The following is a 140,861-nucleotide window of genomic DNA, read 5'->3' on the forward strand; positions in this document are numbered from 1 at the left end:
GGGAGAGAGGGAGGGAGGGAGGGAGGGAGGGAGGGAGGGAGGGAGGGAGAGAGAGACAGAGACAGAGAGACAGAGAGAGAGAGAGAGACAGAGACAGAGAGAGACAGAGCACACTCCTGCACAGAAGGGCCCTGAGCCCACGTGCCCCTTCTCCCCTCCCACGCAACCCCATCTTCTAACCCTATAAATGGCAAGCCTTGCAAAGCTTTTGATGTGGAAGCCTTCTTTTCCCAAACTAGGTTTGTACTTATCCCCCTGGGACATGCTGGGATCTGATGCTAATTGCAGGTTTGCAAGCCGTGAGGGTGGCAGTGAGGAAGTGTGGGGAGGATCAGCACCTGCTTGCAAAGTAACTGCATCAGGTGAGGTCATCGTGAGGTCGTCTGACAAGCCAGGGCAGGCTGGGGGCTCGGGAGGAGGTTTTGATGGCTCCCTCCTTGCTCTCACAATTCTGGAATCCCACTCTGCCAGCCAGTACCCAAACTCTCCTAAGGGACTGGCGGAGTGTGTGTGTGTGTGTGTGTGTGTGTGTGTGTGTGTGTGTGTGTAGATCAATCTGCATCAACCCTGCATCCCTCCTGCATGTGCCTCTGGAGCACAAGCGCTCAGCAGCCTTGAGCTACCGTGACTATAGGAACATGTCTACACCAGGCTGCCTCAAGCTAGGCTCTCAAGACCCCAAATGCATCACTGTACTTCCTGACACAGGTATGGCTCAGCAGAGCCAGTCCATCCTCTCACTCTGGGCTCCTAGTGTCACTGTCCTGGGCTCTCTCTCATCACCAGCTCCACGGTGTGTCAGGTGCACTAGATGGTTATTCGGGTCACTGCCTCACCACTGTATCCTGTGGGTTCCGGGAGCCCTGACATCTGCAACCACCGCCCGCTGGAATCCAGCTCAGGAGTGCCTGCAGTCTTCTGGATCCACACTTTGAAGAGTTAGGCTTCAGTTGAATCTAACACTTGGCCTCCCAGGGGCCTGTGACTACCACATAGGACAGAAGGGCCCAGGCTAAGACAGGGAAGATGGGAATGAAGAGCACCATGCTTTCCGTAAGAATAGGGGCCTCAGCTGTCTCTCAGAAATGGCCAATGACAAGCCATTTCACCTCCCATGAATGGGAACCAGTCTTGTGACCAGCCTTGTGAAAAAGACCCATTTGAAGGACAGCCGAACAGCTGCTGCTTTGGTGCTCGAAGGGGCTGGCAGCATGTGAGCAAGCCCCAGCCAGCCCCAGACAGAAACCACAAGGCAGTCCAAGGCTAGAGCCATGCACCAGGCCAGCAAGAACCAACCAGACCCCCCACAGACATCCTGACTGACAGCAGAACCAGTAGGGGCCTCAGGTGAGCCCTGTGAGAATCGGAAGGTGCCTAACCCATGGTCCTCAATCATCATTCCCACCAGCCCTAAGGTTTCAGAAACAGGTGTACTCTCACCACACCCAGGATCCACACTCTGCTTTGCACTGTCTCCCACCATCAGGTGCAGCCCAGTTCCCCACTTGGATCTACTGGGTGTACCCCAGAACTTTATAACAAATTTCAGTGAGCATGTCATGTCCCAGTTCCAAGCCTGGGCTCTTAGGCAGGAACATACAATCACACAGAAAAGTACATGTTGATGTAAGAGGCTGCTGTTATGTAACAGTTTTCCTCTGAGATTGAAACATTCCATCCTACAGAGAAGCTCCTTAAGCAGGAAGGCAAACAACTCAAAATAGCTTCAGGAAGTTCCTGAAATTGACCAGATTCACTAGGCCCCTCCCTTCCAGAGTAATCAATAAAAACGGAGAATTCCCCTCAGATTTAAGAGAAGCAAAGCTGCAAAGAAGATTCTGAGATCACACCAGCTGCCCGGAGGAAGCAGAAGCCAGCTGAGCTGCCCGGAAGAGGGTTAGACCAACTGAGGCACCTGGAAAGGACACTCTGCAACCAGCTGAGCTGCCTGCAGGCTGTGTGGTGTGTTCCACGTTGCCAGCTTTGTGAGCTGTCGTCACCCATGCTGGTGTGTGCTTTGGTGGCAAAGCTGTCATTTCTGCTTATGTAAGTAACACCATTACCTATATTCCTGTAAGTAACCCCAATAAAACTCACGGTTCCCCAAGTTGGACTTTGATAGTAACCATACTTTGGTCTGTCGTGGGTTCCCCTATCTGGGGTGAGTAGAAGTGTGTGTGGTGTCTCCCCAGGAAAAGTTTTGTCACACAGCATAGGCAAAGGAAGATGTGGATGGAAAGGGACCCTTTGTTCATGGATTGATGCACTGATAAGGTGGCATGAATACCCACATTCATCTGCAACGCATTACAACAATCCTCAGCAGCTCTTTTTGGTTTTGTTTCCTACAGAAATTAGCAGCTGATCCTAAAATTCATCTGAAAGTGCCCAAATACTCCAAATGAACAAGAAAAGAGCTTTCTGACTTAAGAAACTTCTGCAGTAGGGCTGGGGAGGTGACTCAGTTGGTGAAGTGCCTACCGTGCCGGCAAGAAGACCTGCGTTTGGCTCTCTAGCATCCATGAGAAAATCTGGACATGGCAGCATGCCGCTGAACCCCAGGAAAGGGGAGGTAGGCGGATCCTGGAGCTCGATGGCTATCAGCCGAGCCAAACTGGTAGCTCCAGGATCAGTTTAGAGACCTTGCCTCAAAACGTAAGGTGGAGCTGGGCGGTGATGGCACATGCCTTTAGTCCCAGCACTCGGGAGGCAGAGCCAAGTGGATCTCTGTGAGTTCGAGGCCAGCCTGGTCTACAGAGTGAGTTCCAAGAAAGGCGCAAAGCTACACAGAGAAACACTGTCTTGAAAAACCAAAAAAACAAAAAACCACATACACAAAAAAAGTAAGGTGGAGAGCAATTGAGGAAGACACCAAATGTCTTACTCTGGCCTCCGTATGCATGTACAAACGTGTGTGTGTGTGTGTACACGTGCACACACACACACAAATGTATACATGCATAACACACACAAAAATAAATTTACTATAGTAAATTACAGTAATCAATACAATGTGATAATGAAAAAAAAAGACAATAGAAATCAATGGACTAGAACTGAGAGTCTGGAAATAATCCAGCACATTTATGGTCAATTGATTTTTCACTGGAGAATGCCAGCACACAAAATGGGAGATATAGTCAAGTCATTGTCTGATAAAGAACTTGAATCTGTAACTGTGTGTATACCATACAACTCAATGATAAAAATAAAAGGCCAGGAGCTGGAGAGATGGTTCAGCAGAACACTTGCTGCTCTTGTAGAGGATCTGGGTTCCGTTCCCAGAACCCACATGGGAGCTCACAACCATTTGTAATTCCAGTTCCAGGGCATCCAACATCCTTTTCTGGCCCCAGGCACTACACACACACACACACACAGTAAAATACTGTGCTAGTAAAAACTTGCATACATTAGATAAAAATAAATCTTGTTTTTAAATAGCTAAACTGGATGTGGTGGTGCACACTGTTAACCCAAGCATTTAGGGGCAGAGACAAGTGGATCTCAGTGAGTTCAAGGCCAGCCTGGTCTACAGAGTGAGTTTCAGACCTGTCAGTACTACTTAATGAGACTCTGTCTCAAAAACTTAAATAAAAATGGCCAACAGATTTGAACAGATATTTCTTCAAAATACATAAACAGATGCTTTTCCAATGACAACATTGATAGAGAAATGCAAATCCAAACCACAGTGAAACGCTACATTGCACTCGAGGAACGGCTGTAGAGAGACAGACAGCAGTGAGGCGTAGAGAGGTTGTGCAGAGTCACTTAGGTGCTGCTCGTGGGGATGTGAAGGCATGGAAGCTGCTCTGAAATGTTTGTAGAGCCTTCAAATGTTAGGCACAGATTTTCCACAGTTACATTCCTAGGTGCTGAAAAAGGAGACGCAAACTTCTATTCCAACATAATCTTGTTCATGAACACTCGTAACTGTTATCAATGACCACCCAAGCTAGAAATTTGCTTCTCTTGGGGATGGATGATGTCTGGTCCACCACACATCGGCATCCAACAAGGTTCTGGTCCTGGTACCACGTATCATTATGCTGAATGAAAGATAAAAGTGATTCCGTTTATACAGAATGTCCAGAAAAGGTAAATCCAGAGACGGGAAGAATATTTGGTGGTTCTGGATCTGAAGATGGACACAGAAGTGACTGCCCATGAGCAGGCATGTCCTCTGGCGTGTAGAGGTGATCTGAGGTCAGATTACTGTTAGCATGTATGACCCTACGTTTATGAAAGATAATTTAATTGGCTACCTAAAACAAATTAATTTTATAGTATGTAAAATATACTTCAATAAAATTGAGGAAGCAAGCAGGGAAAGAAGAAAAAGAGGGAGAGAGGGAAGGATGGAGGACCTAGCAGCCCTAGCAGCCCTGAAACTTCCCTCTCCTTGCCTTGCTCAGCAAACTCAAGCCAATCGGCTGGAGGGTGGTTGAGGTAGCTCAAGGTCAACCAACTCCAGAATTGAGGTGGGGTCATCCTAACTAAGGTCACAAGGGCCAGCCAGGCCTGGCCCAGATCAGCAGCAGCAGCACTGAGCCAAGCCATAACCCTGGGCTCAGCCATACCTGCTTATCTACTACGCCAGGGTGAGGCGGTCTGTGCACTGCACCTCGTGATGGGTGTCCCACCCTCACAGCTGATTGCAGCCCTTTATTCCAGACACTTGAAGATGATGGCTTTGGTGACTGCAGCATGATACAGGCTAGCCAGGTTGTTACTACAGGCAAGTCTAATTGATGAGGACCGCTCCCAAGCAGAGCAGAGTCTGGCTCCACTTAGGATGTTTGCTAACCATGACTGGTCCCTCTCTTCCCTTTTTGATGAGAAATCCCACTGTTGAGCCCTCAACAGGAAGTTAAAGTCATACAGACTCCAGTCTGAGAGAACTCACCCTGTTCCAGCATCAATTCCCCACCCTCCGAACATCAGCCCATGTCTCTGCTGGAGCCATTCCGGACTTGTGCCTGCCTGCTCCCTGGTAAAAGGCATCATGGAGGTGACCAACCACTGCACATATTATGGCATGTCCTCCCTGGTCAGTGTCAGTGCTGACACCGATGACAGGTAGGGCTGCCATACTGTCGGCTGGATTCTGTTCAGTATATAACCAGTACTCCTTCCTGCTCAGCTTGGTGCAGAGGGATCAGTAATGACTGGTCCAGAGAGGTTTGATGCCAAGTTTGTGCAGAGCTCAGGAGGCCTGGACATGCTGCCCAGGGACTTTCAGCTGTAGGTAGCCACAGGGCTACAGAAGGGAGCTGGTCACGCCCACCCTGTGGCACAGCCTCTGCAGGGGGAGGGGAGTCACGACACCTTGCCCTGTGAAAAGTCAGTCAGAGCCTGGCTCTTCTTTCAGCTCCTGAATTTCAGTCCCGCACAAGTGCCTCTATATGCAGAGGCCAGCAGAACCCCTTGGTGAAGGGCGCTTGGATGAGATCTGCAGATTCCCAGACACTGGGTGCAGGTGAGTGAAAAGAAACTGGTGCAGGCTGAGCAGAGACAGGCCTGGAGTAAACGTCGTTGCAGCCACTCAGACAGAGCAGGGAGAACATGGCTGACACCGGATTTCTCCACAGCCATGTTCAGAACTAAGGCACTTGCTGCAAAGCAAGACTCTCCTGTCACTCACTCTTCTTAAGCAGGCCGTGATTGGCAGGGGTGGGGGTGGGGAGTGTCAGTGCATAAGCTTAACCAAGTTGAAGTGGTCCAGATCTGAGAAATCCCAGGTTGCATCAGTCGCATTCTTAGGACACAAACAAAACCGGGCTGACCACGACATGTGTGAGGAGTACCTTCTGGGGGTCCAGGCCCACTTCTCACCTGGGCAGAGCATGGTGGCCCAGTCTGGCCTCACATTCTGGACCGTGGTTCCACAAGGAGGAAGGTCAACAGCGAGGAACATCGAGCCAGGGAGCTCCTTGGCTATGGCGGGCAGGGGGAGGTCGGGGGTGAAGGGTGGATGGAGCTGCATCTACGCGCCGCCAGGGCCAGGCTGTGCCTGAAGCTGCAGGGAGGACAGAGGTAAGGTCTTCAGGCTAACACAGGACTCCTGGAGGGCTTAAATGGTGTGGGAAGCTGCTGGAGAATTTGATTATTTCTGGAGAGGGTGAGAAGGTGAGGGTTAGGGTAGAGGTGGAAGAGAGCAGAGAGTGGTTTCCCCAACCAGAATAGATACCCTGAGGGCAGGACCTGGCTGATTCCCTGGTGAACTGCTAAGCGGTGGGCCAACCCCCTTCCCAGCTTTGTGCCCCTAGGAGCTGAGGAACTGGGACTCCCAGACTTAGGCTGGCTCAACTCCCACTGTGTTTAAGTAGCCTGAGGCACACAGAATTGCTACGGTGTGGCTGTTTAGAGTGAGGAAGAAGGTGTCACATGGTTCACCTTGACAGAGGCAAAGGTCCCCTAGTTGTGGAAGTCAAAGGGACCCACAAGAATGTGGATGGGCAGGCTGGCAATGGGAGGGGAAGTGGGAGGCCATGGTCTCCACAGCTTGCTAGTCCTCCGCTGGTGGAAGAAGCTCTGGGTCATCCCAGTGCTTATGTGGCCTCCCACAACTGGCCACGCACATGGGGACTCTTCTCCTGGCACTTCTCAGCCCTGCTGATGCTCAGGCACCCACCGGACTGCTGAGGTAGAGGTGGAGGAGGAGGATTTTATGTCTGGGAACTCTCCTGTGATGACTTCTGACTGACTGGCTGAAGAGCTGGGCTCTGCTGCATGTAAATTAGAAAACGTTTTTGGAAGCAATTTGGCAGCGAGGGTTCTAAATGCTCTGTGACCTGCAACCCAGCAATTTAGTGTCTAGGAATTTAAACAGCAAATTGGCCGGATGACTCAGTCCCCACCTCCACCATCAACGAAGCCCGGGCTGTTTCTCAAAAGCAGAAACAAGCAAGAGAAGCCAGCAGGGCTGCAGGATGCAAGGTTAGTGAGGGGGTGGAGGGTCAGTGTCAAGAAAGAAGTGGAATGGGGGAGAGTTCCTATGCCCGTAGCAGCAGGGCACTCACATGCACAGTGTGAATGTGACTGATGTGCTCTGCCCGTCAACGGAAAACCACAGAGCGTGAGCCGAGCATTTGACAAGGGTGAGACTGCGTGATCAAGGCCACGTGACTTCGCATGGTAACAAATACACATAAAAAGGACAGAGACCCAGGCGTACGGGAAGCCTGTGCCAACTGCTCTTGTTTCTGTATTGTGGGATGAGATTCCCACCCCCAATGCTCACAGAGTTTCTGTACTTTTCTGTCTTTTCACAATTCTCTCCAGTGAACAAGTGTCACTTTATAATTGGAAATGAGCAAGCTAATTTTAAAATGGATGACAACAAGACGTTGCTGGAAGAAAGCTACAAGAGCCTGAGTGAAGTATGGACCAAAGCGTGCTCACAGTGCAGAACACTAGGTTTGTTACAGTGCCAGCTCAGAGGTTGATCTGTGCAGAATATCGGGCCAGTAAGATCCCAGCAGGAGCTGCAGCCACTCAGGAAATCAACCAGAAGCTCCTCACAAAGCCAAACAGGAACTTCCTCCTACCAGCAGCAAGGCACTGACCAGAAAGAAGCAAAACCACCTTCCCAGAGCTGGAGAGATGGACCCTGAGAATCAGGACTTCCCGGAGCGGAGGCCTCAGAACACGGGAGTGGGGCTGCAGGTTGCCGGCAGTTTGTGGTGCTGGGGGTGGGGGGATCATCGTGTCCTACACTCCCTGGTGGGGAGGGAAGGGAGCCATTTACAAAGCCCAGTGCATTGGGCCTTCCTGACAGTCCCCTCAGGAGGCAGCTGCCAATCAGGTAACAGGAGAGAAGTGCCAGTTTGGCCCCCAACCCAGGATCATGGGCTAAAGTGACGGTCACCAAGGTCAAGGCCACTTGCTGGGCGGCGGAACATGTCCTCTGTACCACGCCTCACCATCATGATGGCTGGTTTACTGCACTTTCTCTTACCTGTTCATCATGGCCAACTTTGAGCAAGACTGACAAGTGCGTCAAAAGACAAAGCCAGCCGGGCGGTGGTGGCGCATGCCTTTAATCCCAGCACTCGGGAGGCAGAGCCAGGCGGATCTCTGTGAGTTCGAGGCCAGCCTGGGCTACCAAGTGAGTTCCAGGAAAGGCGCAAAGCTACACAGAGAAACCCTGTCTCGAAAAAACCAAAAAAAAAAAAAAAAAAAAAAAAAAAGACAAAGCCAAGCCTGCAGAGGCAGAGCCGGCCTCAGAACCAGAATCAAGGCTGACAGAGGTGCTGGAGGACCAGACAGGAGTTCCCGCAGCTGCAGCCCAGCTGTGACATGGGTGCTGAGGTCTCTTCCAATAGAGGAAATGGTGAACGAGCCCATCCGGCAATGAAAACGTAGAGGCAGAGTCCTAGGAAAGGGTCCAAAGGGACACAGAAGCCAAGGCCACCCCAACAGACGTGGAGAATAGCCGTGTCCGGCTGTGCAGTGGTCAGACACAGCCAAGCAGAGGCTCTCCGAGCTCAGGGTCATGACAACAGGAACCTAAAAGAAGCATGTGTGATGGTGCCAGCCATCCTAGTGCTTGAGACTCTGAGGCAGGGGGATCCAGAGTTCAGGCCATCCTGGGATATATAGCAGGATGGTGGCATGGAGGACGGGAAAGGGGAAGAGAAGAGGCGCGAGAGAAAGAGAAGAAAGGGAGAGGTCCTGTGATACGGCTCAGTAAAGGAGCTCAGCACCAACCCTGATGACCTGGATTCCATCCCTGGGACCCACATAGTGGAGGGAAGGAACTTCCACTGTCCTCTGACTCCCTACATGCAGCGTGGCATGTGTGCACGCACACAGATATGAATGAATAAATAATGTAAGAGAATACTGGCTGGTTTTTTGTGTTAACTTGACGCAACTAGAATCAGCAGAGAGGAAGGAGCCTCAGCTGAGGAAATGCCTCCTTGAGATCCAGCTGTAAGGCATTTTCTCAATTAGTGATCAATGGTGGGTGGAGCCATCCCTGGGCTAGTGGTCCTGGGTTCTTTAAGAAAGTAGGTTGAGCAAGCCATGAGGAGTAAGCCTGTAAACAGCTCCCTTCCATGGCCTCAGCATCAGCTCCTGCCTCCAGGATCCTGCCCTGTTTGAGTTCCTGTCCTCACTTCCTCCAGTGATGAACAGCAATGCTGAAGTGTAAGCCAAGTAAACCCCTTCTGTCTTCCCCAGCTTGCATTTGGTCATGGTGTTTGGTCACAGCAGTAGAAACCCTAACTAAAACAGAGAGAGGGAAAAAGAACCCAATAAAATAGTTCACTCAGGAACTTTAACCACTCCCCAAAGTGTCACACCCACACATGAGGAATAAAGAAAGAAGCAGAGGAAATAGCTGATGCAATAGTAACTGAGAGTTTCCCCAGAATCAGTGTCAACTAACAAGCCACACCGTCAGGAGGCTCAGAAAACACCAAACAGGACAAGTGCTGTCTTAGTCACTTTTCTATTGCTGTGAAAAAACACCACGACTAACGCACCTTATGAAAGGAAGCGTTTAATTGGCTTATGGCCTCAGAGACTGGAGTCCATGATGACTGAGCAAAAGCATGGCAGCGGGAACAACCGAGAGCTCACAGCTCGATCTGTAAGTTGGAGGCAGAGAGAAGCACACTGGGAATGACCTAAGTCTTTTGAAACCTCAAAGCCTGCTCCCAGGAGCACACCTCCTCCAACAAGGTCACACCTCCTAACCCTTCCCAAACAGTTCCACCAACTAGAGACCAAGCATTCAAACATATGAGCCTTTGAGGGCCATTCTCATTCAGACCACCACAAATGCCAAGAAAAACAACATCTCCATTAAACTTAAAGCCTCCTGCTCTGGAAAAGACCATGTCAAGAGTGTGGGAAGACAAGGTACACAGTGGGATGGTGTATGCAGAAGCCGTGTTTGACAGAGGATTGTTACCTGACATACACAAAGAACTCCTAATACTCAACAATAACAAAGTGAGCAAGAAAGAAATTGTCCAAAGACCCGGACAGACACTTTGATGAAGAAGACAGATGGCAAGCAGCCCGTGGAAGGATGCTGGGCTCCCATCGCTGCTGCTAGTAAAACCCCAGGGGATGTAATTTGGAGAATGAGGCAGCTGCACTTTTGAACACACGTCCACTCAAACCCTGGACATGAATGTTTATAGCTGCTAGGTTTTAATTACTAGAACCTGAAAGCAACTGAGGTATTCTTACAGTGTAATGGATGAAGAAGTATGGTCCAGGGGGTGGAGCATACTTCTTAGTTGGAAGAAGTGAGCCATCTATCCATGGAAAGACATGGGGGGAGCTGAAATGTATGTGGCTGAGTAGAAGAAAGAGCCAGTCTGAAGAGACTCGACCCCGTGTAATCCCAACATGATATCCTGGTAAAGCCAAAAACATTCACAAGATCAGTGACTTCTGGCAGTCAGCAAAGGGGGGGGGGTGAGTAGGGGAGTCCGGGGGATAGGAGCGGGGAAGTGGTTCCGTATGATACAGTATAAGTGCATAAGTGTGGTGGGCTAGTCACAGCAAAGGAGCCGCTGGGCATGGAAGGTGCCAGAGGCTGAGGGGTATGGTGGTCTGTAGGAATTCTACTTTCAGCTTAATTTTACTGTGAACCTAAAACTATCCTAAAAGTAAATCTTACTAATTTAAAGAAAGACATAAGGATACACTTACCCTACAACCCAACGTTTACACTCTTGGACATTTGTTCCAGAGCAATGAGAAAGTACACTCACACAGACATCTGCACAATAATATAGACAGGCACTTTATTTGTAATTGTCTGGAAGAGGAAATAATTCACGTCTTTTAATGGCTAAACAAACCTCAGTAAGTTCATATAATGGCATAATACTCAGTAAAAAAAAGGGACACGCTGTTGATGTGCACAGTAATTTGGGTGATTATTAAGGACTCAAGGAAGAAAGCCAGTCTCAAAGGTTATTTATTGTATAATTCTACATATCTCTAAAATGACAAGATTATCGAAACCAGCAGCCGGGCCCTCTGTCACTGTGACTCACAGAAGGAATTTGGCTCAGGATTCCAGAGCTTTCAACCCGTGCGGCAGAGTTTTTCAACCCGTGCGGGGCTCTGTGGCTTTGAAGCTGCGGCAAAGAAAGCCAGTCTCTCATGTCGGCCAGGAAGCGGAGGGGGCAGGCAGGGACAAGATGTCCTCTGCAGATGCACACCCCTGTGACTCATGTCCTCCAGCCAAACCCCAGCTCCTGATGGCTCCTTCTGCATGAGATCTCCGGTTCATTAGCCCACTGATGAAGTGGGTGCCCCGTGAACCAATCAGCTCACAGCTGTACCACCCAGGAGTCTTGGGGGGTGCTTCCTGTCCAACCAATAGCAGGTGAAGAGTGAATTAGCGGTTGTCAGAGTCTGATGAAAGGGTGGAGAGTGTGACGCGGGGTAACAGTGGAGTTCTCCCGTGGGGGGCTGTGATCACACTCTGACACAGGGTTGGCTGTCTAATTGATTCTACACTCACGGTGAAATGTCATGGACACCCACAGATTCAGGCCGGGAGACAAGTTACAAACACTGGTCCACAAGCGAGGCCCACAGCTGTGATGGCTTTTGACGATTTGAGTCCTGGCTCCGAGGATGCCGGAGGGCTGTCCGAGACACCTCCACGGAGGATGGCAGGCTTGCGCTTTGCTGTGACTTCTCATGAGACGTAATTACTAAAAGTTGAGAATTAAAAAAGAGTGGCAAGGAGCTGGATCACCTGCTCAGTGGTTAAGAACACCTTCTGTTCTTCAGTTCCCAATCCCTCCGTGGTGGCTCACTGCCATCCACATCTCCAGTTCCAGGGAATCCAGTGCCCTCTTTTGACCTCAGCACAGACATAGTGTGCATACATACATACAGGCAAAACACTCATACTCATAAAATAAGATAAATAAATCTGTTAGAAAAAAATTGTAAGGTGACCCTTGTTTTTTAGGCATAGAAAATGTCAGGTGGACCTGAAAACTCATACAGAGAGGTGAAGGACCAAGAATAGCCAGAACAACAGTTACAAAAAATGCCAAGACTTACAGTAAAGCTGTGGTCCTCAAAACCATGTGGTTCTAATCCTAAGACTTACGGTAAAGCTGTGGTTCTCAAAGCCATGTGGTTCTGGCACAAAGATGAAACCCTGATATGTAAAGTCAATTCAATGGAAAAAGGATTTTCAACAAAAAACACAATAATAGGGAAGCAACTGTTTGTCACAGACAAAACTAACTCAGAATGCATCATGGACTTCAGGATTAACCAAAAACTACCAAAAAGAATCTATTTATAAAAAAGGGGAAGCTTGGCGGTGGTGACACATGCCTTCAATCCCAGCACTCAGAAGGCAGAGGCAGGTGGATCTCTGTGAGTTCGAGGCCAGCCTGGTCTACAGAGTGAGTTCCAGGACAGCCAGGGATACACAGAGAAACCCTGTCTCAAAAGAACAAAAAACAAAACAAAACAACAAAAAGTTATAATTCAGAGCTGAGAGGGGGCTTAGTGGTTAAGAGCACTGGCTGCTCTTCCAGAGGACTTGGGTTCAAGTATCCACTTCCGGCCTCCACAGGCACCAGGCACGCACATGGTGCACAGACATATGTGTAGGCAAAACATCCATACACATAAAATAAATAAACATTTTGTTTTGAGACAGGGTTTCTCTGTGTAGTCCTCGCTGTTCTGAAAGTCACTCTGTAGACCAGACTGGCCTTGAACTCAGAGATCCGCCTGCCTCTGCCTCCTGAGTGCTGGGATTAAAGGCATGTGCCACCATCACCTGGTATAAATAAACATTTTTAAAATCAAAATAGCTTTGGGAAAAAGAATATGTGATGGCAATTTGCGTACACACACGCACATGCACACACACACACACACACACACACACACACACACACACACACACACTATTCCTTAGGAGAAACCCCACTTCTGACAGCAGGAATGTACCAGAGAAACAGTGTCACCAGGGTGCTGTGTTCCCCGGACCCATGGACTGTTGGGGTGATTGTCTTCAGGTTACTCAGCTACACATAGCTCACATTTCTGTTGGCTGAATGGTGTGAGAAAGGGATCCTTCATTGCCCAGCACGGTCTACTTAGGTATCACTGTCTCAGGGACCTGAAGGCTATTCAGAAAAATAGCAGACAGCTGAGGGGTGCAGACTCCAGAGTCCCAGGTAGCCACACTAGAGCACCTCTAGGCTGCTGTGTGGCACTTGGGGGACCTCAGAGTGGCCTCTCCTGCTGTCGTACCCCTATTCTTTTCCTTTCTGAAATCTACCGCAAAAGCAAGAGGAAATGAAGTTTTAAGTGCCTCTGCTCTTGCTAGATGATTTAAGCCCTGCTGTACAAGTAGGTTGCCAAGAACTAAAAGAAAATTATGTGCAGGTAGTTTGTGAAAAGAAAATAATTTTAATGGTCTGAATGTGGTTTTCTGTATTTCTGGTTTTATTTTCATATAAACTTAGGAAGGTCAATACTGTATTCCAATAGCTTGTTATTGTTGTTTGGCACTAGGTTTGGGGGGGTGTGTTTGTTTGGGCCTGAAACTCACTGTGTAGCTCATGCTGGCCTTGGATTCCCAGCAAACCTCCTGCCTACGCAACCCGAGCTCTGAGATTGCAGGTGTGAGCCAGCACACCCGGTTCAGACAGCTTCCAGGGAAGCTGTGCTGAGTTTGGTTGTAACAGCTTTGGGGTGTGCAGATGCCAGCCTCTTGCCTGTGTAGAGTGTGAATCGGTTGGGTTTGTCATGCATTCAGAGAGTTGAGTAATACCCTCCATTTTAGAACATCTCTATCCTCCCCCACCCCCACCCGAGACAGAAATCTTGTATGCAGTTAGGAGTCCCTGCCACTGTCCCCACCTCTCCACCTGTCAGTTATTCTTCTACTTCCTGTCTTTACCTATCACTCCAAACAGTTCTTGAAGAATCATCTAGTTTGCTTCTCTGTTGCTGTGATAAGACACTGGTTAAACAAACCTTGGAGAAGAAGGTGTTTATTTACATGTTGTAGTCCATCATGGGGGAGGCCAGGACAAGAACTCAGGGTAGTAACTTGAAGGCAGGAACTGAAGCAGAGAGCATAGAAGAATGCTGCTTGTTGGCTTGCCCCTCATGGCTTGCTCAGCCTGTTTTCTTATACACCCCAGGACCACCTACCCAGGGGTTGCACCACCCACATTGCACTGGGCCCTCTCACGTCAACCATCAATCAAGAAAATGCCCCACAGACATCCCCACAGGCCAATCTGATGTTCTGTATACACACACACATCAGCTGTCTGCTGTTCTTCTGTATACACACACACACACACACACACACACACACACACACACACACACACACACCACTTTACCAAACCCTTCTCCATAGTGCATAGATATAGGTCCCTGGTCCCCAGCTGGGAGCATCTGCAGGGAGTTTGTGTGGGTCTGGGCCTGGCCATTGAGGTCCTCTTTCCTGCTTGGTGGGCTGTCAGCTACTCGAGGTTGCTCATTGGCTTCTCCACTGTGCATTTCTTTGATAATTAGGTTGGCTGGCCCTCTGCTCTGCAGTCTGTCACCTCCCGACTCAGCCACCTAAAGACCATCGTCATCTCAATCCAACTTGGGAGCCCAGAGACTTCAGAGGTGAAAGATTCATCCTCCTGAAGGTGGCAAGGAGAGGCAGGAAGGGCTGCTGAGGTGACTGTGACTGCAGGTGACAACCATTCTCTGAGTGGAGATTTGGGTGCTGGGGCTAAGCAGTGGTTTGGGACACATTCCTGGTAGGCCATGGTTGGTTGTGCTGCCTCCACAGGATTCCCCATAAATCCACCCACCTGAGGAGGGTTCTCTCTAAGCTGAGTGCTCTTTAGCCCAGGCCCTTGCTCAGTCTTTTTTTTTTCTTTATTGGGGCTCCATATCGTTCCTAGTCTTCAGATTTGGGGATCCAAGGCCACCTGAAAACTTGATAGCCAGAGAGTGATCTGGGTAGCCCACAGAAACAATGACATTGGATGATGCTGCCACTCCAGAGTTCTCTTGGTAGCCTCCAGGCCTATTTTCATTGTTTTATTTAATTTTGGAGCAGGGGAGGGAGTGTTTGTTTTTGAGACAGGGTCTCACTCTGTGTAACCCTGGCTGTCCTAGAACTTGCTCTGTAGACCAGGCGGGCTTTGAACTCACAGAGATCCACATGCCTCTGCTTCTCAAGAGCTGGGATTAAAAGTGTGAAACACCATGCCCAGCCTCTGGGCCTGTTTTAAAATAGTTTGTCCATCCAGGGTTCTCTCTTCCATGAACTACTACTAGGCAGACACATCTGGGTTAACATCAGTTAAAAATCAAAGCCCTGAACCTGATGGTTGAGCCCACGGGCCACACATCCAAGCAGCCCCTCCTGGAGGAACCTTGGGTTTTTTTCTAGCCTAGAGCCCCTTGGAATAGCCCCTGCTTAGTACTGCTCACTCCCTGCCTGCCTCCTTCCTCTGAGAGCACGCCCCTTGGGGCATCTCTTCCCCAGGCTGTACCCTAGCCACCTCCGCCACAAGCTTCTGTATCCTCTGGGGCCAGAAGCCAGAAAGAACATTGCAGGGCAGACCTCTCCCGCACGGGCCTCACTTTCTCCTTTGTATACTGGTATAACCCAAGTCCCAGATGCTTTCAACCTGAGATCTCCAGGATCCCGCCGACCAGGACTTCTTGGATGACCTGGGCCAGGGTCCGATGGGGCAAGGGGAGCCCAGCTGTGTTTAGGAGAGATGAAGTCCACTCTGAAGTCACTACAGAACCAAGCCAGCTGCCTACAGCTTGGCCTGTAGGGGTTAATGGGCCCAGCCACCCTGGGACCGGGTTCCCATGTAGATTCTCCTCACTGCTCCCTGAGGCTGGTTTCTTCGGAGATACAGCAGTCAGAGCTGTCGCCAAGCAGAATCAACTGCCGCGGTCCCTGGGGCCTCGCGCCAAAGCAGCAGCCAGGAGGGCGGCCTGCTGACTGCTCACGGCAATGTGAGAGTAAGTATGAGAGGCATAGGTTCGCGACCTCGGAGCTGTCCTGCACCCACATCAGCCTGCCAACCTTGGTTTCCTGGGTCAGGATGGCAGCTGGGATGTGCCCCAGGATCGAGACTTCTGATACCGCCTTCTGTTCTGACGGTGTGGGAGTGTAAGGGCAGTTTGACCCCAGTTACAAGGAGGATTCTGTTTCAGGTGCTGGGCTTGGGGCCCTGCCTCTGCTGTCTAGACTGCAGTACCAGCCACTGAGCACAGGTCACCCCCACCTAGAAACAGTGAGGGGAAAGGATGAGGCTATACGTCCTCTGCTGAAGAGGTGAGCACCCACTGCCTACACCCCAGTCAGGAACCCCTCTGGGGTTTTGTTGTCCACCTCAGAATCCAGACCCTTAACCCTGGAGCCACACAGCCCACACCTGCTGGGACACAGGAAGTCCCCTCGTGGGTTCAGTTGCCTGGCCCCACACCTATCTCTACATTGTGCTTGGCTCATGTGTCCCTTCCTGGTGGCTGTTCTGATCACAGCCATCATCTTACTGCACGGCATTCGGTTTCCAAGGGTAAATGAGAGGGTCATACCCTGCTGGGCTGTATAGCCTCCAGACCCCAAGTGGAAGGAGGTCTAAAAGGCGGGGTACAGACAGACTGTGAGTCAGCTCCGGGGCATCTGCCTGACGTGGGGACTGTGGGACACACCTCCCCCCAATCTTGCCCGTGGACCCAAACTGTCTTCCCCACGTTCCCAGCACTAGCATGTAGGGGGACAGGAGAAAGGAGGGGCCTGTAGTTTCCCAGGGGCACAGGCCACAGCAGGCTCCTGGCAACAAGGTGGCTCTATGGTAGAGAGCAGGTATATCTGCATCAGGGCCACAAGCCATTCCCAAATTTCTGCCTTTCTCCATGTGGGCAGCAGGATCCGTAGGTAGGGAAACAGGAGCAGTGTCCTCAGTCAGCTGGTCAGCTTGGAGGCTGTGACAGTTCCGGGGAGAGCCTCCGGTTTCTCCTCACTCAGTCAAGGAGAACCCAGGGCTAACACCAATCTCAGAGTGACAGTGTACAGCAGACGGCTGGGAACATGAGTGAGTTTTCCTTTGGCTGGACTTGCTGAGGAATCAACCTCTGTGGAGCTAATTATTCAACTCTCCAGAGGGAATGGGCTATTGTAGGGACAGGACGGCCCTAGGGACACGGCCTGACCCTTGCCTGTGGGAACCCTGCTATCAGCTGAGTGGCCTATATTCCTCTATAGTCAGTGGCCACATTGAGATGGGGCCAGCACCAGAAGCTACATAAACTTATAACCCAGCAGGGACTCCAGACCAAGGAGAATGTGGAGTGAGCTAGGAGACCTGGGCCTGGGCCACATCGGCACAGTATAGCTGTGAGCATGAGCTGGCTGTAGCCAGTCTGTCCCCATCCCTGCTAGGTACCAGGTTACCTGAGTGGAGACCAACTCTCAGCCACTGACCAAGCCAGGCCTGAGCAGGGGATAGTGTGTCAGGGAAGCCTGGAATCTGAAATGGATGCAGAACACTGGACAGTAGACTTGGAGGGAGGAGCAGGCCTGCACCAAGTGTACAAGTGGCTCTCTACGGAGGCCCAGCTCTACTCGTGCACTTGATACACACGCAGCACGTGTGCCAATCCCACTTTAGCCTCCAGGAGCACCTCACCTTGAGCGAGCATGAGGTAGACTTCGTCCCATGAGCCCCCTCTGGTCTATGGGGCCTTTTCTGGCAACAGTCAGACAGTTGTGAGCATGACATGCAGGGGAGACACACCCTCCTGCTCATCCTGAGACTGACTGGGTTCTCATGGGACCACGACTGCCACCACAGGCCCTCTACCCAGGGTCCTTGACTCCTGATGGTATTTCCATCCTTCGTCCCTGAGCTGCATCTGGACCGTGTGTATGTATGTGTTCATGTCATGTGGAGAGAGATGAATGGTGTGTGCACACACGCATTTGTGAATACATACAGAAGACAGAGGTCAACCTTGCATATCATTTCTCAGAAGCCATCCATCTTTAGTTTGAGGCAGGGTCTTTTGGCCTAGAACTTGCAAAGTAGACTAAGCTGGCTAGCCAGTAAGCCCCGTGGATCTTCGTGTCTCCCCAGTGCTGAGGTGACAAGCACGTGCCACACCTGGCTCTTTGGGTGGGTACTGGAGATCAAAGTCAATTCCCCATGCTTATGCAGCAGGCACCTTACCACCTGGGCTCTCTCCAAGCCTGGGCTTCTGTTGAGGATCATCGTCTAGCTCCACAGTATCTGCTGAACTCACCTGAAACTTTTCATTTGGAGGTCGTTTATTTTCATTTCTGTAAGTTGTGCTCGATTCTTTTTCAAGCCTGTAAAGCTGTTGCGAGTTTTCTGACCTGTCAGTACTTCAGAGGCATCGGCTTTGAGCACGGTAGGCAGCCTCACTCTATGGTTGGTGGCTGAGAACCCATGCATTGTGCATGCATATGCCTCTGCAGTCTGTCCTTCAGGCTTCCCGTAGGTCTGGGCTTCTTGGCCGTGGTCTGCTCAATGACCTTGAAAAGTCATTTATGAGATGGGGGGATAGAATTCCAGGATGAGGGTGGTCTATATTTATTCCTACCATGTACTTGAAGACTTCGAGTTAAGTATTATCATTTAAGAAGAAATTTGAAGCCTAGGGGACTTTTTAGCCAGCATAATGGTGGGAATGTAGGCCCCATGTCTTACCAAGTCATGATGCAGACCATGACTCCTCGGGGCAGCCTTTCATCTGGACTGCCCAGTGCATCCACATCTACAATTGCCAGCCTAGAGGTGCTTTGAAGATGGTGGGAAGACAAAGCGGGTACCATGGAGACACTCATCATGTGCACTGCAGTACAGAGAAATGGTACAAGGTATCTCTGGTGGAAAGAGCAGCAGTGGCCAGGCCAGTCTGTTCACCCAGCAAAAAGTAGGGTGAGACCTCCCTCTCAAGAACTAAGACGTCTTTCTGCTCCTCGTAGCTCTGAAATCTGGCTTTGCTCTTTACTTTCTGCCAGCCTCTGCCCCTCAGAGGGAGTAAGCAGCTTGTGTGCAAACTGGCAAGTGGCCCCAGGGTTGGCTCCCAACACTCAGCCCTGAGGCTCTTCCCACATGAGACAGAAAGACAAGGGGGCAGAGAAGTCTGATTCTTCCTTGGGTTTCCTTCTCTCTAACTTGACCTGGGGTTTCTTAGACCTGGTGAGTTCATCACTGATGAGAGTTTCCTATTTCATAAAGCCCTCTCTTAGCTATGTTTAGAGGTAGAAGGCCAGGCACCCACACTCCCCACACCCTATCCCCAGGAGGGTGCCACTGAACAGGTGTCAGCTACTACAGGACTCCAGCAATGCCTGAGGCCCAAGTTGCCTGCTGCACCAGGGTCAGGACCATCTGACCTCAAAGATCCCACATTAATATGGCCCAACACCCAGGCCATGCCCCACCTCTTCCTGTGCCCCAACTACAAGCAGAAAAAAAGGAACATCACCCAAAGAACAGGGAGGCCAAAACGTTTAAGTTATTAAATCAAATATACAGAGTGATTCATTTAATATGTACATATTTACAGAAATGCACTTTCACAAGGAGGGTGGCCGGGGCCGGCAGGTGGGCAGCGGCCTGGTGCCCACGGCAAACGCTGACAGCTGGGAGGGGGTCTGTGTGAAGGCACTTGTCACAAGCTTCAAGACTGCCGCCATCCCGGGAGGGAGACCGAGCAGTTGGGAAGAGCACTTCTGAAAGCACAGTTGGAGATCTCTGGAGAGTTCTGGGCAGGAGGAAGCAAGGACGGCAGGCTGGAGGGGCCGGCCGAGGCATGGGCCAGGTCTGCTCGCCGGCCTTAGGCCACGCCAGTGACCTCCAACCCCACTGACAACCACAGGCGCCACCAACAGCTATGGTCACCAGCATCACACGGGCCACCACAGGTCCCACGGACAGCTACAGGCCGGCCCAGCAGCCAGTGCCACCGGCGGCCGTGAGTGTCACAGCCACAAGCCAATGGCCACAGACGTTCCTAACGGCCACAGGTCCCACTGACATCCATAGGCCAGGCCAGTTGCCACGGGTGCCACTGACAGCCACAGGTCCCACTGAGAGCTACAGCTAAGACAACAGCCACAGTCCCACTGACAGCCTCAGGCCATACTGTCAGCCACAGGTCCCACTGAGAGCCATGGGCCACACTGAAAGCCACAGATCTCACTGAGAGCCACAGCCCAGCCCACAGGTCTCGTGGGCTTTTGGGCCTCAAGCCAGAGAGAAACCCAAATGAGGAATAAAAAAGAAGATTCTGTAAACAGCGACAGCCTGTGGTAACAAACATTATACGATTTGGTGAGAACACAAACACGCCCTGCTCTCCTGCCACGGTGCGTGCGGACACGGAAACTTTACAAAAATAGCAATGATCCGAGAATACTCCGTTGTTTTCTGCCTGACAGCCATTGAATAATTTATACAAGGTTAAAGAAACGTAAAAAATAAACATTTGTTTTTTGGTTTTTGGTTTTGTTTTTTACACAAAATAAAGAAACTATGCACACGGCCTTGGCCTCCCATGGTCCGGCAGGCATCTTAGTGCCGGCAAGGGTTCTGGGTGCCAGCCTGGCAGCCGGCCTACTCCTTGCCGGCGCAGCGCACATCCTTGGTGCTTCTAACCGCGCGGTTGTCCACTTTGGGCCCCGGAGCCCAGCAGGCTGGCCTTCCCAGGGAGCAGCTGGGGTCTTTGGTGAATTTGTGTGAGAGGAACTTCTCTGCCTCTGGGGAGTCCCCATCTCCACGGCCCAGCTCCTCATCCTCCTCGTCCTCCCCAATGGCCTCGTGGCCAGCTGGCCCGGGCAGGGCCTCGCCTGCCCTGCGGGGTGGCGGTGTGAAGTTCTTGCACGGATAGAGTACGTCCTTGTGGCCCCCGGCGCCCAGGCCACTGCTGCCTGACCGCTCAATGGGGTTGCGGATGGGATTGAGCGGGGCCCACTGGTTGTTGGCGCTCTCATCCCGCGGCAGCCGGCTCCTCTCCCGCTCTTTCCTGCGTTTTCGGGTCCACCACACGCAGATAACCACGCAGGCAAGCCACAGCACACTGAACACGCTGCACAGAACAGGTACCAACAGACCTAGGTGGGAGGAGAGGCAGTAAGCACCACTGTATCCCTCCAGTTCAGTTTCTAGAACGGAACTGGGTGGCAGCAGCTGCCCCACCCCTCTGAGCAGCAGCTACCTGGCAGACTCCCACTGGCCTGAAGTCTGGGAGCCCCGTCACCCCAGCTCACCTGTGGAAGAGCCGCCCATAATAACGGTTTCCACTTTGACCTCGGTGACCGCCAGCAGCAGTGAGCTGTTCCCCCGCTGGGTGATGGCGGCCACGATGGCATGGGCCGTGCTCTGGATCAGGCTGCTGTCAGGCAGGTCCCTCGCAGGGCTGAAAGACTGTAGCAGAGGATGACACTTGGGGCGCAGCCCAAAGGTATCCTCCGGGGCGCCTGCCATGGCCACTGCCCAAACCCTGACCAGTTCCTAGCCAGATGCACAGAGGGCTGCCAGAGGCAGGGCTGGATCTGTGCTACACATGGCCAGGATCTCAAAAAGTCTGGAGACCAAGAAGTGAGAAGGTCACTGGGGTAGGATCTTGATGCAGAGAGATTTAGGGAGGGGCCCAACCCTCCCTCTGTCAAACCCCTGTATCCTGCATGGGGACAGCTGGTCTTTCTCAGTCCCCTCAGCTCCCCCGGCTCTGCACCTAAAGAGCTACAAAAACAAAACCGGTCCCGCACCTCTATCTCTACTAGTGGGCTGCGACCCCACCCTGGCACCCAACCTGTACCCAAGGCGTTTCTTTCCTCCCCTCCCCCTGAATACTGTGCCCTCCATCACCACACGCCACCAGGCTACCTTGATCTCCTGCCTCACCCTCCTCTTGGCCAACACCCACCCCTGCCATCTCAAGGCTGCCTCTTTCAGGGACGGTTCCAGAACATCCTCTCCAGCCTCCTCCCACATGCCAGGGATCCTACCCGAGAGCCGATGTCCACGGCTTCAGAAGCCAGGCAAAAGACGTCCTGGGAGTCGCTGTTTGCGCCACTTCTGAAACTATTTCCCAGCGGTCTAGTGCGCGGCTTGTCATTTCTGCCTCTCTGCCCTGGGCCTGTCAACGCCTCTGTCCAGCTCCGCCCTCCACGCCCTCCACACACTGCCTCACCTGGACAAGCTCCCTGCTGTCCCCACTGGGCTCTGGACCACTTCTCACAAGAGAATCCCATCTCACAACCTTGCTGCTTTTCCATCAGGCAACTGACCCCATGGGCTGTCAGTGACCACCAACCACCTGACCATCTTGGTGCTCTGGCCCCCGCCCTCCCGCCGCCGCCGCTGTCCGAGTGGATACAGCTCCCCACCTGGCCCCACTTAGCTGCCCAGGTGCCCAGGGGGATGCCGACCTGGTTCCTATCTCAGCTCCCACGGCTCCCTGTCTCCATTCTGCCATGTAGATGCCTCTCCTCCTCAAGTTTGCCACTGTCCCACAAGAGGCCCGAGTGTCCCTGCCACTGGGGTTTAGAGGCCTGCTCAGGACGGGTCTCCACCCACACTCACCACAGCCACCTCCACGGCACTGGCCCCTGAGGATGCGCGGTCACAGAGCAGCAGCAGGAGACGGTCTCGGGCCACGGCCCTCGTGGCAGGCAGGGCTCGGATTCCAGAGCAGATAGCGCCCACGGTGGTGCCCTAGTCAGACAAGCAATAGGTTAGCACGGCCTGGGGCCGAGATCTGAGGCCACTCATCTCTCTGCTGGGGGCGGGGAGGGGGCTCCATCCACGAAGCAGAAGAGGAACAATGGGAGTCTACCTTGCCTCCCACCCAGTCTATCTGTGGGCAATGGGAGGAGCTTAGGGAAAGTAGGGGTTGGCGGGATGGGCGTCATGGGTTCCAAGCTCCTCTGTTCTAGGAGATAGGCAGGCTAGCTCTAAACATCCAGAGGATGAGGCCGGGACATGATCGGAATCAGGAATGTTCCTTTAAATGGCAATCTACTACCCAAAGTAGAGTGGCCCACAGCACCCCTGCAGTCTAGGGTCCCTATGTCCCTAGTTATCTAGGTCCCTGGGACACTGGATAAGTAGGCAGCCCAGACTGGACCTATACTCTCCCTCCTGCCCAGCAATACCTGGGCTCAGTGCGGTCTCATATGAGCCCACTGATGGCCATCTGGACCACCAGGGGCTTCTGGACCTATGGGAGTCAATCACTCTAAGGGTAAGCTTTAGAATCCTGGGTCCCCCAGGGCCACTTACCTGAGGCACTTGGTCACGGTTAAAGCGCAATGTGAGGCGTGCACAATTGTTGTCCAAATGGGTGGTCCGTGGCAGGCAGGGGGTGCTGGGTGGGAGAGGTTCGTCAGCGGCACACTCCCCCCAGTTCTCACAGGGTGGCTGCAAACACTGACCCAGGGCTTTCTCCCGGCACTGCTGCCCTGGTGGGCACTGGGCATTCAGAGCACTGGGCTGGCTGGACAGCAGACAGGGCTTCCATCCACACCACACCTGGGGAAGACACACCCAGGAGAGACACATGGGGTCGGGTCAGTGAGTCCCCAGTGTCTCCACCACCCGGGGGCCCCAGGGAGGCAGGCAAAACTCCACTCCAGAAAGGACTTTCTGTCAAAGCAGAAAGAGCTAGGCAGAGCCCGGGATGGGCGTCAACTTCCCGAAGTGTACAGGGAGAGAGGTAGGCCCAAGGCCCCTCCCAGTTTACCCCCTAGGATGACCCTCAGAAGTGGGCAGCCTTATCTACCTACACCCCCACCCCTGCATCAGCCTATTGATAGCTGAGTGAGCCTAAAGGCTCAGATCACTCAGGGTCGGAGTGCAGGGGGTGCAGGAGGGGCTGCTCCCACCTTGCTGCAGTCCCGGTGGCCATCCAGGCAGCGGCAGCTGTTGCAATCTTCTGTCCAGGAACTCCCATGTGGGAAGGACACACCCCGGGACCAGCAGGGCCTCCTGAATAGGACCACTGTGGGGAGAGGAGACGGCTCTCAACAGAGCATCCAAGCACCGGAGGGTGGATGTGGCCCATGCCCCGACCAACACGGTCACAGCCGGCCTACCTTCCTGGCACCTAGGGCCGGAACGTCCTGGTGGGCAGTTACACCGGTACCCGTTGATCTCATCTACACACGTGGCTCCGTAAGCACAGGGCGAGGACTGGCACTCATCGATGTCTGCAGGGAAAGCGGTTACGTGTTTCTCAGGGCGGGCTGGCACCCCCACACGGGGACCAGGATGCGAGAACGGCAAGACGGTGCAAGGACGTGCACACCCCGGGCCACCTCACCCACAGCGACCTAGGCCGGGACAGCTGCTGCCACTGTCACTATGACGGTCTGAAGCCTTCTAACCCACGGGCCCTCACCCTCCTCCATCCACCTCTGTGTGCCACAGTCAGGGGTGAGCATGAGCATTCCACCCCGTAGCCCATACTCCTCCTCCCAAGATGCAGCTGGCTCTTCTGGGAGGAGCTAGGAACCCATAGGACACAGACATGTAAGAGAGGCAGGACAGGGCGGTGGCCACGTAGCCCATCAGGATGTGTACGTTGCCCAGCTCTTGATGCTGAGGTTGGCTGGAGGTGGGCCCCAGGACAGATTCCCTCAGCCCAACCCCTTCTATCCACCTAGGCTGCTTACTGATTCGGCAGTCGGGACCCGCGAAGCCGGGTGCACACTCACAGCGGAACCAGTTGACACCGTCAACGCAGATGCCCCCATTGTAGCTGCAGGGGAGAGGGTGGTCGTAACGGGTTCCCCACGGCGGGCCCTGCACCCCCACCCCCAGCCCCCTGGGCTGCCACTCACCAGGGCAGAGGGTTGCAGTCATTGGTGTCTGGATTTGAGGGGAAAGACAGGGTGGTTAGTTGAGCACACACTTGCCCAGCACACCTCTGCAGCAGCCCTGTGTGCCTGAGGCTCACGGGTAGACACTATCCTGTCCATACCAGCCTGGCAGAGTCAGCAGGGAAGTGCCAGGAAGGTTCGGGAGCCCCAGGCAGGCCACCAGGAGGGGGCCTAGAGCTGGAGTGGGAGCTATTTCTCAGCAGGAGCCCCAGACTGCACAGTGGTGGATCGGGGGAGGTAGATGGACGCTGCAGATCTGGGATAGGGGGCTGAATCAGAAAACGGCAGAACAGAGTGGGGATGGTGAGGTGGACGGACAGGTGGAGTGGGTCTTCCAGGCAGTTGCAAGGAGGGATGGGGAGCTGGGTGAGGATAAGAAGAACCCACGGGCCTCCCCCACCTGAAACCCCTCCAGCTCACTGTGTGTGCAGGTGCGGCCCTCCCAGCCATCCCGGCAGATGCAGGAGAAGGAGTCTCCGCTGCCCACACAGGTGCCTCCGTTCACACAGGGGTTGGGCAGACAGCTGCTGTTCTTGGCTGCAAGGAGGGAGAAAGGGCTTCTTGTGATGCCCCCCGGGCAGACCTCGGCGAGACAGGCAGCCTAGGGGCAGCGTGGGCGGCAGAGCCTCCCAGGCTGTGCCAGGCTGGGCCGGGGCCTCACCGACGGTGCAGGTGCTGCCCTTCCAGCCTGGAGGGCAGGCACAGCGGAAGGTGTCGCCGCTGTCGTAACAGGTGCCGCCGTTGCTGCAGGTGTAGGCGTCGCACTGGAACTCGCCTGCAAGCAAGCACGTGGGGCCGCTCAGCGGGCAGGCCGTACTGACCGCAGCAGCGGGGTCTGGCAGGCGGCCCCCTCCACTCATTCGCAGGGACCCGGGCACTCACGTGAGTGGCAGGTCTTGCCCTTCCAGCCGTCGTCACAGGCACAGTAGAAGTCGTTGACCAGGTCATAGCAGCGGCCGCGGCTGTGGCAGGGGTCGGGGAGGCAGTCGTTGGGATCTGGGGGGAGGACGCCGGTCAGCGGGGGTCACCGGCGCTGGGGAGGGCTTCACGGAGAAGAGCAAGAGCTGGGCCCCACCATGTGGGAGCCTGGGATTCCACCCCATGACTTCAGGCCCATGCACACAATGCTGAGTAGGTCATAGGGGTGGAGCCGGGCCTTAGCCAGTGGGCAGTCCAGGCAGGGCAGGCGTGCGAGAGTGCACACTCACTGATGTCACAGAGTTCGCCTTCCCAGCCGCTGGGGCAGAAGAAAGCCAGCGGAAGGAGTCCACTTCATCAATGCACGTGCCCCCATTGCGGCAAGGCTGGCCCATACAGTCGTCAATGTCTGTGGGAGAGGTGAGGTGAGCTGTCCCCGCGGCTGGCCGGCTCGCCCCACCCCACCGACTCCGCACGCCACTCACTCTCATGGCAGTAGGTGCCCGTGAAGCCGCTGTCACAGACGCAGGAAAAGTTGCCCCCGGGCAGGCTGACACAGTGCCCATGAGGGCCACAGATGCCAGAGGGCGCCCACGCCACGTGCTCTGGACCCCCGTCTCGAACCCGCAGCCATCAATCACTGTGAGAAAGAGATGGACAGGGGTCAGGCCCATCTCCCACCCGGGGTTCCCACCCTGCCTGGGGGCTGCATCCCGCACCTCTGCATGCCCCACCAGGGCATGTCCTCCCTGGGCACTGAGCAGTTCTTTCCACCAAAGTCTTCCGGGCAAGGCACAGTAGTAGTCACCCTCGAGGTTGTAGCAGCGAGCACCATTGAGGCAGGGGCTTGGCTCACAGAGATCCACATCCCACCTGCAGGTAAAGGAGGGTGTCCATCTGTAACAGTCCAGCTCTGGATAGAAGCACTGTGTAGTGTGGACAGCCAGGCCTCAGCCTCAGACCAGACAGTGCCAGGCCGAGCTTGAAACTCCCGCCCACCCAAGAATGTCCAAGAACCATCAGCTGGGCGGAAAACACCTGTGGGCCACCAGCCCCCCTCCTGCCGCCCTCGGCCTCCACAGCAGCCAAGCTTCCTCTGCCTCCCACAGGCAGCATCCGGCCTTGGCTCCTCCTGCCGGCAGGAAGGCCAGCTTCTGACCCCCATGTTGCCAGGCTGCCCTCAGAGCCAAGAGAGGTCCTTCCCACAGCCAGCACCAACCACCATGCTCCTGGACCTGAAGCCAGGATGCTGGCCCGTGGGCCGCTAAGAAGCCCACCAAGCAGGAGGCTTACTCTTTTCACAAAGGCCAGAGCAAAACCATGTGTATGTAGCTCAGGACAAGAGAGGTGACCAGCTGGTGGGCGAGGGCACCGGCCGGGAAGAGGGCACCCACTCCTTCCTAGGGCCCACCCCTTGACCCATGATGACCCCCACACCATCAAAACACTCGATTCTGCCTTTCGGGGACCTTCTTGCAGGCTGCTTCCCGGTTGCGGTCCCGTTAGAGGGCGTAAAGCACACGAGGCCGTGTGAAAAAGGACGAGTCTGACTTGGCTGATGCTATGAGGCCCCTCCCAGCCAGGCTTCTGAGGACAGTGTGGGCAACACTCCCTGCACACACCAGGAGACAGCTCCCACCAAAGCTAGGTCACTACCTCACAGAGCGGCCCCGAGAGGCCCCGTGGGCAGTGGCAGCGGAAAGCCGTCCGCCAGGTTCCTCGCAGATGGCCACCCCCGGCGACAGGGGCTGCTGGCACACTTGTCATACTCCAGCTCACAGTGCCGGCCTCCAAAGCCCCGCGGGCAAACACACTGGTACCCATTCACCCAGGTCCTAGGTGGGCGGACGGGTGGGTGGGTGGGTGAGCCCCACGCACCCCACCCCCACTCCCCTCCAGCCCACGTTCCACCCTTCCCAGTCTTGGCAGGGCACGCGGCAGCCCTCCTTACCTTGCAGGTGCCGCCCATGCTGACACTGCCCATGACAATCGTTGACGTCTAGGGGCAGAGGGGGCATGTGGGCGGGGGTCAGGGGGGCCCTCTGTGCTCCCCAGCCCCACCCACCTGCGCCACCCACCCATACTGACTGATATGGCAGTTGATGCCCTTCCAGCCCGGGAGGCAATCACAGTAATAGCCGCCAATCAGGTTTTTGCAAGAGAAAGCATTAAGGCACGGCTTCCCTTCACACTCATTGGCGTCTGTGAATGAGACAAGGGGAGCTGTGGGGCTCAGGCCCCACTTACCCACTGGGCCCTGCACCTGGCACCCGCAGCCCCAGCAGTGCCAGCAGCAGCAGCAGCAGCAGCCACATGCACAGCACACAACCCATGCACAGACGGCCCCCAGGGAGCCCTTACCCAGCTGGCAAGTAGCCCCCACCCATTGCTCCGGGCAGATGCACTCAAAGCCGTCCACCTGATCCACACAGGTGCCGCCTGCTGCACATGGATTTGAGGCACACTCATCAATGTCTGCAGGGGTAGAGAGAGAGAGAGATGCAGGGGGATGGCCAGCGAGCAGGAGGGCGTAGTAGTAAACGGGTATAGAGCGTGGTCAGTGAATGTGGGATCATGGCTAGTTAGTATAGATGCATGGAGTGGGTATGGGGTATGGGGGCATGGCCAATGAGCAGGGGCAGACCCCATGGGGCTCAGTCTGCAGTTGGGAAGCATGGTCCCATGTAAAGAAGCGGGAATCTGTTGTCACTTGGCCAGTGTCCACAGTACAGTGGATTCGACCACTCCATCCAAACCCCCAGGGTGCTGCCCACTCCCTTCCTTGTGCAGCCCCCGGACACTCACCAAGTGCACAGGTGGGTCCACTCCAGCCCGATGGACAGTGGCATTCAAAGCCAGATGGCACTTCATGGCAAGAGCCCCCGTTGGCGCACGGGTTGGAGGCACAGGCATGCTCGGCTGCAGAACCAGAGTGTGAGTAGAGTGGTGCCTACCAAACTCAAACCTTCTTCCCCAAGCCCACGAGACCCAGAGTCCACCGGGGCACGGTCCACTGTACAAGGCAGTGAAAAGAGGGCTTGGCCAGGCTCCCTGAGAAACAGCATTCCAACGTACCCCGCTCGCAGTTCTTGCCCAAGTAGCCATCTGGGCAGGCGCAGAGGTATTGGTCAGGCTCAGCGTTGATACAGGTACCCCCATTGACACAGGGGTGGTGGCTGCCACAGTAGTTCAGGTCTGGGCACAAGGGTAGGGCTCTCAGGGATGGGCCCAGCTTCAGAGCTCAAGGCCTGGCCCTGCCCACTGCCCACCATCTACCTTTGTCACAGAGAAGGCCACCCCAGTTGGTCTCACAGTCACAGTGCCAGGGCTCCACACAGCTGCCATGCACGCAGCCAGGGTAGGGGACACACTCGTCACAGAACTTGCCCTGCCAGCCATAGCTGCACCTGGGGGACCGAGCAGTGAGGCTATCAGCTGGGCAGATGAGTAAGGGGTATGAGAGGCAGGCACAGAAGTGCAGGCCACCCCCACCGGGCCTTGGCCCTAGAGAACAGCTCTGAGCCAAGCAGGGGTTACGGCCTGCCGGCTAGCCTCGCCGTCACGGGCATTCCCGGCCACTGGCCGAGACGGTGAGCCCAGCTGTCCCGTCACTCCTCCCTGAGCTATTCTAGGAGTCAACCCTGAGCCAGGCCCCACAAGCAGGCGCCGGGAAGGAAGGCCCAGCTGGGGGAGGCCCAGGGATACAGTGCCAGGTCCTGTTCACCAGGTGCTGCTGGGGCCACAGCAGCAGCCAGGGTCCGAGAAGGATGAGGAGACACCAGGAGAGGTCCTGGCCACCCTGGTCCAAGGTCTGTGTGACCTTGGGTGATGCCCATATCCTCATTGCTACTCAAGGGCAGAGGCTTCTCTGACTCCCAGGAAAGTCCAACCCATGGGCTGCCTAGCCAGCCCTAGGGCAGGGCCACACTGAGCAGGGGAGAGCCCAAAGTGCGGAGCTGAAGATCTCAGCTGAGGCCATAATCTGAAGACCTGGTTCTGCCCACGTTGTGGGTTAGGTTCCCTCTGGGCAGTCCCTCGGGATCTAAGTAGGTGGCCAGCACAGAGCCAGCAGGTAAGAATCTAGGGCTCCAGTAGGCTGCCCTCTGGGCCCTGGACAAGACTCTGGGGGCTCCTTCCTTGAAGGCTAAGGTCCTGTGGGGCAGGAATGACGTGCAGGCCACGTCACTTCCATGCTGACACCCGCCACAGGAGTTATTTTTATAGAAGGAAAAACCACAGCCCTTCCTGAGCTGCCCTGGAGCCACGCACTCAAGCAGTTATCAGCCCAGCTCACCCAGGCTCACATAGGGAAACTGAGGCTGGCTCCAGGATCCAGCCCAGAATGTCCAAGGCAGGTCCACAGTAGGCCTCCCATCTCTGCTTGGAATCTTCTCTACAGGTGACATGGGGAGTTGAAGGGCAGGGCGGGGCTGCGACTAGCCTCGGGTCATCCACCCGGGAGCGCCACAGCCAGCTCAGCCCAGACCCTGCTGAGTCCCAAGGGCGAGTTCTCCACCCTGGGCGGGCCATCCCACACCAGACCCCACCTTGTGGCTTTCCTGCCAGCAGTTCCAGGGCCTGGGGAGGGTGGCAGGAAAGCGCAGCCATCTCCGCAGTAGCATCCGGTTGGGGAGGGGTGTCCTCTGCTGAAACCTGAGCCCTGGACAGCAGGAGGCCGTTGGGCCTCACCCTCTGGCCCAGGGAGAGGCGGGTGGCACTCACCTACTGCCCCCTACCTTGGTGTCCTCCCCCAGTGTTCATGTCTGTGTGCTACCCACAGCCTTTCTGCACCGTGGGGGAACCGACTTGTCTCTCATCTCCCTCCTGCCCGGCACTGACCACACAGGGATGCTGGTACAACCATCAGGGGCATATAAGACACCCTGGCCCAAGGACTGAGTGTGGGGTTGAGGGCAGGCCCTCATCTGCCCAGAGCTCACGCCACCTCCACCACACTGCTCAGAGGCAGGCAGAGAGCCATTCCCATGGACAATTTCTGCGGCCCATCCTGCCCCACGTCCCTCCTAGGATGAAGCTCCTAGAGTAAGGTACTAGCCCTTCCTGGGCCAGGTGCTCCACACACACTGCCTCGTGTCCTGCTAAGACTGAAACCACAGCGTGCGCAAGTGACCCTGGGGGACTCGCACTGCGCATGCATCTTTTTGCCCCGGGACCAGCCTGGCTGCTGTCCACATCACCACCCAAGCCAACGCCACCACACTCCTCCCCAGCCCACCTCAACTCCCCACTCCCTGGCCATCTTCTCCAGACTAAACAGCACACGCCTGTATAAGTCACTTAACTGCACGGGCTCCGCTGTCCTCATCCGAAAACACACATGGAGCATGCCCACCCCTCAGAGGGTAACAGGGATGGTGAGAACCAGGACGGCAGGAGAGCCTTGGCAGACCTACTGCTGTGGCTCCACCAGCCTGAGAGCCCCTCATCCCCAACCCTTTCCCTGCATTCTCCAACACCTGAGTGTGCCAACATCTGCCCCATTCTGCTCTGCTGTCTACCCTACTCACTTGGCCTCACTACCCCCACAATGCTTCACAAGCCTCAGAGGGCTTCTACTCTCCACTCGAAGCTGTAGGACCCCCACTCTGGCCTCCCTTTGACTCCTGAGTACCTTGTCCGGCCCCCTGACAGTCTCTGCCCACATTCCCAGCCCCTCCTCTCCACCTGACCACTGGCTGTAAACCTAACCTGGATGCCACATGATCTGGTGCTGCCTGAGGGCCGGGCCTATCCAAAACACCCTTTCACACACACACTGGCCTGCCTCCCCACAGCCATCCCTGCCTCAGCCACCACAGCTCTGCTGTTCAGTAGCTCAAGCTGGCAGGTTTGTAGGTCCGTCTTGACCGGCCACCCTCTCACTCCTACACCAAACTCACCATCAAATCCCGGCCCGAAGCATGTCTGCAGGCCCTGCCCACCTCTCCACCCTGCTTGCCCATCACTCCCCTTTTGTGGCCTCCCACAGACCTTTTGCTCATGGCCACCTACGAGGCTCTTCCTACCCAGTGGCTGCGTGGTTCTCCTAAGCCTCTCCCGACAGGGCCCCTCTTCTCCCTCCTCTGCAGCAAGGTACCAGTCTCTCCCACTAGCATGCCACTGTGACATCCTGCCGTGCTCCTCAGGGTGGCGGACTCCTCATAGGTATGGCGAGTTCATACACACACACACACACACACCTTGACCTCTGCCTCTGGGTGGTGTGACTACCTGGCCTCTGGGTGGTGGTGTGACTACCTCTCTTGTCCCCTTCTAGCTGTCCTATGGGGAAAATGTCACTGGGCACACCACACCACATGCTCAGGACAGCACTGCCCCCTCCGTGGCCACGGGCTTCCTAAGGGCAGGGTTCCATGTCAGCTCCGCGGCGTCTGACTTCCTACATGAAGCACCATACTCCGTGGCCCACGAACACCTGCGGGGTGCCCCAGCTGCTGCAGGCTCAACAGCCACTCAGGTAGAGAAGGGCAGGCATGGTGCTCACCTGCACTCCCCAGGCACGGTGCATCCCCCGTGGAGCAAATTACATCCTTGTTTACACACGGCTGAAACAGAGGGGCAGAGAGAGGCACAGCTGCAGCCGGTCGGTCACGCTAGCCCCGCGCACGCGCATGCCCACCCCCACCCCCACGCTGGACGACCCCTCACCTTCTTTGCACTCCTTGCCCATCCAGCCGTCCATGCAGGCCTTGTTTCCGTACTGGTCGCAGGTGTAGTGGCCGAAGAAGTCGTTCCGCGGCCGGCAGAACTTGTTGCAGGTTGCGCTGTAGTAGTTCTCGTCACAGCGCACTCGGATCTGCAGCTCCAGGTGTGCAACATGGCCGCTGAAGTGCAGGCTCTTCCAGCGGTCCTCAGGGTTGATCATGCCGGCGTGTGACACCCGCTCAATCAGCAGCTCCTCTTTGGGAGCAGCAGAGTCAGCCAGCAGCATCAGCTACCCGCCAGTCCCCCAGGAACACAGCACAGGCCTACCTAACAGGCAGCTTTCGGGGGGGCAACGGGGGCAGCCAGGCGGAGGAAGGCTGCCACCCCTGCAGGAGCCAGGGGCAGAGCGCAGTGGGGACACTGTCCTGGCCCCCATGGGAAGGTTGAGCCAGAAGCTCCGACCCACCGAGGGCCCTGGAAGCTAGCACACCCGCTCCACTCTCACAAAGATAGGGTCAGGAGGGCTGCAAGCCCTAAGCTTCCCACAGCCCCTGGGCACCGCACCAGCCATGAGTTTACCATTCTCTCTTCCTTCCTGTACTGCATCTGGCTCCCAGAAGCACCCTACTGATCCATCTTAAAACAGGATTCTAGGACCCCATTCGCGTGGGCTGGACCGTCCCAGAGCTGTGCCTCCCTGCACAGAGGCAGGCTCCCTGAGCAGGCTGCAGTGCACCTTCCACTGTTGTCTGGGGGTTTCTATGGCAGCTGGTCACAGAGCCCTCCTGCTCCACTTTCCCCCTACTGCATTAGTACAGGCCCAGCTGGGTACTCAGTGCCTTGGACTAGAGAGAGCTCTCTCCTCATTGGCTTTGCCTCGGGCCCATTGGCTTATCCTTGTCAAGGCCCCAGATTGCCTTCCTTGGCCCTTGGCTGACCCCTATCCTGAGCTCCCTGTTCACATATCCTTGGTAACATCTCTCTGGTGGGCCTAGGTTTCCTCCCTATCATCATGCATGGCTCTGGAAGGTCTCAAGGGGTCCATTTGACCATAACTGCAGGTCCAATCCATCAGCCACCCTAGGCCTCCACATTCGAGAATAGCCAGAACCTCTTAACCTCTCAAGCGGCCTGTTTCAGCCTCCTTGTCTTGGTACACACAGCATCCTCTTTGTTGGCCTCAACTCTGGCCTTGCAGACTGTGTCCACAGTGCAGCCTGAGCAGTCCATCCCCAGAAAGAAGCCAGCATCTTCACTGACCCCAAAGCCTGCTCGATCAAGCCTTACTGATTCCCTCATCCCCCAGCCACGGGAACTCCACCCAGATCTTCAAATGCAGCCTCTGGGCCTTTGCACTTTGTTTACTCTCTGCTCGAGGGGCTTCCCTACCTGTCTTCCTCTACCTCGTCACTAAAAGGCTGAGATGACCCCCACCACATACACACACCATCCAAGATAGCCAGCCTTGAGGTGGTGACCCTCAAAGCTTCGTGTTCTAGGAAAAAAAAAAAAAAAAGGCCACAAAGCCAGAGAACCACTTGAGGGTATCCCAGTGCACTGTATCACCAACGCGGGCACCAAAAGAGCACACTGAAGACACCAGCATGGAGGAACCGTACACACAGCTCTACAGAGCCACAGAGATGGAGAGCTCCTTGACACCAGCACAAGATGTATGAGCCGCTGCCCCCAGCAGACGGAGGACCACGGACCTGGCCACAGGCACTCTGGCCCAGCAGGCCAGCTTCCTAGCACCTTGGGGAAAGTCTTGCTGGTGGCTTCCCTCCACCCACCCACTCTTCCCAACACAGGGTGCACTCACCATCAGGAGTGGTGTCATTGTCCCAGTCCCAGGCCTCCACGATGAGGGTGAAAGAACGCTGTGGACAGAGGGCAACTGGTCAGGTGCCTGAGGCTCCCTTCCACCTGCTGCTGCTCCCGGGGCAGGGTGCAGACCCCAGACCCGTGAGGCTCTGGGCTGCTCAGGCCCAGCAGAGCCTTGTCCCATGGCTCTGTGCTTCCCTCCCATCCCTATCCCTGTCCCCCAATATGGGCTCATCTCCTCTACAGACCCCAGATGTCCCAGCTCAAAGGTAGAAGGGTCTCCCTGGCTGCATCTCTCAGGAAGCTTTGGCTCCTTGTTCCTGGGCCCCCAAGGCCCAGTTCAGCTCCACCTGTGTAAGCTCCCAAAGTCAGCAAAGGGTGAAGGGAGGGATTCAAGCATCTGTGGGCAGAGCGCTTCCACTGAGAATACATCCCTGCACCTCGCTGAGGTCCGACCTGAGTTTGGAAATATGTGGTCCTATGTATTAACAAGGCCACTCGAGGACAGTACCCTGGCCACCCATCAGTCCCTCTCACCAGGCACATAGAGATGCTTACCCAGAGGCCCCAACAGACAAAACCAGCAGAGAGTATGTAGTGAGACCCATAACCATCACCCCAGGACAGAGGTTAGGGGCGGGGGCTTGCTGTACAGGTGGGGGACACTGAGGCTCAAGAGATGTGCTGAGTACAGCCTCAGCCCATAATCATGGCCAGCCCCACCATCTGTTCCTCCTGCCCCAGGCCATGGTGATGAGCTCTGCTGTTAGCTGTCACCTTGGCAACATAAGACCTGCCCCCCGTGAGAGGGTGGCCTGATCCCACCATGCCTTGTCCCCCAACCACCCCTTCTTCTGTGGCTGGGCTATACTGAGGAAACTTCACGTTTTCCTGAATCGTTGAGTCCCACTGGCCATTCCTCAGCTCCGACACCCTCCCCTCAGACTCACTGGAACCCCATCTAACCTGGTCTAGGCCCTAGGCTTTCTAGAACTTTCCACCCTCCCATTCCCCACTCGGCCTGCCATACTGGGCCTGGCACTGGGAGAACCTGTCCTGTTCCCTGTCTGTTGGCACCTCAGCATGGACACCCTCACTTCCTACTCTGGCACCTCCTCTGAGCACCTGTCTTTGGACATAGGGCCTATGCCACTGTGAGCAAGGCCAAAAGCAGAGGGCCACTGGTCCCCTCCAGAAGCCTCCTTGGCTCCACGAAGCCACTGCCAGGTTTCTCAATGTTATCGCTAAGTCCCCCTTAAACCTCTCCCTCTCCCCCCACTGTGACTCCCGTCCTAACTGCTCTTCCAGGGCTCTCGGCAACCACAGGGCCTCCCAGCCCTATCCACAGAAGCCTAAGAAACCCCCATGTGCTATCCTCCTCTGCTAGGGTGCAGAGCCTCCCTGGGGCTCTCTACAGTTTCTACCTTCACTCCAGCACACCACCCTAACTGCCTGGAAAGTCATCCTCAGAGCCTCCCTTTGTCCAAGTCTAACTCCCTGGTGACAAGCTGGGCTCCCAGCCCCGCTTCCCAGGCCTTACCTACTCCATTCCTTTACCCACCCACTCATCCCAGTGCGGAGCACAGTTCAGACATTGCCTACAGCCCCTGAACCAACAGCTGGAGCCAGAGAAAGAGAGAGACAGGCCAGGTCACACAGCCCCAGGAGAAACGGGCTACAACCCACAAGCCAAGGGAGGAATCACCACAAGGAAGAGGAATGGGGGCCCGAAAGGAGGCTGAGGGGGGCCAAGAGAGCCAGGAGTGTGGAACGGGGGGGACCACAGCACAGGGCACCACAGACCCCACCACGGACATCACCACTGATTCCCATCAAAACAGGTGGTCAATGGGATCTGAGGCCAACAGGTTTAACAACACACTCTGCTGCTGGGTAGGAGCTGGTGGGCTCTAAGTGGGCAAGGCCGGGCTGAGCCTGAGGTCACTGCCTTCATTGCCACAGGCCAAGCCCACCAGCTAGAGGCTCTAGGCACAAGGCAGGCGTAAAAGCCTGGGTCCGGATTCCCTGCACGCACCTGGGTTTCAGATGAGCCAGGAGCACTCCCAGGAAACCCACGCCAGACACACAGGTAGGGTTACCACCACTTCAGCCCAAGCCCAGGGCTCTGGTTACCTGCTCCCGCAGGGACATGGCCCACCCGCCGCCCAAGAGGGCCCGTCGCCCGCCAGCTGGGCTCCCTACACCTGGACAGCAGGAAGTCATCCAGGGAGAACCTGAGCCAGCAGGCAGGCGGCACCTGTGGCTTCTCCCCACCTGCCACACTGGCCCCCCAGCTCCGCCCTTCCCCCAGCCTCTCGAACCACATCCCTCACTACAAACAGCAGTGTACATCCCTGCCCGGGGAGCCAAACCCTGCAGTTGACAAGAAGGATGATGGTGCCTGGGCTGGAAGCCTGTGGGAACTTGAGGCCTCAGAGTGAGTGGGGGCTGGGGAAGCTGGGGGACTATGGGAAAGACAGAGCTACCACCTGCCCAGGTTCCCCAGAAGGAGGAACCTGGTCCCTCCTCCTAGGCCACCCCTCCTGGGCCATCTGCCTGCCTGCCTACCTCTGGAGGTCTATGTAGCAGAGCCTCTTCCCACAAGTCTGGCCCCAGCCATGCCCCCAGACATAGTCCATCACCGTCTGGTCAAACTCCAAGCCTAATTAAAATCCCCTCACCTAGTCTTCAGACAGAGCTAACAGGACAGCAGCAAACACAGGAAAGGCATGCCTGAAACCAGGTGCGCCACACCCCATAGCCAGGTGCAAGGCTGGTTCTATCCCAGCATCCAAACTGGGCCCCTGACAGAGCAGAACACTTGCTGCCAATGCCAGAAGCCCTAAGCACAGACATATTTCCCGAAACCAGAGCTTTGGAGAGGCCTAGGCCTCTGTCAGAGACCTGGAACCTAAGAGGAGTTGCCCCTTCCCCCAACCCCTTGGGTGACAATGTCAGAAGTCGGGGAGCCAGCTAACACTCCTAATCATCTGGGATTGCAGCTAGCCCAGGAGCAGGATGGATATGCCCATACCTAGCTCAGGATGGGGTGTGTGGACAGGGGCTAGTTCAGGCTTTCAATCTGCTAATAAGGATCCCTTCTGGGTTTTGGAATTAAAAGTTCCTCAAAGGCCAACTACCTCCAGCTCAAGCCCTTGCCTGGCTCCCTCAGGACCTGTCTCTGGCCCAGCCCACCTCCCATTCTACCCAGATACCATGAGGACTCCTGAAAACCACAGTGCCCTTCCTGCCAACCCAGATACACAACATCCATTCTCCATCCATCACACTACACACCTGTTTTCCAACCACTTCTATGGGCCCAGGGACAAAGGCTCCATCCATTTCCATGTCTAAATCCTCCACTGGCCAGGTTAGCTCTTTCTGCCTCCTGGCCACTTCAGGGTGTACAGCCTTGAACAACCCCCCCCCCTCCCCGCGCGCCCAACCCATAATGGAGAAGTACCACCTGCCCCTAGCTCCACATGAGGAGGATTGCGGGTCTCACGGGGATGGTGTGGGAGGCAATAGACCTTAGCATGGGTGTGATGGAGAGACCAGTGCCCATACAGCTCCAGAAGGCATGGAGGGAAGCAGGGTCTTTTGGTGTACATGCAAGGCACAGATTCCAGAATAGCCCACCTGGGTCAGATGGGGCCAGGCCCTGTGTCCATACCACCAGATCTGCTCCAGCACCCTCGGCTCTGATTAGTCCCAACAACCTCCACCCCTCCATCCTAGTGGGGCAGCTCTCCTCTGACCACTTTGCCTTGCCACCCTCAAGTACACCACCTAGCACACATTTGGCCATGTGCTGGACAGCCAGCAGGGGGAGAGGAAGGACTTGGGCAGGACAGAGCCACATTGGAGACTTCAGAAGAAAGCATGCTGGGCATCCGACAGCCTCATCCAGCTTCAGGAGTCCCAGTCAAAAAGGAGGCAGGGCACCCATCTCAAGGGAGGGGAACCGGGTTACAGAACTACTGCCCCCTCAGCTCTTCTGAGCCACGGAAACCAGGTCAGCCTCGGACTCACCTCACTTTCACTCATGACCCCCAGTGTGCCATGGAGCCCACATTCTACCATATTACTCATCTTCCAGCTCTGGGAGTGCACACACCACTGGCCTGCCACCAAGGAAGCAGACTGGAACAGGGCCGCACCCCTGGGCTCAAAGGCAAGCTGGTCAGGCAGAAAGCCTGCAGCAGAGACCGCTCCTCTTCTGGAAGCCTTCGCTATATAGGCCAGCAACCCCCTTGCTCCTCACTCAGCCATCCTGAAAGTGCCATCCACCAGACCCCAAAGGAAAGCTCCTGATCCTCTCAGAACCCTCTGCCGCCACCTGCTCAACCCACAGAGCTCAAGCATGTGCGGTGGGACATGGCTTCCCCTCGGCTGGGTATAGGCGGGCACCAGAGCCACTCTGGGGAAAACACACATCTCCCGGGGCCATCCATGATGCGCACAACCCGATGGGGGTTGTTGCACCTCTCCACATCTAAGAATTCACTCAAAGAGGCTCCGCGGCAGGTACAGAGCCAGGGGTACACCCAGAGCAGAGGGCTTGTGAGAAGCTGGTGCCTGTTCTCAGCCACCTTTCACACCACCCCATCTTTCCACAGGGCCCTCCTGGCACCCAGGAACCCAAGTCCCAGCTGCTCCTTGCTGTTCCCAGAAGCCGAATGCTCCGGTGCGCACCTGGATTCCAAATGCACCCTGGTTTGTGGGACAGAGCTGAACTTGTGGCAAACCGAGCAGCTTGGCCTCAGGGCTGTTGCCGAAGAACGGAAATACCAAGGAACTGGCATCACGGCACCAGCTCCATGCCTGGCAGCCAGGTCATGCAGCGAGAGGGGAGAAGGGGGCCAGAACTGTCCCCCCTAAACACAGGATACCCTTTGACCCCTCCATCCCACGTTGGGTAGAAACATGCCCACTCCTGGGGCATTGAGGGAACCAGCTGGGAACAGAACGAAGGAGGTTAAAATGTCCTCAACACCAGGTAGGTACCCAGACTCCAAAGAAGGCAAGGGCCTGTCCCATCCCGTCCCACACCAACCGGCTGGCCAGCGGGGCAAAGAGCCACGAGGGACACGCGTTGGCCCGCCACATTCCTCCAGGCCCTCCCTGCCCCCACACCACTGCTGCCAAGTCGAGCAGAAAACACATCCTCAGGTAGCGATTTGGAACCACGCTGGCTTGGGCCCAAGTGCAGATGACAGACTGTGGGCCCTGCTGAGACCTGCCCGCTGTGCTGCTGTGGGGGCGAGGGGGCAGGGCCGAGAGCAACTGCCTAGGGCCCCTCCCAGGCCTGCCCTGCCTTTTCCATTCCAGGGACACATTTCCTATCGCAAGCCCCCAGGGTCAAGGATACCTGGCCAGGCATGGGAACAGAGGGTACCCTATATACGGAGCAGGAGTCCAGGGAAGGATAAAGATGCGAGGCACAAGCTGGGTGGACTCGGATGAAAGAGCCGTCCAGGGCTCAGAGCAAGGGCAGAGCAAGGGAGACCCTGCCCACCCAATCTTGGCCATTCCTGGCCCCCAGCTCCAAGTCTCTTTCAGGACCAAGGCACCAGGCAGACCCACTCCCATGGCTCTTCGCAGCTGGACCAAGCGCAAGACCTCACCCAGGAAACCTCTTGGGTCACTGCCTGATACCCCACTCCACTCCCTATTCACAGGCCTGCAGGCCCACCAATGCCAGCTGTTCTTAACCTGGTCCTCCAAGCTATGTCCACATTCACTGCCCGTACCTAATTTCATACCTGCAGACAATCAGGTAAGTGTATATGCCAGAAAGTGAACAAAAGCAAGTACCATAAGGCTCCCCACTCCCAGGCCTTTCTGCCACAGGCACGGGACCTGTCTCCCCCTGATGCTGGATCCCCACTACCCTTCTTCCTAGCATGCCCAGGCTTGGGTTCCTGCCTCACCTGGCCACCCCTAAGCAGACAGGATGCTTCCCAATTCCAGAAATGAACAAGCAAAATGAAACATCCACAAACGGCGGTGCCACAGTGGGTTACAACTTGGAGCCTAGTTAGTGTCTCTTCCTTTGGGAGGGGTGGTCACACACACACACACACACACACACACACACACACACACACCAGGCCATCCCTGCACGGGTTCCAGGCGCCTGTCCGTGCCCCCGGGCATCCAGGAAACTGCAGGGCAGGAGCAGGCTGGCCGCGGGCCCGGACGGCTCCGCCAGGGCCTGCCCCAGACCAGCCCCAGCACGCGCAGCGCACATGCCTGCGCAGCCTGCCGGGCCGCAGGCGCCTCGCACCTCCCCACGCACAGACACGCGCAGGGCGACATAGGCACACTCCGAAGGCCGCCGAGCACGCAGATTCCGGCCACCCCGCCCCGCCACGACCCCAAGGCCATCGGCCCCCGGGTACCCCGCGCGCCCACGTGGCCAGGCGCGAACCTGGCCGCAACAGCACGCGCCCCAGGCCCGCCCGCTGCGCGGCGCCCCCTGCCGGCCCCGCCCCGTCTGGGCGCGCGCCGCCCGCACCCGCGCGGCCGCAGGTGCTGAAGGGACCGCGGCGGGCGCCGAGGCGCGCAGGGAAGCTGAGTGCGGGGGAGGGGCGCACGTACCGGCCAGGCGAACTGAAAGGGAATGACGACGAGGCCCGGGTCCTGGTGGCCGCCTGTCCGAGACCGCGCGCGCGCTCGGTCTCCCGCAGCGCCCGCCGGCGGCAGGTAGAAGGAGTTGCCACCCAGCACGGGCGTGGCGCCGTAGCCGTAGCTGCAGGGCCCCGTGGGCGTCACCTTGGCCTGGTACTCCTTAAGGCACACGCGCACGTACGTGTCGCACTCGTCGCGGCCGCAGCCCCCCGCGCGCGTCGTCCGGCCGTCGCCGTCACAGCAGGCGCCGCTCAGCAGCTCCCCGTTCACGTTCCGCAGAGCACTCAGCTGCAGCTCGAAATAGCCCATGGGCCGCGCCGCCTAAAAATAAGGCAGCGGAGAGTGCAGGGAGGCGCGGGCCGGGGTCGCCGAGCCTCTGCCCCGCCCCCACCCTCGCGCTGTTCCTAGGGCTCCGGACCGCGGCCGCTTGCGCGCCGCCCGGCCTGGAGGAGCGGCCCGGTGCGCCCCGTCCGCGCCCGTCGCCACCGCGCGCCCCGCTCACCTGCACGCACAGAAGCAGCAGCAGCAGCAGCCGCCCAGGCAGGCGCCCCCAGCCGCGTGCCCGCATCGCCGCCTCGACCCCGCCCGCGGCCCCGCCGCCGCCGCCGCCGCCGCCCGCGCCCGCTACAGCCGCCGCGCCGGCCTCCAGCGCCCGCCCGCCCTACGAGCCCGGCGGCGCACAGGCGGCGGCGGCCGCACAGGCGGCGCGGGCGGGGTCGAGCAGTGCGCGCGGGCTGCGCGGCGGGCGTGCAGGGGAGGCGGCGGCTCCGGCTCGCTGCGGCCGCGCTCCGGCGGCCGGCCCGGCTCCCACCCGGCGGCGGCGGCGGCGGCGACGGCGGCGGCGGGTCCCGGCCTCGGCTCTGCGCGCCCGCGCTCCCGGCACCGCAGCCAACAAGTTCGGGACGAGACTGACAGCTCGCTCGCCCATTCGTCACCCGCGCACCTGCATATTCATGAGGGGGCGGGGCCTCGCCGTGGGGTGGGGCTGTGGGGGGGTGCTGGGGGCGCCCCGGGCTTTAAAGGAGGCGAGGGCGCGGTCTCCGCGCGGGGCGGCGGGGCGCGGGGCCACCAGGCAGTGGCTTCTCTTGTGCCCAGGCTCGCCGAGGTGTGGCCTCTTCTCCTCTAGAATTCTCCCCCGGGTTAGCAGCCTAGGAGTGGGGCGCCCCCTGAGGTCACCGTCATGGTCCCCTCCCATCAGAACGCAGCCACTCTCGCTCTGCTCTTGGTCCCAAAGGAGATGCTGCCTGATGTACGCATCAGGACTTTGCCCCCACGCAGGGCGGATGGGGCCCTGGGACCCTGGGACCTTGGGACTCCTGGTGCGCCCCCTTCCCCGAGGAATCTCCCCCGCTCCTCAGCCTCCTGCCACCTCCACGCAGGCTACAGGGGGCGCTGCTCCCCTCCGACGCCCAGCCCTCCCCTCCTCCAAGCGCACAGGTTGAGTAGCCAGTCAACAAATGCTCCTTCCTGCAGGCTGTTTCAGAGGTGGACGTCGCCAGACTCTTTTCCTCAAGGAACTCACCGGCCAGAGGTCCAAATTTGGGGGAAAGGAAATGGGAATAAAGGACAGTGGTCCATATCAAGAGAGCTACCCAAAGAGGATTTTCCAGCAATCTGGGAATCCCACACCTCCACTACCATCTCTTGAGCATGTTCCTAGGTGATCACCTCCTCCGCATGTCAATACCAAGGGTTCTTCATCTACAAACGGCCTCTGTTCACTCAGCAGAGCCCTTTCCAGTGCCAGTGGTAACCCCAGTGATTAGAAATCCCCATACTTGAGGTGGTGATGTGTTACCCTGCCCTTCAAAACCCCACAATAGCTGGGTTGTCCTCTCTCCAAGGCTCCTCTCCCAGGTTTCCCCGACTGGACCAAGTCACTGCCAGAGGACTTACTGGGGGAGGGGGAAATTCTGATACTGGTGAATCAGAGGCACAGTAGAAGTGGGCCAGGGATACTACCCTGCCTCCTGGATATTGCCTGGCAACCTACACAGGGAGCCAAGCCCTGGGAATGCCTTGAGCAGTGCACCTGTCCCACCAGTGTCTAATGCCTCTCCAAGATCTCCTGCAGAAGCAGCAGGCCTGCAAGGGTGGGCCAGCATCCCCCATACCTGGCTCTGCACACTCAGAGTGCTCCCACCCCAGCCTGAGCCCAGGAAGCCCACAGGCAGGTAGGCTAGTTGGGGGGCACGACACAAGCCAGGCCTGGCTACACACAGGGACACCCCCCAAATAAGGGAATTGGAGTGTGTGTGTTAAGAGTCTTCCTGATGTTTGCATCTTTCAAGAAGACAGTCCCTTTGCAGATTCAGCCTCACTTTCCCTCCGGCCTGGAGACAGGGAGGCCACAGAGGACACAAGAGCCTTAGCTTTCCCAGCTTGCCTATGTTCACCATCTCTCTGAGGCACCCAGCCAAGCTGTGAACTAGGCAGCCACAGCCCTGACCTACCTGCAGGGACCTCTCTAAGGGTGGATGATATATTGTAGACCAGCAAACCGTAAGAGTCTAAAACCAGGTGCCTCCACACACCCCACTCCCACGCCCCATGAGACCCACAGGGTGGGGCAGCAAGGTGAGGGAAAGGAATAACATGCGAAGGTTCTGGGGCTCAAAGAACCTGACAAGGGCTTATGAGGACAAAATATCCAAACCAAGGTGGGTGGTAATACTGCAGTCTTCCTGCCGATACCAGTGGCAAGTCACAAAGAGCCTGGCTGGCTGTGTCACACCACGACTTACATTTGCATCAAGATCCCTGACAGTGGCCTGGAGGGGTGCAAGGGGAGGTCAGGGTGATGCCACGGTGCTGTTGAGAGGCACAGGTGTCTAGGACAGTGTCTAGGGTGTCCAGGCAGTGCAGGGGCTGGGGCGGGGGGAGCTCAGCATGAAATAGAACCCAGGGATAACCCTGCAGCCCATCCCTGTGTGCCTCCCCATTCCCTGCTGTCAGGCAGCTGTGGGAGGACAGGCCAGCAGGCAGAGCCACGGTGTGCTGACATGGACTTCTGTGTGACTGACTCAGCCTACTCCCACCCCCCTGCTCAGAACTGTGGGTGCAGTGGCTCAGGAAAGGATTCTTCATCAGGCCAAGACACAGGACTTACCTTGTAGGTATACAGGCTCCGAGGGGGTCTGTCCAACAGCATGCCTTGGAGAACAGGGAGACCTGGGTCTCCTTGGTTAGAAGAACAGCTAGTGACTATCAGGGCAGTATATTCAATACCTGGATGACACCTGTCATGACCAGGTGTCATCACCACAATGGTGATGACCTCCTCCTCCTCTTGGGGACCACCACCTTACCTGATGGTGACCAGCAGATGCTGAAGGTGTGAAAGGTGGCCACTTGCATTGAGTGGGACCCTCCCCTGGAAATCCCCTCCCTGCACTGATTTCGGCAGCTTTCAGGCAGAATTGCCAGGGGCAGATGGACCTGCACGTGGAGAACTGTTGCCTCACACACCCTTCAAACCTAATGCTTGCCTTCGTGCTGCTCCCAGTATACTTGGGGGCTCAGAAACCCTGACCTGACCCCGCGGGGTCAGCTGCTCTGCCCGTTCAGGAAGGCCTTCATCACCCATTGGGCATGACTGACTCCCGCCTGGTGGCTCTCGCCAAGATCCCTAACACTTGAGGTCCGGGCCTGTTCTGAATGGGTGCTTAGCTTGAGCTGGATAGGCACAGAGGGGCCTCAGGACCAGGCTGAAGGATGAGGCAGCCCAGGATTTGGACGGAGCTGGCTGGGCTCAGGAGTGAGCTATGCTTCCGCCCATGTCCTGTGATGCTAAATATAGCGGCCAGGGAGGGGAGTTTCCGGTTACAGCCCCCCCACCCCAAGCCGGGAAATCGATGCCAGCTCCATTAGGCCCAGCAATGGTGCCGGCTGACTTGCCCGCCAGACTGCAGATCAGAGTGAGGGACTGGACTTTACCCAAGCCCAGGTGCCCTGACTCCTAACCCATCCTCCTGCCCTCCAGAGCCCTCCCCCACTCTGCCCTGCAGACAGCGAACACCCAAGGGCAATCCTGAGGGTCATGGGATTCCGATGGTGGGCATTATGCAGCTGCAGGATGTCAGGGCAGGGCATAGATGGCAGTGGCTGGATATACTCCTGTCCTGGGACCATCAAGGTGAAGCTGGATCACTGTGCCCCCCTGTATTCAGCTCCTGGACACACACCACATACCTAGGGACCCTTCCCTAAAATAAAATAAAAAAATTTTAAAAAGAAAAGAAAAGAAAAGAAAAGCTATGGTTGCTTGTCTGGCCGGGCCCCACCTAAATTGCTACAAACATTTGCATACAGGTGGTGCTATCTGAGCAGTCCACACATCACAGCCTCCTCAGGGTGGTGCCTCAATGTCACACCTACCTGGGGCATAGGGAGGGGGTGAAGCCAGTGCCCCTCATCCTCCAGGGCAGGGCAGGGGGCTGTAAGAGAACAGAGGGCACCCCACCCACCTCAGCATCCCCATCTCAGTGTCTACGATTAGGATTCCAACACTTCAGCTCCTGGCCTCATACAAGGGGACACTGAGACACAGAGCCCCAGGACATGCTCACAGACAGCTCGTCACCAGAGTGCCACTGTACTAAGTTACAAGGGGGAAGGGAGCATCTCTCCAGGATACCTCGTGGCCCTCGTCAGTGGGATGTCATATAAGATGCTGACTGGAGGGTTTGAAGCTCTGGGGAAAGGCACAGCTGGGCCACTATTCTGCAGCCTGACCTTACCCAAGACATACCAACTTCTGGATCCCTCAGACATCCCCCAATGCACCTTTCACAGGGCGGCTTGAAGAATGTGCCTGTGGTCCAGGTGGCTGGCTAGGTGGGACAGCATTCCCTTTTGTCCATGGCAGGCACTCTGGGGACCTGGAGGATGGCTCTGAGCTATGTGCATGCCTCTCGTAGCCCCACCCTCAGGCCAGAGAGCAAGGCCAGCAGCACTGTGAGCTGTCACACTCCTGAGGCAGCGCTATGCAAGGACCAGGCTGCCCACACCAAGATGACTGCCCTAGATGCTCATCATGGCCAAGCCTGCAACATCACTTGTGTCCTACAGGCCAAGTGAGGTCCCCTCAAGTCACGGAGAGGGCACTGGAGATGCCAGATACAGAGTATCCCTAGCCCTGAGTTCCTAGGCAGTGGCAGTGCTGTTCTAGCCCAAGCCCAGGCATGGCAGGGACCCTATATCTGCCCAGATCAGGGAGTATACACTCTCTGGAATGGGCAGGACTGTACCCATTTCCTCTCAGCTGAGGCCACATTCCGTCTCTCTACTCCTGCAGATACAGCTCACGTTGTGCACAGGGAATGGTGGGCCTGTCCAAGATTGAACACTTAGCCTGGTCCCCCCCCCCCCCCCCCCCCGAGCTGGCTACTCCACCTGACAACATCCCAGGCCTGCCGCACCAGCCCCCTGACAGCCATCTGCCTCCCAGGGCATCCATCCACTTGCACAGTCTGAGGAGGAACAGAGGGGTTTGTATGGAGACCTTGTTGCCCCTCAAGACAGTGATCCTCACCCCAGTGACCATCAGTGAAAATTATGCAAGCTTTATTGAGTGTGTAGGGCAGGAAGGTGAGTGGACGGGACTGGCCTGTCCAGCCCCAAGGTCTCACTGGAGACTCAGGTGGGGAACCACGTGGCTAAAGAACCAAGAGATAGCGAAGATAACACCAAGAGTCTTGGGGATGTTGGGGTTGTCGGCAAAGGCCTGGGCCTCATCCATGTTCAGATGTATCACCTCGATGAGTTCCCCCTCCTGAGCCAGGCCTCCACCAGGCCCACTTCGCTGGGCATCTGTCACCTCTGCGTAGAACATGGTCTGCCTGGAGCCAGTCAATCCTACTCCAGACCTGTCAGGTAGAACAGGGGGCACTGAGACACCATGGCGACCCTGCCAGCCACCCTGCTTCCATGCCTCTCTCTCTGGCTTTCTGATGGGCAGAACTCTTGAGTGGCTTCACCCCTCCCAAATACCACTCCTGGTGGGTACATCCATGTCATGTATGCCCTCTAGAGTGGGGGAACCCGATGCATGCTGGGCATGCCTTCTGGCACTAGACTATCATCTGGCGGAGGTGGGGGGGTCTCACTCCAATTAGGAAAGGGATGTAAAGAGCACTGAAATGATTTTGATCATTGGGCTGGAGAGATGGCTCAGCCACCAAAGACTAGACTCGCCATCCAACGGTCAAGACGAATATGATGACTGGCATTTAGGGAAAACAAAAATGTCAGAGGCATCATACACATATCACGGACCCAGGACCCTGCTCGGCTACCGGACTGAACTCATCCCAAGGGAGATACCCGGGTAGGCCTGGCCTAACCAGGTGAACTCACACGACGGCTTCCAGCTCAAAACTGGAGAAGTCTGATGCTTTCTGCTAACAGAGACCAGAACAAGCTGCTGTGCTGTAAGGAGACACATGGCAGGGACCTTCAGGCATCACTGAGATCTAAGAGTGGTTCCTGGTCATCAGCTAGTCAGGAAGTGGCCGCGATCCCACAGCCACAGGAATTGGAGTGTGCTACCTTTGTACGGATGTGGCTGGCAGCCCTGAATGAAGCTTATGAGACCCTGAGTGGAAGACCAAGGACCCTGGACATAGACTGGATATGCAGAAGCCATGGGGTCATAAGCAAGCAGAACTAGAGTCTGTGATAGGCTCTTAGAATCTGTTCATTAGGCCCCTGCCCATGACGCCTGCCGGGTACCCAACCAGGGCCTGACTTCCATAACTGCTAAGGCCCAAGCCAGGCCGGCCCACATCAGCAGCTCCTGATTGATTGGGGAGCCATGGAGAAACCAGAGACCGGGTGTGGTGGTGGGGATCATAGACCTCTTCACATAAAAGGGCAGATTCCAACACAGTTCCAGACAGGTGCAGGTGGGGAAATCTCTCAGCAGGACACTTCATGGAGGCAGGAGCAGAACTGGGAGATACTCAAGACCTCCCAACCCCCAAGAGGAGGCTGGCCATGCCCAGCTACCTCTTTATGCCCACAGAGCCCTACCTGATGGCCCATTTTCCTGACAGTCACGGCCTACACCTGTGATTGGAATCAGCCACCGGTCTCAGTTCCCCAACTCATGAGGGAGACAGCTCCAGCCTGTGGTCTGGCCAGGCTAGAGGCTGCCTCCAGCCTGGGCAGGCTCTAATGTCATTCACACAACAAAGCAACAATAGTCATGTATGACTATCAAGGGAGTGGACTGGCTTACTTCTGGTCTTGGGCAGGGAACCATTAAGTGGGTAAGCTCTGATCTGTTCAGTCCCAGTGAGACCCACAGGGACAGGTGCTCCGACTTTCACTTAGCCTTACCCTCAGTCATGCTTCCTCACAGCCACACCCTCCTCTTCGAAATATAAGTCTGAGCAGGATGATCACTAGCCGGTTCTCTAGTACCTTCAGTTAGGACACAGCCCAGGGGCCCTGCCTATGAAACCTCTCAAGACAAGGTTCCCTTGTCCTCAAACATCTGCCAGGACCCCCCACCCCAAAAGCTAACTTCCTTCCCGCCTTCCATCCCGTCTGTCTGCTCCACACACCAGCCGAACTCCTATGAAGGTCAGGTTCCTTAGATTCCCCTGCCTTAAACACTGTCATGTTGGGAGCTGAAGGATCCAGGAATCACTGTCTGTCCAAATGGAAGACATAGAAAAGGACACAGACCAGCCCTTCAGAGGCGATGGTCAACACTGGATCCAACACGGTCCAACCACCGCTAGGTGCTAGAGTGAGGTCTTCAGGGATGGAGGCAGGAGGGCCCTGGCTGGGTGGAGAGTGCCAGGAGAGAGGTGGCAGGGACTCTGGCCCTTTGTGGTTGAAGGTGGGCTCAGGCCCCTGTAAAGGTGGTCAGAAGGTGGTGCTCAACCTTGTGGGGTGACAGGCACCATAAGACCCTTTTTCTGCCCTAAGATCTCAGGGGTCAAGGCTCCACACAACACCCTGAGGCAAGGGGCGGCTTCCCATTTAAATAAGGTAGCCCTGGTTGGCTGCCTGAGGGAGGCATGGGTGGCTGGCACCTGGGCTTTAGGAGGGGTAGTCCCTCCTCCTTCCCCTCCCCAGGACTTGTCCTTCCCTCTCATTCCTGAGCCACCGGCTGAGAACAGAGCTGTGACTCACCCCACCCCCAGCGCCCGGTGCTTTAATCCCACAGGAAGTGGGGCATCTGTCGGCAGCAGCTGCCACCCAGAGCCCAACCCCACATGGCTGGGGCTGCAGGGTAGGGGCACAGGGTTGAGCATACTCCAGAACCAGCCCCAAAGCACCAGGTCTGGCCCAGCCTAGGAGTTGAGGCATGGTCCATCAACCCTCTTCCAGTCCTGTGCTTGTATACCCTCAGGGACAGGGTTCTCACCCACTCCCTGACAGTCTTTCTTACCCTTTAAACCACACTAGGTAGCAGCCCACCCTGCCAAGCCTCCTTACATGTACGTGGCAATTTGACGCAGGTCGGTGGGGTCCAGGCGATAGCCACACTCTTCCCAAGCCTCCTTGCAGGCCACTTCTTCTAGTGAGAGCCCAGGTTGGTCCACAATGCCGGCACAGAGTTCCACCATCACTCCCACTGAGCCAGGCAGTGCTGGCTGAAGTTTCTGGGGCTGGTCCTGGTCCACAGCTGCCAGAGACCCTGGGAAGAGGCGCTCCACCTCGCCTGCATATACAGCTGGTATGGGGGGAAGCACGGCCACATGGTGGTCACCTCAGAGTAATCTGGGCCCGGCACCTCTTGCTGGAGCTCAGTTTCCCCTAGAAGCACCACTGCATCAGCATTCAGACGCTCAGGATCAAGGGCCTGGAAGCATGCTGCAATTCCCCCTTCCCAGTTCCTGCCCACCCGGCTGGTCTCACCTGGCCGGAACTGCTTCACCAACACCAGGCTTCTCTGAGAAGAGTTGAACATGAGAATGGTCACACTGCATGAGGGAGTGAAGCTCAGTAAGAACGCGCAGTCAGGCCGTTGCTCAGACAGCAAGGCCACACAGTCAGGCCAGGGCCCTGACCTGCTAGGTTCCAGTTCACAGAACAGGGGCAGGGGGAGAAAACACACTGGGCAACTGGGAGAGTGGAGGCCTCTGCTGGCCAGTTTCCCAACTGTCACACCCCTCACAAACTGCGTTAGCCCATGCTCTGGATCCTGAGGAGTAGGATCAGCAGATCTCTTCAGCCCTAGGAGGGGCCCTGGTGTCCTCAGCTACTACATTCCTTAGCCACCAGGCCTCACGGACATGAGAGCCAGAGACTAGGTTGAGATGGGAGGTGTCTGAAGACACCAAGGAGAGCAGAAACTGGGGGACTGCCTAGTGGCCAGGACAGCGCCTCTCACCTGTCATGCGTTTTCATGAAGTCCCAGGACTTCTGGACACCGTCCTGAAAGAGGCAGGGTAGCAGTCAGGAAGGGTGAGTGGCTGCCAGCAACAGATGGAGGTACATGGGCCAGACAGACCCACTGAGGCAGCTCCCAGCAGGGAGGCTTGCTGCCTGCCTGCACCCATCAGGAATGGGGACTTGCCGCAGGTGAGGGTAGACGAGGTCTCCCCAGAAGTCAGGGCAGCCTGGTGTTCCGGGAAGGGTAAGGTAGAAAGCCCGGGCAAAGGCATTTCATGAGCACAAAGTACTACAGAAACCTATGTTGCCATCAAGTGTGGGAAGGAACTAGGGGGATACAGGAAGGGCAGATGTGACACCCTTAGGTGGGGCAGAGAGGATCGCAGGTGGGCAGAGCAGAAGTCAGGTGTTCACTGCTGAATTTCCCTTGGGCCACAGGACAGTTCACACTGCAGTTGTGCGTCGGGCAGTGAGTCCATGCCCCACCCTGCTGCAGGCTCAGGCTCTCTTACACATCCCGTAGTCCTGCTGATCCTGCATGTGGGGCAGGCTCCCTAGATCCATGCAGCACTCAGGAGACAGGTAAGGCGGGCCCTGCGGTAGAGGACAGCTAGACCGGATGTCAACGGTGCCTTGTATACCAGGTTAGGAAGGCCCCACCTTTCATCATCAAGATGCCACGTGGTAAGACAGGCTGTGTCTGGGGGCTGGAGACCTAGAGCCTATTCACCCCAACCCTTCCTTTGGGTCATTCAGCGAGCCCTGGCCAGCCTACCACAGATGCTGGGGCTCCACCCAAGCCGAAAAATAGACAGGGGCCTGGGCCCCAGAGACAGAGCGGTGGGCAAGGAAGAGGGAGATGTTGAGGACCCGCCACAAGGGCTTCCTCGTGTTGGCCTACAGGTGGAGAAGGGTACTGCTACGCATGGGAGAGCCTCACAGGTGAAGGTCCCAAAGCAGAAAGACTGACGCGAGCCTGCAGGCAGAGGTATCCTGGGACGGTGGTAGCAGCCTGGTTTCCAGGGGGAAAAGAGAGCCAATGTCCTGGGCAGGTCAGGCTGCCCAGGAGGCCGTTGAAGCCCCACCCCACGGGGCGAGCCCGGGCCTGCCTGACATCCCGCCACCCAGGCAGGCTCCAAAGAAGGCTACCTGCCCAGGCTGCAGTGAGCCTTGTGTTGCCTACCCTCACACTTCCATTCCCCTAAGTATCACTCCAAAGGACCCTCCTGACCCAAGGTCAAACATTTTGTTAGAGCCGTGGGAAGAGCCGGAGAAGCTGACATTGGCAGTAGGAGGGACAGACAGGCCTAGGAGGTCGAGGTGGACACAGGCTGAGTAGGGCAACTGGGCCCCTGCTTTTGGTCTGACTGTCTGCCAGACCTCTTTTGGCCAGGAGCAGCAGTCAGTTAAAGGCTGCCATTCCCTAACCAGTTCACAGCCCAGCCTCAGTATCCCTCAGCTCCTGAGGAAATGCTACCCGTCCCCTGCCACTGCCATGAGTATGGCTGTGGCCTGCTCAGCTGAGCTCTGGTTACCAACCCCATCAGCGGAAATGTGCTGGTGGGCTGCCAGCCAAGGCTGCAAAACCACCCCACAGCACTTCCCAGGAAGTAAGGGAAGCACTGTTGTCAGGGGCCATAGCAGAACTAGCCTGGACCACCCTGCTCCCAACAACTGCCCACCAGAGCCTCAGGTCCTGTGTACGAACAGCCACAGTGTCCAGCCCCTGTCACCAGCCAGTGAAAGGGAAAAGGAAAGTGACCCCCATGTCCCTCAACTGAACCCAACTGCTCCCCCAAGCCTGTACTACCCTTGGCTGCACTCTGGGAGAGGAATTCTGTGTCCTGGGGTCAGGAGGACCTGTGCCCAGCAAACACATGAGGGCCAGGGGGATTTTCAGGCTGGAGGCCGCCACGCTGGACACTGGTGACAGGGATGGATGTGACAGGGAGGATGGGGGTGCTGGGCAAACACCAAGCCCTGGGTGGTTTGACCTGGGCTGAAACCCAGTCAGGGCTACACTGACCAGGTCAGGAAAGCAGTGTGCATCTGATAGTACAGCGAAGGGAAGTAAGCAGAGGCCGACTAGACAGGGCGGGCAGAGCAGAGAAGACCCACCCTGCTGGAAGACCACAGGGTGAGAGAAGAGAGAGGAGGCAGCAACCAAGCTCAACAAATGTTTTCTGTGGGCCTACTATGTACCCCACGGTGCCAGCAAGAAAGCTATGGACGGCCCTGTTGCTCTGGGAAGCACCTGGGAGCTGGGAAAGGTTGAACTGGGGAGGCTTCTTGGAGGCAGTAGCCTTTCCGCTAAGGCTTGAAGGAGGAGCTAGAAGGAATGAGCAAAGAAGGGTGTCTCCCATCACAAGGTAGGCTTCTTTCCCCAGAGTTCTTCCTGCCCTGAGATCCAACTGCATAAAAGTATCGATGGGCGGTCAGAAATGGAGGGCCAGTCAATCTGCCTTGGAGGGAAGAGAGAGTATTCTCCAATGTCCTTCCTTGGCCATTCCAGGTTAACTGAGTCTGAAAACCGGTGGTCAGGACAGCAGGAGGGCGGAGCTCGGGCTCAGAGAACCAGTTCGGGGCGGAGGCGTGAGCCCCGGGGGCGGAGCCAAACCCGGGGGCGAGACCGCATAGTCGGTGGGGTTAAGTGGGGTGAGCAGAGAGGCGCGCGCGCGCGAGGGGCAGATCACCTGGCGGTAGTGCAGCCTGAGAGGCCGCAGGTAGGGCGAGCGGGAACAGAGGCCCACGGTCACCCCCTCGATGCGCTCCATGGGTGGCGCAGTGGAGAGTCTTCCGCAGACAGGAGCTGGCGGGAGCGTCTACGCACTTCTGGGCATGCCCAGTTCGCGCGGAGGGCGGGCCGGAGGGCGGGCCCCAGCGCGCTGGTAGCACCTGCTGAGTGCAGCGCGCAAGGGAGGCGCTGTCAGGCTGGTCTCCAAGCCCTAGAAAGAGGATGAGAACCCAGTAGGGTAGAGGAGGGCTTTGTGGTACTTGAAGCCTCCAACGGGTAGGAATCAAAGGGGATCGCCGGGGTAGGTGAGCCGAGCAGATGCCTGCCTGCCCCTGATTAGTAACAACTCCACCCCTCCCCAAGCTGGGAACCAGGGCGATCACAGGAGCATACAGAAGGGGAGAGTAGGAAGACTCCTCTCAGAAGAGTCAAAAGAGAAAAGGCTGATGAAGGAAGGCTAGAGGAAGAGCCCCAGCCCAGGTAGAGGCTGACCTGGCCTGGACTGCCCCCCAGTCTGAGAGAAAGTGCAACTTGTCTCTGGCTGTTTCTCTTCACAGAGGCCATGTTGTTCCTTACCGCACTGCACACATTCACCCAGCCAGAGAGGGCTTCAGAACTCCTCCATCACAATGTCAGTCTAGATGCATCCAAAGGTCCAGGCCACTCCAGATTCAAGGGGAGGGGATTTCACAATATGGGGCACATGGGTCACAAGACTAGCCAGCCATTCTTGAAGACTAGCCACACACACACACACACACACACACACACACACTCCTACCTCTCCTAAAGCACTGTGCTTTCCAGCTTTAAGCCTGGCCACCAGGTGTCCTGGAGGTCCAAGTGACTTCCATCCAGGGGCCCCTCTAGCAGCCCACCCCGGCCAAAGGTGTCTTCCTCCCATTTCAGAGGCCTCTTGGCAGGCCTTTCCTCCCTGGGGTGTGTGCAGACAATAAGGACCAGTCGCCAGCTCCTCAGCAGTGCAGGAGAAGGAGGAGGTTACAGGGCCTAGTGTCACCGGCTGGGGGCTATAGGTGCACTCTGGGCACCTGGGCCTGCCTAGCAGGAGAACAGGAAGAGCCCACAGCTCCACAGGACAATATGATCACATCTGGGGCCCCTGATAACTAGGGCCACTGTCACCTCAGGGCCTTCAAACAGCCACACCTACAAAACTCTCTTTGCCCCTTTAGGCTCCATGTGAACACAAGCAGGCACACAGTAGGGCAGATCCTATACCCAGGGAGCTGTAGGGCACAAATGGTCTGCCCACTGCTGGCTCCAGGATGGAAGATGCTCTTAGATCGTGTCCATGGCCTGGACACGTCTAGGTGGGTGCTGGGTTCTGTGTTATCTCGTGGGATGACAGGTAGCCTGTAGGTCTGGAGACTTAAGGATGCCATACACCCTGAGGATCCTAAGAGACAGAGTGGCTGGAAGGACTGTGTCAAGGCTGGGAGACCAGGTAGCTCTGGAATACGAAGACCTCGTCTTTCTGGTAACCTGACAGAGCTGAGACCCTGCCCCTATTTTCCTGTGTGTCAGCTGTGGCAGAGCAGACATCCGGGAAAAATACCCATCCTCAGCTCTCTCCATGCCAGCCCCATTCCAAGCAGAAGTCATGCCCAGCACCCCTTGTTGGAATGTGCTTATTACACATAGAAGGGTGACTGTGACCAGGTACAAAGCCCTAGCTGGGATCAGCTTCCTCCAGCACTGGCGGGTTGCTTTGCTATCTGATTATCTCCAGGGGCTACTTCCACCCACCTGTAGGCCACTGAGGGCTTTGTGGGACCTCACTTCTGCCTGCCTCCCTTGTGCTGGACAAGAGCCTGAGTGCTGTGCTGGCCGGACCTTCCGAGTGCCTGTGTATTTGCTTGGGACGGCTGGGCCAGAGTTGCCAAGGAGCTGGGGATATAGGCCAAAGTCAAAGTGACTTCTAGGATAGAGAGAGGTAAGCAGTGCTGGCCCCAGTGGGTGGGGCTAAGGCTGGTGAAGTTCTCTACATGGTTGTCCTTTTTCTGCATTTGAGTTTTTTCCAGTACAGATTCTGCCCCACCACACACACTTCTCAGTGGTTTTGAGGGTCTGACTCTGTAGCCCAACCTCACCTGGAACTCCTAACCCATCACCTGACCGCAGCCTCTGGAGTGCTGGGATTACAGTTGTGAGCCACCACAGTGGACTGAGAACAGATAAAGGTGTTTACTATTTGATGATGCAAGCCTGGTGACCTGAGTTCAATCTCTGAACACACACAAAAGTAGGAGAGAGCTGACTCTACGACAGTTGTCCTCCGTGTGACACCCCCCCACACTGCCACCATCGCATACCCTGTGTGTGTAAATATGCATGCCTCTCAGAGTTGTTGGGTGTCTTCCTCTACCACTGTCTACCTCATTTATCCTGCCTCTCTCCCCAGGAGCTGAGCTTCCGGACATGCACCCTGGTTTTGTTTGGGTGCTGGGATCCTCACGCTAGTACAGCCTTGTCCCCTGCGCCATCTCTGGCCCCTCAGAGCAGATTTCAAGAGGAATAGGTCCCATACTACCAGCCGTGGCCTCAGCCTTCCTGAGCACGTCTTGGGCATGCATGCATATTCTCTGCCAGACTCTGTGAAGAGTTGCAGCAGGCTTCTGTGGAGTTAAGAGTGAAGGACACAGAATCAGGATATTGCCAGGTTTTCTGGCCCAAACAACTGGAAGGAGGCCAGTCGAGCAAAAGCAAGTTGTGGTGTTTTGCTGTGGGTGGAGATTGGGCTTTGGCATCTCCTGACTGTGAGGCATCTCAGGGGACATGGGTGTCTATAGCAAAAGGATGAAGTTGGAGCCTTGCGAGGCACCAAACACAAAATTAATTCAAATGGACCAGAGCCTTGGGCAAAAGAACCAAGGTTTAAAACTCCAAGGGGGAAAAAGGGCAGACACTCACGACATTCAACTGGTCAATGACAGCCAAAGGGAAAGCAGTCAGATTGGACTTCATGCAAAATCTATCGGGGCCAGTGGTGGCACACGCCTTTAATCCCAGCACTTGAGAGGCAGAGCCAAGCCAATCTCTGAGTTCAAGGCCAGCCTGAACTACAGAGTGAGTATACAGAGAAAACCTGTCCAAACAGAAGGAGGAGGAGGAGGAGGAGGAGGAGGAGGAGGAGGAGGAGGAGGAGGAGGAAGAGGAGGAGGAGGAGGAGGAGGAGGAGGAGGAGGAGGAGGAGAAGAAGAAGAAGAAGAAGAAGAAGAAGAAGAAGAAGAAGAAGAAGTAAAATCTCTGTGCATCAAAATGCGACTGTGAATGGACAAATGAATATACAGGTGTACACTCTGCCATGCAATGGAGCACTGCTAAGCCTGAAAGGAAATTGTGGCACATGCTACAAATGATGACCTCTGAGGCGGAATGAGGTCAAAAGCCAGTCAAAAGAACCATGTGCTTCCATTCATTCATATGAGGTCCCAGGAGTAGTCCGATTCGTAGACACAACAGATAGAAGGGGTGTCTGGGAAGGAGGCTGGGGACAAGATTTTAGTTTGGGATGATGACAGTGTTCCACAATGAGCACAATGACAAGTGAGTTTAATGCCACTAAACTGCACACTTAAAAGTGGTTACAATGGCCAGGAGTGGCGCATACCTTTAATCCCAGCACTTGGGAGGCAGAGGCAGGTGGATCTCTGTGAGTTCGAAGCTACCCTGGTCTACAGAGGGAGTTTCAGGATACCCAGGGATACACAAAGAAACCCTGTCTTGGAAAAAACAAACAAACAAAACAAGTGATTACAATGGAACATGGAACCTGTAATCCCAGCACTGAAGAGGTGGAGGCAGGCGACGCAGGAGTTCAAAGCCCGCATCTGCTACATGAGACACTGTCTTTAAAAAAAAAAAGGTTACAACAGTGAATTTTGGGTGTGCCTTAAGACAAGAAAACTGGCAGTATCAAAGTTAGCCTTGAACTTTCACCAATCCTCCTGCCTCAGACTTCCCAATTAAAGTGCTGGGGTAACAGGTGTGCACCACATGGGAGCCATCAACGGTGGGTGAGTAGCTGAAGGGGTAGCCAGCTCTGTTTCTCATTGCACACATAAAGCACTGCTTTGAATTTTGCTGGGGCATGTATTACTTTTTCAATTAAAATCATTTTAAAATGGTTAAGATGGTAAATGCTGTATTTGCGTATTTTACTCCCATTGAAACATTGTGAGGATGTGAGATGTGTGTGGTAGGGTGGGTTTTGTGTCAGAGGTGAGTGAGACAGAAGATGCCTGGGGAAGAGCCCAGAGAGACGTAGGGGAGAGGTGGCCGGAAAGGGCATAAGCAACATGTCTCACAGCCTTTGTCTGTATCCCCTCAGCTGTCTCCTCTGCTCCCCTCAAGAGGTGCAGTGAGGCTGCTGAGGCCTCCCCATCCTATGCAGGGAGACCTGGGGCATATGGGGCATCATTCCTCCTAGTGTGTTCTAGGAAGCTCTCTTGGGGCGGGTACCCAGCTCTGAGTCACTCCTCAGGGCCACCTCTCATGTTGGATCTTTCCCTAGATGTCTTCTACCACACGTTGCTGCCCCAGGGTCCCTTGCAGGCCCCTCCAGTACACAAGACACGCTCCTGCTTTCCTCACTGGGATTGGGCTCTGTCCAGCTGGCCGCCTGTTCCTGTGAGCTGATCTCCCCACATGTCACTGTAGACTCTGGGTCTCCAGGAGACAGCTGTGCTGTAGACTCGGGCACCAGGAGCCCCAGGTCTCCCTGCATGTTATCAGGCTGTGGATGGTTCTCACCTGCCCTCATCAACTCTGTTGCTCTGTCCAAGGAAGTGTGGTGACACCGGAGGGTCACATATAGGCCTACACAAGTGAGGCCAAGCCTGTGAGTCTGTGTATGGTGGTGACAATGGAAATGAGCTCTTGTGCTGCTGACATCTTTGACCCGCAACTGAGGCAGGTCCAGGCTCTTCCTGGCCAGCTTAGGAAAGTCCCTAGATGGACAAGGATAGCATGGATATTGTAGACAGGTGGCCAGGATCTGGGCTTCAAATGAAGCTTGGAGGAGGGCAGAGCTCAGAAAGGTTGCTCCCTCACCCTGCTGGGATGCCCAGACACTCTAGCGCACTGCCCTAAGGGTGTTGACAGGGGGCGCCAGCGTTCCCAACTTCCTATGAGGGGCTTGTGTCTTAGGCAGCCTGTCAGTAAGTGTAGTCCTCAGTTACAGGTGAGCACCTGAGGGCCAGGTGACACTACCCTACCCTGCCCCTCTCCACCTTTGTGCCCAGACCCATCCCCCAGCCATTACAGGCTCAGCTCTTGCCACAGGGCCTATATAGACTCAGAGCCAAAGTAAACAGAGGGCGGGGGTCTGCAAGACTTGCTGGAGCAGGCAGCTGCTGGACAAGCTACATGGTATGGGGGCAGTGGCCAGCCCCTGCTTCCCCTTCACTCCTGTCCCCCACTCCTGTGTGTAGGCAGCAAAATGACCTGGCTGGTCTAGCCCCCATCCCCCTAGGGCACCCTTCTTGTGGACGTGCTCCTGTCACCTCAGACTAGTGGCTGGACCAGGGCCCCACATTCCTAACCTCCAGGCGCCCCTACGTCTCAAAGGGAAGCAGTTCAGCCCAGAGCCCTAGCCTGCTGGTTTCTGCAGGAGCCCACCCGGAAAGCACTGGTCATGAACAATGCCTGCGTGTGATGAGAGAAAATAGTTCCATAGAATGGCAGTTTCCTGCATTTGTGCCTGTGCCTTAAGGGGTGACTCATGCTTAGACCTCCCAGAAAGAGATGGCCCCGGAGCCCCTCCCCACCCCCAGCTCCGAGGCAAAGCAAGGGTCCATCTTTCCCTGCAGCCCCTGCCCTCTTGGGCTTTGGGTCCCATCCCAGCACCAGGCATCACCTGGGCTAGCAGATGACATGGGAGCTTCCTGGTGGAAGCCTAGGTTCAAGTGCCAAGAGCTGGGTAGAACCAGTGAGGGGGATGCAGCTAGATTATCCAAGGACGAAAGGTCTAGGGAGAGAGGCCAGTGGCTCCTGGTCCTGACAAGGCCACTGTTCTTTGGACAGGGCCCTGTGATGAGGACTGACCATGGTCTGCATGGCAGAGAATAAACAGGGCCATTGGGGTGTGGACATGCCTTGACATGAGAAGGCTGAGCAGTGGCAGCCAGCTGGGATCCCATGAAGGGTCGAGCCACTATGAGTGGCATGTAGCCCTGAGAGACCGAGGCAGTTTTCTAGAGTAGTGAGTACAGCTTCAGGAGAGCTGACAGCTATCCTCCAACTTGGGGCCGTGCAGGGCAGTCTTTTCAGGCCAGAACTGTGAAGACAGAGCGTGCAAGGATACCTGGCTTTTCTGCCTACAGGTGGCACATGGGCAGCACACTTTGCCTCTTGGCATGCTCTAGGGGACCACTAGCTCTGGTTCAGTCCTCAGCCCGCCAGGCTGCCTTTCCAGGTCTGTTTCTAATGTAGTCTACGGGAGGACCACTTATCTCCCAGGTCCTCTGGAAGTTCACACAGCCCTCCCTTCTTCCAATTCTTGCCCTTCTCCTAGGGACATCACAGCACTCAGAATGACGGTTCCAACCTCTTCTGGGATGACTGTGGTCCCAGCTCATGCTGTTGCCCCTCTCACTTCCAAGGTCCCTGGCTCAGGCAGGGCTCGCCCTGCCCTCTCCTAAGATGGCCCATCTTGACTTCTCAGACAACCTGAAGGAACACAGAAGATTCAAGTCCAGGCCTAACTGCTCTCTCCCAGACCTTGTGGCCTCCGGCTGATCACACTAAGGGCTTCCTTCCATGCTCTGTTCACAGGCATCAGTATGGTAAGGCTTCCATCCCTAGAGGACCCAGGACTTCGGGAGTGCTGGCCGTTTGTAAAGGGCCACTAGGCTCTGCTCTGTGGGATGCTGCTTGCCCATGCCTTCTTCAGCACCAGCTTCACATCATGGCTAGAGAGTCTCAATAGACAAGACATGCCCAAGGGGCAAGGATCTGGCTGGGTGTGGCAAGAAGCTGGTTGGATGCCCATCAGCTCACCTTGAGCATTCCTGGCCCCACTCTGCACTGAGGTGAGTATGTAGGGAATCTCTTCTCGACCCAGGGAACCCTGATATCCTCAGCCACTTGCTGTCGTTTTTGTGACGTCCTAGCATCTTAGAAGAATCCAGGACAGGCCAGGAACTCTGGCTTTCTGGACAGCAGGGGCAGCTCTGCCCACCTGCCTGAGCCTTTCCTTGCCAACTCCTTGTATGTAATCCCTATTTGGAATATCTGCGTGAGATCCTGGATTTTGACTGGGGGCCGGGGCCTGAAAGAGGGGAGGCCTCAAAGAGGGGAGGCCTGAGAGAGATGTTTGGTTCCATATTAGGTAGTCACGGGCAGCTGGTAAGGACCACGGTGGACTGTGGACCAGTGGGCAGCCTTCCTTCCCTCTTCCACGGAGCTGACTCTTGGCCAGGTGGGGGTCCTCCAGAGATGAGCAGTCTGGACCACAGCCAGCCCAATGATCCCCACAAGGCTCAGGAGAGTGAGCAACAAGAGGACTCACAGTCCATGCCACAGTCCCTTTCTCAGTTGAGTCCCAGTGGATTATTCCTGTAGGGGAGGCAGTGGGAGTGGAGTTTCCACACCCGGACGTCTGAGTTCCATCCAAAACGGCGGTTCTTAACTTCTCTAAGCCGGTGACCCGGCGCCCCGGATCAGTAGGAGGCAGCAGACCTGGAAGGGGCATGGCAGTCTGGGGACCTTCCTCGGCCCCTCCTCCAGCTCTATAGGATCTGATCTCACGAACCCAGCCCCCACCACCGCTTCTCCAGGAGACATTCCGGCTCTCCCATCCACCCAACAGGCCTCGGTCGGAGACGAGCCCCCGAGACAGGACCCCAGGCCAGGCTGGCCTCCGAATCTTGGTTTCCTGCAACCCGCCCCCTGCTCGGTCCTGCAGGAAGTGGCCGCCTCCTGAACAAAGGGGCCGGCGGACAATGGCCATTGAATTGGGCTGGGGAGCTCGTGCGGGGACAGGCCGCCAGCTGCCTGCGCTGATAAGACCCTGCACACCCGGCCCAGTACGACACGGAGCTGTACGCGCGTCCCTCCCCACCGTGCGCCTCCACTGTAACCCACAGAAGCCCTGCGCAGAGAGAAGTCCAAAGCTCGTCCAGGCCTGCGCGTGGGTGGCTGGGGACCAATGGGAAGTCGGCGAGCCCCGCCTTCGGACCAATCTCGGTAGCGCGGGGGGCGGGGGTGGGATGGGGGGAGCCGCCCCGCCCAGAGCCTGGCACAGTTCACAGCTTCGGAACCGCCCCTTCTGGCTCCGCCCCTAGGGCAGCTGGCGAGGGGCTCCTCCCGAGCTGCCTAAGACCGCTGAGCAGCGCCTGGCTCCTGTGCGGCTCTTGAGTTGTTTTGTGTGATGTTTTGAAAAAAATGTTTTCTCCCAAAGCCTCAGACGTCATCCGTGTTGATGCTGGGAAACATCCTCGCAGGGCTGCGCTTCTCTCTTATTATTTTGGGTGGCATGGATGCCTGCATGGCAGGCAGTATCGCCTGGTTTTCTGCGAGAGTTGACGTGCTAGAGGGTAGCCGTGCTGGCAGCCTAGACTCTGCGTATATGCGCACAGCAGGGGAGCATCTGACACGCCCTTTGTCTTGCCCTTTACCCTCAAGGTGAAGTCAGAGACATATAAAAGACATATAAAACCAGGCTGTATTCCTGCTCCTGGTTGACATTGAGGATTATCCAACAGATAGACGATGTGCGCCCTCTGGGACCATATCTGGAAAACTCCTTGGGCCTCCTACTGCTCTGGAGGCCTGGATGGCTCACACTGGAGCCAACTCCAGGGAGGAGGGAAGTTGAGACTGCCTTTTACCAAGCCCCTAAGTCCCCACCCTAACCTGGGGCAGCTCTGAGTGAGCCCACAGAGCCGCGATTAGTATACCTGGCAGGCATCTGTTGTAGTTGTCAGGAAGAGCTCATCTGCCCCAGAATGACAGCATCATGGGGGAGGGACAGAAATTGGCAGGAGTAGGGACAAAGGCTGTACGTCTGTGGAAACTGAGACAGACCTCTATACCTGGTCAGAATGAGATGGCCCTGATCATTTCCAGTCTTGGCAGACCCCAGGCAGATGGGGCAGGGAAGGGTCTGCTTTCCTTGGCACTGTACAGCTCACAGTACTTCCTGCTTCATCGCTACGAGCAAGCAACCCCTACCCCAAGAAGTGCGGGCCTGCTAGCAGCTCCCCCTCCCCGCCACCCCTAGTCCTGAACTCAGGAGGGCAGGATGCAGTGAGTGGGGACAGAGGGACCCTCAAAGACTGCTGAAGCCCCAGGGGGCTCTAACTCAGTTCTGGTGGAAGAGAGCAAGGAAGGCTTTTTGGAGAAGGGAGCAGAGAAAAGATGCAACAGCAGCACAATGTAGACTAGGGTCAGGGAAGAGCCGGATGTTGGGGAAAGGGAAGCACACGGGAGTGGCACAAGGGTGCTGGAGTGCCAGGGCTTGATGAGTCGCCCTTAGCCCATCTGCTGCACTTCTTGCATTGTTTGAGACCATTATGCTGGCATCCCTGGTGAGAAAGTCAGCCCATGTGGTGACCACCTGCCAGGGTCCCGGGACTTAAGGCTGCGGTGCCTGGAAGACAGGGCAGGTATGTGGCCCTGCCTGCCGATGCAAGGGTCAGGCTAAGCAGTCCCTCTGTGGCTCTGTCTGTGGGCAGGCTGGGTGGTTGTGGCCATAGCATGGCAGAACACTGAGGTATGGAAGGGCTGCACTCATTGGGCAGCACTGAGAGGTCACCACAGGACTTTGGGTGGGGCTCTCAGTAGGCATCATCTGTTGTCACATCAAAGACTCGGTTAGTGTGCCCTTCCCGGGAGTGCACCATCTCCTGGGTACCTGTGCACTCCTGACATCGCCTGGTTAGGTCGATACACCTGTCACATTCTGGCCACGTTCTGGCCACGTTCTCCACACTGCCCTGATTAGAAGACCCTTCCCCTGGCAGCTGTGCGAGATAACCTTGCACTCACCAAGTCCTTTCTTGCCACACTATCTAAAGGTGCAGCTAGACAAGCCATGGGACAAATGTGTTCTGTTTTATGAGCCATCCAGGCCAGGCTGTGGACACCCAGGTCTGCAAAGGCAGATGCCCGCAGGTCTCCTAGCCCTACCACTCAGTCTGCAGGAAGTGGGAAGCCCTTGGCTTCCAACTCTGCCCTTTATCAGCCTTCATGGCTTCCTGCTGTAAAAGTGGCCTGCTCCCCCACCTTGGCGCCAGGACGTCGGATCAGTGGTGACTCACACAGCACCCAGCATGAGGACTCCTTGGCCCCATGTCCTTCTGCCTACCTTCACAGCACTTGTGCCTAGCCATTAGGTCTCACAACAAGCTGGCTTCTTCTCCAAGGCCCTCACAGCTGAGCTCACCTCTTCTTCTGAGCCATGACCTTGCTTCTGCTGGACTGCTCTACTCTGCAAAAAGTATGATACCCCAATCTCTGGACACCTCCTACCTACAGAGACCCATGCTGTCCCTTGTCATGGGGTCCTGCCCACACCTCCCCACACCCTATGTCTTCGTCAGTCGTACCCTGACATGCTCTCTGTTGCCACCCAGGTCCAGAGTATGTGGAGACCTGCCTCTTCTAGATACTTAAAGATTTTGTGCCGTTTTGGCATAGCTCTGGGAAGATGTCCCAGTGTGACTCCTATAAATCTCCTGCCCTAGGGCCTCAGGAAGGCTCTTCCAGGCCCTTTCCACCCTGAGTGCCTGCATTTCATGGGCTTATCTCTGAGCATTAGTGGACTGTTAGCAGAACCCTGAGGTATGTTGCCCCCTGGCAAAATTGACCCTCCACCTTTACCACAGTGTACCCTTTACCCAGCACACCCCAGGACTTGCTGTGTGTAAAGATTGGAGCTGGGGTTGGGGAGAACAGAGTGCCCTTGGCCCCTACATCCAAAAGGCTGGTGGAGAAGTGGGGAAGGACAGGCTGTTTGGGACTCTTGCCTACAGGGGAAGAAGCACTTCTCTCTTTTGCACAGGGCTTGTGTTATGTTAACCATGAAGTCCCTTGTCTGTAAGACCTGCAATCCAGCACTCAGGGCTTCCTGTCTCTGCCTGCTGAGCCTGAGTGGAGAAGGGGTGATGGTTAGTTGTTAACTTGACACAAACCATTCACCTAATAAGAAGCAATGTTAATTGAGGAATTGCCCCACAGGTTTGGCCTGTAGGCATATCTGTAGTGCATTTTCTTGATTGACATGGGAGGGCCCAAGGGCCCAAGCCACTGTGGGCCATGCCATTCCTGGGTGGTACTGGGTTGTCTAAGCAAGCAAGCTGAACAAACTTTGAAGAGCAAGACAGTAAGCAGTGTTTCTCCGAGGTTCCTGCCCTGACTTCTTTCAATGATGGACTGTGATCAGGACATATGAGTCAAATAAACCCTCCCCCTCTTCCCAAAGTGGGTTTGCTCAGCTTTTTAAAATAACAGCAACAGACTGGAGAGATGGCTTGGCAGTTGAGGGCACTTGTTGCTCTTGCAGAGGACACAGGTTCACTCTCTGGCACCCATGGGGTTCACAGCAACCTGTAACTCGAGTTCCAGGGATGATACCTTTTCCTGACCTCAGCATGCACCAAGCATGCACATGGTGTACACACATATCTGCAGGCAAAACACTCCCACATAAGATTAATAAATCTATGAAAACTAAAAACTATCACAGCAAAAAGAAGGCAAACTAGAACAGAGGAGTGTAACACCTGTGTTCCATCCAGCCTGGACATGGCCGTGTGCCATGTGACAATGCCCCCACTCCAAGTTCTCAATCTCAATCTAAGTCACTGCCAGCGGGCTGGGAAATCCTGTTCTTGAACAGCAACTTGTCTGGGGCACATCTACCAGGGATGTCCCCCCAAAGTCCTCCACAGGCTGCTGAGCCCGATTCCACCTCATCATCCTAGATTCTTCTGTTCAGAGACCTCTGTCCACCTTGCAGGCCCCTGAACACAGTCCTACCACAACCCATTTCTCCACACATCCTCATGAGCTTCTGTCAAGAACTTTACCTCAGAGCAGTCCCTGTTTTCTTCCACCCCACAACCTGTGCTCATGCAGGGTACCTCCCAGCTCTCCAGGTCCATTCTGGTCCTACCAGCCATGGCCGTTTTTGGAATAGAGGAAGGCCAGAGTGCTATTCTACTCAGGTCCTGCCTGGCTGTCTAGCAGGACTCCATTTCTCCTCTGTGGGCCTCTGCAGAGGGTCCCCCCACTTTTGTTCTGTTTCAAACAGTCTCACTCTATAGCCTATGCTGACTTTGAACTTACATTGATCCTCCTGCCTCTGCTTCTAGCTCTATGCCACCCCTCCAGTTCGCTTGCTAGATTCCTCACGTGTCAATAGACAGACACATCGTGTGCTAATCTCTCCCACAGCAGCCTGAAGGGGAGGCCTGGCTGTTCCCTGCTATACCACTGGCCTTACTGTGTCTGCTCAGTGAACAACTCACAAATGACTGAGAAACATATATTTTTGAGCCGTGTGTGTGTGTGTGTGTGGGGGGGGTGTTGGAGAGACAATTCTGGTAAAAAGCTTATGGGAGATGAAGGTCCTGGGGCTTCGGGTGCCCTGAGTAGTTTATTCCAGCCTCCCAACAGGTGATGGGCATAGGACAGCCTTCAGCGTCTCTATTATACTTGTCATTGAAGCGTGAGTGTGTGCATTGCGGAGACAGGGGAGACTTGATTAAACCTCCAGGGCATCTGCTTCCCAATTCTGTGTGTAGCTCTGGCTGTCCTGGAACTCACTCTATAGACCAGGCTGGCCTCGAACTCAGAGATCTGTCTGCCTCTGCCTCCAGAGTGCTGGGATTAAAGGTGTGCGCCACCACCGCCTGGCCTGTTGCTCGTTTTTACTTCAGTTGCAGTACACTGCTCTCCTATGGAGTAAGCTTGTCTGTAAGTAATGAGGGCAGTGGTGCCTGGCTCTTCAGGAATTGGGAGGTAGCTCAAGGCAGTGGAAATCACCAGCCCTTCTCTTGGGCCCAGCAAGTGCTCCTTAGCTGAGTGCTTAAAGGTGTGAAAACCACCTCAGCACGTCTATGCCACTTCTGAACATAGGCACTGAAGACAGCATGCTGATCCTTACAGCCTGTACCTCCATCCACTAAAGTCTGACCCTTGCCCCTACCCTAGGGCATTTCTGCAAGGGTCAGTCCAGTTCCACTGGGCAGGGAGGGGAGGCTGGCCATTCCCCAAGATACACTGTGTCATCAGGCCATGATAATTTCCAAAGGCTCTGCTGAGTCAGGTGCCTGGCTTGATAGCTATTCACAACCTTCATATTGGGGGACAGGAGTTACATCATACGGCAGAGTGGATACTGCCTTCAGCTCACCAAGCTTAACTAGACCTTCTCTCTAGACTTCTCCAATCTTGGCTCAAGCTGGGGGTCTCCTAGGCCAGTCAGACCCATCTGACAGCAGGGCTAGCCTGGGAGCTCAGCTTTGCTGCCCAGGTGCCAGTGATACCCTCTCCACTGTGCTGCTTTTGTCGGGCTGGGATGCAAGGTGCATTATGCATTAAAGCCCTCTGGAGATGTTTGGGGAGCACCTCCATGCTCCTCCCCATCCAGGATCAGCTGGGATGGCAGGAACAAAGAGTATGGCAGAACGAGACTCAGGACAGGCTAGACCCAAGGTCAGGTTGAAGACTGAAAGTGGGTGATGGCTGAGATGGGTTGGGTCCCACCAGCTTGGGGCCACTGCCCTCATGGGTCTTAGCCAGGCCCATTGTTTGGGGACAATAGCTCTCCTGATCTAGGTTCCTCTCCCAACAGGAAAACCATAAGGTCTGCCCATTACCACTGCCCACAGCCCCTTGAAGGCCTGGGCAGACCTCAGGCGCCAAGTGCAGCTTGGAACCTGGCTCCACCCTTTGCCAGCCTGTTCCAGCTCAAGCACCCTAGGGACATTTTTTTTTGGGGGGGGTGTTTCAAGACAGGGTTTCTCTGTGTAGCTTTGGCATCTTTCCTGGAACTCACTCTGTAGTGCAGGCTGGCCTCGAACTCACAAAGATCTGCCTGCCTCTGCCTTCCGCATGCTGGGATTAAAGGCATGTAGCTCAGGGTATATACACAGGTTCTGACCACCAAGGAAACAGTGGCCCACCTCACTAGAGCTCAGTAACATTTAAAAGGCTGGGCCCCCTGCCCAAGAGTCCTTCCTGAAAACCGCTATGGGCTGAGACCCTTACCTGCATAGTTTACTTCCCATAGGATAGCACCCCTCCAACCACCTTACCTAAAGCTGACTTGATACCTCAGTGCCCCCTAAGAGGCCAGGGCCCTTTTGCAGAGTAACTGAGTCCTGTAAATGGGACAGATGAGGGCTAGAGGGTGCTGGCTGTACAGTGAGTACCTTGGAGGTGTGCTACTCCAGGAGCTGTGTGCCAGCCCACATCCCTGCCAGTCCTCTAAGCTTGGCTGGTCCTGATGCACCCTATTGGTCGGTCTGCAGAGCAGGGGGTGGGTTCAGTGGTAGGGCCAGTCCTACTGTACCACCCAAGCAGTGGAAGCACTGAGGTCAGCTCTGACTGCTGAGTATGTCCAGCAAGGTCCTTCAGGAAACAGTGCTGTGTGCAGTCACCGGAGGGTGCAGTCCAAGCCAACCACTAGGCTGCCTGTGGACAAGTACTCCAGTTCACCAGCAAGCAGCTGATGTACCCGAAGGTCCTGTACTTCCGAGGCTCAGTCTGCTCAGTGTCTGGCTTCTCCACTTACTGTGCCCCCGACTTCTGCCCAGCTGGGCTGACATAAGCTTCTAGCTCACCTGTTCTGCTGTTCCCCCATCTTCGTCTGGGGTTTACTGGGCCAGAGCAGTGTAAGCTAAGGGCTTGGTAGCTGTGGGCTCTGATGTGTTGCCCCACAAAACCAAGCACTGAATATTAAACTCCACCTAGCTCAAGACCACCAGGGGAGGCTCAGGTAGCTACTATCTCGAGGAAGTATACATTCTCATGAGTGAGCAAACTCCTGCTTGCCTACCCCCAGGGCAAGACACATAGCCTTATAGGTCATGTGGGGATCCCAGTCCTGACAGGGATAAGTCAACTTCCAGCACCACAGGGAGCAGGCTACCTCCTCCAAGGTGCTCCCAGGCAGGATTATACAGGGCTTTCCTTGAGTAAACCTGTTGTCCTTGGCTGGGCCCCTGCATTCCTGGAGGCTGCTAAGATAGGTGCAAAGGGCCATGCAAGCTTCAGAGAAGGGCTGCAGAGACCTGTCCAAGACCCAGGGGACACACATGCCTTGCCCTTGCTCCAGCCACAGTGGGAGTCCACTCCTCTCTCACACATAGTGTGGGAATGGGGCATGGGTCCAGCTGGATGGATATTTGCCACCCTCTTATCTGTGCCTCTTTGCTTAAGGTAGCTGTCACCAGATACTTGGCTAGATGACTGGGACCCTGCAAGAAACTCCAGAGGCCAAAGGAGGGCCTTAATGGGTGCCGATACTGAGGAAGTGGGGTGCATGCATCTTAGGAACACCTGTCAGACCCAGCATTCCTCCTTGTCCTCCCTTCTTAGAGCCATAGGACAGGGGCTAAATAAAGGATGGGGAGCTGAGGGAGACTCTTCTGTACCCTCTGCAGGTTCCTTCCTGCATGGTGGATAACCTGGGTTCTAATTGCTCTCTGCTCGGCAGTTTAGGCTGACTTAGAAGCACTGGACCATGGTGTTGTAAGCAGTAACTGGAATTGGGTTTAGGGTGGTTTATTTTTGTTGTTGGTGGTGGGTTTTTGGTTTTGTTGTTGTTTGTTTTTGTGGGGTTTTTTGTTTGTTTGTTTTTTGAGACAGGGTTTCTTTATGTAGTCCTGGCTGTCCCAGAACTTGCTCTGTAGACCACGCTGGCCTCAAACTTACAGAGATCCACCTGCCTCTTGCCTCCCAAATGCTGGAATTAGTAAGGAGCCAGAAACAGGGGGTGCACACCTTTAATCCAGGCACTTGGGAGGCAAATACCAAGGACATGACCAAAGGAGGTACATGGTCAGAGCTCATTCTCTACCTTCTAACTAGGTATGAAAGGAGTGCCCCACCCCTACAGGGCTTATTTCACTCCTGCTCCACTAGTAGGTATACAGTTAGGTAAAGCGGCTGGACAGGAAACGGGTTCAAGGTAGGCTGCACCAGGTTCTCCCTGGGCCCATAGCTCAGGATAGAAGAGCTACAAGTGGGAAAGTGCCGCACCCCTGTACTGCTGGGACCTCTCGCTCTGCGGCCCATCTCCGATAAGCAGCACCCCCGTCATGTCAAGACAGGCGCCCCTGCTAAGCTACAATGTGCAGGCTACCGGGAACCTTGCTGACCGCTACTGCCCTGCCCAGCAATCACTCAGTTTGCCGAAGATGGTGGTAACCACGAAGTACTAGGCTCCTCAGTGCAGGTGGCTGGCAAGAACCTTGGACAGTGCAGACCACAGTAGCTTCCCCTGCACTTCCCTCATCCTAGCAGAAAGGCAGTAGGAGAGGGTAGAGGAGGCAGAGAGAGAGAGTACAATTTCCTATCTTCTCAGCACTCCAGTGTGTACACAAGACAGGATCCCAGTCTAGAATGCAGGATCCAATGGACCCCCTCTTCCCTCTTTGAAGGTCCAGAATGGTGAGGCCTGGTTCTGCTCCAGGAGGCTGCCTAAGGCACTGCTCTACATTCTGGGAAGATCTGAGGCAGGGGGATCATGCTGTGGTAATCTCAGTCAGAAAAGAGCACATAGAAATAAACCAACTGTACGCAGAACAGGGTCACACAGACCCAATGCCTCCTTGAACCTCATGAGTGCTGGTGGCGGCTCACATACAAAGCTGTGACCTCAGCTCAGAGGTACCCTTGCCCACTTCACGGCTGCCCCCTACTGGGACCTTACTCCTCAGCACCTGGGTCTCTCAACCATGTGACACAGGTCTCAACCATTTCAGGATCCGCCCACTATGTTACTCACCCATCTTCCAGGGACAGTAGCTACTGTTCCCTTCCCTCTGCTCTGACTTTCTTCAACCCTCTCCTTACAAGACCACTCCAGCCTTACTGGCTCTTGCTCATTTTCAGCACTGACAACACCCGCTCCTGCTTTCTCATGACAGACAAGACAGAGCTGGGGAGCAGGGCTCAGCTTCTGTTCCAGGATACTTGTTTCTGTTCCTGCAGATCTTACCTCCCACCCCTCAGCCCTGTACTCTCTCCATGCCATAGGCAAGTCCTGTCACATATAAGCATACAAACATCCTAAAAATACTCTGGACCAGCGTCATGGCTACTTACCATGATTGTGACCTTACTCTTGTGAAGCTGGCCCCCACCCTAGGATGGACCCTTGATTATGGTTCCACACTCCCATACACAATCTAAAAGCATTTTGCAATCCTCTCATCAAAATCACTCCGTACCTGTCCCACCTATCTACTTCCATCTGCAGTCTGCGCCCCCCCCCCCCCAGTCATCTCAGGCCTGGCCCCCCAGCTCTTGATTTGAAACAGAGTCAAATATTCTGCCTCAGCCCAGGTAGTGAAGACTCACATCCAGGGCTATATCCAGGAAAGGAAGGCCTGAATTAAGTGCACTGAGGATAGTCCTGGGCCTTCTTGTGAGGAAACAGCTTGCAGGCTTTCTTGACAGAGGGTTCTGTTCCAGGGGATAGGGCAGGGCCATAACCCAGAATTCCACAAAGGTTGTCTGGACATTAGCAGGAAGCTGCATGCAGATGCACGTGGTCTGCTGGTCTCCACTTTCTGAGCGCTGCTGATGAACTGGACTAATCTGCTATTGGGCAGCCTCAAGGGCTCCTGGGTGCACAACTCATGAGTCCTAAGCAAGAGGCTGAGGTCTATAATGCTCCTGGTGGTTCAAGATGGTGAACGGACATTAGAGATGGTAGAGAGCTCATGTCCACCTCAGCAGGAAGCTGGGGCTGCAGTTAAAGGCAGGTGCTCCAGACTACAGTTGCTAAGCACAGAGCAGTAACTGCCACATGTCTTCTGCCCAACCCCTATCCTTCCAGGATGTGAAGGGTGGGCAGAGAACACTGGCAGCAGGCTAAGACCAAGACTTCGCGAGTGAAGCCCCTTTGTGCTGCCATCTCCTTATGACAGGAGCACACAGAACCTGCCTGAGGATTTCTGGTGAATCAATGACTAGAAGGCTAGGCCACAAAGTGGGATCCTGACCTAGCCACTCCCTGACCATGTTTCATTATACATAAACACACAGCTGGTTTCCTTTGCTGGGCAAAAATATTCCGTACATTGCTCAAAACATGATTCCCAACAGCAAGTATGATGGGGGCCACAGTGTGGCCATGGGAAGAGTGCTTCAAATCAAGTGGGGCAGTGCTTGACTGGTTGAGTCCCAGAAATCATGCCTGTGAGCCGTGGCCCCAGGGCCCATCTGACCCCCAAAAAACACTTGGAGTCTAGCACCAGGATGCTGCCTGGCCTTGAGTTCCACTCAGTAGCCATCATCCTCGTCCCCATCACAGCCGTAATCTGCAAAGCACAGAGGACAGTTGCTGAAGTCTAGGCAGCCGTCTAGTGCCACAGTGAGCCACCTTCACATTCCCAGCTCCCAACACCAACCCCACCGCCTCATCTCACAGGCCGCACCAGCTGAGAGCCCACCATTTCAACCTATTCCCAGAAGTCTTGGGGCTGGTGGACTGGTTATATGCCCTGTGTGGGGGCTTTGGCACCTTCCTGGGCTCTGTAAACAGTATGGCCAACCCAGACATTTCTCTACTTGACCTTCTACCAGAACCTTGACCTTCATGGTATATGACTTACCTTCCCTGTGGAGCTGGCCTCCTAGCCTTTGCCTAGCTCTTTTTAGCATACTCAAGAGCCTCAGAATCAATAAGGCCAATTTTAAGTGTCCTAGTTCCCTTCTTCGTAGAGAGAATTTTAGTTTGTAGCCAATAGGCTCATATTTGGAAATTACTTGGGTGGACGGCTATGTCTTTATTTCTCTGGATGCTCCCTCAAAGTTCCTGTACTGTGCCCATAACCATGTGGGCCATACCTACCATTGCCACCCATCATCTGCAGAGCACTGACGCAAGGCTCTCCATCCTCTTCTTCGGCGTCCTCCTCGTCTGCATCCTCCTCAGGATGGTATGACACAGGGCCACTCTCCACCAAGACTGCTGATGGCTTCATGGGCTCAGCTCCCAGGGCAGGGGAACTTAAGAGCAAGGCCTGGAAAGAGAGCGCCTATCTCTGAGATAAAAGCAGAGTGTGTGCTACCCTCCTGACTGTGGGACCCTCAAGTTCTCTCTTCAGAGCTCCCACCCCACATGTGAGCTGGTCAGAGGATCAGCCTGCCTCCTAGCATCCACTATCTCTTTCCGGTTTCCTGGGGCTATGAAGTACCAGCCCTCCTTTCCCCCAAAGCTGTTATCACCTGAGGGAGGGAGGGAGGGAGGGAGGGCCCTGTGGTATGCAATCTAGCCTCTGCCTACACTAGATCACAGTGGTGGTTAGTTTACCCTCAGCCCCAGAGGTTACATAACTTGCCCTTACCACCTGCCTGCTCCACTTCTGTGACCCAGGCACCCTCACACCCTGAGCTTCAGGATTCTCAGCAGGAGCCAGGCCAACACTGGAGCAGCAACCAACTGGGCCTCTCCCTGCCAAGCCTGATGGCAACTTGTGTTCCTGAGCCCTGCCCTGGTTGTACAGGACAACATACCTCTCCCACAGCTGCCTTCTTAGCTGGCTGTGTAGACACCAGAGGCCTCAACCTGAAAGAAAACATAGAAGCAGCCTCAGTTCAGGCTGGTGTAGGAGGGAGAGGGAGAGGGAGAGGGAGAGGGAGAGGGAGAGGGAGAGGGAGAGGGAGAGGGAGAGGGAGACGGGGAGAGAGAGAGAGAGAGAGAGAGAGAGAGAGAGAGAGAGAGAGAGAGAGAGAGAGATTGTGTGTGTGTGTGTGTGTGTGTGTGTGTGTGTGTGTGTGTGTGTACCACACAGAGAATGAGGCTCTGTCCAGGCAGGTTCACACCTGCCTGCTGACCATCACTTACTAGCAGGACTGAGGCCCTTGACCAGGCAGATGCACGGTCTCACGGCAGGTCCAGTACACTCTGGGACTCACCCTTGCCACTCCACAGGGATACCTTCCCAGAGACACAGAACTCTCACCACCTCTGCTAATGTCTCCACCAGTCTTACCCCAGTCTTTCTTCCTACCCTCAGGCCTCCTTCTGACCTTAGATCTCACCTATTCCTCAGTTTTACTACCTGGAATACCACTGCTGTGTCCATCATGATTTGACCCGCTGTCTTGCATTAATCAATGCCTGCCATCATTCTGTCATGGATAGGAGATATATAAACACAATATAAAAATGCAAGATCCAGCTGGGTGGTGGTGGCACATGCCTTTAATCCCAGCACTCCAAAAGTTTGAGGTCAGACTGATCTACAGAGTGAATTCCAGGACAGCCAGGGTTACACAGAGAAACCCTGTCCAAAACCCCACCCCACAAAATGCAAGATCCATCAGGTACCTCCCTTTTGGGCCATGCAGTAGGCACCCCAAAGTCAAGGCGATGGGACTGTCTTTCCACCCCTTTTGAACAGATATGTGAGGTCATGGGCAGTGACCATGTGCAAGATTCCATGGCAACTCTCACTGGTCAATCTGTCGCCAGGGGAAATTGAAGAAGAGGGATAGATAGTTATGAAGAAGAGAAAGAGGTGGACAACCCCATAGCTGTCCCATCTGCCTCGTAGAACCACTGCATTAACTTTTACCAGCACTACCTCCACCTTGGGCCTGCCTTAGATGTCCCTAGGACTTCCAAACACAAAGGTACCTTTGGCATCATGTCTACAAGAAACAGAAAGGAAAATGGGTCACCCATTCCAGAGGAGACAGGCACAGTGCCATACAGATCAGTGTAAGTGGGCTCTGGGCATGGAGAGGGTCAAGACTCTTTTCTTCTAGGGCATAACTATGTAGGTAGGTGAAGGCCTTGAATCATGCTCTATGCTGGGCCCTCTGAGGCCCAGCCTTACCCAGCTGTGACATACTGGATATTCTGATGATACTGAAAAGATAATCTTGTAACAGGCAGATGGCACAGAACACCTTAGTGAGGGAGCTGAAGCCTTCTTACAGGTGTTCACGACCTTCTTAGGACCCATGTAGACCCAAGAGCAGTTGGCCAAGGCTCACAGAAGAGTCTGTGAATGCCCAGAGAATAGGTTCAGCATGGCATTACTCAGTGATAATCCCTATCAACCACAGGCCTAGGGAACCACACTGCTGTCAATCTCTCAGCCTTGACCATTAATGCTACATTTTCATAAACACCCCATGACTGAGGACTCTGGCCAGGACACTTTCTGTAGGACAGCCACAGAGCAAGTGAGAGCTACACGTGGGATCTGGGCAACGCCTCTACTGAGCTGAAGCCTGCTTGAGTCTGACCTGGGAAACCTGTGTAAGTCTGGAGTACTGGATCCATTAGGGTAACACCTTCCCAGAGGTAGATGCTGAGTGCTACACCAACCTCACCTGCTAGACTGCTCCTGAGAAGGGGTTGTCTCAGACAGTGGGTAACAGCTATTAGAAAAGCTGAGATTCTAGAGCCCGGTGGTCTTTTTCCTTTCCCTGCTGAACTATCCGAACTGGCTGTGCTGATTAAGGGCAGAGACATGAGTACAGCAGTGGGTATAGGCATGGGGGCATCCCAGCCTTAAGACCTTCATAACCCCTCAGGATATTAGACATTCACAAACTCTGACTCTAGCAGGCTTCCCCTGGCCACATGACCACAAAGGATACTTGAATCCCTGTACTAGAACAAGACTCTCCCAGCACTGACAGTAGCAGCCTAGCTGAGCTTCAACTTGGACCTGTGAGTGCTCAGAGCCATCAGACTCTACACCCATTTCTAGCTATAGCTAGACAGATAAGGATGGTGATACTTGTAGCAGGAATCTTAAAAGTTCTTATTAATAAAATCAAACCTGAGCCAGGTATTGGGTTGAACACTGGAAGATCAGAGAGATAGAACAAGCCACAGCTAACCTCACCTGGCCAACTTCTCAGCTGGTCTTATTTCCTCAGATTGGAAGCCTCTGTGTCCTCATATCTGAGTGGCTCTCAGCTGAACTGTGCTGCTAGAAGCCTGAAAGCTTAACCAGCCAAAATGCTTCTAGTTTCTGGTCCTCACGCCTTATATACCTTTCTGCTCTCTACCACCACTCCCTGGGATTAAAGGCTTGCTTTCTGGGATTAAAGGCATGTGTCACCATGCCTGGCCGTTTCCAATGTGGCCTTGAACTCACAGAGATCCAGAGGGATTTCTACCTCTGGTGTGCTAGGATTAAAGGTGTGAGTGCCACCATTTTCTAGCCATTGTATCTAGTGGCTGTTCTGTCTCTGACCCCAGATAAGTTTATTAGGTGCACAATATTTTGGGGAACACAATACCACCACAGATACTGGCCACAATAAGCAGAACTGAGAATGCCTTCTGGGTGGCTGAGGCATGGGGGCTAGGTGGTTAGGGAAGGCCAAGTCCTGGTTCCTGCCCCATCTGACCTCCTACACATGCAAGGAAGAGCTGCAATGGGAATTCAGCCCACAGCTCTCTACTTAGTAATCTCAAAGAGAGAGGTTGTGTGACCATACAAAGAGACTGAAAAGGGCAGCTGAGAAAATCCAACTCCCTTCTGAGGAAGCTCCTACCTAAAGCAGCCATGCTGTGCAGTACTGAGTACAGCCAGCGCTGATGGGGGATAGAACAGCCAACCTGAGGCACCAAGGGGTCAAGGGAAGACCTCGTAGCAACAGGAGACCCCCAACAGGCTCTGGGAACACAATGACTGGAGGGAAACTGAGTACCTGCCCATTCGCAGAAGCAGCTGGAAGGAATCACAGAGAGGTCCTATAGAGGGCGCCGCATCAGGGCCCAGGAACTCCAGATCCTATGACAACTGTACCACCAACTGGGGCAGGAGGACTTGCACCAAATAAGGCGGTGAGAGGGACAGTGGGAAGAGGCCTAGCCCAGACATCTCATTCTCAGTTCATGAAAAAAATAACGGGCCATGTACAAATGTTCTCAAGAATCTGGCCCACCAAACACTACCAGGCTGTACAAAGTAAAGCAACCATCAGCTTGGAGACAGGAGACTTGGAACACCTGAACCAACTGTAGGAAGGGCTTCCTTCAGACAGACCCTGTCTACAGCATCCACCCAGAAGCCTGAGTGTGGCTTTCACCTTACTCTTTTTGCCAAAGTAAGTTCCAGCTGGATCAGACTTAGGATACAAAAATGAAAACACTAAGATATTAAAGCCTGGAGTGATGGTGCACACCTATAATTCCAGCATTCATGAAGAGGAAGCAGGAGGGTCAAAACTTCAAGCCAGACTTGACCACACACAAACACACACACACACACACACACACACACACACACACACACACACACACACACACACACACACACTGATTTTTTTCCCCTCACAGTCTGAACACAGAAAAGAACTCTATGAACAAGTACCAACCTTAAAGCTGTAAAATGGCTGGACTGAGAAGGACTGGCATGGGACTGCTAGTTTGACATGGCTTCCTTGCTTTCTTGCCTCCTTCCTGCTCCTCCTTTTCCTCTTCTTGAAACATGGTCTCACCACACAGCCTAACTGGCCTAGAATTCGATATGTAGACCAGGCTGGCCTTGAACTCAGAGATCCATCTGCCTCTGCCTCCTAAGTGTGAAGAGTAAAGGTATGTGCCATCACACCTGGTATGTTTCTTTCTTCCTGTCTCTACTTGCTTTATTTTGTGAGTGTGAGTGTGAGAGTGTGTATAAGGCTGTATCGTGCTTGTATGGGTAGCTGTGGAGGCCAGAAGAGAACACAGATCCCCTGGAGTTACAGGAGCTGCCTGACATGTGGGCTGGGAACTGAACTTGGGTATCTCTTAACCACTGAGCTATCTTTTCAGCTAGTTTTGTACTATTTGGGGGACTAGATCTCACTATGTAGCCATGGCTGGCCTAGAATTCACTATCCTCCTGCCTCACACTCCTGAGTACTACAGCAGCTTTATATTATTAAGAAAACAAAAGCCCACCAACAGCAAAAGGGAAGCAACACAACAGAGATGTACAAAGGATGTCACTGAGATCAATGAAAGCACTTCTGACTTCCCCTTAGAGAAGCTATGGCTAATCCAAACATGGAGACTGAGCAGGCAGCACCTCACAGGAGTCTCAGGGCAGGTGGATGGTAGCCACACTGGTGTCCAGCCTATCTCCAGAGTCAAGGGAATCAACTAACTTGGAACCTCATCAGGAAAGCTGGAAGCTACCACCCTAGAGTAAGTCACAGCACAGGAGGACCACATGCACTTGAACCACCCTCAAATACCCCCTTGTCAAGCTGAAGAGAAACACTGACCCACCATGCTGAGGCTGGCCTACTCTGGCCCTCGATTGGTTTCCTCTTCACCAGAGGTGTCACTGTGTCTGCTTCCTCTCCCTCAGCAGAGCCAATGGTGCCGCCTCAGGAGTACAGAAGGGGTGTGGGTGTGGCAGGGCTGGAAGAGCCCGTTCCCACTAAGTGCTCAACTGCTCTCTGGGGATGGAGTAGGTCCTGCTGCTGCCAGAAGCCTCTCGACTCTGGGACCCAGAAGTGTGTGTGTGTGTGTGTGTGTGTGTGTGTGTGTGTGTGTGTGCGCGCGCGCGCGCGCGCGCGCGCGCGTGTGTCGGGGGTGGGGGTGGGGGGTGTCAGGACACATCCACATTTGGAGATGGGCTTGTTAGCATTCAGCATACAGTGTGGCTCCTGAAGTTCTGGCTACAAACAACAGTCAGCCACCCAGGCCAGGGGCAGGATAATAATACCTCTTGCCTATGCTTGTCCCAGGGTCAGCACTACTCCTGCTAGCTGCTCTTCTCCTCCGTGGCAGCTTCTTGGTGCTGGCACGCTCTGGGGGCTGTGAGTCCTCCCTGGGAGGGCTGCCCCCACCCTTGCTGTTCAGGTCCCGCAGCACACTGTAGTTGATCTTGCTGGAGATTTTCTTCTGTTCCAGCATCTTCTCGATCGCCTCCCCAGCTGTGCTGGCCAATATAGGCTCCCGGCGTTTGCAAGACTTCTTGGGCTGAATGAAACACACACACATGCACATACACACACAAACTCCTTCTGTCGCGTGCTAGCTTCACACCTACCATCTACTCTTGACCCACAGCTGTGGCCCATCTGGAGAGGCACAGTAAGTTGGCTTGGCTTGTATCTACCGTGGCAGCTCCCAGCCCTGGCACTGGCTACCTCAGTTCCTGAACATCAACCCTTCCTAGCAAAGCTTTCCTTGTGTACAGGAAAGGAAAGTGCCTCACAGAGCACGGAACATGATGCTGGGTGGCATGGAGTTTTGGGACCCCCTTTCCTGCCCAAGTCTCTAGCCCTCGTTTGAGGCAGGTACTACTCATTCTCTGAGCTTCCACCCTGGACCCTGAGTTTTGCCAGCATCACATCTTCCACTTGGCTCCTAAAAGGTTCAGCTCCTTCCACTTGGAGACTGAAGGCCCAGAGGGAGCAGCTGAGCCAAGTTACCAAGACTGCTTGCCTGCTATCAAAGAATATAGGCACAAAGATAGGGTCTCTTGTGTCCTCAGCAAGGGCCTGAAGCCCAAGAACCTCTGAGTCCAGCCCTACATCTCAATTTGGTCTCCCTAAGCACCTGTGCTGGATATCGCACTACACAGCTGCATGGTACAACCATCTGTGAAGGAACACAACAACCTGGCAGCCAGGGAAGTGGGTCCTATGGCTTCCACTGCCTGTCCCAGTCAGGCTCCTATGGACACAGGGGAGAGGTGTTCCCAAATGGTTTCCTCCTATCAGCCAACACTAGGGCTGAGTTAGGCCGTCAAGAGGCACCCACCTTGTGCTCCTTATAGATGCCAAGCTCCTTCTCCTTTGCTATTCTTGCTTCTTTCTCTGTAAGGTGAACAAAACAGCTGGCCTCAGCAAGGGGCATATCCTGGGACCTGGGCAGATGCATAGATGGGTACTCACCCCTCTGTTCCCGCAGGTACTCAGCATTCTCCCGCATCCACAACTCAGCTTTTACCTGGGCTTCTGACTCGTTCAGGATGTACTGTGGAAAGCACAATGAAGTGGCTTCAGATCTCTGAGGTATGCTAAGATCTCTCAGCAACTAGCTTCCTATTTATATGCTTAAACTGCTAAAGAAAGGATGTGGGAAGCCCCCTCCAGCATAGAAGCCGTCAGTCCTCCTCCGCCAACTTTACCCTGCAGCTGTGAGCCAGTATTCATAGTTCCTAAGCCTTGTTAGGCAGATCTCTAACATACAGAGCCAAGTGTTAGTGTATAGTCTGGGGCCCCTGGTACTTGGGGATTAGAGATGCACAATATATTTGTGAGGGCCAAGGCAGAGCTCAGGGCCTTCCCAACAAGGTCCTGGTGGGGTTGTTTGGGGTTTCAGAGGAAGGGCACAGGACAACCAAGGATGCTTTGGAATGGAGCTTGGAGGAGGGAGTCCAGGGAGCATGTTTGGACCATAGGCACTACAACTTGAGACCCCCCACACACACACACCTGTCAGGGAATATCTGAGAAAGCCACAATGCTCGGAGAGGCTAAAGGTGAGTGACGGGCCCTGAAGCTAGTTCAACCCTTTAGCCTCCCAACCACCACTATGGACAAGGGGAGTCAGGACTTACTCTGTCAATCTCAAGGTCATCGATGCCACTGAGGTCCAGCTCCCCGTCCCCTGAAGTGTCTTCTAGAGAGAAGAACCCCATCAGTGTCACAGAGGCTGCCCTAGCAGATACTGCTCACCATGGGGATGCTTGGTGCTTGGGACTCAGGGCTGGGGCAAAGAGGCTGCAAGAACCTCCTTTGAGGGAATCGCCTTAACACTTGCCCATCAAGAAAGAAAACAGGCACAGTGTCCTCAACAAGAAACTTAAGCTCAGGTCAAGGACTAGGTACAGACAGAGCTGCTAGCAGGCCTGGTCTGGGCCTGCCGCTATCCTATTCCAGGCTAAAGCACTAGTGTCCGACCACCCCTGGGGGCTCTCTCAAGTCTGCTCCACCTCCCTTGCTTTCTGCTCTGGGCTCCCTATGATCGTGGTGACAAGTCCCTTTGTATTGCTCTGAATTACCTGCTCCCTCAAAGCAGATATTCAACTGTCTACTACATATTTGGCATTTTGCCTCCTCAACTGAGAGGTCTACCCCTCATACAGGCCCCATTTCTCAGTTGTTCCACCCATTTGAGAGGCCACACCCTCTAGCAAAGGTCAACTCTTCACTTGATCAGAAGGGCAGAGCCAGATTACAGGGACAGGACCAGTTACCTTTCCAGAGCAGCAGTCTCCCTCAGCCCTTCTTTATAATTATTGACTAGAATTTCTTTTGTGTGTATGGTTTTTTTTTTTTTTTTTTTTTTTTAAGATTTATTTATTTATTATGTATACAGCATGTATGCCTACAGGCCAGAAGAGGGCACCAGATCTCGTTATAGATGGTTGTGAGCCACCATGTGGTTGCTGGGAATTGAACTCAGGACCTCTGGAAGAGCAGTCAGTGCTCTTAACCTCTGAGCCATCTCTCCAGCCCCTGTGTGTATGGTTTTTTACCTGCACGTATGCCTGTGCACCACATGTGTGCAGATCCCCCTGGGACTACAGCCACCAAGTGGGTACTGGGAATCAAACCCCAGTCCTTTGAAAGGGCAAGTCAGTACGCTTAACCTCAGAATCATTACTCCAGCCCCCCTCCCAAGGTTTTAAAGGCCAAGGGAAAGAAGCAGTAGGGATCTGGCACTGTTGGGTGGCAGGGGCAATTGTTGGTTAGTGTGTCTCCTCTGTCCATGCTCAAGCTCAGCCAGAGACACTGACAGTAGAGATGCACCTTAACCTAGGCTTTCCCACTCCAGCAACAGGGGAGGACCAGAACGACCTGGTCCCCTCACCTGCATGACTTAGGGCTATGCCAGACCCTCCCTTAGTCATCTGGTAGCCACTGAAACTCAGGGCCCATGCCATAAGCTAGCCAGCCAAAGCAGCTGGACTAGAGGAAGCCTACGATGGTAACAAGGCCAGCTGGCATCTCAGCGTGTTGGCACATACCCAGCTCTTTACCTTGTGTGATGGTTAGTTTTAAATGTCAACTTGTCACAGTTTAGAATCCCCCCCGGGAAGAGAATCTCAATTGAATAAACATCTTTATCTGGTTTGCCTGTAGGCATGTCTGTGAGGACTGTCCTGATTGTTAATTGATATACAAAGACCCAGCTCACTGTGGTGGCACCATTCTCTAGGCAGGGAGTCCTAAACTAGGTAAGACAGGAGAAAGGTAGACAGGAGCAAGCAAGCAACCATGTTTGTTTTCTTTTTGCTATTGACTATGGATCTGATGTGATCGGTTGTTTGAGTCCCTGCCTTGACTTCCCTGAAATGATGGACTATAACCTGGAATTGTAAGCCACAGCTGCTTTTGACAGGTTATTTATCACAGCAAGGTAAGGAAACTAGAGCACCAGGGACTGCTGACTATTGTGCAAGGGCCTAGCAGTGCTCCACCCAAGACCATGGTATTTCTGGTCTATCCACAGCACAGACCTTCGGACTATAAACTTCCCCCATCCCAGGGCACTCACTGGGATCCCCACTTGGGGAGGAGATACACTCTCGGATGGAATCGGAGATGCCCAGGCTGGCTGCTGTGGGCAAGGGCCCAAGTAGGGACTCCAGGGCGAGGGGCCTGCTGCCCCCATCAGGGCCTTCTGCTGCTTCTGAGCCGCCATCATCCCCCAGGAGCTCTCGGTAGAAGTCCTTGTTCATGTGGCTGGCAGCAGCCTCCAGCTCCTCATCCTCTGTGTCCTCCTCACAAAACGGGCTGGATGTGGCGTCCTCACCGGAGCCTAGGGACACACGATTCGCACACCACCTGTCAACCAGGCAGAAAGCCAGAGAGAGCCCACTTTTGTAACAGAAACGTTTTTTGCAAAGCTGCAAAATAACCAAGAACACAAAAACTACCAAAAAGCATGCCTTTTTCTGCAGCAGAGAAAGCACAGTCCTGCCAGCAAGCAGTGTTGGTTGCCCACGTGCAAGAATGGCCTGGCTTATTCCTCATGCTCTATGCAAAAGCTGGCTTAAATGTGGTATCTGAGAGCGTAAGAATATTCAGGAAAGATAAAGTTTGTGATCTAGAGTTAGGCAAAAATACCTTCAACAACACTAAAGCAGAACCCATAAAACACAGATTTTGAAATAATTATGATTTTTAAAAAAAAGAATTATAATGTCTGTTCTGTGAAAGACACTGTCAAGACAAAGATGAGCTATAGCTTCTTTTTAGAACCTGTCTGAAAGGACAGTTTAGGACATGTAAAGAGCACCTATGCTCAGACAACACAGAACCCAAATAAAAAAGGGACCAAAAGAAAGACCTGCCAGACCAGCACAGAGAATACATGAAGGGCAGAACAGCAAGAGAGGGCACGGTCGCTGAGCCCTGAGAGACACTCCAACCAGACCACGTCAGAGCACGAGCACTGTCTTCTATGGTCTCAGAACACCACACACACTGGTGACCTCATCAGAGAGGATGGAGAAGACAGAGGTGCTGGCCTCATGCGTGCTGACAGCGGGAGAGCAGTGGCGGCTGCTGTGCAGACTGTTGGCCAGTACCACCTCCACTAGACCCGCCCACCAGAGACTGCACACAGCTTTCTCCGCAACCAACTCAAAAGCACTCCACAGGAGTGAGAAGCACTTTACCACACTGACGGACGGCAGCTACACAGTGAAAAGGACCATGCTACCAATGGGCAACATAAAAATAATGCTGAGGAAAGACAAGGGTACACACTATGTCTAGAAAAGACCACTAATTCAGTGACAGAAAGCAGCCAGTGGCAACCTGGAGTAGGGAGGGGTGGGGTGCCATTACAGAGGACAAAAAGACGGTGGCAGAGACAGGTCTATAATCACACTGACTGTGGTGCTGACTTCACCTTACATCACACATGTCCACAGGCAAAGCTCAAAAGTCAAAGGCACTTTAGAATCAAATACAGCCTGTAGCGTGTGCATTATACCTTCTGATAGCTGATCTGAAAGACACACCTCTGCCTCCAGCCTGTATAATCTGATCCAGAATACCCTGCTTGCGGCTAGTTGCTTTCTGCTATGCTCCAAAGCCAGGATGTGTGAAAGAGGAACAGATAAAGTTCAAGAAAAATAAATAAAAAATTACAGAAAGGACATTAGAACAGACAGCTAAGACCAAGAAAACTCTATCAAAAAGGCTTGTTGAGTAGATCAGCTTACTTCAAACCTCTAAGGGAAAAGGATGCTCCAGACTGAATCAAGCCACTAAGCATGGTCTCTGTGTGTTGGAGAAGTTCTCAAGGGAGACATAAAGTGAAAGAGGAGGAAAAGGAGAGACTTAGAGACACCTCACATGGGCCTCCCTCACATGTGCCCCAAGGGTCAAGCCTCTAGGCTTGAGGGTGGCTTCTGTGGTAGAAGATAAGCCTTGGGAATCATACTAAGTCAGCGCCCATCTCTGTATATGAGGGAGCCAGTGGGGGAAACCAAAGTAAGGGGAAGACCAGATCTCTGAAGGAGAGCCACCATGTGGCAGGTTCTCAGTATCTATTAACAGTGAAAGTGGGACATGTCGTCTCACCTCTGTGCCCATGACATAAGGAGGCTCTCTGCAGTGTCTATGGCTACTTTGTGCCCAAGAAGTATCAAGGAGGAACATATCCGCAATATTTCCTGATTACTGCACACTTTAAGCAGCAGTTAGTAGCCATATCAGAACACACCTTACCCCCAGAATTTCCACAGCTCCCTCATGTGTGGAAGAGGAAATATCTTGAGACTAAGAAACTGCAAACATGACAGTTCTCACAGGAAGTTCAGTGCCCCAAATGCACAGTCAGCAGACTCAGAACAGAGAAGTCAGGCAGGTGACCTGAAGGTGGAGTAAAATTAGAAGGATGGATGAAGCCAGGCAGAAGTAACTGACCTAGTAAACAGAAGGCAGCAGACTATGTACATGCAAAGGACGGCTAGAAAGTAAGACTCTAAGTTAAGAAAAGATCACAAAAAACAAACAAACAAACAACAGACCAGCGCACAGAGAAATCAAAAGTAGCAAATTCAACTCTGCCAACAGACAGAACCAAAGCCTTGGATGGGCGTGAGTAGGGCAGGCATTGAGGCCTAAATGTTGCTTCCAGGAACCAGGGAGAACCCAGTGGTGTGATTGTCAGGACACTGGATCACATTCACCCATTGCAGGAACTCCTGTGGTCTCCACAGATACTGTCATCCTCTGAAACTCTCATTTGCATGGAGATAAGAAAACTCTTGACAGCAATAGACAGGCATTTACTCACCATGACAGACAAGGGAACAACTTGCTCAGTGCATGCACACTAGTCCATGGGAGCTGGAGTGAGGATATACTGCCGTCACCAAGATCAGCAAGATGCTGCAGGGCCAGGCAGACTCAAGAAAGAAATTAAGAGCTGGTAGAGAACAGTAGTAGACTCACGAAGTGTAGATGACAGAATCAAGTACTTGGAAAACCCAATGACAAAATGACTGAAAACTAGTCTGAGTGACAAGAGTTCACACTGCACAGGAGTAGTCAGCACACAAAAGTCAATGCTATTGTCAAGCTGCAAGTTGCCATATGGACCAAAGGAGGAAAGACACTGCTTACAACAGCCTCACAGAAGGCAGCGGTGTGGTGCTGGCACAGGAGCAAAGCCTAGACAGAAAGGAAGTTAGAGCAGGACAGAAAGACAAGCTCGGTAGCTTTTCCCCAGCTGACAAGTGAGGCAGACTGTGGGTTGAGAAGGGGTGGATAAGGTGATCCTCATGTGGACATGAGACACAAGCAAGTGTCTGCAAACACTGAGGGGAAGCCCAAAGGACACTCACACTCGCCTGGCATAGCACAGGATGCTGGCACAGTGCCAGCGTGATGGGCAGAGAGCACAGACGAGCAACCAGAGGGATGCCCAGAGTGGCTTCCCCAGACCATGTGCCAAGGAAGGAAGCAAGCAGACACTTATGCTTTCATTCTGCTCAGCCCAGAAGAGAGCTGTCTAGCAATGCAAATGGTGACAGCAGCTCTGAAAAGCGTACGTTTTGATATGTGGCTCAACAGGGGCAGACAGCACACGGGCATCCCTGCAGTCACGGCCTCACAGACAGCTGGAATGGCTAGCAGGGCTCCCAGTACAGCACATGCAGGGCTGTGCACAGGTGGACAAGAGTGTCCTGGCAGTAACTGGATATGCCGTGTAGTGCTTCAGTGCAGGGGATGACAGGCAGACTGGGGTGGGGTCAAGGACCATTGAGTGTTGAGTGGGGGAAGTCAGGGTGCTGGCCTAGCGCCTTCAAGGCCTTTAATGGCAGAGAGGACTCACCATCCTTTGACAAGTTGGCAAGAGCCCCCTTTGCCTTTGGCCGGCTGTTTTCTAGCTCAATTTCAATGGCATCCTGGTAACTGGATATTTCACCTAAAGTAACAAGTTAAAAGCAAAAAGTAAGCATGTTGATTTTCTACCAAAAAGGAAGCGCGTGTGTGAGAACTGGTTAGTTACCTTCAACTTCTTCTAGCTTTTTTGACAGGACCTGTTCCAGCTGAAAGACAAAGGAGTCTTTGGTAAGGAGTCAAATGCTCAATGCCTCACTATTGACAAGGCTGTGGGATGGTCACAATGGAGCTGTAGGCCTAGCCCTCTCCTTCCAAACATGCACGTAGCCCTGGACAGAAGCAGCTTTTCTAAATACCTAAAAACTTAGAACCTCAACATCTCACCCAAGCCAACTTGACTGGGAAGGGTCAGGTCTGTCCCATGTGCAGAATACACCCCTCTAGTCCCCCAAACTCAGCTGCCACCTAGCTCTGGCCCTCTGGCCTCCCCTGCTGACTGCAGTCCTAGTATGAGTGCGGACACCAGCTCAGGGATAATGAAAGGAGGGCTGGCTGCAGTGGCGGCGGCCTCAGATGACAAGGAATAAACCAGAAACAAAGCTTGGCTGTGGGGATGGGCTCATTGGGCCAGGGACAGAAAGCTCACCCTGAACCCCAATGTGGACAGTGCTTGGAGGTTCCACCTAAGGCACACCCCTAAAACTCATTCTCAAGGACCAAAGAAGACCAAGTGAGCAGCCCGGAGAGTTCAACAGATGTGAGGATGTTAGAGCAAATGTTCCTAGAAAACTAGAGTGCTAATGAGAGGTACGGAGCCACCTGCTTCATGCGCAGCTTCCTCTGTCCAGCTGTGTATGAGGGAGGGTCACACTCTTCCTCCAGGTCAATCTTCATAAACTCATCAATGGTGAGCTGACTGGTTGGAGTGTCTTCAAATTCTGTGAGCCTAATACAGAAAAGCAGAAAAAAGCCCACGGATCCTCACAATTTCCATGTGCCTACCTCTGGGTCCTGGTGGAATCCTGATGGGAGAGTCTTGGGAGACCCTGCAAGGTAGGAGGCCTACCTCTACCCACCCAACAACTTGAGCAGGGCACTTCTGTGACAGCCAACACAATTTAAATCCTAGCAACTCTGCTGCATTTTCTTAAACTAAAAAAATTTAGTTCATTTACGCAGGGAGGGTGCTCGTGCATACAAGCATGCATTCATGCCATAGCACACAAGTAGAGGTCACAGAACAACTTGTAGGCTCAATTTTCTCATTCTACCATATAATTCCTGGGTAGAACTCAGGCTGTCAGCCTTGGCAGCAAAGGCAAGTACCTTGACCTGCTAAGCCATCTTGATGGATTGACCTTGAACTCTCTCCATCCTCAGACCTCACCTCCACAAGCACTGTGATTATGAGCACATTCTGTTGGCTAACATTTGCTTGCTTTGGTTTTTTTTTTTTTTTAAAGGAATGAGTCTCATGTAGCTCAGGCTGGCTCTGATGGTGCTATGTAGAGGATGACTTGAACTCCTTTCTGCCTTGAGGTACCTAGAGCTGGAGTTACAGAAGTGCTTGGCTACATTTTTTTTTAATTTAATTTAATTTTATTTTATTACTTACTTATTTATTTATTTATTTTTTATTTTTTGGTTTTTCGAGACAGGGTTTCTCTGTGTAGCTTTGCGCCTTTCCTGGGACTCACTTGGTAGCCCAGGCTGGCCTCGAACTCACAGAGATCCGCCTGGCTCTGCCTCCCGAGTGCTGGGATTAAAGGCGTGCGCCACCACCGCCCGGCTACTTACTTATTTTTTGAGACAGGGTTTTTATTTCTGTGTTGCCTTGGCTGTCCTGGAACTCCCTCTGTAGACCAGGCTGGCCTCAAACTCAGAGATACTCCTGCCTCTGCCTCCTAAGTGCTGGGATTAAGGGCCAGCTTACAACTTTTTTTAACATAATTTTTTAATTGATTCTTTGGAAGTTTCACATCATGCATCACAATCCCACTCATTTCCCAGTCCCTCCATATCTGTCCCTTACCCTCGTAGCATCCACCTCAAAAGAAAATAAAAAATAAAACCAAACAAAGACAAACAAACAAACAAACAAAAAAAAAAACCCCACATCACTCCTCCATCTTTTCCAACTCTCCAACACCTTCATTTGTCTTAGTGACACTGGGAGCTGTGGTGTGTCACACAGTGTACCCTTTTGTCCACTTAGCTTTTCTTGCACATGTTCATTACAATGTGTTGTTGGTCTGGTTCAAGGCCCCTGGCTTCTGGTACACCATCAACACTGGACTCTCACCGAAATTCCTCTCTGATATCCTGCTGTTGCCCTGAGTCATGGAGATCCTGCAACTATGGTTCCACAGGACCAGTCCCTTCACAAATTCTGGCAGGTCATAGATGGGGTAGATGTTGGGATGGGCTCACTCAAAGCCCTGGATGTGGGTCTGGTTGGTAGCTGATTTGATCAGTCCAGGCTGCTGGGACCAGCCTCCCTTAGGCAAGGGGCAAAGCCAGCTCTTCTATGTCCATGCCATCAGGGCCAGCCCTCCCATAACTGTGGTGGGGGGTGGGGCCATCTTTCCTGAGTGTGGGACCGGCTCTCCCATGAGGGGTGCTGCAGTGGCCAGGGGCAGGGCCAACTCTTTAATAAAATAGTAAAATAAAAATTTAAGCTTAACAAGATGGATCAGTATAAGGTATTAGCTGCCAAGTCTGACAACCTGAGTTTGAGCCCTGGCACCCCCAGAGTGGAAGGAGAAACAATTCTGGCAGTTTGTCTCCTGACCTCCACATGCATACCGACACACACACACACACACACACACACACACACACACACACACACACTACATTTTTAAAAAGTATTAATTGAAAAAAAAAAAAGAGGCTGGGTTTGGCGGCACAAGCCTTTAATTCCAGCACTTGGGAGGCTGAGGCATGAGGATCTCTGTGAGTTCCAGGCAGGCCAGGACTACATAGACAAACCCTGTTTCAGGGGAGCATAGAGAAGTACTTGCAGCCAAGCCCGATGACCTGAGTTCAATCCCTGGAACCACACAGTGGGAGGAGAGCCGACTTCCCACACTGTCCGCTGACCTCACAACTGTGTGCAGTGGCACGTGTGTGCATGCACGTGCATACAGACACACATCAACAAATGCAATAACAACTTTTTAAAAAGTAATTTTAAAGGTATTAGAGGCAAAGTACTTAAAATGATTTTCTAATTTGCTTCTAGAAGGTACTATATAGTAGATACCCTCAGTAGAAACGGTCAACAAGTGTTGAAACCACAACAGGTTTCCCAGCAATTCCTTGGCATGTTCATCTTGCCCAGGTTATCCAGATGAGCTGGGCACAGAGTCTGTGGCCCATGACAGACACGGAGAGGTTTAACTAACTCTAGCAAGAAGTCACTTGGCTCGCAAAGCCCAGAATGGAACAAACCAAATGGGATGAAGAGGCCTCTAGTGCTGTTCCAAAGCAGCTTTTCTGCCTGCTTCCAATCTGTGGGATGAGAAGCCTCTACAAATTACAATCTACTAATGAGGAGACATTAGGGTGGGAATCCAGGCACTTCCAAAGGGCAAGGTAACCCAGGGCAGCAGCAGCTCTAATATATAGATGGGCCCAGTAGCCATCACACTGTGAACTAGAATGCTTACCTCTTCCGTAGTGTGGACTCACACACTTTGACCACACTGATGACTTCTTTGACGGTTCTCCGGAAATCATGCATTCTGGCTGCAACCAAAAGCGCTAGGAAAGAAGTAAGATCATCAGGAAACTCACACAGAAATGACTCTCGCTAGTGACCAGCTGAATAACTGTGAGTGGGATATGTCTGCTGTGGCTTCCACAAGGTGACAGGGTGTTTGCTTCTCTAAACAGACCTATAATGCACACAGTCTATGGCAATGATAGTCCTGTTCTTATTTTGGGTTGAACCTGTGCTACATTCTACTTTTAAACATAAGAAAAACAGAAAATCGAGAATTTCTTATAACCCCTCAAAGCATGTAAACTAGCTTTGAGGTGATGTATGTTACGATGGGAGTAGAGGGTTCTGAGAATGTAGTAAAGCCGGAAGAGGCTGGGGCACAAGCCTAAAGATACCATCTGACAAGTGTGAATTACGGTCACAGTAAGACGGGGCCCTAGAATCTGCAGTGGAAACCAGGTTTCAGATACAAGCAGAGTCTTAGGCAGCATCACCCTACTAGGTGCAGAAGTGGTACCTGACATTGTAGAGAGGTAGGAAGATGGATACTACAGAAGGAACAGGCCCCTGCTGGCCTGGAGCTCTTCCTGAGCAGGGGGCTCTTGGTCTAGGCCAGTCAGCACCTGAAGGTCCTTACAGGTGCAACCAGAACAACTGTGCTGCTGGGCTAGCAAGGACTCAGTGTCTCAGATGAGAGGCCATACCACTAATCATGCTGAGAGCGGCAACAATTTGCAATGAGTAGACAACCTGGAGTGGAACTAAGGCTACCAATTGTCATTTCATCCTCTGAAGTCCTGTCTCTCATCTCAGAACCTGCAGTGGTCAACTGGAGAGCGAGTGCCAGAATCCTTAAGGAGTAAGAACCATGAAGGTCAGGTTGGTCCTGGGTTCAGGACACAGCTCTCATGTAAGGTGGACTCTGGAACTATAACCAATAACTCATGGGCTTGACTGCTGAAGGCTCAGACAGATGGCTAGGGTTCAACTTACCTACTATACATGGGACCCTAAATTTGACTGCTAGTACCTTCCCACACACATGGATTTGCTACCCAAGTGCTAGACTGAGCTGGTATCCTGGGGGCATATGGCTCAAACTGTACCTGCTCCACAGAGGCCAGAAGGGCGCCGGCCTGTATGCATCCAATCCCTCTTCATTCTCTGCAGAAGCCTTAGGGCTGTCATGGATACCTCATGGTTCTTCTCCCCAAATTCCAGTAGATGAGCAAAGCGTGGAATGTATAAGCATGGGTCTGCACAGTAGACACAATATCTTAGTGTATATGCATATATGTACACATTGCACTAAGCAATACCCTGCGATTAGGTGACTACCCACTTCTCCATGTACGCAGGCTCTCTGACATCCCCTCCTCTGAAGCACAGCCTCTTTGACCCTTAGCTGTGTGTTTACTGCACCCAAAGGAGAATTGCTGTCTTCACAGGGCGCAATTCTGGGCACGTATGGCAATAGGGTATTGGTGGGGCCACAGCTTCCACCAATGATGAGAGGTCCAAGAGTTGGACAGGTGTGGGCTCTTCACACACACCACCCTTTGAACTTCCTGGGTAGCCGTGTCAGCTCAGCATCCTGCAAAATGAGCAGAGTGGGCACACAGGTGCACATATGTTCCTAGTTGCTTCTCCTCCTCCTTAGTGCCTGGTATTCTGCTGGGTCCTCAAGTTTCAATCAAAAATTTATGGAGCCCATGAATGGGGCCAGCAAGAACAACCAAGTCACTTGATGAATCCAGTTCATTATTACCATGCCATTAGTGCAAAGGCACTACCTAGGGACAGAGGAGATTTGGGGACTTGTATAGGAAGAGCCACTTATGTTCAGGGCTGAGAAGCAGGCAGCTTAGAGAACACTAGTAGCTAATAATGGAGGAAGACCAGGGTGGCTCCCTAAGAGTCTTGGAAAAACTAGGAGGGAGAGAATCGGTCAGTTCACCTCATCTTCCAGATGGCAGGGAGGGCAGAGAAGGGAAAGGCATCAACTGCTGACTGACACCTAGCCCATCCTCCTGGGCAAACTGACCTTTACCAAGTGACTCCATGAGACTATACATGCAAGGATCCAGTCCATCTCACACAAAGACTCAGGGAAGAAAGCTGAGTACACTGGCTTCTACCTGTAACCCGAGCTACTTGGGAGATGGATGAGGAGGACACTTAGATTCGAGAATTTGAGGCCACCCTAAACAACAGAGAGACCCCATCTCTTGAAAAGAAAAGAAAAATAACAGAAGGACTTAGGGAGGGTTTAAGAGGGCAGTGAAAATGGAGGCCCCGAAGCAGCTTGGAACCCAGAGGGACTAGAGAGATCCAGGCCACACTCTACAGTAACCTCCTGGCTTTGTCGGACACCAGTGCCCCCAGGTTGTGCTCAATTGGTGAGAATCCTAGCAGCCATCTTTATTAAAAGTTCAGCAGCCTTGGACCCCCAAAGTTTTGTTTTGTTTGTCTGTTTGTTTTTTTGAGACAGGGTTTCTCTGTATAACCCTGGCTGTCCTGAAACTCATTCTGTAGACTAGGCTAGCCTTGAACTCAGAGATTGGCCTGCCTCTGCCTTCCAAGTGCTGGGATTAAAAGCATGCACACGCTACAAAAGAAAAATTTTAAGTTATATATAACATATATAAATATATATCTGATTGTTATGTTCCAAGCCTTGAGAATATGGCAATGAACAGACTTGATTTTTAAAAAATGTCCTCAGGCCAGGAATGGTGCTGTGTGTCTTTAATCCCAGCACCCAGAAAGCAGAGGCAGTTGGATTTCTATGAGTTTCAGGTCAACCTGATCCACAGAGTGAGACTCTGTCTCAACACCCCTGACCCCCACCCCTCCAAATGCCTTCCCTAAATAAAAAGGATAGTGTGTGTGGCAACAAATGCCTATAATCCAAGCTGCTTACAGAGGCTTCAGTACAAAGATAGAGAGTTGAAGCCTGCCTGGGAAACATGGCAAGACCTTGTCTCTAAATAAACAAACAGTTTTTTGTTTTTTGTTTTTTTTTTTAAAAAGGATGAAGAAAAAGTCTAGGCTGTCTGACTTCAGTTCCCTGAATGAAGTGCAGACCTGTGGTAACAGGCAAGCAGTGAACAGGGGAAAGTAACTCCAAAGAAGATAGAGCAGTCTATGCGTACATGGGGGTCTGAGTTAGAGTCATACAAAGCAAGAAGTGATAGAAATAGAAATTTCCAAACAACAAGGATGGGAACTTTTTGACAAAGTTCTCTCAAATCTGAGGTCAATCAGGAAAAAGGATTAAGGTGGGATTCATATCACTAGATTGCATTTACTAAATAGACTTTAATTCTCTGCCTCACAAAGCAACCCTTTTGCAGACTCTGTGGAGTAGTTATGAAAATGGCATGTGCATTAAAGAACAAAGAAACTAGGACAGGCCTGATGGCGCACGCCTTTAATCCCAGCACTCGGGAGGCAGAGGCAGATGGATCTCTGTGAGTTCGAGGCCTGTCTGATCTACATAGTCAGTTCCAGGACAGCCAGGGCTGTATAGCTGAGACTTTGTTTTAAAAAACAAACAGATGAATGAATAAAATGATACAAGGTGTAAGGGCACTCTCCTCAGCAAACAGGCTGGGAAAACAAGATTACTGTCACACGTAGAACTATGACCGAACAGACCAAAGATGTACAGATTTCCTAAAAGAAAACATGGGGAACACTATAACATTGCTCTTAACAATGATTCAACAAAAGCAAAAATAGACAAACTTCAGACTGCAAAGTTTCTATATCACAAAGGAGTCTATACACAGATAAGGCAGCTACAAAAATGGGAGAAAACATCTGTAAACCACTAGGATCAGGGTTAGTAGCCATATTACCTAAAGAGCTCAATGCAGTGAAAAGGCAAACCGATTAGAAAATGGAAAAAGAAAGACACTTAAAGAACTGCTCAACACCCTTAGCCATCAGGGCAATGCAAATCAAAACAACTCTGAGATGCCACCTTACACCTGTCAGAATGGCTAAGATCAAAAACACTGATGACAGCCTATGCTGGAGAGGGTGTGGAGTAAGGGGAGCACTTCTCCATTGCTGGTGGGAGTGCAAACTTGTACAGCCACTTTGGAAATCAGTATGACAGTTTCTCAGAAAACTGGGAGTCAATCAACCTCATGATCAAGCAATACCATTCTTGGGCATATACCCAAAGGATGCTCAATCATACCACAAGGACACTTGCTCCACTATGTTCATAGCAGCCTTATTCATAATAGCCAGACCTAGAAACAACCTAGATGTCCTTAAACTGAAGAATGGTTAAAGAAAATGTGGTACATTTACACAATAGAGTATCACTCAGCTGTAAAAAAAAAAAAAAAAAAAAAAAATCATGAAATTTGCAGGCAAATGGACAGAACTAGAAAAAACCATCCTGAGTGAGGTAACCCAGACCCAGAAAGACAAACATGGTATGTACTCACTCATAAGTAGATATCAAGTGTAAAGCAAAGGATAACTAGGCTACATTCCACAACCCCAGAGAAGCTAGGTAACAAGGATGACCCTAAAAGAGACATGCATGGATCCCCCTAGGGAAAGTAAATAGATAAGATCTCCTGAGTAAATTGGGAACATGGTGGGAAGGGGAGGAGGTAAGGGGAGGTGGCAAGAGAATATGAGGGAAGGGATGGTCGAGTTGGGGGAGGGATGGAGAGGGAGAGCAAGGAAAGAGATATCTTGACAGAGGGAGCCATTATGGGGTTAGTGAAAAACCTGGTACTGGGGAAATTCCCAGAAACCCACAAGGTTGACCCCAGCTAAGACTACAAGCAATAGTGGAGAGGGTGCCTCAACTGGCCTTCCCCTGTAATCAGATTGATGACTACCCTAATTGTCATCATAGAACCTTCATCCAGTACTAACGGAAGCAGATGCAGAGATCCACAGCTAAGCACTTTGTGAAGCTCCCGGAGTCCAGTTGAAGCAAAGGAGGAGAGATTATATGAGCAAAGGGGACAAGATCATGATGGGGAAACCCACAGAGACCTGAGCTAATAGGAGCTCACTGACTCTGGACTGACAACTGGGGAACCTGCATGGGACCGAACTAGGCCCTCTGAATGTGGGTGACAGTTGTGTGACTTGGGCATTATGTGGGGCCACTGGCAGTGGGACCTGGATTTATCCTGGATGCATAAACCAGATTTTTGGAGCCTATTCCCTATGCAGGGATACCTTGCTCAGCCCCGATATATGGGGGAGGGGCTTAGTCCTGCCTCAACTTGATATGCCAGACTTTTGTTGACTCCCCATGGGAGGCCTTTCCCTCTCTGAGGAGTGGATGAGGGGTGGGGAGATGGGGGAGTGGGAGGAGGGGAGGGAGGGGCAACTGTGGTTGGTATGTAAAATGGAAAAAAGAACTTTTAAATAAAAAAAGAGAGAGAAAGAAAATGGGCAAAGGACTTGAGTAGACATTTCTTCCAAGAGGATATGCAAATGACCAAAAAAAAAAACAAAAAACAAAAAACAAAAAAACAGGGAAGGGTGCTCAGTATCAATTATCAAGATACCATCTCATACCCACTACCATGGCCTCTATTAAAACCCAGAAAATTATAACAAGCCTTGGCCAGGATGAGGAGAAAAGAGCCTGTGCACACTGTTAAAGAATAGAAAATGAGGGGCTGGAGAGATGGCTCAGCGGTTAAGAGCACTGGCTGCTCTTCCAGAGGTCCCGAGTTCAATTCCCAGCAACCACATGGTGGCTCACAACCATCTGTAATGACATCTGGTGCCCACTTCTGGCCTGCAGTCATACATGCTGTATACATAATAAATAAATAAATCTTTAAAAAAAAAAATGGAAAATGATACAGCCACTAAAAAAGACCATTTCAAAGTTTCCTCAAAAAAGTAAATGAAGCTAGGTGGTGGTGGTGCATGCCTTTAATCTCAGCACTTGGGAGGCAGAAACAAGCAGATCTCTGAGTTCAAGGTCAGCTTGGTCTACAGAGTGAGTTCCAGGACAGCCAGGGCTACACAGAGAAACCCTGTTTCCAAAGAACAAAACAAACCAGAAAACAAAACCAACAACAAAAAATGAAAAAGTAAATGAAGGGCTGGATATGACTCTGTGGTTAAGAATGCTCACTGCTAAGCCGGGCGGTGATGGCGCATGCCTGTAATCCCAGCACTAGGGAGGCAGAGGCAGGTGGATCTCTGCGAGTTCAAGGCCAGCCTGGGCTACAGAGTGAGTTTCAGGGAAGACGCAAAGCTACACAGAGAAACCTTGTCTCGAAAAACAAAAACAAACAAAACAAAAGAAAAAAAAAAAAAAAAAGAATGCTCACTGCTCTTGCAGAAGCCCTGGTTCGGTTCCCGTACCCAAACCTCACAGTTTGCAACCATCTACACCTCCAGTTCCAGGGGATCCAACCCCCTCTTTTGCCCTTTGCAAACACCAGGCACACACGTGGAGCACAAAGACATACGCAAACAAAACATCCACACACACAAAATAAAATAGAACTCGCTCTGTAGATCAGGCTGGCCTCGAACTCACAGAGATCCGCCTGCCTCTGCCTCCCGTGTGCTGGGATTAAAGGTGTGCGCCACCACTACCTGGCAAAATAAGAATATTTTTTAAAGGTAAATAAAGAATGACAATTTGTTCCAACCATCTCAATTCTAGGTAAAGACCCAAAGAATTACAATTAGGATCTGGAAAGGATAATTGCCCTACTATGGTAACAACAGCTGGTTTATGTAACCCACTCGGGTGTTCACCCATCAGTTGGATGAACTGGCAAACAAAATGCAGCACAGTAGAATACTCAACTTATAAAGGAAGATCTACATAGGAAGTTTGAAGGGGCATATAAAGTCCTAATTTTAAAAAGAAAAAGAAATTCTGACACACTACAACACGTACTCCCCTTGACTTTATGCTCCGTTAAAGTCAAACATAGAGATATCAAGCCTTCTTTCGGGACTCATTTCTTCTATGGAAAAAAGCTAGCTGTGTCGGGTTCTTTTACAAAAGCTGAGCTGCTGAGAAGTCCTCATTTCTAAGAGATAGAAAGTGCAATTATAACACTTATAACAGGGACAAACCTGGTCACCGGGCGGGGCCTCGGCACTCCCCCCCCCGGGGGCGGGGCCTACGCGCGAGGAGGAGCCGCGTCGTGACGCAGTGACGAGAGACGCCGGCGCCTCAGTGGGTACGGGTGGGACGGCGCCCCCTGCGGCCGGGCCGCGGGCTCCGGGGGTGCGGGGGTGCGGGCGGCAGGCAGGGCCGGCGTGGCCCCATGCTGCTGCCGCTGGCCTGCCTGCATGGGCGGGTGGCGCAGTGCCTAACCTCCCTGCTGGTGCTCGCAGAGCCGCTGCCCAGGCCCCGGCGCGGCGCGAAGGCGCGCTGCGCCGCGCCGACCAGTGTGGAGGCGGCCCCGGACGGAGCCACGATGGCCGCAGAACTGTACCCGCCCGCCGGCGCCTCCGCAGCTACTGCCACCGACATCGCCAACAGCAACGCGGCGGGCGCGGCTATGGGCAGGAAGGTCGGCCTTTGCTGCCCGCCCTGCCTGGCGCCCGCCCCGCTGCCGCCCTTGCCCGCGCCGCCCGCGCCAGACAACAACAATCCCGAGAGCCCCAACTGGCAGTCCTTCCACCCGACGCTGCGCGAGAGGTGAGCCGACGCCCGCCCCCGGGCTCTGGAGCCTGGGCGCGCGCGCCGTTCCAGCCCGTGTGCCTCTCCCCCTTGCAGGAATGCGCTCATGTTCAACAACGAGCTGATGGCTGACGTCCACTTCATCGTGGGAGCCCTGGGGGCAGCCAGGCGCGTGCCCGCCCACAAGGTGGGTAGGGGCACAGCCCTGTCCTCTGGCGGGCCTGGCTAAACGCAGTCTCCCTGGACCGTCTTTACAGCCCTGTAGCTCAGGTGACTTTCTTTCATTCACAGTACGTCTTGGCTGTCGGCAGCTCCGTCTTCTATGCCATGTTCTATGGGGACCTTGCAGAAGTCAAGTCAGAAATCCACATTCCTGACGTCGAGCCTGCCGCCTTCCTGGTCTTGTTAAAGTAAGTGCTCTATTCTGGGGCTGGAAAGATGGGGTGGTTACCTTCCAGTGGTCCCCTACATGTTTCCTATAATCCGAGAGGTTGTGCATGGGAGCCCATGAGCTCCTCTTTGAGGCCAGCCCTTGCAGTTTCCCAGAAGAGTCCCTGTCTTATTACCCAGGTACATGTACAGCGATGAGATTGATCTGGAGGCGGACACAGTGCTCGCCACTCTGTATGCTGCTAAGAAGTACATTGTGCCTGCGTTAGCCAAGGCCTGCGTCAACTTTCTGGAGACAAGCCTGGAAGCCAAAAATGCCTGTGTCCTGCTATCCCAGAGCCGACTGTTTGAGGAACCTGAACTGACCCAGCGCTGCTGGGAAGTCATTGATGCACAGGCTGAGATGGCTCTGAGATCAGAAGGCTTCTGTGAAATTGACCGGCAGACCCTGGAGATCATTGTGACCAGGGAGGACCTCAACACCAAAGAGGCTGTGGTCTTCGAGGCGGTCCTGAACTGGGCTGAGGCAGAGTGCAAGAGACAGGGCCTCCCTGTCACCCCTCACAACAAGAGGCATGTTTTGGGAAGCGCCCTCTATCTAGTCCGAATTCCAACTATGACCCTAGAGGAGTTTGCCAACGGTGCTGCCCAGTCAGACATCCTGACCTTAGAGGAGACCCACAATATCTTCCTCTGGTACACAGCTGCGAACAAGCCCCTCCTTGACTTCCCCCTGACCAAGAGGAAAGGCCTCGCTCCACAGAGGTGCCACCGCTTCCAGTCTTCTGCCTACCGAAGTAACCAGTGGAGGTACCGTGGGCGCTGTGACAGCATCCAGTTTGCAGTGGACAGAAGGGTGTTCATTGCTGGACTGGGCTTATATGGGTCCAGTTCTGGGAAGGCCGAGTACAGTGTGAAGATTGAACTCAAGCGGCTAGGGATGGTCCTAGCTCAGAATCTCACCAAGTTTGTTTCAGATGGATCCAGCAACACATTCCCCGTCTGGTTTGAGCACCCAGTCCAGGTGGAGCAGGATACCTTCTACACGGCCAGTGCTGTCCTGGATGGCAGTGAGCTCAGCTACTTTGGGCAGGAAGGGATGACAGAAGTGCAGTGTGGAAAGGTAGCCTTCCAGTTCCAGTGCTCCTCGGACAGTACCAATGGGACTGGAGTCCAGGGTGGACAGATTCCAGAGCTCATCTTCTATGCCTGAGGTGTAGGGGTTGGGGTGGACTTGCCACCAGGCTTTTCTCCATGGAGTCTACCCAGTAAGTGTAGTGGAGGTGCAGGACACTGCCTACTGCCTTACTGGTACCATTAAAGGCTTGGCTTACTCTATCAGCCTGAGTCTGAAACAGATGACTTCTCTTTACAGCCACAGCCTAGGAACTGAATTGCAGATGTCCCCTGACCCTGACATGGTATTCCACAGATGGAGGACAGACTTGGGTCCAAGGTAGTCCCAGGTCCCTGCCCAGTGGGCACCCAAGCTTCAGGACCCTTGGATTTTCCTCCCATTCTTTTGGATTCTAAGTGGCTCCAGCCTACCTTGAGGCCTTCTATTCAAGCCACAAGTTGCTGAAAAGTCACTTAAAATAGTTCCATCCTATTTAAGTGAATTTTCATAATAAAGGTTTCAACAGAACAAGAGCCACTTGTAGATAAGTGACTGTAGGAATTATTAACGGGGCATTCTCTTTCTCATTCTACTGAGAACATCTTGTCTGTATGAAGTCTGCAGTGCAAAGCAGTTAAAACCAAACCCTATCTCATCTATGCCTGTGTGGCATCTGGGCTGTCTTCCTCTCAAGGGCTGTAGCTAGCATTCTGCAGAAGGCTACATGTCTGGGTGATTTGTTTGTTTTTAGTTTTTTTTTTGTTTTTTTTTTTGAGACAGGGTTTCTCTGTGTAGTTTTGGTGCCTGTCCTGGATCTCATGCTGTAGACTAGTCTGGCCTTGAACACACAGAGATCCTCCTGGCTCTGCCTCCCGAGTGATGGGATTAAAGGTGTGCGCCGCTGCCCAGTGTGGTTGTGTTTGTTAAAGCACCTCAAGGTTCTACTGCAGGGGTCAGATGTAAGGAGTGGACTCTGTGTGCTGCGCTGCCTGCTGTGGGGTGTTGTGTGGGTAAACAAGAATCCATAGGCCCAGGCCTCTATCCTCTCCTGCAGTTGTTTTGTCCTGGAAAAGCACCTGACCTTCAAAGGCCCACTAGCACAAAGGCAGTGGTCTCTGGGAAGAGAGTATGTGCCCTAGCCCAGTGTGCCTAACACCAGAAGCCTAGCCCTGTTGGGACTCCACTCTATCCTCCCAGACCCTCTGCTCTAGCCCTCTGTGAGTTGATACTTCAGAAACCATAAAAATCCCATCCCTGCATATGGGAAGGGCCATGGCTAGAGGGCACCTGTTTCTGGAACTTCTTCCCTCAAGTATTAGGAGGCCCCTGCCTTTCTGAAGGTATCTGCTAGGGTCCCAGCATGAAGCATTATACTCTTCCCTTTGGTCCTGAGCCACATTTGACAGGCAGTGGTGGGAAGCCTTCTAAGTCTGCACCAGAAATAAAACCCTACTGGCTGTATTTCCCACAAATTTTAGGAAACATTTCTTACCTTTAGGGCTCTGTACTTTGACCTGACATCCCTCTGCTCTGAGCACCTTAGCATGTTAGTTTCCAGAGGTGGTATTATCTGAGCCAGCCTACCTATAGCCGGTGCGTTGATGCAGAGCTCCCTTGCCAAGAGCAGGAACGTCTTCCCCAGCACGTACACATTCACCTGTGACAAAAAGAACACAACTAGGAATGAACTGCTATTCAAGGAAACATTTGCTGCTTTTTCTTTTTTAATAATTTTTGTTGTTTTGTTTTGTTTTTCAGACAGGGTTTCTCTGTGTAGCCCTGGCTGTCTTGGAACTTGCTCTGTGGACCAGGCTGGCCTCAAACTCAGAGATCTGCCTGCCTCTCCTCTGGTGTGCTGGGTCAAGGCGTGCACCACCACACCCTGCTCAGGGCTGTTTTCTTAACGTGCCTGTTCCACTGTACAATCTTCAAAGAACCCATTGCCAGAGCCCTCTGCTGGACTGTGGAGAATCCACTCCATGACTTTCCGCTGGTCTCCACACCAGGAGGGCCAACCTTCTTCCTATTTGGCTGCCTAGACTCCCCTAATCTTGTCAGTGGTTGCTTAGAAAAGTTCTGTGAGGGTACACACTAGAGTATGGTAACACAGTACAGTTATGTCTAATTCTGAATCAACACAAGACTGGTACACAACACAATGGCTACTCTTCCTCTACCTCACAGTCCCATAGATCTCTGTTTACTTGCTGGAATCCCAATTGTTTCCTCCACTACCCTCACCTCAAGTCCTTATCTGCCATGCAGCCTGCTGGCCACCTGCCAAAGCTCTTCTTTGCCAGAGGAGGTAAGTAGTGGGAATAAGTCCAGCCTGGAAAGGCTGTGCCAGGGGTTGGAGCGGTAGGAGTACTATCAGTTGTCAGGAAAGCAAAGGTTTAGCCAGTGTACAGAACCCCTAACGTGCAGTTCAGTATCAGTGCAGCACTGTATGGATTAGCCTGGGATACTCAGGCCTGCCCCAACCCTAGAGGCTCCTCCCATCCTCAGCTACCTGAAAACCCCACTGCACTCAAGCCAGGCCGCTTCTGGGACTCCTGGGCCTTACAGATATGACTGTTCTAGCCTTCTGCCTCTGGCCTCCTCAAAGAACTCCCTCACCTAATCAAGCCTAGCCTGTGGGACCTCTAAGCCCCCTTTCTTGGCATGAAGGTGATACCCCCTAGATGTTGACATATGTCAAGGGACAAAGTCTAAGGGATGATACACAATGGGGTCTTCATTACATGAAGGACTAGAAGGAGAGAGTTTGTGACTTGTCAACTTGGTACTTCAACCCAATTGAGAAGGCCAGGTTCAGCCGCCATGGCCTATCAGCAGTGGGCTGGTTACCTTCCACCCTGGCTAGACACAAGTATCTTCCTGAGGCCTTCACGAGGACTGGTGGGTCAAAGTGCACTTTCTGAAGTAATTCTATCTGTCTGCAGTTTCAAGGGTCGTCTACAAAACTATGGTGTGCATGACTATATGGCCTATGTGAGTATTCATGTATGGTATGGAAACATGGGAGTATATGATGTAAGCATATGCACAAGTCATATGGTATATAGTCTGTGTTCAAGTATGCAAGTAAGTGTGCTCCTATAGGAGTACTCTGTTACCGAAGCATCCTTTCAGGTTCCCACATCCAGGTCTCCACTCCAGTGGTATGGGCCAAAGCTGGCCTTGACCTCCATCTACCCACTTCAAACTCCTTCACTATCTTAACCTTGGGTTCCAGATGGATATGTTTGACGATGAGAATGAATAGACTTCAAGTGTAAATCCAAAGTTTTAACACTTTCCAGGGGATGGAGAGATGGCTCCGTGGTACAGAGCTCCTGCTTCTCATGCAGAGGCCTGGGGTTTGGTTCCCAGCACCGACATGGTGGCTCACAACCATTTCTAACTTCAGTTCCAGAGGATCCAACACCCTCTTTTGGCCTCTATGGGTACCAGGGATATAGGTGGTTCATACACATACATGTAGGCAAATGCTCATACAAATCTAAAAGAAAACAATTATTTTAGGCCGGGCGGTGGTGGCGCACGCCTTTAATCCCAGCACTCGGGAGGCAGAGCCAGGCGGATCTCTGTGAGTTCGAGGCCAGCCTGGGCTACCAAGTGAGTTCCAGGAGAGGCGCAAAGCTACACAGAGAAACCTTGTCTCGAAAAACCAAAAAAAAAAAAAGAAAACAATTATTTTAAAGAATACTTTCTAGAGATAGTTTTTTAAGCATCTGGGACTACACGTGTGTACCACTGTACCTGGCTTCTAAGCATACGAATACTGGTAGGTACTGTTAGACATCATTACATTGACAATTCATTCTCCTATGCTTGTGGCTGATGGCTGTCTTATCTGCCTTTGGCATTCATGTGAATAAGGAAAGAGTGAGGCTTTAAATTCAGGGTCTCTGCCAATTCTACTCTTTACTACTCCTTTCTTCAAAGCAGCCAGTTCCACCAGAGGCCTTCACTGACATGGGCATGAGCCCCACCCAGGTAAGAGCAAAAGTATCTTGTCTGAAGGCAGGCAAGGCCTGGCCCCAGGGAGATCTTTTTTTTTTTTTTTTTTTTGGTTTTTCGAGACAGGGTTTCTCTGTGTAGCTTTGCGCCTTTCCTGGAACTCGCTTTGGAGACCAGGCTGGCCTCGAACTCACAGAGATCCGCCTGGCTCTGCCTCCCGAGTGCTGGGATTAAAGGCGTGCGACACCACCGCCCGGCTCCCAGGGAGATCTTAAAAGAAACCAAAGAACATACTGTGATGCTCTGGGGCAGGGACAGCCTTGTATGGTCCTCCCCTGCATGCCCCCTCACACTCCATTTTGCCAGCATAGCTCTACCAAGAAGAGTAGTCTGTAGCCACCCAGACTACACAGCTGGCCAGACTTCAGCCTTTCCTGGTGGCATGCCACCTTCTACCCCGACAGGCTGGGCTGTTTTCCCATTTCCAAAGCTGTGAAGCCAGAGATGACTGGTCACCTGTTTTCCTCTAAGAGGTGTCCAAGCTACTTCTGGCACTGCCCCGGCCCCCATCTTTTCTAGGAGGCTGGAATCAGATGGAAACAGTCATGTGGCCATGCTCTGAACTGAGTACAATACATTCAAAGGTGGAGTCAATGGATTATCGCAATTCCAACAGGTTATTTTTAGCCTGACCAAAAAATATTTCAGCAATAGCTTCTGAGAGATGCCATTTATAAAGACAGCTGGTAGGACAAAAATACAAGGCGCCATCTGACTGGAATCTGTTAGTCTTTGGGGACACTGAGTCATGAGCAACCAGGAGCAGTAGCCTGGGCGATGGGTTCTCAGGACCCCTGGGGGTTTCCTGATCAGGGTTTCCATTCAGGATGAACTTGTGGGCATTCATTCTACTTCCTGGTCCATAATGTCACTGTGGCTCTCAGGAAGTGGTCTGGGGACTTCAGTTAGTCTCCATCCAGCCGCCACACACAGTATGTCAGTGGGGCAACAGTGCAGTCTCCGTGTCCCTCTCTCCTTCGCTGCCTTTGAAGGTAGCTAGGTGCATCTTCTCAAGATGTTCAGTTACTTAGAGGTGAACAGTGCACCGGACATTGTGGCACACGCCTTTAATCCCAGCACTGCAGATGCAGAGGCAGGCAGATCTGAGTCCCAGGCTCACTCGGGCTACATGAGACCTGATCTTAAAAACGACAGAAACAAGCAACACAACAAAACCACTTTATCTGAATCTGGAAAACCAATGGCCCTAGACAGACTCTACACGAGGGTTTCCCAGAGTCTGAAATGCATGCAATGAGGTCCAATATTCCCTTAAAAAAAGAACCTTCATGGGGTTGGAGAGATGGCTCAGCGGTTAAGAGCATCTGTCTGCTCTTCCAGAGGACCTAAGTTCAATTCCCACAACCACATGGTAGCTCACAACCATCTGTAACGAGATCTGGCACCCTCTTCTGGTCTGGAGGCATACATGCAGACAGAACACTGTATACATAATAAATAAATTAAATCTTTAAAAAAAAAAAAAGAATCTTCTTTGCCTTAGACTAAATTTCACAAAGGTCTCTCAAGTGATTCTAAGGCTGAGCCACTAGGCCCTAATACTGTGGCTGTGAGATGCCCTCTCCTACTGAGGCCCCAAGCTCTGGCCACACAAGCTTCACCACTCTGAACACAAAGGCTGCGTACTACAACAAGCAGCACAAGATTGGTCTCCAGGTTTATGGAAGCACAGGCTGTGGCCCTATAATGCCCTCAGGGCAGAAAGACTCAAGGAAGGTGATCTACCTGGAGCAGGTCGCTGAGGTCGAGGAGCATGTCTGCAGCCAGAGTTAAGGAGTGTTTGCATGGAGGCTACCAGGGCTGCACACCCAGGGAGCTCGACCTCATCTGAGATCCAAGCTCATCATCTGACCAGAGAGGAAAAGGCCCTGGGGGAACCCAACCAGTCCCTGTGTCTCCAGGCGCTGAGGTTTCCTCTGGGAATCTATTTTAAGGATAGAGAGCTACAAGAGGGAGTGGGGGCAAGGGTCGGTGAAGGGTGGGTGAGACCAGAAATGGGGGCTTCAGGTGTTTACTGTCCAGACAAAGCATGGGATGGACCACCACACTTCAGCTCTATTTCTTAGGCACGAACTGGGGACCTCCAAGTCACCATTCTGAGAGTCAGCAGGGCAACTCCTAGGGGACAGACACAGACGTTACAGCAAGGCAGTGAGTACCTACCAAACACTGCCAGTGGGGCTCTGATGTGACCTATCCTTGCCTAAGTATGACAGTAAACAGCACCAAGAATAGATCTCAGATGAGTCCACACTCAGATGGCACACAGACAAAATAAAAACAGGTCACTTGTCGTGAAGTTAAGCTACTGGCTACAGGTGTAGCCCAGTGGTGAACTTTGCTTAACATGGACAAGGCACTGCATCCATCTGCAGTGCTGCACATTAATAGTAGACAGGCTGCAGAGATGGCTCAGTGGCTAAGAGCACTCGCTGCGGCTGAGTGGTGGTGGTGTACACCTTTAATTCCAGCACTCGTGAGGCAGAGGCAAGCACATCTCTGTGAGTTCAAGGCCAGCCTGGTCTATAGAGCGAGTTCCAGGACAGTCAAGAGCTACATAGCGAGACTGTCTTGAAAAACAAAACTAGAAAGAGAAGAGAAGAGAAGAGAAGAGAAGAGAAGAGAAGAGAAGAGAAGAGAAGAGAAGAGAGAAGAGAAGAGCATTTGCTGCATAGTTGTAATTCCAGCACCAACATAACACACCAGGCATCCCACACATCTGTAAACCAGATCCAACGGGAGCAGAGACAGGAAGATTCCTGGTGCTTGCTGGTTTCCAGGGCAGCTAAGAAAATGAAGCCCCAGGCTCAAGGAGAGACCATGCCATAAAGGAATAGGTGGAGTGATAAAGGCTGGGTCAGGAGGATGTGAGTTAGAGAGTACTCTAGGCTAAACAGCAAGTCCTTGATTCAAAAATAATACTCCTCATACCACACTGATCTGGAGAATGGCAACTGAGAAACAAAATGAGGGACTCTGTACTTTTTACAGAATTTTTGTGCGAAGTCTAAAACTTACCCTAAAAATTCTATTTAAAAATAAGCTGGGGATGGATTGATGGATTACTGTCTCAGTAGTTAAGAGCACCTGCTGTTCTTCCAGAGGACCTGGGTTCAATTCCCAATACCCACATGGCAGCTACCAACCACCTATATAACTCCGGTTCCAGGGAATCCAACACCCTCTTTTGGCCTCCATGCACTGCATGCATATGGTGCACAGACACATATGCAGGCAGAATACACACACACATAATGAAAATAAATCCCAAACAATTTTTAATAAAATAAAAATTAATAAACAGGCCACTCATGGTAGTGCACGCCTTTAATCCTAGGACGTGGGAGGTAGAGGCAGGTGGACCTCTGTGAGTTCAAGACCAGCTTGGTCTACATAGACCCAGTACAGCCAAGGCTACATAGAGACCCTGTCTCAGACAAACAAAAACAAAAATTAAAAAGCAAAGGAAGGTGACTGTCACCTATAGTTCCAACACCTAGGAGTCTGAAGCAAGATCACTTAAACTCTAGTTCAGGGCCAGCCTGGGAGAGACAGGCCATCCCAAGAAGGTAGGGGGGAAGGAGGGGTTTAGATGGCTTAGCTGGTAGACATGCGCTGAAAACTTGAGTGTGACCTTAGGAACCCCTAAGAAGTGAAAGAAGTGACTTCTTAAAGTTGTCCTCTGAACTCCACAATGTCCATGTAACACATACGTGCCTGTGTATACACACAGAGATACAGATAATAGATTTTTTTAAATATACATAATTTTATAAGAATAATAAAATAGATACCAAAACATGGGCAAAGCTTGTGAGCAAAATTTCACAAAGAGAGATAAACAGCTCATGCACACATGAAAAGAACCCTACTGCATGAGGGGTCATAGAAACCCATCCAGGGCACTCCTACCACCAAATGCTAGCAAGGGTACAGACAGCTTTAGCCCCTACACTAGCCACAGACTGACATGGCACAGCCACTGGAGACAGTCTGCAGGTTTCTTATAAGACAAAGTACAGGCCTACCTCTAACCCAGCTATTCCAGTCTGATGCATTTACCTGAGATAAACAAAAGACGTGCATAAGCATGCTCACAGCAATTTCATTCAAAATGGCCTCATACTGGGACCAACCCAGGGATCCATGAACAGAAGGCTAAACACTGTCTTACACATACAGTGACTACAGCAGGGAAGCAACCTAACAAATGCAAAGGTTTCCAAGTGACGAAAAGCTTGGAGCAAAGAACTTAGGCTGTGTACCCATATTTAAAGTACATCCCAGAATAAGCTAGCAAGTCTACAGTTGAAGGACAGAAGTATGATGGCAGCCTTGGGGGGCTGGAGGAGCAGCAGGGTCTAACTGAAGGGGTGTTGGCAAACAAAAAGGTATATAAATTGCTCAGAACTTACCAAGTAGTAAAGGAAGACCTATGCATTTTGTTTTATGTCAATTTTACCTCCAGATCTAATCTTGTTTTTCTGCAAGACTGGAGCAGTGGAGTGGGCAGAGCCCTACTGCTTACTTTGAACTGTGTCAAAAATAAGACGCTAAGGGACAGAAAGCTGATGGAAGGAGAAGGTGGCTGTTCATGGGATAGTACAATTACTTCAACTCTGTGGTGTTTGAAAACCATTCACAATAAAGCTATGATGGAAATTTTATATAATTTTAAAGGAGACTAGAATTCAACTTTCGACCAAAGTGACTGTTTTCCTTGATATGAAAAATCACCCGCTAGTAGGAAGTATATATGCAGGTCCTCCAAATAATGACTAGAGGTACTGTATCCTCCTTTGATAAACCTCTGCTTCTAACATGGGTGCTGGAGTTTTGTAAGTCAAGAGAAAAGTCAAGGTCTGACCAAAGCCCTGAGCATGCAAGAACCCCAAATTCCAAGGGGTAAGATCACTTTGTGACTCCATCTGAGCCCTACCATATTCTGACAGGTGGTACTTGTGTTCAGCAAGCCTCTGGCTCCAGTTGTTAAGGAGAAACATAAACACAGCAAAGAGTGGGAAATGAAAAGCCGCTAGAGGCTGGACTTTCTGGAGGGCTGGAAAAGGCGTGTGAGACTCCCTCAGGCCATCCATAGCTTTGACAAAGTCTGAAAATGCCAACTACACCAACCTGGCCCCAATGCAGTCAATACCGGAGGTCAGGATCAGTTTCTCTGTAAACAGAGCAGGCTAATGGCCAACCACAACATCTGACTGGCTGAGCTTGGTGGAAGAACATTTGCAACAAGATATGATTTAAACTGAGCTTCACCAAAGGGTTAAAGTTTAGAGATTTAAATGAAGCAGAACTAGAGCAAACATGGAATTATTTTTTCTTCCTTTCAGCCTGGAGGCTTGAACCTAAGACCTGGCACATTCAGCTTTCTACCACTAAGCTAAATCCCTAGCCTATCCCCTATCTTTTCACGTTTGAGCTACCGGCAGGGTTCGAGTTACCCTGTGTACTGTCTGGTTTTGTGTGTCAACTTGTAACAAGTTAGAGTCATCGGAGGAAGGAGCCTCAGCTGAGGAAATGCCTCCTTGAGCTCCAGCTGTAAGGCACTTTCTCAATTAGTGATCAATAGGGGAGGGCCTAGCCCATGCTGGGTAGTGCCATCCTTAGGCTGTTGGTCCTGGGTTCTGTAAGAAGGTGGGCTAAGCAAGCCATGGGAAACAAGGCAGTAAGCAGCACCCCTCCATGGTCTCTGCCTCCAGAATCCTGCCCTGTTTGAGTTCCTGTCCTGACTTCCTTCAGAAATGAACAGCAATGCTGAAGTGTAAGCCAAATAAACCCTTTCCTCCCCAGCTTGCTTTTTGGTCATGGTGTTTGGTCACAGCAAACTAATTAAGACACCCAGACTATTCTTGAACTTGAACATGCTAAAGTCCAGGCTGACCTTGAACCTGAGATTCTCTTGCCTCAGCCTCTCATGAAGTTGGCATTACAAGCCTGTATCTCCAGGCCCAGCTATGGAATTTGTTTATACAGCCTCACATATGAAATGTTTCTATAGCTATCCAAAGACAAAAACAAGAGAAATGGCCATTCTACATGCAATCTGAAAAAGATCTGTGTCCGTAACAGTCAGCAGATGAATGGGCCAGGGGAAATCACCCAACTAACACCACCATTACAGGACCCCAAGACATGAAGAAAAACTGGCCTCGCACTCACCACAGACCACTTCTCACATCTCCTGGACCCTCTTGCTCTAACTGACTGTGCCCTGGACAGTACTATCCAATAAGTCTCTTCTCAGCCCAGCCACAGTACCTCTAGAGCAGGAACTCTCAGGATGCTCCGTCAGGCAAGGCACTGAGAATGCAGCAAGCCATCCTGAACTCCCTGTCTGCAACCAGGATGAGTCACCCTCACAGGGCTCTGCACCTACTGCCCACTAACAACACTGATGTCTGCCATCTACACAGTACTGATGCCCACTGTCTGTACAACACCGACGCCTGCTGTCTGAATGACATTTGCATTCTGTTCTCTACACAACCCTGAAACCTGCGGTCTACACACTAATACCTGCTGTCTACAGAAGGCTGCAGCTTGTTCTCTATATACACAGGTGCATACTGTCCACGCTGACACCCGCTTTCTGTACAGCACTGACACTTGTCTACACAGAACTGATACCTGCTGTCTACAGACTCCTGAGGCTTGCTCTCTGAAACATGATGACGTGGAAGTTTTCCCTTCCCCATTTCCCTGAAAAGGTACCAGACTAAGAAGCAAGGTTACCAGACTCCGGGGCAGAGGCAGATTAAGAACCACAGTTAGGGCCTGGAGCTCTTGGTGCAGCACAGTGCAGACCCTCACTAGAGAGTGACACAGACGTGACAGGAGCTGCAGTGCAGACTGTCCTGGGCCCTGCACTAGGACCATGAAAGACAAGTAGGCTCACAGATCAGAGCTGTCATATCTGTCTTCCTGAAACAGGAGCTAGAGGGGCTGAGGGCATTCTTCATCGCTGCCTAGGCCAAATATATGGACTGAACAGAGCCTGGAATGGCTTGAGTTACCCCAGGCCTCAGGCAGCCCCAGCAACCAAGAACAGGTTCCACGAGAACCCAGTCCTCAGGACACTATCTACAGACACTACTGGCTTCAAAGCCCAACAGAACCGATGCTCTGGATGGTGTCTAATGACTCAGGACCCGCTGATGGGCTTCCTTAGTCCATCTCCATGGAAGGACTGGCCTCTCAACACTCCAGCAACCACCTGTGCCTGCAAGTTTCTCTGTGTGTGGCTTATCTCAGACAACTGACATAGCAACATATCAACATTATCCTAACGTGTATAGCGTGGCACTGCCAACATGTCTCCTCAAAGTCTCTGCCTTGATGACTGAGCCTCCTCCCAGCAGATACAGAGATGCCAAGTCCTGCTTCCGCCGGCTCCATCCTATGGTCTGTGCCTTACCAGGAGTGGTACGGCACACAGTGAGTCAGTTCCCACTCAGATCCACTTCTCATACTTGTCTCGCCTCTCCCAACTACTGGAGAGGGGTGCAGGACTTAGGTGGAAACCACAAGAGCCTACTGTGTTCGGACCTTTGGAGACGGTCTTAAAGATGACTCGATGCAGCCACTTGACAGGGAAGTTACCCTCCCACTTTAAGTTCTGGGCTTCTAAGTACATCTGTGCAGCCTAGCATCCTGATGGCTCAGGGGACAGCAGCCCAAACAGTTTGATCATCTGCTCAGTCTGATAGAGGTTCTCCCTCCTGCCAAGGACAGCTGTGCCAGCTGAACTAGGAAAGCCAGGTACCACTGCTCTTCTATTTCCGAGGTCATCTGCTGCTCTGCAGAGCAAAGTGCAGAGGATAGGAAAGTAGCTTCAGTGAAAGATCCTATCTCAAAAACTGAAGTGAAGAGGCCAGGGAGATAACTCAGTGTTTGGTAAAGGTGCTTGTCACCAAACCTGAGAACCTGACTTTGATCCTTGGACTTACATGGTAGAAGGAGAACTGACTCTTACAAATGGTTCTCTACACCCTACATGTGCACTGCAGCACATCTGCCCCGCCCCCATCAAAAATAAAAGGACTGGGTCAAAAGATAAAATCTAGGAGCTATCTCATACCAAAAGGGTGAGTAGATGGATGGAAAGGAAGCAGAGATGTTTAAAAGCCTGGTGGGGCAGGCAGAGTAAGCAAAATAGAAACAGGTAGAAAACAAATGACCTAACAAGTTCAAGGTGGGAGGTGGCCAAAGGGAGGGATCTACTGGAGAGAAGATGCCTCGTGCTTAATGAGACAGCAGCACACCAAGAGTCCTGAAATGATGGAGAGGAGAAACTATAAGCAGTACACAGACGACAGGAATGTATAGAAGACGGTACCAGAAGAAGCTGGGAGGTACTGATGGAAGATTCTGCAGGACAGAAGATGGAATTCCTGACATATGTGCTGGCTACAGAGATTAGTGCTGGGTGTCTGGGAAGTGCACAGGAGGACCAGACCTGAAACCTCAAGAAACAAAGCTGCAAAGGGAGGGGAAAAGCCAGAGGTCATGAGCTGTCCTCCTCCGCCATCCGAAAGGGGCAGGGACTTAACAGACTAGCCTGACTATACCCACCTTGGCAGCTGAGGTGGTTTGAATGAAGATGGCCCCCACAGATTGATGGAGGGGCATTACTGAAGGTGTGGCCTTGCTGGAGGAAGTATGTCACTGGGGGTGGGCTTTGAGGTTTCAGAAGCTCAGGCCAGGCCCAGTGTCACTCTCTCTTCCTGCTGCCTACCAGTCCAGATACAGAACTCCCAGCTACCTTTCGAGCACCACATCTGCCTGTGCACCACCATGCTCCCTGCCATGATGGTAATAGACTAAACCTCTGAACGTGTAAGCCAGCCCCAATTAAATGTTTTCTTTTATAGGAGTTATTGTAGTCATGGTGTCTCTTCACAGCAATAGAAATCCTAATTAAGACAGCAGCTTAGAGAGGGAGCCCTGCATCAGTTAGGACCAGACATCCAATAAGGAAACTGTTGGTAACACCAACACCAAACACCTGCAACTCCTAAGTCAACATTTAAGTAATCACCCAAGAACCAAGATGGGGCTTCCACAACAAAGGATACGAGGTGTGCCTTCAGTTCGGCAAACCAAGTAGAGGCAGGCAGCAATCACGTGGGCCATTTTCCGTCCTCGGGTCAGATGCTTGCTTACAGCCATCTTGAAGAAGTTGAAGGCTGTGTCCAGGCAGTGCTGGTTTAGCTGCAGCTGGCTTCCCAAGTGGTGGATGTGGCGCCGCCCTAGGATAGAATACAGAATGACCCTCAGTCACAACTTTCAATTTAAAATTAAGTATTACAAGAGCACCTTTAAGATTTGAGCAAAGCCTGTTAGTGTAGACATGTAATTTTACCTACTTGGGAGATTAAGGCAAGAGGATCACAATTTCAAGACCAGCCTGGGCCAGGCATGAGGAACCAGAACACAGAGAGTGAGGCACAGGAAGGAACAGGGAAGGACTTGGTGATTCACTGGCTTTTCTTCATCCCTTTTGGTCTAGGAAGTATGGATGAAAGGTCCACTGGTCACTCCTCCACTGCTTCTTTGATCTATAAGGTTTTCACCCCAATATTTGACTACTGAGTCTTTATAGACTTATAAACTTCTAAGTATATAACTTATAGACTTACAGAACAACAGACTCTGTCTCAAAAAAGAGAAGAAGGTAGGAAGGAAAGAAGCAACATAGATCAATTCAAGAGACTCAGAATAATCAACACAGCACTCCAAAGAAAGAATTCTAAGAAGTATATATACCTCCCAATTTCAAATTCACCACAAAGCTAGTAATCAAACAAGAGCATAACACATACAGCCCAGCAGAACAGAACAGAGGACCTAGAAATGATTCTCAATGAGGGAGGGTGCCAACTAGGAAAATATAGTCTTTTCCACAGAAACACTGGATATGCACACATAAAATGGAAGCTGGACCCAGTCTCTTACAAGAAACAACCCCAAAACACAACAGGCAACCCAGATGGTCAACCCCAGACAACAGAAGATATAAACATCTGTTTGGGGGTGTGTACATGCACACGCACACCCATGATCACACCTGTGGAGGCCAGAAGTAGACACTGGGTGAGTCCTCTATCACTCAGCTCCTTATCTTTTTGAGATAGAGTCTATCACTAAACCTGGAGCTTCCCATTTTGACTAGATTGGCTGTCCACTGAGGCCCTAGATTCTACCTGTCTCTATTTCTTCAGTGCCGGGATGACAGGTTCACACCAGCATGCTCAGCTTTTCATATGCTCACCAGGGCCTAACTCAGGGTCTCATGTCTGCACAGCAAGCACTTGACCACTGAGCTGTCCCCGCCCAGAGTCAGTGAGTGATCAGATAAACTGAACAACATCAGAATGAAAAAAACAGCCGGGCGGTGGTGGCGCACGCCTTAATCCCAGCACTCGGGAGGAAGAGGCAGGCGGATCTTTGTGAGTTGAGGCCAGCCTGGGCTACAGAGCGAGATCCAGGAAAGGCGCAAAGCTACACAGAGAAACCCTGTCTCAAAAAACAAAAAAAAAAAAAAACAAAAAAAAAAAAAAGAAAGAAAGAAAGAAAAAAGCAAGGAGCTGGAGAGATGGCTCGGCCGTTAAAAGTGTTCACTGCTCATGCAGAAGACTTGGTTCAGCTCCTAGTGCTTACATCTTGGCTCACAACCATCTTTAACTCCAACCCTCTTCTGACCTTCCAGAGCACCAGACACATGCATGGTGCACATACATACATGCAGATAAAACAACCATATACATTTTAAAATAAATCTTCTTTTACTTTATACCATCAAGTAAAGAGAAAAAGAAAAGTTGTGAAAAGACAGCCCATGGAACAGGAGAAATTTTTCTGTAACATATATCTGGTAAAAGACTCCTAGGAAGGTGGCACAATGGCTCAGTGGGTAAAGCTACTTGCTGCCAAGATGGATGATCTGAGTTCAATCCCTAAACTCACATAGTGGAGAGAACCATCTACCACAAGTTGTCCATAAATGTGCCATAGTAGGCACACATACATAAATAAATATAAAGTAAGTGTGTGTGTGTGTGTGTGTGTGTGTGTGTGTGTGTATTTTTTAAAGGCTTGTAGCTAAAACCAAGTATATTGGTGCATGCCCTTAATCCCAGAACTTGGGAGGCAGAGATAAGCAGATCTCTGTGAGTTCAAGGCCACCCTGGTCTACATAGAAAGGTCCAGGACAGCTAAGACTACATAGAGACCCTGTCTGGAAAAAAAGAAAAAAAAAAATAAAAATAAATAAATAAATAAATATATATATATATATATATATATATATATATATATAAAGATCTTTTTCAATTCAATAAAGGCAAACAACCTAAACAAGCAAAGCAAAAGAACAGATATTTCTCTTCTTTGTTGTGAACTGATTTATAAAACAATGAAATGTCACTTCTGCCAGATCAAATGGCTATAAACTTGCTGGTTCTATGTCTATCTCCAGGAGACCAGGAACAAACAGCTATAGACTGGCACCATCTGGGGGCCCTTCACTGAGGGGGCCTAGCAAGATCTGCAGAACGCCTAGAAGAAGGAGCGCACTTAGGAATTATTCCTCCCAGAGCGCTACGGGCCCAGGGCTTCGAGGGTGGCAAAAAGTAGCAGGCCACAGGGTAAGGCATGGGGTAGAGCACTCCAGAGCAGAAGCAACATCTGAGGACCATTCTGCTCTTATCTCACCCCAGGCTCTTGTCCCATCTCCCTCTCCTGTCCCACCCCATGGCCAGCAACACTGAAGTGGGCAATACCATTCTGTAGGGTCTGTGCTCTTGACTCCTTTCCCAAGTTCACATGGAAGCCACCTCCTAGGGTTGGGGTTTTGCCAGCACCTGGAAATATAAAAAACAGAGGTTAGCCAGAGCCTGGTAGAGAAGCCCCGAAGCCCCTTTCACTGACTGTGAACAAAGGAGGATCCAGCATTCTAACAGGAAGAGCAGCAGGCTAAGCAGAAGACTTTGCTCTGCCTAGAAAACAGATGTGGCCTTGACCAGAGGCATCCTAAACCTTTAAAAAGGAAAAAATAGAGACTGATGAAATAATTGAGTAGCTAAGAACTCTTGTCTCCATGGCTGATGACTCAGACCCACACAGAAGAAGGGAAGAACTGATTCTACAAGTTGTCTTCTCCACACATACACCATAACACATCCCATAAATAAATGTAATTTTAAAAAAGAACAAGAAAACATATTCTATTGCTCTAATTAAAGTGGATATGTGCTTTTAATACAAGACAATCATGGGATCTGGAGAGATGGCTCAGCAGTTAAGAACAGTACTGTTCTTAAACAGAATTAAGACAGGTTCCAAGCAAGGCCTTTCTCAACCACCTGTGACTGCAGCTCCAGGGAAAGCCAACACCTCTGCCACTGTGGGCACCTGCACTAATATGCATATACCCACACAAAGATGCATACATAACTTAGAATAATAAAAATAAGATCTTAAAAACCCTTAAGTTACATTTGAAAAGAATGGTGGCGTTAGCCAGGCTGAGCACAGTGGTGCACATCTGTAATCAGAATGCTAAGGCACATGGATCAGAGCTGCAGGCCAATGCGAGGAGGCTACAGGCCCCCACCCCAAAGAGAAGACTTCCACTTTAGATGACCGCTACTGCAATCTTTGCACTCCTCCACTCCAGCTCCACACCAATCACTGCCACTTCCACAGGCACAGTCTACCTCCCGCACTGGATCCCCACACTTCTGCTTGGGCTGTTCTACCTGCAGTGGCCCTAGGAGCTAACTTCTGACTCTTGTTCCTGCCACCCCTCCATGTGTGTGCAGCTAGAGGAAACATAATGTGAAAAGCACTTACTCAGCAAGCTAAGGTGCTAGCTAACTCAGGCTCCCTCAAGTGTGAAAGAAGAAAGGCCAAATATAACCTCTACATGGAACTGCCAACTACAAATTCGCCTAGATCTTCAAATTTCAGATGTGCTTTACTTCTAAAAACACTGGGTATTTTGCTTTTCTTTCCTTCCTCCCAGACAAGGTTTCACTATACAGCAAAGGCTGATTTAAAACTCAGCTTCCCAAGTGCTCGGACTATAGATGAGCACTACTATGCTCAGCAAACATTTGGTACTTTCTACAAGTTTCTGTAACAAAAAATATAGTCTGGAAGTATAACACAGATGGGCTTGGCAGAGTCTGCCCCCTCGTGGACAACAGAGAAGGAATATACAATCACAGGCCACTTGGGGAAGATCGCCTCTGACTTAGCAAAGAGCAGAGAGGGTTGAACCCAAGACAACATGGGTATAAACAGACTGGATGAGCTTTGGAACAGATAATGCCACCCTCACATCTTGGACTAGACCTAGGAAGAGGGCCAAGAGACCTCAGTGCCCAGAAAGGCCTCTCCATAGCACTGTCCTTCATTTTTCTCACAGAGTCTCCAGAATAGAAAGTCTTTACAACTGTGTTGATTTGATATAGAAGACTAGAAACTTTGAGGCCAGCCTGCACTACATAGCAAGACCCCCACCTTAAAAAAAAAAAAAAAAAAGCCAGGGTGGTGGCCCACTCCTTTAACCCCAGCACTCAGGAGGCAGAGGCAGGCAGATCTATGAGTTTGAAGACAGCCTGGTCTACAGAGTGAGTTCCAGGACAGCTACACAGAGAAACCCTGTCTTGAAAAACAAAACAAAACAAAACAAAACCAAGAAAAGGTTCTTTGGCAGGTGAGATGGCTCAGCAGCTAAAAGAGCTTGCTATCACTCCTGACCACCTGAGTTTGATCACTAAGAAGCTACATGGTGGCACATTTACGGACAACTTGCAGGAGATGGTTCTTTCCACTATGTGAGTTCTGGTGATTGAACTCAGATCATCCATCTAGGCAGCAGTAGCTTTACCCATAATTTCCATAAGTTAGCCTCTGAATTCTACACACACGCAGAGTGGCATGTGCATGCACATATAAATAAATGTAATACAGCTGCGCGGTGGTGGCGCACGCCTTTAATCCCAGCACTCACCTCTGAATTCTACACACACGCAGAGTGGCATGTGCATGCACATATAAATAAATGTAATACAGCTGTGCGGTGGTGGCGCACACCTTTAATCCCAGCACTCAGGAGGCAGAGGCAGGCGGATCTCTGTGAGTTCGAGGCCAGCCTAGGCTACCAAGTGAGTCCCAGGAAAGGCGCAAAGCTACACAGAGAAACCCTGTCTCGAAAAACCAATACATAAATAAATAAACAAACAAACAAACAAACAAATAAATAAATAAATAAATGTAATACAAATGTTAAGTTCTGATTAGTGGGCTGGGGAGTACGTGCCTAGCACATGAGGGTTCTACCCCAAACACCAAAAACAATTCTCATTATTGGAACCTCAGGGAGAACTTCCAGCCTACTAACAAGGTTTGCTGCTCCCAGGATAGGGGAGGATAAACCCTGAGGAGGCAGGAGCCACAGGTTGCTTGGTGCAGGAGCTCTCTCTGCAACAAGTAGTCCCAAGTCTTGGGAAGGATGAAAAAGCACAAGGGTCACCATTCACTGACAAAAGGAGGCCTCAGAGGACGTGGCACATGCTGGGAAGTGTGCATTACTGGAAACCCTGCTTAGCCCCTGCCATCCTTGCTCATAAAGGTAAGCCCAGATTCTCATGGTATGGCTCAAATTCCAACTTCTCCAGCTACCCACTGCCTTGCATTTGGCATCTGAATCTGCAGTCCTGATGCCCAGTACTTCCCTTGGCACAGGCTTCTTAAAAAGGCCTCTAAAACCTAATTACAGGTATAGGATGGTAAGTTTCCCTAGCCAGAAACCTCCTGCTGCAGGACCCTCATCACTCACTTGAGTGTATTAAGCATATATTCTAGAGTAGACTGTTAAGTGTCCAGCTTAGGTTGCTGTAAGTAAGGACACCTAGGAAAGAGAGCAGTTTTAGAACCTATAAGACAGCCACCAATGAGAAACAACTCTACAGTGAAGATGGAGGAAGGCCAAGATGAGCAAGGAGCACCAGGGACCTATGAAGGCAGGAAATGGGACAAGTCATCTGTTTCCTGCCTGTGTGGTCGTGCTGATTTGGGGTGGGGGGGGTGGGGGTGTAGGCAGGTAGCCACATGAAAGATGGCTGCTCAAAGTAGCTGACACCTCCTTCTTGTATAGTGCCTTCTACCAAGGCTAAGAATTCATGACCCCACAGTGCATTCCCCAGGGCACCCACGGCTGGTTGCTGGAGTGCTTCTCCCTGGAGAAATATCTTGATGCCACCTAAGGGCCCATCTGCCTTTCACTTAAGGCTTTGGAACATGATTTCCAGGATGCATGGTAAGACCTCACTGCACCCCGGCTCTACACTATTTTCCCTGATGTTATGAGGGCACTTTGTCACCAAGCCATGGGTGGACCTAGGAAAGTGTCTGCCAATGGAAACCCCTAGACACCTGCTCCCAGAATGACCTGTTATTACTCTTGTTATCACTCCAACAGGCATCAACATTCTGGCAACTATTCAGGAGGCTGCAGACAATGTGTGGTAGAACTGCTGTCACAGCAGTCCTGAAGACACCCTTGGGAAGGCACCTACAAAGGATAAGAACTCGTGTGACATGTGTAACATACCACAGGGAAGGAAAAGCAGGAGGGAAAGGTCAACCTCAAGTCAATGTTTTTTTGTAGATAACCAACAAAACTGGCAAACCAGCAAGAAAGACAAAGGGAAATACAGACACTAACATCCTAAGGAAAAGGGACATCTATCTTTCAGACATCTAGGACATGGGCTGGGGATAAAGCTCAGTGGCAGACCACTTGCTTATTAGCATGCATGCATGCATGCACACATGCGTGTACACACACACACACACACACACACACACACGACGAATTCCACAACCAGATGGATCCATTCCTCAAACCTGAATTCCCAAACAAGTCAGAAACTATCTGAAACGTAACTACAACCACTACTATGACAGAAGCTGAAAAGAAACCCCTAAGTCCAACTGGCTACATTGGAGAAGTATACCTAATATTTAATTAAGACAGGACCAAGAAGTGGGAGGCACACACCTGTAATCTTGGCTATGTAGAAGGCTTAGAGGCAAGAATATCATGAGTTTGAGGCCAGTCTAAGTTACATAGTGAAACTAGGAAAGAAAAAAAGAGCAGATTGCATTGTTTGTACACAGTCCCACAAAGTAAGTGGGACATTGCTCACTTGTTTCAGGAGTGTATTATTTTGATACCTAAGGCTGACAGGTGTTAAACACAGACCAATATCCCAAGTAAACAGAGATTAAAATCCAGCAGCATGTCCAAAGGATAATACCCCAAATGAGCTCACTTCTGGAATACACAGCAGATTCAAGAATCTGCCATTAGGGGAAGGGAAAAAAAAAAGAATCTGCCACAGGGGCTGGGGAGATGGTTCAGTGGATTAAATGCTTGCTATGTAAGCGTGACTAAAGTTGAGATCCCCAGAACTCACATAAAAGCTGGTCAGGTGTGGTAGCCACCTATAACCCCAGCACTTGGGAGGCTGAGAGAGGGAATCCCTTGGTCAAAACTGGCTAGCTAGAGTAGCCAGTTCAGCAAAAGACCTTGACTTAATAAATAAAGTGTAGAAATATCAAGTAAGGTACCCAATGCCAACTTTGGGCCTCCTCACTCATGCAACCACACATGCATGTATGCCTACACACACACACACACACACACACACACACACACACACACACACACACACACGCACCCCCCCCCCCCTACACAGAATCAGCCACACAGAGCCTGGCAGAACATGCTTGTAATCCCAGAGCTTGGGAGGCTGAGGCAAGGAGATTGCTGAAAGTTTGAGGCCAGTCAGTCTACATAGGGACACCCTGTCTCAAAAAACAACCAAAAGAAGTTAGGTCTTGTAGTCCAGGCTCATAATCCCAACTACTTAGGAGGCTAAAGCAGGAGTGCAAGTTCAACGCCTGCCTGGACAACTTGGCAAAACCCTGACTCAAAATAAAATGTAAAAAGGGGGCCAGAAATACAGCTCGGGTTGTGGATTTAGCTCAGTGGTAGAGTGCTTGCCTAGCAAGCGCAAGGCCCTGGGTTCAGTCCTCAGCTCTGGTTTAAAAAAAAAAAAAGAAAGAAAGAAAAAGAAAAGAAATACAGCTCAGGGGCAGAGCACTTGCTTAGCATGAGTAAGACTGGGTTCCAGCCCCAGAACCATACACACAAATACATATAAATATGCAGATATACAATTACTCTACAACAGAAGGGAAAGTGACTACTAATCTACAATTCTAAAAAGGCTCACAATATCTGATCTCAAGACATTAAAATGTAAACAAAATGTAAGGATGGATGCAAAACAGAACCCAGAAGCAGACCCACACGGGTGCATACAGTGATCTCTGCTGAAGGTACAATGGTAACTCCAAGCAAAAATATGGAAGCCTTTTAGCAACGGTGTGGAAAACGACCTCCACATGCAAGAAAGGAACCTCAGCTTGCACATCATCATTTTCTACAAGGCATAACTCAAAATGTGGTATAATGGCTTTGTATGCCAGAGGCCCTGGGTTAGATCCCCAGCGTACAGAAATTAAAAATAAAACTACATTAAAATGTAAACAATAACTTTTAGAAGACAAATGTAGTGACTCAAACAAAGACATTTTAGATTCATGACAAGAGAACAATCAAGACAGAAAACGACCAATTTGAGTGTTTCAAAATGTAAAACCTTTGTTCAAAATGAGTAACTTCTCCGTTTATCATATATACAAAGAAAGTCTTGGAAGTAAAACTCACCAAAGACTCTCAGTACTCAACGGTTAGGAAACAACCCTAATAAAAAACAAGGACTAGGCAGAGTACTGAGGCTGGGCATATCTTCTTAGCCCTAAGGGCAATGCACACCTGTCAGAGTGGCCAACCGGGAAAACCGAACGTGCATCAGATGCGAGCCTGAAAACCTTGCCTGCCAGATTCCGGGACCCAGCCCGATGGCCTCGGTTGGACCAGACCGCGACGCTTGGACCGGGAAGAACGAGGAGCTCACATCGGTGTACAGGACACGGCGGGGAGTCGGCTGCAAGTTCCTAGCCGGGCCCTGCCTCAGTTTCCCTGCCTGACTGCCCACGGCCTCTGGCAGGACGATCTGCTGCTTCTATTTCCCCGCCTCCTTCCCACTCATTTCGCACACTCAGCCCTACCGGCGCCCGTTTCCCCGCGCGGCAGGACCCACCGTCCAGCGACACGAACTGGCCGACCGCCGACGAGCCGCCGCCGCTGTTCTCCACGAACTGCACCTCGGACACGATGATGTTGTCCTCGAGCACCGAGCCGCAGCCCGTGCACACTGCATCGCCGCGCGCCGCGTCCAACTCGATGTCCGTGCCGCCGCAGCCGCGGCATACGCGGCCCGTCATGGTGGAGCCGCGGGGCCCCGCCGGCCCCCCGCCGCTGAGCTGCCCGTTCTCCGCCCGCGGCCCTTAGCCTGCAAGCCCCGTCGCGCCGCCTCTGTCTGAGCCCCGCTCTCGCGAGGCCGCCGGCGCCACGCCCGCCGATTCGTCGTGGCAGATTCGCCACGCGCTTCTGAGCTGCGGTGCCTCCAACGGCCGCGCCGCGGGACCAAGAAAGGAACTCAGGACGCGTCGGGACCCTGGGACCGAACCGCCAACCTTCCGGCCCGCCAGAAGGGAAGTTCCAAATCCGTAGGCCTCGCGGGCCACAAGCCAGCAGAGGGGACGGACTTGCAGGTCGCCGAGGAGGGCGGGACCCAGGCCGTGAGCGCCGCCCAGGACCCGACAAGGGCCGTGGGAGGAGACTGGGGCGGGGCTTAGCGTGACGGGGCCCGGACTAGGGCTGTGGGCGGAGCCTGGGGAGAGTCCCAAGAGGTATGGGAGGAACCTGAAGGCGGGGCCCAGGCCAAGAAGAGGGCCGTGGGAGGAGCCTAAGGAGAGCAGACAGACTGAGAGAGGGAATCTGGAAACAAAGTAGTGGGAAGGACTTGTGGGCGGTGCTTGAGAGTGTCCAAGGCCCGGCCCAGGGTCGTGGTGGGGCCTGCATTGATTGGGACAGTGGGCTGTGGGAGAGACCAGGACGGATGTCGAGGGAGGAGCTTGGGGAGTAAGCACGCCCTAAGGCAAGACCAAGAACTTGGGGAGGGGCCAAGTTGTGATAGGGACTAGGGCGTGTTCCCGGCTAAGGTGAACACTTGGTCCCTTCAGCGCTAAGATCTCCTTAGCATTCCCTGTTTCCTGACAACGACTGGTTTGGGTAGGGTGGTGAGCTCTGGCGAAGCGTGCGCCTCACTCGGCAGTCTTTGGGAAGTTTAGCAAATCTTGTGCTAAACTTGCCAAAATCTTCTGCCACAGGTAAGAAACTTCAAAGTTAGGCTGCTGGACGTCACAAGCAGCTCAGATGAAATTTATTTTCTTTTTCTTTTTCTTTCTTTTTTTTTTTTTTTTCCCGAGACAGGGTTTCTCTGTATAGCTTTGCGCCTTTCCTGGAACACACTTTGGAGACCAGGCTGGCCTCGAACTCATAGAGATCCACCTGCCTCTGCCTCCCGAGTGCTGGGATTAAAGGCGTGCGCCACCACCGCCCGGCCTCAGATGAAATTTAAAAGCGCCCTTTCCTGGATTAAGAGGAAGCACTGTAAACTTGCAAACTCCTCACCAGCTTGCAAAACCAGTGTAATCCCAATTGAAATATCAACAGGATTTTTTGTTTTTCCAGACAGGGTTTCTCTGTGTAGTAGCCCAGGCTGTCCTGGAACTTACCACCACCGCCCTGCTTCAACAGGATTTTTTAAAGAACTTGGAAGAGATCTTGAAATAGCAAAGAAAGGGTTGGCGAGATGGCTCAGCGAGGAAAGGTGCTTGTCAAAGAAGTCTGCCTGAGCTCAATCCCAGGAACTCCCAGGTAAAGGCGGAAGGAAATAACTGACTCCACAAAGTTGTTCTTTGACCTCCACACGTGTGTACCCTCTCCAACATCATACACAACGATAATAAATTTTAAAGTCAAAATAGAAAATGAAAGATGTAAAGGATCTAGAGTGCTGTATATCACTCCAGGGATCCCAACCACCAGAGGGATTCCCAATCAGCTTGTCATTGAATGCTTCAGAAGGTCCAGGACAGCCAGTGCCATGTAGAGAGACCCTGGAGACCATGTCTCAAAAAAAAAAAAAAAAAAAAAGCACATGCCTTTAATCCCAGCACTGGGAAAGCAGAGGCAGGAGGATCTCTGTGAGTTCCAGGCCAGCCTAGTCTACAGATCAAGTTCTAGGACTACACAGAGAAACCCTGTCTCAAAAAACCAAAAAAAAAAAAAAGAAAGAAAGAAAGAAAGGAAAGGAGGAAGGAAGAAAAGAAAGAAAGAAAGAAAGAAAGACCCCAGAAGACCCAAGTGAAGCATCTATCGGAGCACATGATTCCTATACAGTTGGTGTCCTCAGATGATAGCCTTGGGCAGGAATCCCAAGGCTTAGGACCAGGGTCCTCAGACCTCCTCCCAGATGTGTCTCAGCCTCAGCTCTCAGTGACCCCAGTATACATTGCAGTAAGGGCAGGGGCTGGGAGGGAACAGAGCAGAGTCCTTCAGCCCCACAGGAACCAGGGTGAAGCCTACCTTATTCGCAGGGACTCTGGGATGCTTCCCAGCCCTTTTATCTTGTAGTTTATAAGGCTCACCCTATCTAGATCTTGAGAGCAAGGAATGTCTTGCTGCACAGGGAATGAACGTAAAAAGGTGGGCCCATGGTTGGTTCCTACCACTGAGTCTTCTAATTCACTGTTCCCTTTACCTGGCACACACTTTCTCCTGAATGTCATTTTGTAAGAGAAAACATAACTCAGGGCTGGGGTTTGGTGTATTTCAGCAGTAAGTACCCCCAAATGCTTCATTATGGAAAACATACAACAAAGGTGAAAGAGTGCCTCTGTTAACCCCTTGCCTTGCACAGATTCTTCAGGGTAGACCTTACCCCAATGCTTTACCCATTCTCCCCACCCCCACCCCATCCTCATATGCAGTCATTAGCCTTGCTTCCTCATATTCCCAAGTATGGCGTAGCAGTCAAGCCCTTCCCACAAACTAGTCCAACACACACATTTCCTTAAGTTCAATTTTTTTTTCTTCAATAAAGTTTGTACAGTGTGTATTTGTTTGCTAGGGACACCTCAACAAAGTGCCACAGACTTGGTGGCTTAAATTTTTCTACTCTTGTCATCTAGAGGCTGGAAGTCAGGATGTGAGCAAGATTGTTGCCTCTGCCTTCTGCCTCAAAGGGTCTCCCACTCTCTGTGTGTCTGTCTGTGTCCTCTTCGCCAGTTCTTTTGTTTTGTCTTTTGGTTGTTTTTCAAAACAGGGTTTCTCTGTGTAGCCCTGGCTATCCTGGAACTCCCTTTGTAGACCAGGCTGGCCTTGAACTCCCAGAGATCCACTTGCCTTAGCCTCCTGAGTGCTGGGATTAAAGGTGTGCACCACCACCACTGCCGGGCTTCAGTTCTTTTAAGGACACAGCCATAGTGAATTAGGGCCTATTCTAATGACTTGATGCTATCATAAATACCTCTTGAAAGGCCACATCTCCAAACATGAATGGATGGGGGCAAGTCATAGTGGAATGCTCAGCTCTTCCAGGACCATCCAGTGAGCTCTGACAAAGACAATGTGACAAGGTAATGTGCTTGGTGCTTCATGCTTCAATATTCTGTGGGCATCAGTGCACCAAGGGAACATCCTTTTTCAAACATCCAGCCTATTGCAGGATTTAAATCGGACACAAGCACTAGGTTACTGTGAGTGGAGTGATCATTCCCCCTGGGTGAGGGCACCTGAGCCCTTCCCTGAGGCTTTCAGTGAGGGAGGGAGGCTGCCCCTCATGTACCTCCAGTTCATGCCCTGCTACTGCAGTGACCTGTCTGAGTGAGCTGCATTGATCACACTACCTGGGAGAGATTACACATGCTGTGATTCAGGGATCCTGGCAACAACGTAATTACAGTGAGTTTTTCTAAATCCCAAATTCACAGACAAATTTGCCTGCTTTGTTTGCATTTGTTCCACCTCTCCTTCACCTGACCTGACCTGATCTGTGGTTTTTACTGCTCTCTCTTCCGTCTCCCCAATTCACTATGTCCCTGCCAAGTCTCTCTTCCTGGTGGCTCTTGCCGACCTGGCACACTCCATGGCAAATGGGGCTAACATTTCCTGCAGTCTTTGCCTGTGGCTGGCCGGCTCTTCCACAACTCCCTGACTCCCTTATAAAAACAGCCTGGATGCTCTTTTACTCCAGAGTTTCTCCCACATTTCTGCTTGCTCCAGGATACAACCTGGCATTGAAAGTCTACTCCATCTGTCCTGTGGTAATCTGAAAGTCCCCATTTCCTGTTAAATCCCAGTGCTCAATGTAACAGTGTTAAGTAAAAATACTGGCTCAGAACTGTAATCCCAGCAATTGAGAGGGTGGGGCTGGAGGATCATGGGTTTAAGGTCAGCCTCAGCTACGTACAGAGTTTCAAGCCTAGGGTACTTATGACCTTGTTAAAAAAAAAAAATTGTTTCAGATTGCCAGGATCATTTTTTTGTTAACCATAAAACTTTAGAAAAATGAAATCAGGGTTGGGGATTTAGCTCAGTGGTAGAGTGCTTGCCTAGCAAGCACAAGGCCCTGGGTTTGGTCCTCAGCTCCGAATAAAAAAAGAAAAAGAAAAAGAAAATCACCCTACAGAAAAGAAGCTTCTGATGATGGGATTTTGAATATCTATTGTTGTCAGTGGCATTATGTCTTTTGTGATGTCATTGGCTGTTCTCTGTATAGTAAGTAGTAGGCCCTTGTTATTTTCCCATATTCTACCTATGTACTCGATCATAGTATCATTATGTCTATTGCAAGAAACACAGTGGGGCATTAAAATTTAAACTCTATTAACTCTCTATGATTTTCCTCCGCTCTGATTCATAAGCCTAGGTTAACTGTGGTCAGTAAGTTAACAGGCATGGTGTCTCACACCTTTAATCCCAGCACTCGGGAGGCAAAGGCAGGCAGATCTCTGAGTTTGAGGCTAGGCTGGTCTACAGAGTGAGTTCCAGGAAAGCCAGAGCTACACAGAGAAACCCTGTCTCAAAAAAACCAAAAGACAAAATGACATATAAAATGATTGCCTGGTGGGCCATTTGTCCATTACTCGAGGTCATGCTGCTCATCGGCTTTAATTCCTGATTTTTCACACTCTCACATACCATGACTGTTCCTGTAGAACAACACTGAGAACTCCCCTTTGCTGGACACCTCATGCCCAGGACGGGTAAATATGTCATGGCTGGTCTGTCATTTCCCTGTTATCAGACATTCCTTCCCATAAGCTCTCCCTTTGAAATACTACACACACCCCTGCAATGCAACAGAACACATGCCCAGGCAAACTCCCAAGACCGCTGCCAACCAGAAGAGGGCAGCCCTAGACTCCATTCTCAGGTGCAGGGTGAGGGAGCCCACACTCCTGAGCAGAGTACCCAGGAGGGGGTGCCCGCCTCTGAGTGAATTAAGCAGGCAATCAAAATGTGCATCTCCTCTATAAAGAAAGCAAAAGCCTGTTTTATTCTTTGTGAATATTTTAACATTTGTATTTTGCATTGGCCTATGGACTTGTATGGTTTCCCAGGGCTGTAAAGATATTACCTACTTCTTCCCTTTTTTTTCTTTTTTCTTTAAAATCCTGCCGTGATCGGACACCAGACAGCCTGGGAATTGAACCTAGGTCCTCTGGAACATCAGTCACTGCTCTTAACCACTGAGCCATCTCTCTCCTCTAGGATATTACCTACTAAATAAATATATATTCCTATAAAGATGGTCCTTAGCTTGTAAAGGGGTAAGTGCTGGGGTTTCCCTTTGCTTATTTATTTTTCCAGAACTCATGAAGCTCTAACCAAAGGGCACCTGGTGCCCTGGATCAGCCGGTCAGCCGGTCAGCCACAGGTCTATTTTGACTTATCTGACACAAAACAAATTTTTTTTTTTTTCTGGGACAGGGTCTCATGATGTAACTCTGGTTGGCTTGGAGCTTTCTATATAGACCAAGCTGGCCTCAAAAATCATAGGGATCCCACTGCCTCTGCCTCTGGAGTGATGGAATTAAAGATGTGCACCACCAAAAACCTACAACTGGCTTGACACAACATTTTTATTTTCCTTCTCAATTAATATACTTTACTGTTGTAAAGAACACGAAAGACAGATAAGCAGGAAGGAAAGCAAAGGAATCAGCTGAATTCCCAGCACACAGAGGTAATCTCATGGTGCTGGGCACAGTTTATATTTTCTTATTTCAGTTTGAATTCCTGTGCATTAGTATTTTTGAAAAAATGTATTTGACATGCATAATCATGTATTGATAATGTCATGTACACACATGACAATTTTTGCTTTTTTTTTTTGCCAAGTACGATTAAACTTTCTATTTTCAATGGTTTTTGTTGTCTGTTTTTGAGACAGGGTCTCACCATACAACAACCATGGGCTGCTCAGTCAGTGGGTTTGTTCAATGTCTATTTTCAGACCTTGAGGTTTTAGTTACCGACATCCTATCAGACACATTGGAATATGCCCTTTTCTTCTCACTGTACCAGCAGTGACAGCACTATTACTGCTAACCTCTCTATGAGCAATTATGGCTGGGTTTCGCACCTCTCATCTCGGCTCATGATGAAGGGAAGTGGGTATGTTATGGTTAGCTTTACTGTCAAGTTCCACAAATTAGGGATCCTCACCTGAAGAACTGTTCCTTTCATTTCACTGTGGGCCTCCCTCTGATACCTAGGGCAGACTGCATTTGCCTCTCTCTGTCTTCATGTGTGGTGTTCAGAAACTGTTATCTATTGTTCACCAACAAATTACCTCAAAACAGGGCAACACGCTGGGCAGTGGTGGTGAATGCTTTTAATCCTCGTACTCAGGAGGCAGAGGCTGGCGGATCCCTGTGAGTTCAAGGCCAGCCTGTTCTACAGAGTGAGTTCCAGGACAGCCAGGGCTACACAGAGAAACACAGTCTTGAAAAACCAAAACCAAAACAACAACAACAAAGAAGAAGAAGAAGAAGAAGAAGAAGAAGAAGAAGAAGAAGAAGAAGGAGAAAGAAAGAAAGAAAGAAAGAAAGAAAGAAAGAAAGAAAGAAAGAAAGAAAGGAAAAAAATAAGGCAACACATCATAAATTCAGGAGTTCCTAAAAGACCCACATATAAGCACTAGAACCATCATGCTCATGATGACCTTGGGTCTGGCAGAGAGCTCAGAGATAAAGCTGGTAAGCAGAACTAGCAGAATGCAAAACCTGGGTTTTCAAAAAATAAAGAAAAGAAACGAAGGAAGGAAAGAAGGAAGGAACAAGCAGCTATAAACTGGGAGGGAGAAGCTGTCGGTCCCATATTGTGAAATAACTGTCTCTGCTGGCTTTTGCTTTTTCTTCTTTTATTTTGTCATTATTTTTGTTTTGTTTTGTTGTTGTTGTTTTGAGACAGGGTTTCTCTGTTTAGTCCTGGCTGTCCTGGAACTTGCTCTGTAGACCAGGCTGGCCTCAATTTGCCTGCCTTTGCCTCCCCAGTGCTGGGATTAAAGACGTGCACCACCCCTATGGGGCACTGCTGGCCTTTTCATTTTGTGCTGTCTCACCTGGGCCCTTCAGCCATCCAAAGGTGACCAGGCTGGGAACTTATGTGCTCCTAGACTGCAGCTACTTTGGGCTAATGTTGTAGCTTAAGAGCTGCTAGGGCAAAGGGAGATCTGATCTAAATCTTCAGGGACACTAGATCTTCCAGAGCCTGGCTGGTCCTGCCCTTCCCTGTGGCAATTCCACCTAGTCCTCAGACCTCACTCAAAACTCATCCATGAGGCCGGGCGGTGGTGGTGCACGCCTTTAATCCCAGCACTCGGGAGGCAGAGCCAGGCGGATCTCTGTGAGTTCGAGGCCAGCCTGGGCTACCAAGTGAGTTCCAGGAAAGGCGCAAAGCTACACAGAGAAACCCTGTCTCGAAAAACCAAAAAAAAAAAAAAAAAAAAAAAAAAAACCCCCCCAAAAAAAAAAAAAAAAAAAAACTCATCCATGACCTCCCATTCTCCTGCTTCTGACACAGTATCTGAGAACATACCCTTTTTAATGTCAGGACTGTCCTAGCTCCTGAAGGATGTCCACTCCTCCATGGCAAGCAGTCCATTCTTGCATCTCTATGACTTGACACCGGCTTCGTAATAACTTAGTTGAATGAGTCAATGAGAGTCTATCTGAACCTTCCAACTCTGAGGCCCGGTGAGGTCTTGGAGATGCCTCCAATGGCAGCTCCCTGTCGTAGTTCTGACTGCAGTCAGCATTAGTGGTTTATGTCCTGCTCCCTGCAGCCACCTAGCAGGGCATCAACATGGAAGACCCCACAGACCATATTGATGCATAAAGCTCAGGCTCTTGCCTAACTAGGTGAGACATAAAATAAATCAGGAAATGGAGATACAGCAGGTGCCTGTGAACTTCAAACCTCTTGGTGGTTTCCCAAGGACAATCCTCCAACTACAAGCAGCTCTTGTTCCAACCAACACCATCATTTGGTAGGAGAATAGGGACTAAAAAGCTACATCAAGATTAACGGATGGAGGAGCTGGAGTGATGGCTCAGGGGTTAAGTAAGAGTGCTGCCTGCTCTTCCAGAGGTTCTGAGTTCAATTCCCAGCCACCACAAGGTGGTGGTTCACAACCATCTATAATGAGATCTGGTGCCCTCTTCTGGCATGCAGGCATATGTGCATGCAGAACACTGTATGTTACAACAATATATGTGATAAATAAATCTTAAAAAAAAAAATTAACAGATGGGCTAGGCAGGGCAGCACAGGCCTTTAATCCCAGCATTGAAGAGGCAGAGGCAGGCAGATCTCTGTGAGTTCAAGGCCAAGCCTGCTCTACATAGAGTTCAGAACAGCCAGGGCTACATAGAGAAACCCTGTCTCAAAAACAAACAAACAACAACAACAAAAACATGAAAGGAGCCACAGGGGAAGACTGGAAACCTTTCCTTACCTGGCATCATCTAAAGAATAAAGTATGTTGGAGACAAATTCATGAAATACAACCAGTAGCAGAAGTGGGTGCTTATAAAAGGCCATCCAGTGAGTGGCCAGATTTTTGCTCATTAGTTTATTTCCATTCTTGGAAGTTCTTCTTTTTAAGATTAATTTTATTTTGTGTGGGTGTGCAGATGCAAATAGATGGTGTTGGTTCTCCATGGAGCTGGACATGGATGTTGGGAACTGAACTCCTGTCCTCTGCAAGAGCAGCAAGTGCTCTTCCATTCTCCATTGTTCCTTTCTTAGTTAGCTATTTCTATTCCATGTCTAACTAAGAAGGCATGCTTTTTTTCTCACCTCTTTCTGGCAGCTGTCAGGATTTTTAACCTAACCTATACGATGTCTTCTTTTAAATGCTAATAAAATTGTTTTGAGTTTAATTCTTTTATTTTTTAAAGATTTATTTATTTTTATGTGCATTGGTATTTTGCCTGTGTGCATGCCTGTATGAGGGTGTCAGATCCCCTGGAACTGGAGTTACAGACAGTTGTGAGCTCCCATGTGGGTGCTGGGAATTGAATCCCGGTCCTCTGGAAGAGTGGCCAGTGCTCTTAACTGCTGAGCCATCTCTCCAGCCTTTTCATTCTTTTGTTAGTGAGACTAGGTACACTACAAGAGCATCTCAGTTTCCTCGATAATATCTATGGTCCTGTTCCACTTCCATGGACCACATCTGCAACATTGTTCAGCTCAAAATGACCAGTGTCTGGTGCTCTGCCATGAGCCTTCCCGCCCACAGCCTCTCCTTACACACCCCCTTGGCTTCTGAAGGCTACAGAGGTTCCCAGACAGAACATTCCTTTCCCCTAAGGAGGCCTGTGTGACCCACACTCCACGTGACCAGGGTGGCCTCTGTGTGTGAAGTTTCTGTCCCTGCCTCCTTGATAGTAACTTGGTCGAGTCTGCAGCCCTGTCCCTGACACAACAAGGCTGACAGGACTTGTCCATGCAGGGATGCAGAATATGAACTAAGTTGTCACAGAAACACAAGCTCCTCTGGCAGCTCACCTGGTGGACTAGAGCCCAGAGTTAAGAGTGTAAAGAAGGCTGGACCAGAAGGCAGCAGAAGGCTCAGAGCCCACCAGCGCTCACTCACTAAATACACGGACATGAGCCTGGTGCACCCCCGGCACGGACAGAGGCCTGGAGTCCCTGTGGTTCCTGTGCCTTGGACACACTCCAAGGTCCCCGGTCTCTGAGGGAACTTCTTTAGCATGCCTTGCCTTCAATTTCCTCATGTGGTATCACATTCTCATGCCAGGTTTACATCATTTTAACCCAAGCTAAACAGACCAGTAGTTTCCAAGGAATCCATGGTCCAGAGCATGGTCCAGCTAGGAGGGTGTGATCCCCAATGTACAGGTTGAGGGAAACCCAGTCACAATCTGTGGGCCTGTAGGAAGCTGGCTAAACCTCTACCTCCTGCCACTACTCATGGTCCTTTTAGGAACCCAAGAATTTAATTCACTACCAACAAACAAAGTTTGTGAGCAGGCAACATGTCTGGCCTTCACAGTGGGTTATGTGTGCTGATTTGGGACTGTAGGGCTCTGAAGGACCCTCTCTCAGTTGTCCACAGGAGTTCATCCTGAACTAAGTTTTCATTTTAAAGGAAAAATGCTCCAAATGTGGAAGGGTGGGAGTAATATCATACCTAGTTTGCAGGAAGAGGCATCTTCCAGCTTTCAAGGAACTTGTCTTGGGACCTACAGTTTACAAAAGGAGGATGGACACATTTTTACTTTGGAATACAGAGGCCAAAACTGCAAACAACAGGTTTGGTGAAACAGATTCAAACTGCCATCTACTCACTCGGAAAACACATTGGTCATCGCTAACACATTCCCATGACCTTAACAGACAGCCACCACCAGCACCACCACACACACACCTGATGCTTCCCCCTAGAAAGTGCAGAACCGCATGTATCTCACTTTCCTCCCCTTTAAAATGAGAATGGGCAGATGTATTCGTTGAGAAGCAACAATGGTGTCTAGTACAAGATGGCACAGCTCAACTGAGGCCACTGGTGCCAAGCCCCAGTGTGCACAGCGTGGTCACCCTCATTTCCTCCCTTGACCCTGGCTGCAATGCCTGCCTGGTGCACACAGACACAACTCATCAGGCAGTCCATTCTTCTGCCTGCAAATGCACTCTTGGTCTGTGCCCAGCACTGTATGCCAATTGCTGAGGTCAGTGGATGCTTGTCCTTTGCTTCCAATCAAAGGCAGCCTGTCCACCAAGGCTGCTGAAGCTCAGTGAACACGGCCTCCGGTTTCCTAGGTACAAGCCTCACTACTGGCCCCAATAGGGCTGCAGTGTCAGACAATATTCATCTCAGCTGGCCACAGACTGACAGATCCTCTGGACTTTGTTTTACTACCCCAATGAGTGGGGAACATGAGGAAAACACAGGTCCCCTTGTTCTCTTCAAAGTGGGACTCTGGCTTTAAGCAGTTGCAGCTGTTTGCAGCTCCCATCCTGGAGGAGTTACAGCAGGAGGCTGCCTCTGGCAGAGGAGCACCAAATGTTGCCGGCAGGGGGTGGGGTGTCACAGCAGAGGAAGGACCACCCCCCACAGGGCCTTCCAGGGAAGAAAAGCAGAAAGCAGGGCTGCTGGGGGTAAACCTGAAGGGCAAGAAGGGACAGCCAGGTCAAATTGGCTTGGGTTAGAATTGTTTCAATAAAATTACTTGTAGATAATAGGACATGGGACCCAGAGGGAGAAAGGCAATTGTGTAAAGCGGTGGATACAAAGAAACAAGACATGCCAGAAAAGCTTTTTCCTAAATTTGTTGACTTTGACCAAAGACAGCCAAAAGGAGAGAGGAGGGACGGAGCCTCTCCCTGAGCCCCAGAACCTAGCCGGCCTTGCCAAGGCCATGCCTGGAGTCCCCTGCCTGTTAGACCCTGGGAGCAGTCTGATCGTCCCCCACACCCCATCTCTTATCGGCCCGAGTTACCAGTTCACTGTGAACAGACGGAAGGCACCCTGTACCAAATATTTGTTATGATGTTTGAGAAAAACTTGTAAGTAAATAAATAAATACAGCATTGCTGAATGTAGGAGGCTGGGATGGGAGGAGGTTGCTGCATGGGGCAGCTAGGGAGGACAGATGGTGGCTGAAACTCCTCAAGGGAGAAGAGTGGGTGGGGCCTACAGAGTACGAGAGGAGCCCGGAGGCCTTGGGGTCCGCTGCGGGAACACACAGGATGGCAAGGGACAGGAGGCACCGGGGTACATGAGCATGTGCTCAGGCCCACGGCCCGCGGCAGGGAGCGTGAGGGCTCGCTGACCTGGCCACTCGGGTAGCCATCGCATCGCTTGCCTGGGTCCCTGCCTGGGTCCCTGCCTGGGAGGGCTGAGCCTGTGCGCAGGCGCGCGCGCTCGCTCGCTCCCGCGGCGGGGCGCCGGAGACGCCCTGAGGCGCGCGCCTCACTTCCGGTAGGCAGTGATTGGGTGTGCCGCGCGAGCCCTGCCCTGCCGGCCAATAGGCAGCGCGGAGCGGCAGGGGGCGGGGCGCGGGCACAGCCCGGACACCGCCCGCGGGCCTGCCCGACTCCCGCCCGGCCGCCGGCGCCATGTGACCGCGCCGCCGCCCTCCGCGCGCCCGGCCCGCCCGCCCGCCGCGCTCCCGCGGCCCGGCGCAGCCCCAGGCCGCCGAGGGACGGCGGGGCCGGCGCCATGGCCGAGCGGGGCCGCCTCGGCCTGCCCGGCGCGCCCGGAGCGCTCAACACCCCGGTGCCCATGAACCTGTTCGCCACCTGGGAGGTGGACGGCTCCAGCCCCAGCTGCGTGCCCAGGTACGCCCCCGCGCTGCGCTTTGTCCGCGCGCACCTGCCCGCGGGCCGGGACCCCTCGCCCCGGAGCGCGCGCGGGCGAGAGCCAGGCGAGGGCCGGGGCGGGGCGGTGGGCCTCTGGCTCGCGGGGCCAGGGCTCTGCCCGCACCTTGACACCTGCGTCCCGGGCGGGGCTGCGCGCAGCGGACCTCAGGCACCTCGGGCGGTCGAGCTCTCGGCTAGTGCCACCGCTCTCCTCCCGCGTGCAGCGGCACTGTCACACCCCAGCGGCCTGGGCCTGAGGCTCGCAGGACACGCCACTGTTGCCTCTCCTGTGCCCTGCGGGTCGGGTCTGCTCTCTCTTCACCTGTCGGCCTTGTGCCGAGAGCTGTGGAGAGAGCACCGGAGTCCGCTCTACTCTTTGCTTGGAGCTGTTAGTTTTACGGTTGCAGAAGCCTGGCCTTCCTCCCCTGGGTAGGCGCCCTCCCACTCCCTCGCTCCATGGAAAGGGCTAGACAAGATTTACCCACCGGGCGGACTCTGTGAACACCTATCTTTATGTGGACCTACAGCTTCCCATTCTTCTGCCCAGCTTGAAACTTTTGGGATTTCTTGACTTGGATCCTACTCAGGAGCCTCAGTTTGTGAAGGAAAAGAGGAACTCTAGACACTAGCCTGAAGGCGCCGCAGGCTTCCCCTCTGGGGAGACAGGGAAAGTAGGTTTATCACCAAAGAGCTTTCCAGGTACAGCACCTGGACTGTGTGCCCCGGGGCGGGGGCGGGAGGTGAGCTTGAGTAGAGAGATGCTAGGGAGCGAGAGGTTCTTCACTGCAGGTTGGCCTGTGGCTCCCACTCTGCTTTTTCAGCAGGCCTCTGAGTGTGGTGTTGGGGTACAGAGGGCACTGGACAGTGGCTTTTCCCTTTTGGGTCTGGGCTGTACCTTTGGGAAAGGAAGGATGGATACTGAACACAATTCCTAGACCTGTGTGGCATCTGGAGGACCAAGACCTGAGGGTCAGCATTTGTCTCACTGGGAGCATCTCCCAAGTCACCAAAACTGGAGAAGGGGAATGTTGGACCCTCCCACTCTATTTCTGTCTCTTTAAATCATTGCCCTGAGCATCCCACTTCACACTGGCCCTTGTATTCTTTTAGCAGCCCCTGAGTCCCTTAAATGAGAGCCAAGGGGGTCTCTCTCTCTCTCTCTCTCTCATTCCCTCCTCTTCCCCTGTTCTTTCTTCCTTTTTTTGACACTGAATCTCATTATGTTGCTGAGGCTGCTCTTGAATCCTAGGCTCTTGTGACCCACCCCCAACACCTGAGCTTATTTTATAGTTAGAACTACAGTTACAGGTGTATGCCCCACACTCACCTAAGACAAAGGTCATTTCATTTTTCCTCTAAAGGTGGACTTTTGTTGTTATTGTTATTTTTCAAGACAGGGTTTCTCTGTGTAGTCCTGGCTGTCCTAGAACTCCCTTTTGTAGACCAGGCAGGCCTTGAACTCACAGAGGATCCCCCTGCCTCTGCCTCTCAAGCGCTAGGATTAAAGGCATGCACCAGCAGCACCTGGCCAGGTGGACTGTTTTTTTGCGACAGGGTTTTGCTTTGAGTCATGGATGGCCTTGAATTTGTTTTATAGCCCAGGGTAGCCTTGAACTCTCCATCCTCCTGCCTCTGTCTCCTGCCGTACCGGGATTATAGGCATGCTCCATCATGCCTGCTCTGGTCTCTGTTCTTGCAGCACCTAGAATGCTCTCTTTCTGTAGAAGAAAGCAGAGTCAGGGAAGGATGGGGCATCTGGGATGAGGAGCCACAGATGCTGGGGTGCTCTGGGATTTGTACCGGACAGAGGTGAGAGACTTTCTCTGGAGTGATGAGGGCCTTGGTCATGTGGACCAAGTGTGTGAAAGCATGTAGTCTCAGTACAGTGCTGCCTGTTCTCAGTCCTGTGTCCTTCTCTGCTCCGCTGATGTATGTACCTCCTGTGCACATATCCTCACACCACCTGCGTGCACTGCTGCTCTTCTGGGCACTGTCTGCAAACAGGATCATGATGGTGTTCTCTGAGTTCTTTCCACTGTTCGCCCTGGCTTTGGTCAAGTCTTTAGTTTTGTGAGCTGCATCTGTGCTGGTGGCCTTTGATGCGTCACTGCTGCATGGTATTCCCTTGGAATGATGACACCCGGGCGTCTGTTAAGGGATGTTGTCAGGTTCTTGCCCAATTACAAATCTGCCATTGCCACTGCAGAGGAGGTTCTCTTAGTTCTCTCCTGTGTGCATGCCTGTCCCTATGGCAGGCAGGACTGCCTTGAACGTGTTTTGCCAAGTAGGAGGATTTAGAGGTGTGGGTGTGTGTTCACTCAGTGTTACTATTCAGTTGCTTCCTAAAGCAGTTGCGCCAGCTCCGGCCCCCAGCACCAGGGTGAGAATCCTCACTGCCTTGCATTCTTGCCAAGCTGGTGGGTGTGAAACAGTGTTGTGGTTTTAGTTTGAATTTCTCTGATTATGAATCTAGACCATTTGTACTTCCTTGTTAGTGAAATTCCTATTCATGTCTTTAGCCAGTTTTTCTTTCTCGTTTTTCCGCTACTTGAGTCTCAGCAGTTTCTACAGGGGATAGTAATCTTTTCCCACCTAAAACTGTCGAAATGCCCCTTTCCAATTGCATGTGTCCTTCAGAGTTGGCCTGGAGTGTGTGGATGGGGGGCTGGGGGTGGAATCTACCCGCCTCACTTTGGCATTGGGTGAGTTTCGGTTCTCCTTCCTTCCCTGGGAGGTGGTGAGACAGCTCTCTGTCCTCGGGGAAGCTGGGTGCTAGGCATCCTGGGACTGGAGGGAGGGAAGATCCAACTCCTGATACTCAGTGCTCTCCAAGCCGTGTTACCAAGTTCACCTTGCCTCAACAGCCTGGTACACCATGCTGCTGGGGACAGTGTCCTGCCCTGCCATCCTGATGGGATTCCAGAGTCCTTACCCATTCCCAGGCATGTTCTCCTCCACTGTTCAGCAGGGTCTTTACCACTTTGGATCTTTGTACTTCCCACTTGAATTCTTTTCTTGTTGACATTTATTAACTCACTTCCAAGCTTTGTGCACCTGTTTCTTTTTCTTACCTCTGCTGACTTCTAGCCCATGTGTTGGCTCACTTCAGGAAAGGTCACTTGGTGTCTGGACAGCAGCTTCTGTACAGGGTGCACACCGTTGTAGATGTGTGTTTGTGGAAGGCACAGACATCTCTATCATTCCAGCAAGGAGCCCCCATCCTTCTTTGTCTTCCCTGATGCTACCAGCTCTGCATTCCCAGGCAGTACCATCTCCCCAGAGGGCCCCGTGGATAGAGTGAGGCTGTCTTTGATGCATCCATGCTTTTTTGTCAGCCGACTTTCCTTTTTGTTGTTACATAATACTCCCTTGTAAGCATGAACCCCCATTTTAGACATTGGATTCTTTGCAGTTTGGGGCTGTCATTTGGTGATTATTGTCATAGGGCTTCAGTTTAAGAAAACTTCAGTTTAAGGTGCCGGGGAGGGGCACAATCTTCCACTTTCCCAATGGTCCTGGACAGCGTGGTAAATTTTCCTTAGACTCTGCTTGGAGATGGACAGTGTCAAGGGTTTCTCCGTGTGCTGTCACATGTCTGAAGTGGAGGTTGTCTCCTGGTTTTTCCTGGGAAGGATTTGTTTTCCTCATCGAGTTGAGGAGTCCTTCATACAGTGAAAGTGGATGCTTTTTGCCAGTGTTTCTGCTCTGGGGTTTGCCACTCTTCTTCATGGGTGTGCTTTGTGATTTTACTTGAGACTGGTCTCACATGCTGCCCAGACTGGCCTCCAAACTATGGAGCTCAAGTGAGCCTCCTGAGTTGCCGAGACCACAGATGTGTCTGTGTGCCCAGCTCTAGTATTTTTAGATGAGCAGTAGTTTTGATTTTGGTAAAGCCCACTGTTTTAGTTGCTTCTGTATCCTGTCTTAGAAATCTCAAGGTTATGAATGTGCTCTATGCCTGGCCTTATCACCAACTGGGTTAATTGTGACAACAGAAAGGCTTTGAAATGCCCATGCAATCTCCTGAACTGCATGTGGTTCTCAGAGAACGACCCCAAGCTTCTTCTCAGGCATGTGCCTTGCATTGGCTGAGGTCTGTGATTGCATCCTGAGGAATGTGTGGGTTCTGCTGACAAGTCATGTGTGTCTGCGTCAGACTCATTCCTTAATGTTCATATTGTGGACACACAGTGAAACTCATCTTTTGTTGCTCCAGTTTAAAGTGAGGGCATAATCTTCTACTCTCCCAATGGTCCTGGACAGTGTGGTAACTTTTCCTTAGACTCTCCTTGGGGATGTGTAGTGTCAAGGGTTTTCCTATGTGCTGTTCAGATATGTAGAAACTTAGTGTTCTAGCACTGAGCTATATGTCTGGCACCCAACTTACATGGCTTAGTCTGGGTCCTAAACTGCCATTTTAACTTTTTTTTTTTTGTTTTTTGGAGATAGAGTTTCTCTGTGTATCCCTGGCTGTCCTGGAATTGCTCTGTAGACCAGGCTGGCCTCAAACTCAGAGATCCACCTGCTGCTGCCTCCTGAGTGCTGGGATTAAAGGTGTGCGCCGCCGCCCGCCGCCGCCGCCGCCGCCGCCGCCGCCGCCGCCGCCGCCACCACCACCACCACCACCACCACCACCACCACCACCAGGCTTCAAGGTCTTTCTGTGTAGCTCAGACTGGTTTCCAACTTGCACTCCTCTTGTCTCAGCCTCCTACGTGTTGGGATTATGAAAATGAGCCCCAATTCCCACTGTGACCTTCCTGAGAGTGATGTCTGTTGGCGTTTATGAAGAGACAGTTGGGAAAGTTAAGAGGCTCATTCTATGATGGGCGGATATGACTCTTCAGAACATTATCATTTGTTGGGAAGTTTGAGATGGTGAGAGGTGAGATGGTTCATAGGTAAAGGTGCCACTCCTGGTGACCTGAGTTCCATCCCCAGGAGACACACTGTATAAGGAGGAAACCCACTCCACAAGTTGCCCTCTTACCTCCACATGTGCACTGTGGCACACCCCCCCCCCCCCATAAATACATTTGTCTTTGGTGGGTGTTAAATATACTTACTTGAATACTTTACCTTTCCACCCTACTATCTATTTGCCTTCTTCTCATCTTCTTCCTCTTCTTCCTCCTCCTCCTCCTTCCTTTTTCCTTCCTTCTTCCTTCTTTTTTTTTTTTTTTAAAGATTTATTTATTTATTATGTATACAGTGTTCTGCTTGCATGTATGCCTGCAGGCCAGAAGAAGGCACCAGATCTCATGGATGGTTGTGAGCCACCATGTGGTTGCTGGGAATTGAACTCAGGACCTCTAGAAGAGCAGTCAGTACTCTTAACCTCTGAGCCATCTCTCCAGCCCCCCTTCTTCCTTCTCCTTTGCCTTCTCCTTCTCCTACTTCTTCTTCTTTTTGTAATGGGCTTTGGATTTTGAAATCTGGGCCTCACTTGCACTGGCAGGTACTCTTCTACTGAGCTGTCTCCAGTGCAGCTGGTTGTTTGTTTTTTGTTTTTTGTTGTTGTTGTTGTTTTTCAAGACAGGATTTCTCTGTATAGTCCAGGCTGTCGTGGAATTCATTCTGTAGACCAGGGCTGGCCTTGAATTCAAAGATACGCCTGCCTCTGCCTCCTGAGTGCTGGGATTAAAGGCATTTGATAACACCACCCAGCCTGCGCTGCTGATCTTTACCCTTTCCCTTCTAGTGTGGTAAATTGTATGTATTGTTTTATTTTTTTATTAAAATCTTTATTTATTTATTTAGTTAGTTAGTTTTAGGATTAAATTCATCACTATTCTTGGGATAAAGTCCCAACATGGTCATACTGTGGTACCTTTTGTGTGTTGGTCTTTAGACTGGACCATGGCTCTACAGTACTTTGAGGTAACTCACAATAAAGTAACTAAACTTTGCAGTCTCCTGGTAGAAATATACATTGCTTTTATTTTTGAGACAAAGTCTTATGATGTAGCCCAGACTAGCCTGGAACTTGGGGTATTCCTGCAGTAGTTCCACAGTGTGAGGGTTACAAGTGTGCAGCACTATACCTGTTTTTTTCTGTAGAAAGTTTAACTTCTACAGAAGTTAAGTTTATATAGCACCCCTCTTAGTTTTGCAAAGTTGTATTTTTCTGAGACCTTTTGTACTTCATCCAGATTTTCAGACGTATTGACATGAAGTTTGTAATGGTCTCTTGTTTTCTGCCTATATGTGGGATCTGTAGTGATGCTTCCTTTCAGTCTTTCAATTCTTTTTTTGAGACAGGGTTTCACCATGTAACCCTGGCTGTCCTGGAACTCACTCTGTAGACTAGGTTGGCCTCTAACTCAGAGATCTGCCTGCCTCTACCTCCTTGGTGCTGGGATTAAAGGTGTGCACCACCACACCTGACTCCTTTTAATTCTCAGTATTATTTTATTTATTTATTTATTTATTTATTTATTTATTTATTTATTTATTGGTTTTTTTGAGACAGGGTTTCTCTGTAGCTTTGGAGCCTGTCCTGGACTAGCTCTGTAGACCAGGCTGGCCTCGAACTCACAGAGATCCGCCTGCCTCTGCCTCCCGAGTGCTGGGATTACAGGCATTCTCAGTATTATTTGTACATGTGGTGTGCACTCCTGATCGCTCTCACACAAGGGTCTGCTGCTTTTGAAAGTGATCATTGGTTTTATGTTTCCTACCACTTGTAGTCATTGGGCTTACTTTGTTTTTTTTCTGATCCTGTCTCCCACTTCTTTTTCCTCCTCCTGTTGGGGACAGAACCCAGGGACTGTGCAAGCTAGGCAAGCACTCTGCTACTGAGCTACACCCTAGCCCCTTGTTTCTAATTTCTTAAATACATAGTTAATTGCTTTTCCTCTTTCTTTTCATATCAGCAGTTGTAGGTATACATTTTCTTTAAAATGTATACATTCACAAGCTTTTATGTACATCACTTAGATTAAAGTATTTACAGTGTTTTTGTTATTCCTGGTTTAAGTTTATACAATAGTCTTAAGTGTCTTAATATTCAAACATCTGTTTTCATTTTTATTTTTTTGACACTAGGCCCTTAAAATGCTTTTGGAATTTGCTTTATGGCTCAGGATGTCCTCAGCTTTCATGCATGGTCTCTCTATGCCGAAGGTGAATGTGTACCTGGAAGCTGATAGGACATTGCTTGCTGTGTGTCCATTGGGGCAAGCTTGGTTTGTTACAGTCCTCAAGTCTGTTTGCTTTTGGTCTACTTCAGAAGCGAATTAAAATCTAATCTGGGGAAATATTTTTCTATTTCTCTTGTTCTGTCAATCTTTGTCCTATACATTTTTGGAGTGTGTTTCCATATAAATGTATGTTTAGAATTATGACATCTCTTTATCCATCATGTGTGTGTTTGACTGCACTGTGGCGCATGTGTGGAGATCAGAGGACAGCTTGCTGGACTCAGTTTTCTCCTTCCA

General features: G+C 52.1%; 5 protein-coding genes across 11 annotated transcripts in view; 2 read left to right on the forward strand and 3 right to left on the reverse strand.

Moving 5' to 3' along the window:
* Positions 1-19,519: 19,519 nt before the first annotated feature.
* On the reverse strand, positions 19,520-41,263 carry Jag2 (jagged canonical Notch ligand 2). Its single transcript, XM_059279533.1, is given in 30 exon segments — positions 19,520-21,139; positions 21,296-21,452; positions 22,614-22,745; positions 23,313-23,561; positions 23,915-24,030; positions 24,125-24,238; positions 24,704-24,789; positions 24,872-24,899; positions 25,331-25,447; positions 25,572-25,685; positions 25,793-25,906; positions 26,119-26,161; positions 26,164-26,237; positions 26,314-26,433; positions 26,436-26,468; positions 26,548-26,572; positions 26,574-26,618; positions 26,620-26,701; positions 27,468-27,529; positions 27,531-27,663; positions 27,791-27,827; positions 27,917-28,030; positions 28,190-28,303; positions 28,634-28,747; positions 28,904-29,023; positions 29,105-29,235; positions 32,334-32,394; positions 32,498-32,749; positions 34,317-34,374; positions 40,925-41,263. Coding segments are annotated over 30 exon segments (3,681 nt in total). The 3' UTR covers positions 19,520-20,642.
* A 5,233-nt stretch (positions 41,264-46,496) lies between these two features.
* On the reverse strand, positions 46,497-53,123 carry Nudt14 (nudix hydrolase 14). 2 transcript variants are annotated; one of them, XM_059279462.1, is made up of 6 exons: positions 52,999-53,123; positions 50,304-50,347; positions 49,829-49,893; positions 49,406-49,643; positions 47,312-47,383; positions 46,707-46,821 (listed from the first exon to the last, which is right to left on the reverse strand). In XM_059279462.1, exons 1-5 carry the CDS (start codon positions 53,077-53,079, stop codon positions 47,356-47,358), a joined length of 456 nt encoding a protein of 151 aa, XP_059135445.1. In that variant the 5' UTR covers positions 53,080-53,123; the 3' UTR covers positions 46,707-46,821; positions 47,312-47,355. The 2 variants fall into 2 exon arrangements, with proteins under 2 accessions (XP_059135443.1, XP_059135445.1); XM_059279460.1 differs by lacking the exon at positions 47,312-47,383 and having other exon boundaries at positions 46,497-46,821.
* A 15,877-nt stretch (positions 53,124-69,000) lies between these two features.
* Positions 69,001-121,224, reverse strand: Brf1 (BRF1 RNA polymerase III transcription initiation factor subunit). Of its 5 annotated transcripts, none has more exons than XM_059279625.1 (18): positions 120,719-121,224; positions 114,196-114,337; positions 111,576-111,724; positions 104,184-104,215; positions 99,999-100,071; positions 90,363-90,512; positions 89,201-89,294; positions 86,349-86,475; positions 85,696-85,735; positions 85,519-85,611; positions 81,721-81,984; positions 79,778-79,839; positions 79,110-79,191; positions 78,976-79,031; positions 77,933-78,189; positions 72,759-72,810; positions 72,094-72,265; positions 69,001-71,560 (listed from the first exon to the last, which is right to left on the reverse strand). In XM_059279625.1, the coding sequence occupies exons 1-18, from the start codon at positions 120,900-120,902 to the stop codon at positions 71,523-71,525; spliced, it is 2,067 nt and encodes a 688-aa protein (XP_059135608.1). In that variant the 5' UTR covers positions 120,903-121,224; the 3' UTR covers positions 69,001-71,522. The 5 variants fall into 5 exon arrangements, 3 of the variants coding, with proteins under 3 accessions (XP_059135608.1, XP_059135606.1, XP_059135607.1); XM_059279623.1 differs by having other exon boundaries at positions 111,551-111,724; positions 114,257-114,337; positions 120,719-121,220; XR_009382865.1 differs by lacking the exon at positions 69,001-71,560 and adding an exon at positions 76,593-76,793 and having other exon boundaries at positions 72,235-72,265; positions 111,551-111,724; positions 114,257-114,337; positions 120,719-121,222.
* Btbd6 (BTB domain containing 6) lies at positions 96,514-98,638 on the forward strand. Its single transcript, XM_059279626.1, has 4 exons — positions 96,514-96,925; positions 97,004-97,094; positions 97,199-97,317; positions 97,478-98,638. The coding sequence occupies exons 1-4, from the start codon at positions 96,549-96,551 to the stop codon at positions 98,508-98,510; spliced, it is 1,620 nt and encodes a 539-aa protein (XP_059135609.1). The 5' UTR covers positions 96,514-96,548; the 3' UTR covers positions 98,511-98,638.
* A 12,045-nt stretch (positions 121,225-133,269) lies between the features above and the next one.
* The window catches only part of Pacs2 (phosphofurin acidic cluster sorting protein 2), a 58,437-nt gene continuing 50,845 nt past the window's right edge, over positions 133,270-140,861 (forward strand). For both annotated transcript variants that reach the window (XM_059279979.1, XM_059279980.1), the window contains exon 1: positions 133,270-133,401. In XM_059279979.1, coding sequence (XP_059135962.1) covers positions 133,283-133,401 — 119 coding nt within the window. In that variant the 5' untranslated portion in view covers positions 133,270-133,282. The remainder of the gene's footprint in view (positions 133,402-140,861) is intronic.

The sequence above is a fragment of the Peromyscus eremicus genome, chromosome 14, assembly GCF_949786415.1.
Source record: "Peromyscus eremicus chromosome 14, PerEre_H2_v1, whole genome shotgun sequence".
In the NCBI taxonomy this organism is placed as follows: domain Eukaryota; kingdom Metazoa; phylum Chordata; class Mammalia; order Rodentia; family Cricetidae; genus Peromyscus; species Peromyscus eremicus.

What these genes read in the sequence shown, in the direction of transcription:
- Btbd6 (XM_059279626.1), top strand. Translation starts at nt 96,549, where the DNA reads ATGCTGCTGCCGCTGGCCTGCCTGCATGGGCGGGTGGCGCAGTGCCTA. An exon ending in GGCGCGTGCCCGCCCACAAG is followed by an intron (nt 97,095 to 97,198) that starts GTGGGTAGGGGC and finishes TTTCATTCACAG; the next exon opens with TACGTCTTGGCTGTCGGCAG. An exon ending in GCCTTCCTGGTCTTGTTAAA is followed by an intron (nt 97,318 to 97,477) that starts GTAAGTGCTCTA and finishes CTTATTACCCAG; the next exon opens with GTACATGTACAGCGATGAGA.
- Brf1 (XM_059279625.1), bottom strand. Translation starts at nt 120,902, where the DNA reads ATGACGGGCCGCGTATGCCGCGGCTGCGGCGGCACGGACATCGAGTTG. An exon ending in TGCCAACTTGTCAAAGGATG is followed by an intron (nt 81,985 to 85,518) that starts GTGAGTCCTCTC and finishes GTGTGTCCCTAG; the next exon opens with GCTCCGGTGAGGACGCCACA. An exon ending in GCAGATGATGGGTGGCAATG is followed by an intron (nt 71,561 to 72,093) that starts GTAGGTATGGCC and finishes TGTGCTTTGCAG; the next exon opens with ATTACGGCTGTGATGGGGAC.
- Nudt14 (XM_059279460.1), bottom strand. Translation starts at nt 53,079, where the DNA reads ATGGAGCGCATCGAGGGGGTGACCGTGGGCCTCTGTTCCCGCTCGCCC. An exon ending in TCAGGCTGCACTACCGCCAG is followed by an intron (nt 50,348 to 52,998) that starts GTGATCTGCCCC and finishes TGCCTCTTTCAG; the next exon opens with GACGGTGTCCAGAAGTCCTG. An exon ending in GGTGAAGCAGTTCCGGCCAG is followed by an intron (nt 49,644 to 49,828) that starts GTGAGACCAGCC and finishes CCCCCATACCAG; the next exon opens with CTGTATATGCAGGCGAGGTG.